The sequence below is a fragment of the Solea solea genome, chromosome 8, assembly GCF_958295425.1.
Source record: "Solea solea chromosome 8, fSolSol10.1, whole genome shotgun sequence".
NCBI lineage: Eukaryota > Metazoa > Chordata > Actinopteri > Pleuronectiformes > Soleidae > Solea > Solea solea.
In genome coordinates, this window is record NC_081141.1 from 18,514,322 (window position 1) to 18,626,179 (window position 111,858).

A 111,858-nucleotide genomic window follows, 5' to 3' on the forward strand; every position below is an offset into this window, starting at 1 on the left:
ACATACAATTGTCGTAATATATCAAAGCTGTGTCGTAATAACCATGGTAATAACGGGTCATTTAAAAAAACAACAACTTTATGTTGTGTTTCCTATTATCGTCAAACACACCACTTATCTTCGTGTGAATTAGAGGCCGGCGAGGCTCCTCTGCACCATGCTGCTGCCCTCTACTGTTTAAAACGTGCATCTTCAATAGAATACCCCCCATGATGTGTCAGTCGTTCAGTTACCTCTTGTCTCAACGAGCAATTAAAACACTTCCTTTTTCATAGAGGTTGAAATGCAACAAACTCAAGTCTGCCGATTTTAGTTAGTTATACATTTATTTCAAACATGCAAACATGAAATGACAACAAAAACCCTGCAAGCAGAAAGAATATGCATATATAAATATAAAGACAATAAATGTGAATTTAACTTGTTGCAACATCAGGCTCACATATAGGGGACAAAATAAAATAAATAAATGAAAAAGAGGATGAAGCAAAGTGCAAATAAGGTTTTTTTTCCAGACTGAAATTAAGAACCTAGATTTCTTTGCTTTTTTTTTAAGTAGTTTGATACCATCATTGAATTAGGTTGTTCTTACACTATCATTCGCTAGATGGCAGCATGTTTCAGTAACTACAGCTCTTCTCTTGTGTGTAAGAGGAAAATTAAGGAAAGTGAAAAGGAGCATGACAATAAATTGTTACCAAAACGCACTTTAAAATGGTGTGTGTGTTGAATATCTATTATTTATGTATGTGTGTATGGAGCACAGCAGCCATTTTGAATATTTACACAGTATGTGTAAACTCTGAGTTCCATTAAGCTCCTTAATTTTTTTGAGTTTTTGCTGGGTCATTGTCACACTTCTGACTTACATGAACAGAGCAGAACATAAATGTGATCAGCAATTGTTATGGAGTACTCTGACAGGTGGTTATACACTCCCCGGCAACTTTGTTAGGTTTTGCTGCTGTAGACCATTGTGTTTTTAAACCGTTGCTCACTTCTACACAAATACATGAAAATAAGAAATTAAAATCATAAAATATCAATCATTAAATATCAAAACTGTCAATGGTCAGCTTTCCTTCGCATGTGAATGGATTTGCCCGGAGCGAGGGCTACTATGCAAGGACAGTGACGTACATCTGGACCTGGAAATGCCCTCAGGCAGGCATCATCACCTTCACGTGCAGAAGCAGGGACTGCACAGGGGGCTGTTGGAGTGACACATGTGCAAGTACCTATTCAGGTAGGAGGAGGAGAGAGGTGACCCACAAGACCCAGCAAGGACAGATTGAGGAGGTGTGTGCGTTTGTGTGTGTGTGTGACAATTGCATTTATAGCCTCTGTTTTCAAGTAATACTATGAGTAGACTTGGTGTCCAACTTACAGTGTTATTTTAGCTACAGTGTTATTTTGTTCTCTTGATCCACCTGGCCTCTCTTTCTCTCCCCTTAGGGCATATTTGGAGTGAAGGTTTGCCTTTCCTTGATGTGGAGTTCATATGCGTTCTTTTTCTTTCATTGTGAGTTTATTAAATAGTTCTTATTTTAATTCTAGAAGAGACAGTAGCAGATTAATCTAGCATATCTGACCTCACCTCTGCTTTCTGTCTCCCTCAGAGCACCAAGGTCAATGCATCCTTTGTCTCAGCATATGTAAGTACAAAATAAGCTATTATCTCTCTGTTCACCTAAATATTATTTAAACTTAACTGATCCCTGCTCTCTTTCTTTCCTTTGTCTGCCTGTCTCTGCATCTCTCTCTCTTTTTCATACTTGAAGGTGCCACTTTGAGGAGCACTTTATTTTATGTATGGCCTTACTGTAGGCCTAATTGTCTTATTTGTTTGTATAAACAGTATATTTCATGGTGGGCCGCCATGGCCAAAATGCCGGGGCCATTTTTTGGTCCCAGTCCAGCCCTGCCACCAGGTCGTCAGTTCGGTAGCTGTACTCCAAATGTCTACTGTTGTATTAATCAGCAATTTACTTACAAAAGGCAGACTTTAAAGGGCACAAATAAATGGCAGCATGTGTTGACTACTCTAGAGGGTACTTAAGTGTGCTTCTTATAATTCAAGGGGGTACTATAGGGCAGTGGACCGCCCTCCTTAAACCACACGAAAAAAAGAGAGAAAAAACAGTTTATTTTGCCGGTCTAAGTCTTAATAATATTGTTGAATCAGCAGCCTGAATATCGCTGTGATGTTCAGCATCCTGAGTTTCACTCCCCCCCACCAAAAAAAAAACTTAGCTGCGCCTCCTTGGGACGATTTCAGTCAGATTGAAAATCGCCCCAGATGCTCTCATAGATTTACATGTTGAGATTCTTTTTTTTTCTAATTTTGGACCCTACAATTCATTTCAATGGGCTCCGGGAGGGCTCGCCCCAACATGATTTCGTCATACGCACTGATGCATCACTGAGGCCGTTTCTCAATACTCAAGTAAGCAAGTATGTACTTGCTTACTTGGGGAGTATATACTTGAGAAGTACACTGGGAGTATATACTTGACAAGTACAGGAGTACACAAGTATGTGGCTGTTTCTCAATACTCAAGTAAGTGAGTATGTATGTATTGTTCTGCTGTAGGTGCTGCAGCCTCATTACCGCCACCTACGGTGTTAATAAATGAACACATGAAATACTTTTAATAAATGCATATATATTGCTATTATTTTCACATTTTAAATATTTAACTTCATTTATTAATTTATTTCTATTAAAATATACAATACAAATAATACAATGTGGAAAATAGATATATTACAGCATTGTAGAGTAGTATATATTTATATATATATATATACATATCAACACGTCAACAACAAATCTATTGATCACACCGAGCATCTAATGACAGCAACGTCTGAGCCAGCGGATCATTTCATCAGGACAGGCCGAGGTAACGCTGCTCTGTGCCGGGCACAGTGAGCGCCGAGCGTCCGCAGAGGCTGAGCTTATCACCTCCGACAAATGTCGCTGCCAAACTATAAATACCTCAGATCATAATACAGAAACCACATGTTTGAATTCTAAATGACTAATTTCTCGCCTCAGAAAAATATTTATTTCAGATTTATATTTATATTATCTGCTGCTATGCTCCTCCGAAATGTATTCTGGGATACATGGCCATCCCAAGTACGCTTAAGTCACCTCCGATGCATACTTGGTAAAAATGGGCGGGTTAGAGAGAAGCTGTTGCACGTCTACAGTCCTAACCAACCTCTGCCTTAGAGAGAGAAGCTGTTGCACGTCTACAGTCCTAACCAACCTCTACCTTTAAATAGCCTGCCGGGCAGTGCGGCGCCCAGAGAATGCCGTGGTAGAATCATGACGGAGGAAGACATGAATTTGTTTTTTTCAACTCACAGACTCGTTACAACCAAGCTTATGAGTATTCAGGCCCAGATAACAATGATTAGTTCCCTGAAGGTTTGCCCTAAGTTTCCCTAACTGTAGCTTTTGGTTGCACATTCGACCCAACCTTTTATAGAACGTTCTCTTTGGTTCCCCGAACGTTCCCGTTACATTGCTTTTGTCTCAACCTTTTATAGAACGTTTTCTTTTGGTTCCCAGAACATTTCTCTAACATTACTTTTGTCACAACCTTCATTCAACTCTTTTACAGAACATTATCTTTTGGTTGCATTAATGTTCTCCTAATGTGAGCGATACGGAAGGAAACATATCTCTGGAGATTCTCTTTAAAATGAGAAAACCTTCAAAAAAGTATTTTTAAACGTATAATGTGACAATGTTATAAATTTAACAATACTTTTTTGACAGTTTAACAATACAACAAATTTAACAAATTGTTAAACTGTCAAAAAATTTCAAAATGACAAAAAAATGACATTATACACAAATATAATTATTTCAAACAGCTTAGTTGCTGAAGTAAAGCAGTGTTCTGTCACGTAACATATGTTTGTAGTTTATTTCTTGTGTTTAAATTCTGTGTAGAGCTTTTAGGACACCACATTTTGACTCGCATTTCTTCGCTGTTTTTCCCCTCAGAGCGCACAAAGGTGGTGGTCATTCAGGGGGATATCAATGATTACGACAATGTGTTGGAGGCCTCCCGTGGAGCCGATGTTGTCATCCACATGGCCAGCTTGGTGGACATCTGGCACAAAGTCCCAAAGTCCGTCATCCACTCAGTCAATGTCACAGGTGAGACGAGTTGTGATTTGTGAACCTAGATGTCTAGCTGACACCCCTGATATTGTAAGTCAACATGTGAGATTTCCTAACTCCTGCTAAAGAGTTTTTAAAGCAACTCCAAATGCTAGTCCCCAAGCCTGGATAAATGGGAGGGTTGCATCAGGCATCTCTGCCAAACCAAATATGCAGATCATCTGCTGTGGTGACCCCTGTTTCAAATGTTTGAATACTGTAAAAAAAAATAAGCTCATCAAGTTTCCTTCAGAGGAGGTATTTTGCATCCCTTGGTTGTAACATTTGAGTCACTGTTGCAAGCAACTTTTGCCGTTCTATCATTTTGAAACAGTCTGGTCATTCTCCTCTGACCTCTGACATCAACAAGCCATTTTCCAGAGAATTGTCACCTGCACTGAGACTGACTGGATGCACAATTATTAGGCAAGATGTATTCCTGAGGATGAATTCTATTGCTGAACAAATACAGTTCACTCAGTCAATCCAAAATGTGAATAAACCCCAAACCTGAATATTTAACAAAGGAAAAGTGAGTTATGGCCTCCCAAATAATGTTCAGATAAAGAGGTGTATTGTTTTCCCTCACTGTAAATGTCATGTTTAAGAAGAGCCCACAAGTTCTCAATAGGGTTTAGGTCAGGTGAGCAAAGGGGCCATGTCATTATCCTGCCATCTTTAAGGTCTTTGTTGGCTTGCAACACAGTGTAATACTTGGATGCATGTGATAGACTGTTTTCCTGCATCAAAATCATGGACTTCTTGAATGATGTAGACTTTTTCCTGTACCATTGATAGAAGAAAGAATCTTCTAAAAACTTGCAGTAGGATCTGGAGTTGATTTTAAGTCCATCTTCAACCCAAAAAGGTCCAACTAGCTCATCCTTAATTATAGCAGCTCATACCAGTTCCCCAACTCCATCTTGCTGAAGCATGACTTGAAGTGGAGCTCTTTGTCCATTAGTGATCCAGACATGGGCTCATGCATCTGTCCATAAAAACTTTCAAGAATCTTTCTTCATAAATTTCTTGGCCCAGTCTTGTTCAATGGTGGTCGTGTTTCAGCCTACTGTACCTTGGCAATGTCTCCAAGCACTGAACACCTGGTACTTCTGGACTTCAGGTAGGTTGCATTGCTGGAGTATGATAACACTGGGGGTTGATGGTTACCATGGTAGCTTTACGTTTAATTCTCCTCAAGTCTTTAGCAGTTAATTTGCATCCTTTTTTTCTTGCAAACGTTTGACTGTGCAGTGATCATGCCACTTCATCATGCTACTTTAAGAGTGCTGCATCTGTCTGAAAGGCATTTTAAAATGTTTGACTTTTCAAAGTCTCATAAATCTCTTTTTGGCTCGTTCTGTCTGCGGTAAAGCTGCCTAATAATTATGCACACCATGATATAGGGTGTTGATCTCTTCAGGCCACACCCTCCCTCATTACATAAATACATATCACATGATAATGTTTAAATCCAGTTAGCATGTATGTTCAAATAGCTTGGAGTTGGAAAATATACATAAAATTACACTGAGCTCATAATACTCACTTGCCTTATACTTGCACACGCAGTGCACTGTGTTCTCCCTTTTTCTGACCCTTCTCCATAAGCCCTAGAGATGAAATAAAAGTGGCCAATGAGTGTGTACACCTGTTTTTTGGTAACAAAAGCTGAAAAAGATCACACTAAGTGATATTGCACTGTTATCGTGGTATGAAATTGCTTGGAACAGTACTTCCTCTAAACTGAGGCAGTTTTTTGAATCTGACCTTAAGAGGTAAAGGATGATCAGTTTCGATAAGTATTATATTATACTTCGGAATTTTCCCTGAGTTGCACTCAAAGGGTTTTTGTGCCTTGATCATAATAGACTCGTTTAACACGTATTCTCTGTTTACTTTATAGAATTTTGTTTACTGTTTGTAGTTCAGCTCAAAGAGCTGAAAGCGTTTCCCTTTTTCTTGATCACTGTTAGAATTCATAGTACAAGTTCAAATACAAGGCTCTGTATTTTGTGGCCTTTGTTAAATTTAATTTTTTCATTTCTGAATTTTATTTTGGTTGACAGGCATGTTTGCTGCTTGGTCTGTCTCAAAAACTTTTAGATGGATTTTTAATAAACTTTTACACAGACATTCATGGTCGGCAAATAATTTAAAACAGAGAATGTGGATTGTAGCACGACAGTTTGGCAGTTCAGTGATCGATCATTCGTGCTGGCTGGTTGGATGGAATCTGCATATTTTCCTTTTGGCCGTGTGGGTTTCTGGAAAAAGAACTTTCCTCCAGGAATGTTTTCTTGTGATAAATTCCATTTATTGCTGTGATAGTTTGCACTCTGTATTTTGTCTAACAACATATCCCACACTGCAAGTTGAGTTATAAAGCATGGATAATTCGTTTTGATAATTATTCTGGCACACTTCTTATATTCTCCGCCAAACTGGACTAAATGAACCTGTGGACTGAGTCATTTTCTCCTCCTCTATGTTCTCTATGACCTAAAACAGAACACACATTGGTCTCATACCTCCTTTTAAATTCATTTTCTCCTGTTCTAATAAACTTTAATTTTCAATGTGCATGGAAAAAAAAGCTCTCTTGACTTTTTCACCCCACAGGAAAATGTTACTGACCATGAGCTTTCACATCACGCAACATTCTCTGCTCTGAAACATGTATCCTTGTCTGTTTGTGTTTATTATTATTATTATTATTATTCAGATAAATCTTTTAATTCTGTATTACCTGTCTGAATCCAGGCTTGTTCAGTGTCCAGCATCTGAAAGAGGAGGCAGGGAAAACCAAACATGGCACTGGTCTGAGTGCAACCAGTTAGCCAGTCCTTCTTCTCATACCAGCTCCTGTTTTTCGTTTGCTGTTTTATGGCGACGTTTGACTGGTCAGGTCGAGTTATATAAGCCGAAGCATTTCTTCTATGAAACGGCTTTTTTTTGCAGTGAGAGAAAGTTGTTTGTACTTTTTTTCCAAGATGAAATCGGCAATTAAGCGCTGGTAAAGTTAGCACAACTTACAGAGAAGCGAACGGAGGCATTTCCGTTTCCGCCGGCATTAGGCCATGTCCGCTCGGCCGTGGGAGGTCTCAGTGATGCATCAGTTTTTTTGGGGGTGGGGGGGAGTGAACCTCAGGATGCTGAACGTCACAGCGATATTCAGGCTGCTGATTAGACAATATTATTAAGACTTAGACCGGCAAAATAAACTGTTTTTCTCTCTTTTTTTCGTGTGGCTTAAGGAGGGCGGTGCACTGTCGCCCACTATGGGCCAGCCGCCCCTGGTGATGACCTTTATAGACAACATTTATTCCCTAGCCTCTTACCCTAACCTTAACCCAATTCTAACCCTAACCCTAAAGGCCTGTACATACTCAGAGAAAAGAGAAATTCCTCCCAGATGATGTGTCAATCACATTTGGTTATCCTTCTGAAAGGTTCTCTTCTCTCCACAGAGGAACTCTGGAGCTCTGACAGTGACCATCAGGTTCTTGGTCACCTCCCTGAGGTGGTGACCAAGTTCCCTCTCTAGGAAGAGTCCTGGCGGTTCTGAACTTCTTCCACTTATGGATGATGGAGGCCACTGTGCTTATTGGGACCTTCAAAGCAGCAGAACCTTTTCTGTAACCTTGCCCAGATTTGTGCCTCAAGACAAGGCAGTCTACAGACAATTCCTTTGACTTCCTGCTTGGTTTGTGCTCTGACATGCACTGTCAACTGTGGGACCTTATATAGACAGGTGTGTGCCTTTCCAAATCATGTCCAATCAACTGAATTTACCACACATGGACTCCAATTAAACTACAGAAACATCTCAAGGATGATCGGTGGAAACAGAATGCACCTGAGCTCAATTTTGAGCTTCATGGCAAAGGATGTGAATACTTATGTATACTTATGTGATTTCTCAGTTTTTTTTTATTTTTTGTTTATCCGCAAGGGTTTAATGTGTGTAAAGTTGACTCCATAGCACTGTAGCAACCAGCTTGACACCACATATTTGTTTGTGTGTATATGGGAAACTTGCAGGAAAACGTCAAATGTTCCAGCATGTTAGGGTGTCCCCCATTATTGTGGCTTTCCATGGTAATTCCCATAACAGTTTACAGGCCAGCTAAACTGGAAAGGAATAACACAGTCACCAGCTGAAACCTCTGACACTCATTCCAAACAAAACACACTGAAAGAAATCTGCATCTGTGGTACTTCTAAAATGATGCTTATTCTTCAATCATACCCCACAAGATAAAAATGTGAGCAAAACAGACATTGACTGATCATTTTATTCTTCAAATAACACTCCACTACTTTGCACTACATTGGAACAACGAAGAGTGTACATAAAATGTATATTCTTATGTTTATTCTTAATGTGTGAGTTATACAGTTTTACATGGCACAGATTTACTGTATATGCAGTAGATGTGGTTTGTCATGAGGCACACTACTTATCTTCATGGGAGGTAGAGGAAAATCAGACTCCTCCATGTCGGTTTGCTGCTGCCCCCCACTGGTTAAAAGGTGCATCTTTAATACCACAATGTGTTGTGTCGTAATCATTATCAAATGAATTGTTTGCACAAAACTAAGCAATTAAAATGTATGTGCACTAATAATAATAATAGCAATCATACATTATTTCATTTATTTTTGCATAATGAATTACCAATGAATAATGACTAAAAAATAAAATGCCCAATAAAAGATGTCAATTGAACAAGACTACTCAAACGTCCTGCTTAACAAAACATGCCTATGCCATGTGCCAGGCAGTTGAAATAAAGATGGAGTTTACAGAATAGAGGTGTGTGTTACATGTGGGGAAAGTTCCTGCAAACGTTGCAGTGGAAATGTGACTTCTTAGTGCAGGGAGGGAGTAAGTCAAGGCTGCATATAATGATAAGAGGAGTGATGAGGAGAGCAGTGCATAAAGGTCAAATACAGGAAGAGCAGTATTTATTAACATAATACACACATCTTTTGCATCAAATGCATCCACTAGAATGGTAAGAGTGGAATATGGTTGTTCTTCAACAACACATTTAGGCATACAAATGTGATAGGTAAAAAAAAAAAAAAGCCATAACAGTACAGATCTTTGTATGCACACTTTATATTAACACAGTACAGCCCGATAAAAAAGAGCAATTTCTTCTCTGTCAGGGGCAGTGCTTCTTAAAGTGTGGGCTACTGCATTTACACATCTTGATCAATATTGAGGTCATGGTTGATCCCTATGTCCTGTTTCACCCCAGACATTTTGAAATGTTTCAACATGACAAGCATGGGTGTCACTGATAACAATAATGAAGTGAGCAACATGCAGCCTGAATCTGATGGAAGCTAAAACTGTGCTCAGCTATTATTTATTTATTTATTTATTTAAACCTGTGCATTTCCTTATGTGACCTGTCGCGGTACGTTCTTGTAAAAATCTGGATGCGGCCTTCGGAAGTTTTGGCAAATTTGCCAGTGGAGTTAGCAGAGAAGGCCCAAGGCATACGTGAACTAAGCGGCTAACACAATTTAATACATTAAAGAAATCTAGATACATTCAAAAATATTTAGATATATAAATAGTGTTGAGCTTGAATTATTTGGTTTTAATCTCATTAAACTGTTTTACTTACAGTCACACTTAGCGCTTCTGTTTGAATTAAAAGGTGCAAATTAATACTATTCCACTCTAAGGTTAAAAAACAGAGAGTGACACTGGTTTGGTGTAAATTAACTATAATTACAGCAATATCAATAATAGTCAAGCACTGACAAATCAAATTCAGCTTTGGGCCCTATAAAGGCTTGGGCCGGCCCTGGGAGTTGGTGCTTAACATGACAAATAATAATTTAAGACACAAGGGGGCAGAATGAAAGCATTGATATTAGAATTTATTTATCCCTCAAAACCACGAAAACGTGTAGTCTGGAGTTTCCTAAAATTAAATGTGTGTGTTTGAGTTTTGTGTCCCAGGTTTGTTGCTACACGGTATCTTAGCAATGACACACACACCGACAGAGCACATGCAGAGCAAAACACGAGGGAAACACGTTAAACACAGACTAAACACGTCAAGTTTTTTTTTTGCGATAGTTAAATTTATTCAAGCTAACACTTTACACGTGTGTGCGTGTTTTTTTAAGTTAAACATGTATGGACGATTGATGACGTCAGGCGTCACTCCAGCGGCAGTCGGTCATGGAACTTACGACGTCACTTAATTTACGAGTAAAATAAAAGGTAGGATTCATAAATTCTTCTCCTGAACGTAGCTCACTGAATATAAATTAATATTATAAATATGTACAGGGCTTTATGGTAAATGTTGCTCAAATGTTGTGCTGTTCTGCAATGATCTGCTTATTTTGTGCCACTGCCTGTATACTCTCAATAATTTTGTTGCAAATGTTTGTTGTGTGTTGGTGTCCTGCTGCTTGTTTTTTTTCTTTTTAAATTATTGTTTACGACCATGGGACCAGCTTATACCCAGCTGACAGGGTAAAGTTCATAAAATATCTAGTCCAGTTTACTGATTTGGACTTTTGCACTGTCAAAACACAGCTCCTCCTACTGATAAGTTCAAAGTTGTTGTCCATGTGTGCAAATGCTATCAGTTTATCTCCATTTAAGGTAAATTATGGACATCTGAATGCCAACCTTTCCCTTCATTTTGTCAGATTCTCTCCTGTACCAAAATCCAGCAAGTTGACATTGCCTAGTGTTCCAGTGTTGCCTGTGTTTTGACTTGTGTTCACTGTCTGCTGTTGTTATGTGAGTCATGCTCTTTCTGTGACTTAAGCTGAGCTCACATTTCCATGAGCTCTAAGAGTCACTGATTACTCAGACAATCCTTGTTTGTAGGATTTTATCATATTTGTATATGTTGTATCATGAAAGTGTAATATAAATAGGTTCAGACAAAACACTTTGCAAAACTTAACATCTGAAACCTTATTTCATATATTTGTTTGAAATAAGGTTTCTTGTATAATTGCTGAAACCATGTTCAGTCTTTAAAATGAATACTGTGCATATATTGGTTATGTACCTACATTTAATTTAGCACAATTGCTGTTAAACACTGGTTTTATCACATACAATTTGTTTAGCCCAATAAACTATTAGACTTGCCTTTGTTCTATACAGTACTACAAAATAGATGCAAATGATGCTCCGCAGACAGAATCACATTATGCTGCTGCATTCTGTTTCTACTATATTCTACAATTAAAAGCTCCTCAGTTTCACAGAGTCATTGGTTTCAAAATTAACCTCTCCCATGTCAATTTCCTTTTGAGTGCTTAGTTGGTTCAGTTTCCTCTAGTTCAAGGCCATTTGATAACATGTCCTTGTGACATTGGCTCCTCTGTAAATCTCTTTTGCGTCTGTTTCCTGCCAGGGAGTGAAGCAAGTGTTATCAGAGAGACAGACGCTCATAGCTGTCGTGTCGACTCCTCACAGTTATTGGCACCACGGCTTTCAAGGACCCTGTCCTGGCCATAAAGTGCTGATTAAGCCCGTCAGCTCCACACAAGTATCTCTGTGTTTCTATGTATTTAGTTTGCACACAGTTGGAATATGGCTCAAGAAGTGGATTCTATCGTGTAAACAGAAATGTAATGCCTTGCACAGCAGCAGACAAAGAGGTCTTCTCTCTCTGGCCGTTTTGCAGCAGGCTTTAGAACGTTTTTTCTGTGATCAGATAGCTCTTCACCACATTGACACCTGATATTAACATGCGTCTCCAGTGTCCACATCACGAGCCGATTGCTATACGGTCACAGTCACCACTTACCTGTATATCGCCCCCAACTCTTCTTCTGCAAAGATTTACAGCAGCATGTGAAGTTGAACTGTTGTATGGACTCCTCTTTGTTTTTTAATGCGGAGGAAGAAGTGGCCTTCAATAAGCGGAAAACTGATCAAAGCAGAGGAGACTGTGGTTTTGTCACCTCTTTTATGTATTTCCGCTCATTTAGTTGTTGTGGGTGGAGTGGAGGCGCGCTGGAGATTTATTGCATTTACATTCTGTTCAATGTGGTCACAATGTGTCTCTGACCAACTGTGGTTTGGAAGACCAAATCTGTTTCAGGTGGTCAGGCGCGATCTGATTGCAATCCGTTCACAGAAAAGGAATTTTAATAGTGTGAAGCCAAGTGTAAAGGAGGCCTCTGTGAGTGTTTGTGAGTGTTTGTGAGACTGAGAAGGAGTGGGGGAGAGAGCAAAGCAGTACCCCATGACACTGCAGTATTAGTAGTGGTTAGGACCCTTGCCTTTGCAGCAAGAAGACCTGGCTTCAAGCCCCGGTTGAAACAAGGACCTTTCTGTGTGGAGTTTGCCTGTTCTCCCTGTGGGTCCGTGGGTTTTCTCCCACTGTCCAAAAACATGTAATATAGGGATTAGGTAAACTCTAAATTGACCATAGGTGTGAATATGAGAGTGAATGGTTGTTTGTCTCTATGTGTGTGGCCCTGCTATGAACTGGCGAACTGTGCAGGGTGTACCCTGCCTATCACCCTATGTCAGCTGAGATTGGCACAGCCAATTGGCACGCGACCCTCCGGTGGAGGATAAAGCGGTAGATAATGGATGATGGATACATTTTGTTGTACTTTGTAAAATGACAATAAAGTCACCTTTGAGCACTTTGAGATTTGTTGTTCAAATGTAAAGTGCAATACAAATAAAATCTATTATTATTATTATTATTATTATTATTATTATTACCTGACTTCTCACACAGGGAGCAATGGAAGTTTTACACTGTAGCTTTAAGAAACATTCAAATGTAATACATTGCACAATGTGGAAGAACTTGGACCACGTGTACTCACTTAATGACATGCACATTATACACAATTGTACACTGAAGTGAGGCATTATTCTTCACATACAGTCCAGTGGCTGGTCTTTTTAAACAAGGGAAGCTCATTTCAGGCCCAGTTATTTATACATAAATTCTGCAAACAAACAATTAGGACAAGGAAATGCGATAATTGTGCATAACTGAAATGCTAGACTACGACCAGCTTCCCTTGCAAAATCCACACAGGACAATGGAAGTTCTGTGGAAGTGATAAGCTGACATGTATCAGTTTGTCATTCTCTTTATCTTTTAGTCAAACTGCTATACCAAGGGTACCATAACGTATCAGGAAAAGATTGTGATCTGCTTGAAACAGCCCACTGCCATCAATCAAGAAATTGCTTGGGATTAAAAATTCTCCCTGGAGGAGAACAAGATCCCCTGCTTGTGTGGAAAAAGAGAACATCAGTGTGGGCACATTGCTTTCTCCCTCTACTCTTGTTTGCCCTCCTCAAAGTGAACACTAAAACAAAGCACACCCCAATATCCCCAGCTGCTTTGCTGGAAGCCTTTGGGGCCATCCTCACAGTACTGAGGAAAAAGAGATGCACAGACTTCTCAGACTTTTGGCATTTTCACAAACCCAGTATGTGGTGGCAGGCTTGTGGTAACCTGGAATTTGAGTACCGTACTTCAACTGGGCCTCTGCTTCAGCAGTATGTTGTCTGTAGCAGTATTGTTCGGCTTGATTGAGTAATGTGTTCCACCCAAGTTGGGCCATACAGCCAAACACGAACAGTCTGTATTTCTGTCAGGAAGCAGAATTGTAGGAGGTCAATGAAAACTGAGAAAAAAAACCCACAATTCTTCCATGACCAAGTTAGTTGACATAAAAAGGCTCTGCTGTCGACAGCCTGGGCTCATTCTTCCTGTGTAAAATCCTCCCTGACCCCACCCCGCATATCATCACACAGACGCACAGGAATAACTGACAAATTCAGGGCTTGTAAAACGCTCCATTAGGGGCACAGTTTCCAGATGACAAACTTCAATCAGCTGTTTGTGTGTGTGTCAAAGTCTGTGCCCCTCCTCTGACGTGTGAGCAGCCACTGAGTTTGTTATGGCAGGACAAATAAAACAAAAAACATTCCAGCTCAAAACCAACAAGAATCCAAACAGGAGTCACAGGGTGGATCAGACAGAAGTTCATTTAAGCATTACGGAGTTTTCCTGCACTCCTGCATAGTTTCTCTTGTATTATTAATTTTTTTTTTTAAATCTTAAACAATATTAAGTGCCTTCTTCCCTGATCAGTGATCAGTGTCTGTTTGAAGCCTGCTATTTGGTGGCTTATTTGCTCACACATGTGTACACATTTGTTTGTATCACTCGATGAGTAGACTAAACAGGAAGTTGTGGTATCACGCACCTGCAACTTTGCCACTTCCTGCGCAGAGGTTTGAGAGGAAGCATCTGAAATATTTCACTTCACAAGTCGTTATCGCCATGAGATGACGACAAAGGAAAGGGAGAGCCAGTGACGCAGGTCAGACAGTGACCTGTGCTGGACATGTGGCCAGCAAACATCTGCCAAGCTTTAGCTTTATGTTGTCGTTCTATTATTAAAAAAAGAGAATTTGGCCGAGGAAAAGGGCACCTGTCTGTATGTTGTTCAACAACTTCCTCTGAATAAATGACAGGTTATTACTAGTTGTGTAATGTAAAAATCATCGTGCTGTAAGACAATTCAAGAAGAATTTGCCTTGGAGGTTAGGGGATGGGAGGATGAGAAGGGAGTGAGACTGAGGAAATGAGAGCGTGGAGAACTGTGTTGAGCAGCAGAGAACTTTTAACTGCGTTCAAGAGCTTTGAAATGTGATAAAACTGTGACAGAAACCTTTTTTTTAACAGGGTGGACTTTGATCTGCAATGGGGAGCTTTGATCTACTGTGCCTAAGAACCGCCAAGTGCTTTGAGCTGAACTGTGATGAAGAAATTAAATCTGTGGGAGGTAGCATTATACCTCTCAGTTTACAGCCTGAAATTACAAGAAGAAGAAGACTTTTTTTTGGAAGGAGTGACAGCACTTAATCCTAAATTCTTTCTTCAAGAACCCCCAGTTTCCCTACTGACGTTTTACGGTACAATACAGTTGAGTCATAGTCTCATTTGATAAAGTGTCACATGAAGCGATAGACTGCCTTGACTGCTTTCGGAGGTCGGAAGCATCGCTAGCGAGAGCGGCTCTGTGAAACAAAAATCTATCCAGTCGTTCTTTGCAGCCATTGCCCCGTATGAACTATATAAAAGCGGAGCTTTTTACAATGATGACTCTGTTTACATTACAAAAGCCCAGCCCTAACTTCAGGGCACGCCACTGCACATCGGGAAGGCACCATTAACATGCAGTGTTTAGTGTGTCTAAAACAGAAGTCAAAATGGTTTACTACAAATTACGGAAGAGGATTAGGGCCACAGAATTCTGAATGACCTTTTTCTCCAAATGTCAGAATTCTGATTTTAGGTGCACTCTCCTTGCCCTTTTACAGGCCTGACAGATTAAATTAAGAATTCTGCCATCCCGACTTTGATCTCAGAAGTCTCTTGACTGTTTTCCAAAAATATTTGTTACTCTTCTGTCATAAACAATTTTTTTTATATATTGGAACTGAACTGACTGTGGTTAATGGGGCAGCTGCTATTACATATGTGCTTAAGCAACCTTGATGACGCCATCAGAGAGAGAGAGAGAGAGAGAGAGAGAGAGAGAGAGAGAGAGAGAGAGAGAGAGAGAGAGAGAATAAAAGAATAAAAGCTGTTGCACGTCTACAGTCCTAACCAACCTCTGCCTTAGAGAGAGAAGCTGGTGCAAAGCTGTTGCACGTCTACAGTCCTAACCAACCTCTGCCTTTTAATCGTGACTCAGGATGAATCAACAGCAGCGAGGAGCCGTGTATCTGATCACAGGAGGCTGCGGCTTCCTGGGCAAACACATGCTGAGGATTCTACTGGAGAAGGAGGACGACGTGGATGAGATCCGTGTGTTTGATAAACACGTAGACACCACTGTAAACGGACAGAGCACAGGTAAGAAAGAGCACCAAACACCGGGTTTTCACCGGGCGAGTCCACCTGAGACTGTGGAGTCGATCATAACAGAGTCCTTATGTTATAATTGTGCTGTGTTGGAGAGTGTCATCAGATCTGGTGGATACTGTTCTTATCGTCTATGGAAACGCTAACAAAGTTGGATAAGAGATAAACAGCCCTGGGGATAAACTAAATAATCGCTTCGGCAAAGGCTGCAGACTCAGCGCAGCGTTCAGACCAGCAGCGGCAGCAGGAACCGTTACTGTTCACAGAAGCTCAGGATGAGTGAAAAGCAGCGAAGATCCGTGTTTCTGATCACAGGAGGCTGCGGCTTCCTGGGCAAACACATGCTGAGGGTTCTACTGGAGAAGGAGGACAAAGTGGCGGAGATCCGTGTGTTTGATAAACGCGTAGACACCACTGATAAGAGACTGCGGTCAAGTGAGCCGTCATTCGTTTTTAAGTGCGCCCTTGTAGTCGAACTTACGGTCGACTGAGAACGTCAGCGCTAGTTTCATACCGAGCAAATCGTTTTTGAAAATAAGACGTTACTAATAAAAGTGCAATCAATCGTGCTGATTTTAAGACATTGGGTCACATTGTCCAGAAGCGTTTGAACGAAATATTTTCCCTAATTTATTTAGATTTTTACTGTACAATAGCTTTGGCCCATAAGTTCTGACAATGGTTGGTACAGTTGACTTCAGGAGCATGCTGACTACTCCCTCACTTATTATCAAATATTTTTACTGTATAATTTTTGAGAAATGAATCCTCAAAGTTGTCTCTTTTTATTCTCAGAAAAAGGCAGATTACTCAATTTTTACTGTACAATAAAATCACTTTGGCCCATAAGTTCTGACAATGGTTGGTACGGTTGACTTCAGGGGCATGCTGACTACTACCTCAGTCTTTATCAAACATTTTTACTGTATAATTTTTGAGAAATTAGGCATCAAAGTTGTCCTTTTTTTACTTTTTGATGCTTAATTTCTCAAAAATTATACAGTTAAAATGTAGTAAAAAAAGTAAGTAAAAAAAAAAGAGTAAAAAAAAAAGACAACTTTGCAGATTCATTTCTCAAAATGTATACAGTAAAAATAGTTGATAATGAGTGAGGGAGTAGTCAGCATGCCCCTGAGGTCAACCGTACCAACCATTGTCAGAACTTATGGGACAAAGTGATTTTATTGTACGGTAAAAATGGAGTTTTCTGACTTTTTCTGAGTAAAAAAAAAAAGACAACTTTGCGGATTAATTTCTCAAAATTTATACAGTAAAAATAGTTGATAATGACTGAGGTAGTAGTCAGCATGCTCCTGAGATCAATTGTGTCAACCATTGTCAGAACTTATGGGCCCATGTGTTGTTATTGTACAGTAAAAATCTAAATAAATTAGGGAAAATATTTAGTTCAATAGCTTCTGGACAATGTGACCCAATGTCTTAAAATCAGCATGATTGATTGCCCTTGTATTAGTAACGTCGTCAAATGGTGTGACAACAATCATCTGCTCCTAAACACCACCAAGACCAGGGAGATGGTTGTGGATTTCCGGAGATCCAGGGTGCACCCAGAACCAGTTCTCATCAAGGGGGACTGTGTGGAGGTGGTGCACACCTACAAATACCTGGGAGTACAGCTGGATGACAGGCTGGACTGGACCACCAACACAGATGCTCTGTGCAGGAAAGGACAGAGTCGTCTGTACTTCCTTAGAAGGCTGGCATCCTTCAACGTCTGCAGGAAGCTGCTACAGACCTTCTACCAGTCTGTGGTAGCGAGTGCCCTCCTGTACACAGTGGTGTGCTGGGGGGGCAGCCTAAAGAAGAAGGACGCTTCACGCCTGGACAAACTAATAAGGAAGGCAGGCTCTGTTGTAGGCACAGAACTGGACAGTCTGACATCGATAGCTGAGCGACGCACACTCAACAGGCTCCTGTCCATCATAGACAATCCACACCATCCACTACACAGCACCATACACAGACAGAGGAGCAGCTTCAGTGACAGACTGCTGTCAATGTCCTGCTCCACAGAAAGACTGAGGAGATCATTCCTCCCCCATGCCATCAGACTCTTCAACCTGCATCATACATGACACATACACGCAAGCACACATGTACATCTCATTCTTTTTAACGCCTTTATATTTTTTATATTTTTTTTCCTTTTTTCCTTTTTATACATATGTTTCAGTTCATATTTAGACTGTACATAGACTTGCATGCCTCTTATGTTTCTATCGTGTAACATATTCTGGAGCTGCTGAACTGTGAATTTCTCTGTGAGATGAATAAAGTATCTATCTATCTATCTATCTATCTATCTATCTATCTATCTATCTATCTTATTTGTCTTAACCTGTTATAGAATGTTCTTTGGTTCCCAGAAGGTAACCCACGCAAAATCATAACACTTTCAAAAAAGTATTGTTAAACGTATAGCATGACAATGTTATGCATAAATATTATTACGTCAAACAGCTTAGTTGCTGAAGTAAAGCAGTGTTCTGTCACGTAACATATGTTTGTAGTTTATTTCTTGTGTTTAAATTCTGTGTAGAGCTTTTAGGACACCACATTTTGACTCGCATTTCTTCCCTGTTTTTCCCCTCAGAGCGCACAAAGGTGGTGGTCATTCAGGGGGATATCACTGATTACGACAATGTGTTGGAGGCCTCCCGTGGAGCTGATGTTGTCATCCACATGGCCAGCTTGGTGGACGTCTGGCACAGAGTCCCAGAGACCCTCATCCACTCAGTCAATGTCACAGGTGAGACGAGTTGTGATTTGTGAACCCAGATAAATGGGAGGGTTGCATCAAGCATCTCTGCCAAACCAAATATGCAGATCAGCTGCTTTGGTGACCACTGTTGCAAATGTTTGAATTCTGTGAAAAAAAAAGCTCATCAAGTTTCCTTTGTGTATTCATGACATTTGTCAAGTAGGTTTGTGTGACAGACGCTCATGTCATATTATATTATTTGACTCCAGATGTGGAAAGAAAGGCAATTTTTCTTTTCATTTTTTCCACACCTGCACGGCTTAGATTTGCTAACATTTCCATTTAAAAATGATACTTTTGTGACAACGAAAATTTAATTTTTTATAAAACAGTGCATTTGTATGTTAATGTTGCTGTTAAAGAAATGAAAAAAAAGGACCATTGGCCCCCGGAAATCTTCACATTATCAAATATGGCCCTAAAAAGAGTTTGGACACCCCTGATGTCAAGTAATTGAGATGGTAAATATAATTATTTGAGTTCTGTTTACTTTATAAGTAATGTAATGGAGTAATTCTGCTCACCCAGCTGTAGGCCATATTTACCCAGAGTGTGGGGCTGCTGTTCCTTGGCACACTGTGTGTCTGGGTTTAGTTAATGGTTTATAGATGAGGTTGCGTGTCTGATAGCCTACAGTGATTGAAACACAATACACTTACTGGCCACTTTATTGAGTACACAGGGCACTTGATAAAATGACAGGAGTGGCACTCTTTGGTCTTCTGCTTTAAGGTTTGACATGTTTGGTGTTCAGAGGTGGTCTTTTGCTTGGTTCTAATGTGGTTATTTAAGTCACTATTGCAAGAAAACTTCCATTCTATCATTTTGAAACAGTCTGGTCATTCTCCTCTGACCTCTGGCATCAACAAGCCATTTTCCAGAGAATTGCCACCTGCACTGAGACTGACTGGATGCACAATTATTACGCAAGTTGTATTCCTAAGGATGAATTCTATTGCTGAACAAATACAGTTCACTCTGTCAATCCAAAATGTAAATAAACCCCAAACCTGAATATTTAACAAAGGAAAAATGAGTTATGAACACCTGGTACTTCTGGACTTTGTTTTGTATGGACATTGCTGGAGTATGATAGCACTGGGGGTTGATGGTTACCATGGTAGCTTCACGTTTAATTCTCCTCAAGTCTTTAGCAGTTAATTTACATCCTTTTTTCCACACGTTTCTTGCAAACCTCTTGACTTTTTGCTACAAAACGTTTGACGGTGCAGTGATCATGCCTCAATAACGTAGCTACTTCAAGAGTGCTGAATCCGTCTGAAACGCATTTTAAAATCTCTTTTTGGCTCATTTTGTCCGTGGGAAAGCTGCCTAATAATTATGCACACCCAGAGCTGGATTAACGCAAAGGCAAACTAGGCACGTGCCTAGGGCCCGATTGGCGGGGGGGGGGGGGGGCCCAGACAGAGGGACGATTCAAAACCTTGGTCCTTGACTTGGTCCGTGTTTCAAGACGATTTACGCTCCTCGTCCTGATGACGCGACGCTGTCAGGGCGCACTGAGGACAGTCTGCTCTGTAATAAACAGAGCAGACCGGGAGGCGGGAGAAGCCGCAGCGAGTGCACATGTCCACGGCAAGGTCCAGGCGGGGGTTCGCTGTAAACCACCTTCGCCCCAAGCCCTTCCAAGCCGATCTACAGTCGGTCGCGGCGCACCACCAGAGGAGGAAATTGCATGTCAAACTTATGTGTGACACTGTTGTATGATGAAGTTGGCATCAATTCATGAAAAAAACTGTTGAAATTTGAAATATGGAGATTAAAGGTTTATGCCCAACAGTAATCTCCAATACTTATTGACCTAAATGGATTTGTTAAAAGACTATACTTCTTTTTTTTTTTCTTTTTTAAACAACCTAAAACTGACTAAAACTTTTTTGAGTTTTCTTAGACTAAAACTATCACATATAGAAATGACTAAAACGTGACTAAAACTAATGAGCGTTTTAGTCCAAAAGACTAAAACTAAGACTAAATCTAGAATGGCTGCCAAAAACAATACTGCACAGTACACCATCCAGAGAAACATCCAGACCAGTGGATAAAACTGCTGAACAGTCCAGACCAGGAGCTGAGCTGCTGAGTGTTGAATACCAGAAAATTGAAGAGAGGTGATGCTTGTCCATGAAAATAAACATTTTTACCACTACAGCAGTTTCTCTTACTGCAAATTGTATAGGTCTTTGTATATTTGACTACTTATTAAGCTATTCAATTTAATCAACACATTTAATTAAGATTTTCTGCAAAATGTAATAGCTTACAACATTTATCTTATTTGCTCTGTTTACATAGCAATGCTGACACCTATTGGTGATTTACTGGTACTACGGCCTTAACAATGACACTCGCAATGGATAAGATACGAAATATACGACACATGACTTATTTTGGCATACAAAGAACCAACATGCAACCAAAGACTACGCTATGTAAAATGTGAATGAACTTTTTTTAGTAACTTTGGTAAGTTTCAGATTTCACTTCATAAATAACATCGATGGAGGGGGGCCCAAAAAATACAGTCTGCCTAGTATAGTCCATTTATTTAATCCGGCTCTGTGCACACCATGATATAGGGTGTTGATCACTTAAGGCCACACCCTCCCTCATTACATAAATACACATCCCATGATAATTTTTAAATCCAATTAGCATGTATGTTCAAATAGCTTGGAGTTGGAAAATATACATAAAATTACACTGAGCTCAAAATACTCACTTGCCTTATAATTGCACACGCAGTGCACTGTGTTCTCCCTTTTTCTGACCCTTCTCCATAAGCCCTAGAGATGAAAAAAAGTGGCCAATGAGTGTGTACACCTGTTTTTTGGTAACAAAAGCTGAAAAAGATCACACTAAGTGATATTGCACTGTTATCATGGTATGAAATTGCTTGGAACAGTACTTCCTCTAAACTGAGGCAGTTTTTTGAATCTGACCTTAAGAGGTAAAGGATGATCAGTTTCGATAAGTATTATATTATACTTCGGAATTTTCCCTGAGTTGCACTCAAAGGGTTTTTGTGCCTTGATCATAATAGACTCGTTTAACACGTATTCTCTGTTTACTTTATAGAATTTTGTTCACTGTTTGTAGTTCAGCTCAAAGAGCTGAAAGCGTTTCCCTTTTTCTTGATCACTGTTAGAATTCATAGTACAAGTTCAAATACAAGGCTCTGTATTTTGTGGCCTTTGTTACATTTAATATTTTAATTTCTGAACTTTATTTTGGATGACAGGCATGTTTGCTGCTTGGTCTGTCTCAAAAACCTTTTGATGGATTTTTAATAAACTTTTACACAGACATTCATGGTCGGCAAAGAATTTGAAACAGAGAATGTGGATTGTAGCACGACAGTTTGGCAGTTCAGTGATCGATCATTCGTGCTGGCTGGTTGGATGGAATCTGCATATTTTCCTTTTGGCCGTGTGGGTTTCTGGAAAAAGAACTTTCCTCCAGGAATGTTTTCTTGTGATAAATTCCATTTATTGCTGTGATAGTTTGCACTCTGTATCCCTCACTGCAAGTTGAGTTATAAAGCATGGATAATTTGTTTTGATAATTATTCTGGAACATTTCTTATATTCTCCGCCAAACTGGACTAAATGAACCTGTGGACTGAGTCACTTTCTCTATGACCTAACACAGAACACACATGTGTATCATACCTCCTTTTAAATTCATTTTCTGCTGTTCTAATAAACTTTAATTTTTCCAGTGTGCATGGAAAAAAAAGCTCTCTTGACTTTTTCACCCCACAGTAAAATGTTACTGACCATGAGCTTTCACATCACGCAACATTCTCTGCTCTGAAACACTAGAAATGAAATACTGAATACTGAAATACACAGGTTTGTGCTTCATTCATAGTGATGACCTTTATAGACAACATCTATTCCCTAGCCTCTTACCCTCACCTTAACCCAAATCTAACCCTAACCCTAAAGGCCTGTACATACTCAGAGAAAAGAGAAATTCCACCCAGATGACGTGTCATTAACAAGCTGCAAGAACTGAATTTAATTGAATCAATCTGATCATTCTTTTTTATCTCTTCTCAGGAACAGAGCATGTGATCAAGGCCTGTGTGGAGTGTGGTATCCAAAATCTGGTCTACACCAGCAGCATGGAGGTTATTGGCCCCAACGTCAACAGAGACCACTTTATTAGGTACAGTTAAAAAAAAATGTGTTGTAGATGTGTTCTTGACTTGTTTCTGATCGATTAACAAGTGTACAAATTCACACACTTTACTCTGTGTGCTGTATATGTATGTGTACTATGTATACTCTTATTTTGAAAAATACTTTCAGCTGTATTACACGTCCTCCATGTTCTCTTATGCACAGAAATGAAAGTGTTGAAATGCTATAAGGGAAAAGGCAAACTTGGTGTCAATTAAAAGCGGTGCGGTTTGCTGTTCATAGTGGATGGTGGCTAGAATAAAGAGGAAACCACTCGGTTTGCTGGTTGAAGCCAATCAGATGAAAGAATATATCGAATAGCCACCAGGGGGTGACTCTTGGTTGCAAAAATAACTCCCATTTGAATGGAAGTCTATGGGAAAATTAGCCTGTTTCATACTTGATTTACAGTAGTTTGTCAGTAAACATTTTGATGAGGAGTTAATAATCTCAATTGCTAGTTTTGGATTTTCATCAATAGCACATGATGCTGCTTTGTGTCTGGGAATGTCTGTTTTTTTCCAGGAATTTCTTTCTAAAAAGTGTAATTTAAAAAGGAAAAGAAGGAAGACACAATCAATCTGCATGAGTGTACATGCAAGTTGGCATTGCCACAGCTGTACCTTAGTCATTCATTACTGGCATTCTGCTGAGTTTTTCCTCCCTCACTCTTAGTTCTGTTTGATCTCTTGTAGACCAAAGTTCTTTAATATCTGACCAATTTAATTTCCTTTTCTTTAGGGGCAATGAAGACACACCGTACCTTGTGAAACACAATATGGCCTACCCCAAGAGCAAAGCACTGGCAGAGAAAATTGTGCTGGAGGCAAATGGAAAAATGGTAATTGATTTAAAAGTCTGTAGGGAATCAACATTATGATTGTGTAGCTGTGTGACTTGTCACCCCTGCTCTTTCTGCCTTTTTTAAGTCCAGTTGGCCGCCTTGTGCTTCCTAATGCAGAATTGTGTTTTGCCTCATGTCCAGGTGAAAGGTGGACAGTGTTTATACACATGCAGTCTGAGGCCGACAGGGATCTATGGTGAAGGGCACGAGCTTTTCAGGGAATTCTACAAACAGGCTGCTGAAAATAGAGGCTTAGTTTTCAACGGTGTCCCCGCTTCCACGGAACACGGGCGAGTCTATGCAGGTAAATCAAAAGTGACTGAGTCATAACCACAACGTAAGAGGTGTGTTTGGGAATTCATTTTAATGCAAACAAGACGACTTTTGTTCTATTTTTTGAACACGGAAAGACCAAGAAAAAAAAAAGGTTAGTGGAAGTTAAGTTTAGAGAAGGGCTAAAAACAGAAGCATATGATGTCACCTCCTCTGCAAGTCACGTGAAGTCTGAATGTCTTACATGAGTAATATAAAAAATCCTAACAGTGTCTCACCCTTGACTCCTCAACACTGAGGTAAAGACACTGAGAAAGACTGAATGTGCAATAAGAAAAAGATGCACAGTATGGGTAATGAGATCCTCCATTTTTGTTGTGAGGACACAAAAGCACCATCATCGTGTGTGTGTGTGTATGTGGGTGTGCGCGCGTGTGTGTGTGTGCAGCACAATGAACAACACTGAATTATCCTCTGCCAGATGATAGGATGACATTTTTAAGTGTGTTTGCGTTGTATGCTCCCAGAGTGGGAACATTTCACAACGCTTTAGGAATACGATGACTCTCTTGCACTGTCATTCATTGTGTTGTGTTTGGGGATTGTTTGACAGAGTTACCAACTACTGACAATGAAAAGTAACTGAAGTCAGTCTGAAAAGACTGTTGAATAGTAAAATAAAGAGAGGAGAAAACAAAACCTATTTTTACTCAAATAAACAAAACCGATCAGTGATTGTTTCACACACATTCAGCTGCACTGAACATCCACGGCTTGTTCCTGTCCGTGACTTTGTGTGTGTGCGCTTCTGTGTGTGTATGTGTGCGACTTGTCGCTAGTCACTTCATTAAAAAATTAAAAGAAGTCACCGGGGTCTGCATAGTTGCTAACGGAAACGGCACAAACCGTAAACTTAAACAAACTGACATCATTTCCTCTTTCTTTCCCCTGGCTCTGTACATTCTGTCTCCATTTCTGTTATTATGTACAACTAGAGCACTGCCTGTGCAAAATCTGTTTTTGTGTGTGTTTTTAGTAATTGTTGGTTTGGTGTGTGTGAATGCTCATTATTACTACTACACAGCAAAAGTTCAGTGACATTTTTATTTGTGTATGGTAGAAAGCAAATACTGATACTGACATAATGGCATAAAGTAAATATGGAAAATGGAACTTCATGGTTGCATAACAGTTGGTTGGTTGTCACCGGGATGCAGAGCTAGAGTTCAGTAGGGTGACATCTGCAGGAAAGAAGCTTCCTCTGAACTTGATCGTTCAGGTGCGGAGAGACCTGTAACGCCTCCCGGAGGGGAGTGGGCTGGGGGGCACTGCGTCCGTTGTCTGCCTCAGCTTCACGGCGCCTTGTCTCACTCACAGTGCTGTGCGAGTGAGAGAGGGAGTGGCTACAGTAGAGCGGCGAGAGCGATGAAAGCCATGTGTGCTTCTTTTACCGGTATCTTTTGTACATCAAACTTGGCACCGCACTATATTTTAATTCCATGTATTAGGGACATGTTTGTGTGTGGGTGAAATTATAGGGACGTGAGATGGACATGAAAGCACATGTATTTTTGGTTCCTTGATAAATTGGCATCAATCTTTTCAATGACATAATGATGATGGTTTTAATTATATCTCTCTCAGGGAATAAATTCACTGTCTTATTGCCAGTGATGTTTTTAAAAACATAAAATGCAGAGACTTTCTTTTTTTTTTTATCACACAAGGTCATTTTACTGGTATTTCTGCTTTACATTCATTTATTTTATGTGTTATTAATTACTGTTGTTGTTACTAGGCAACGTGGCTTGGATGCATGTACTTGCAGCCCGAGCCCTGAGGGAGCGCCCGCAGACAGTTGGAGGAGAGGCTTTTTTCTGCTATGACGACTCACCCTACAAGAGCTATGTGGATTTCAACATGCAGTTCCTATCCGCGTTCAACTTCCGTGCTGTCCGCATTCCCTTTGTGGTGATCTGGTTTTTAGCCATGGTTAATGACCTGCTTCGTTGGATAATGAGCCCCTTTTATAACTACACGCCGTTGCTGAACAGTTACACCTTTTCTGTCGTTAGTACCTCATTCACTGTGGGCACAGACAAAGCCTTACGTTACTTCCAGTACCGGCCCCTGTACGACTGGGATCAGTGTCAAGCTCGCACACAGAAATGGGTCAGTACGCTCCCTCTGGAGAAACTAAAAGACTCTTAATATGACCTCCATTACTGCAACATGCACCAAATGCTTCTATGGACTCCCACGGCACCACACAGAGTATATGACAAAAGTGTGTGACCTGCTTTTAATTTATGACACAAAAGTGTGATAACAATTGATTTAATCTTTCCCAGATTAAAAAAAACCAGACTGCGGAACTTTGCATTGTGCTTTTGTCGTACTTTACAATGCATTAGTTTGTGTTCCTGCAGTACAGTCGCTGTTCTAGAAAAGTTTCACTGTGACTAACGCTACGCGAGATTGTTAAATTTGTTATTATATTATTTTTAATATAATTTATATCAGAGATTGTCTTACGTAAGCATTTAATTAATTCTATTTATTGTATCAGAGATTGTCTTATATCAGCATTATAAGTCTATACATTTTCACCGACATTACTACATTTATGTCGACTTCATTGATGTCAGTGTTGTAAGCTTCACACTGACGTCAGAAATTGTATCCTGTGAAGTTTTTGTCATTTTCAATAAAGATTGTTTGACATTTAGCATTTGATTCATATTGTGTCTTTTTAGTGTGATGTACAAATTGTGTGCTGAAGACGTGCCTTATCACTTCCCATCTGTGCATGACAGGGGATTTCTTCATGGAGACGATTGATGTTTATACACAGGCGTGTAGTGTGTGGAAAGTTGACTGTAGCAACCAGCTGGACACCACATATTTGTTTGTGTGAGTATATGGGAGTTGCCTTGCAGGAAAACGCCAAATGTTCCAGCATGTTAGGGTGTCCCCCATTTTTGTGGCTTTCCATGGTATTTCCCATAACAGTTTACAGGCCAGCTAAACGGTAAAGGAATAACAATTTCCAGCTGAAACCTCTGACACTCGTTCTAAACAAAACACACTGAAATAAATCTGCTGCTGTGGTACTTTAAACTAAAGGTTAAAGGTTTTATTCTTAATTTGTGAGTTTTACATGTTATTTACATGGCACAGATTTACTGTACAGTAGATGAGGCACACTACTTATCTTCATGTGAGTTTGAGGTAAATCAGACTCCTTCATGTCAGTGTGCTGCTGCCCCCCACTGGTTAAAAAAATGTGTTGTGTCTTAATCTTTAGGTTATTTTTTATATGAACAATGTTTCCTTAATATATAATCATATAAAACATGAAAGTAGACTAATGCAATCAAAAAATGAAGGAACACAGGATGTTTATATGTTTAAATTACAAATGAATACAAAATGTGCCCAATAAAGGAGGTCAATTAAACACAAACTACTGCCACTAACTCAACAAACTGACCAAACAAATTAGTCAAAGCGGGGTGGGGACAAAAAACCGCTGGTCAGACCATTTTTAAAACGAGAGGGGACAATAAGTTCACTCGGTATAAAACACCTACATCTCCGTGTTTAGACAGGTTCCACCCTCAGACACAATGTTAGGCCGAACTAGAAAGTAGAACTGGACTTCAGGCACAATAACTCAAGCAAAGGAAAATGTATTAACACAACAATCAAATGACAAAATAGAATAAACTACACAAAAGTACCATGCAGTGTTTTTTTTTTTAAACCAAATAGACTGTAGTTGTGTTGTTTGTTAAAGTGCGTGACTGCAAAATGAAACAAACTTAACATAATGATGTGAGGTCATGCAAAATAGTACGTGTGGTGAAAATGGCTGTTCTTTTATAAATGCTGTTAATTTATACTAAAACATGTGCCTAGGGTTTTATCAGGTGGGAGAATTATAAACTATAATATTTATGCAAGTTATATAACACCACACATAGTATTTGTATAGTATTAAATGTCTGATGTGAGCTGATATTTGTAGAAACTAATTTTATTAATTATTCAGTCCAAACTAAATAAAGATGTAGTCCACAGAATAGCCATATGTGTTACATGTGGGGAAAGGGAAATGGAGGGAGGAAGTAGGGCAAGACTGCTTATCATGATAAGAGGAGTGATGAAGACAGCAGTGCATAAAGGCCATATACAGGAAGAGCAGTATTTATCAACATTATATTCCCATGTTGGAGTGGACTGTGGTTGTTCTTCAACAACACATTTAGGCATAGAAAACATGAAATAGGTAAAACAATACACAGAAAAGACATGAAAGTATAGATTTTGCACAGTTTATATCAACACAATAAGCCCAATATAAAGAGGCATTTCCTGTTTGTCAAGGGCAGCGCTTCATAAAGTGCGGGCCACTGCACACTGGTGGGCCTAGCAGGTATTGCAGGTCGGCCACAGACTGAGTTATGAAAACTGTTCAGTATTGGATTAGCAATATATGCTTTAGAAAGAGCACATATTATATAGCATAAGATATTCTATTATGATACCCGCAATGAAGATACTTGTGATGATATTTCATAGAATTTCAAATCAAAAGTGTGTGCCTTGATTTGGTTGATTTAACTTTGTTACAAATGTGTGTGTTTGTGTTTTGTGTCCCCGGTTTGTTGCCGTGTAGCTACACGGTATCTTAGCAATGATACACACACCGACGGAGCACAGACAGCGCAAAACACGGGGGAAACACGTTAAACACAAAGTTTTTTGCGATAGTTAAACTTATTCAAGCTATCATTTTTATTTTTATTTTTGAAGTTAAACATGTATGGACGAGCTCCACGAGAAACTTTGATGACGTCAGGCGTCACTCCAGCTGCAGTCGGTCCTGGAACTTACGACGTCACTCAGTTCACGAGTAAAATATCAGGTAGGATTCCTACATTTTCTCCTGAACGTAGCTCACTGAATATAAATTAATATTACAAATATTTACAGGGCTTTATTGTAAATGTTGCTCAAATGTTGTTTGCTTCTGTTGTGCCACTGCCTGTATACTCTCAATAATTGTGACAAATTATTGTTGTGTTTTGTTGTCCCGCTGCCTGTTTTGTCTTTTGTTTTACTGCTGTAAAGCTGCCATGTCTTTTTAAACTGTTGCAATGTTTTTTCCTTTTTTTAAATGATTGTTTATGAATGTTTTACATACGTTGCCAGTTGCAACCTCAGGAAGCTTGTTTACAGATTAAAATCAATGCCATAGTTACAAAAATGTTAATATAATGCAGTGTGCATGTCAAACAAACCAGAGAAAGCACTCTGACAGCACAGCAAACCTCAGAAAAGACTGCTCAGTTTTCCTCATTATCAACACAATTCCTCATCACACAAGGTTAATATATTAACAAAATATCCCGAACAGATCACATCCAAAATCCAACCTTTTCTTTCTTAGGCTGTAACCCACATTCTAAGAAAAGTTCAAATCAGTCTTTTAATTTTTTGCTGCTCTCAAAAAAACCCATAATTTCCTTGGTCAAGGTTAGTGACAGCTAAATAAACACATGAACAGACAACTAAACAAAAAATAAATGAAGACTGAAAGTGATTATACAAATCTAATAGATTTTGTGCTACATTTCTAAATGGTTATTAATATATTTGCTTCTCTTTTTCTTACAACCTTGAAAGTCTCATTATGAGGATTTTAAATGTCTTTCACTAGAGGGTTGTGGCCACAAGAGGGTTAGTGACAAACAACAAAATATAGGGAAATGCTCAGAATAAAAAACCATGAAAATATTAATCATATTTATAAATAAACAGTTCTTGGAAGTATTAAAAAGTATGGAATTTCTAAATGCTGTTTTCCAGATGTCTGCACATATTTCATCAAATTCAGCTGTTTTACTGCAAATGAGGGCACCCCCCAATTCTGTGTGGACCATGGGTGACATGAAATAAGAAATAAGTCCCGGTTGCAAACGCCAATGTTCACACAATTTGATCCAACAACATATCCTCCATTCCTGTTTTACCTTTGTGGGATTTCTCTGTATTGCAGAGGGCTATGCTCCATTCTTGTCCCTGACCAACAGACAATCAGTGTTCAAGTCCAGTGAGATGGTGCCAGGACCTGGACAGTATGACTCCACATCCACCAAGGTAGCTGTAGGTTAGAGACAAGTGACAACCATTTTACATGCAAGTAAGTAAAGTCCTGACAGTAAGTAAGGGAGATTATGGCGGCCATAAAAAGGTCATGAAAGGAGAAACAGCTTTGTCTGAAGTCATGAAATATTTATGTCACAATGCTTATAGTAAATATGTCAATGGTGTTATGTGTTATTTCCATTTCACACGCATAACATAAGGGAAAAAGTATTGCCCATTGACATTTCATTGTGTATGAAATGGTGACATCTACTGGCAAGACTGCAGATTGCAGCTACCTGAGGACTATTCCTCCCACCTCTCCCTATCCTAAGTGCATCAGCGCACTATGGTGACCTATTGACCCACGATGGTGGCTTCCACAATGCAAGGCTTGCTCTAAGGCTATGGAAACCCAATTGTTTTTATTTCAAAGCACACTTTATGCACTTGTGCAAATATACTACCCATACTTGTGGGTAGTATATTTAATTTCAGTAAATGCAAATAAATGTAGCACACTGGGCCATTTAAAACACATAACATTTTTACTTCAGGTTAAAAAAATATCTTGAGGAAAGTACTCAGTCCTGAGCAAATATTTCTTGGCTGCAGTATCATTTGGCTTTGTGCTTGTGTTTCTTTTGCAACCTTATCCTTTCAGTTAAATGTCCATGGTGGCCACAGTCTGCAGAACCTCTCCAAGCGATTTGAGGAGGTGGTGTCAGAGGTTCCGGGCCCTGGGGCATACACTGTGCCGCCTGCCTCAGAAAACTGGCTCAGGGCTGTGATGGCTGATGCAGGACAGGCTGGGAGGCCTGGCAGGAAAAAGGTGGGAATTTTGGGTGAAGATAAATCAGCCAACATTGATGTATTATTATAATGCTCCTCAGCTTAGCTATGATTAAACAATATCTATTAATAGATTCCTTTTTCACACATACAGTACCATTTCAAATCCAACAACATGCTATACTTCTCTCAGTGCTGTGCACTGTTATGTGCTGTATCTGTGCCATCAAATGTGGTGATGGCCAATATTTGTATATCGTCTCATAGCCAGGGCTATTATCTGCACACCAGTCAACACCAATCAGTGCTACTGCTACTTTAGACTCAGTAATTACATCTCTGTTGCTAAAAACACCCACCATATGTTGTATTTGCAACCATATCATAGTGTAAAATAATGAAGCTTTCTATGTGCACATTTATAAAACGTCCACTGTGATAATGATGGATAATAAAATATTCAAATATTCTTTTGCATATACTTTTGGGCAAAGGCCTTGCTTTAAGAAGTGTTTCTACACCCAAAATGGGCTCGACTTTACACGGTTTGGTTGGTTTTCCATTACAATAGTACCTCCTCAATGTGGGCGGAGTCATCATAGCACGGCTGCATGAAAGTGCCGTGAAATAAAAAGATTTGTTCAGTACTTCCTCCATGCCTGGAGCACAGACACTGTCTTACACAGTCACTGAATACAATGGTATATAATATAATATAAAGGTTGTGATGCGGCTTGCCACTCGCGATCCCCGGCTTTCGGCAGTGCTGTCGCTAAATACACTAGACTCCTCTGTTAAATGATGAGATTTTAGACATTTCCGATCTAAATGTCGGAGATTAACCCACATTTTTAGGATTGTTAAGTCTTTTTAACTGATCTACAGTTTGGCATTATTTGTAAAGGTTTGTCAGTGAAAGATGCCTGAAAACACCATTTTACTTTTGTTCATTGTAAGCCCCTGAAACTGTATTCACTTTTTTTTTCTGTCTGTTGTCCTGCGACATGGAGGGTTTTGTCAGGCCCCCCCTGACAGGTTTATCTCCACTGTTCATCGAATTCAAACCCCAGAAGAGCTTTGCTGTGCTGTAAATCCAAACCCTCCCTCCTGTATGCAATGAGAGATAATATCTCAGGCGGTTTGAGATTTTGAGACAAAGCACCTAAAAACACACCAACTACTTTATTCTTTAGCTCACTTGACACTCTGCATGATACATGAACTGTAGAGAACAGAGTTCAGGGCTTTTATCTGATCAACACTAACACACACCTTGAAACCCTCTTGTCTTTCAATGCTTCAGCTGTAATTATATGTATTTATATAGTATTTCTATATGTATATGTATATATATATATGTGTGTGTGTATATATACACACATATACATATAATCACAGCTGAATGTATATATATGTATGTATGTATGTATATACATACATATAATGTACTGTATATATGCACACTCCCTGCTATAGGAGGAAGTTACTGGTGTAGCCTCCATGTGTTTTGACTAGGATGGCAGATATTGTTTTTATCTCTATACTTCTATCTGCATCTGTTTCTTATCTCCTCATCCCCCCCCCCCCCCCCCCAATGTTATTCTGTGTTTTCTGTCTCCTCTCACTCCCTGTCTCTCTGACTCTGTCCCTCACTCAGTTTCACACTAAATTGGCCTCAGGCAGTGTTCAGCTACTTTGTAAGCCAGGGCATCTTCCCCACTGCTACTTTCTCCTCTCACTCCATCTGTCTTTCTGCTGATTTTTTTTCTCCCTCTCTTTCCCGAGGCTACAGGCTCAAAGTCTCTGGCTAGTTCGACACTCAGATATTGTGTCCATTCCTTCACCGGGCCAAGCTTATGGCTATGAGGAGGACGCCCTGGGTGTGCTCTGCAAGCAACAGCCTCCGCCCAGGGACAGGACCCTGGGACCAGCCTACTACAACCCAAAGGTGAACACAGACACATGCAGACATAATGTATTCCCTAGCCCCTCACCATCACCTTAACCATCACAACTAAAATACCTAAATATTTAACCTAGCATAAACTCAATTCTAACCCTTCTAACCCAGACCCTCAAAAGGTTTTGAAAAACAGCGATAAGGTTCTCACAAAGATAGGTTTGAGGTCAGCCTATGACACATGCATGCATGCACGCACGCACACACACACACACACACACACACACACACACACACACACACACACACGGACCTCTGTCAAAGTTTTACGTAACATCAATGAGAGAATGTGAAGTGCTCCTTTGTGCATGTGTGTGTGCGTTGAGTAGTCTGCACAGATGTGTGTCTGAGTGTACTTACCCTGTCCACAAAGAGAGGTCCATTAGTGTTAGGCAGATCTAATGCACTACTGAACCCCCACCTCTCCACAGCTAATGAATGCAGCTCCACTTCAGAAAAAGCCACAGTACACCAATGCTCCTCCATTTTACATGCCAACAAAGAGAGCCATTAGAAATGATTTCTCAAGCCATATTACAATATTCACTTAAAATAATGCACGCGCCTGCTGGTCTGACTCCAAATTAAGTAATTTGTCATCTGTTAATGACCATAGGAAGTCAACAGTGTCCTTGAGACTTGGCCGAGGTTGTGTCAACACAGTGGTGCAGGCACAGAGGCATGCTGTGATTTAGGGCTATGAGCAGTGCATCCATCTACAGATCTTTCCCTTCCACCTCAACTTCTGTTGGTCTCCCTTTGATAGTCTGCCTCCATCCCTCTGTTTCTCCGTCTGACACGCTCATTTCTACCATCCCGCACTCCGACTGAGTTCAAAAGTGTGGAGAGTTGGAATTAAGTGCTTGTCAGAGGACGTAACTTCAAAGTTGTGGGAACATCCTTTGAATTATAAGACATTAGATTGAGACGGGGAAAAAAAGGGACATGACTTTGTTCTGTTTGAATATTTTTGTGAAACACAAAAACATTTCTTTGTTCAAAGGTCCACTGTGTATCATTTAGGAGGATTAAATGGGAGAAATTAATCACCAATATGTTTGTATTGTATGTATACTGTAAATTATTATTTTTTTTTTTTGTGGCATTAGAATAAGTGTCGTATATGTACTGAAGGCAAGGGGTTTGCTGTGGGGAGGCTGCCATCTTGCACTGCCATGTTTCTAGAGTAGTTTGAAAGGACAAACTAGCCAGAATGTTCATTTCGCGTTTAGAAGAGGAAGCTTACTTTGCTTCAAACAACATTCTCTAACAAAGAACATTCTCTCTGGTATTTAAAGTTCACAATAGTTTCCTTAAACCATTGGGAAAGGGAGAGGTGAGTGGAGGAATCACAGGTTGTTACAATTAGATGTGACTAATTGCGACACACTGATCTTTTAACATTGACTGATACAAACTTGGCACAGGCACATGTAAGATAGATGTGAAATATAATAGTTTGTCTATAAAAGCAGCGCCAAGAAATGGAAACAGTATCAGCATGAGGTTTATCATTCTGTTCCTAATAATTTGATTTGTCAGATAACCATGTGTTAGAACAGAAGAAATGGGAATCCTGACAGGTTGATATTTGAGTATTGCTTTTATTGGCTAAACAGCGAATGATAGACTGCCTACATATAAAATATTCTCTCATCGTTTATTCTAAAATACTCTGTACTAAATACTTAATATACTTAAAAAAACTGTTCAGGGCAGTTCAGTGAATTTAGTTTAAGGATGTGAGATGGAAAGTGGAACGTGGGCAAGATTGTCCTCTTAAAGAGGAACCTGAATCACATTCAGACCCATGCTGGGATGTGTGTTTATTTGTGCAATGCAACTCAGGCAATTTTAGCCTGCAGGAAGCCACCCACACACGACCATGCTGATAAAAGTTTCTCTTTCTCATTTGAATAACAAATAACCGGTCATTCCTTTGTATCCAAACTGAATTAATATGTTTATGTTTAACTTCGCTTTTCCCCTCCTTAACACATGAATGAACAACATGTGCTTTTGAACTCGATGCCAGCTGCAATACCATCACAGTGCTATGTGTATTTCTTTTTGATCTTCAGAATGTGGACATCCTTGTTTCGTATCTCCTGTGCACAAAACTGGATTGAAAGATCACAGGGGACAGAACCTCACATCTCATCCTCCAGTCACTGTTGAAGTTGAGATAAATAGACAGAGCCCATATAGAGCTGGAAACCGTTTGAGATTCCCTGCCAGTCCTGTCATAACCTACCTCACAGAATAGAGAGTTGGGTCAAGCAAATAAAAGTTAAAATAGCAAAGGGACTTTTTCCAAATTCCAAGCCTGTCTGTCATTTTAATATAGAACTGAGAGAAAGAGAAAGCTTCTCCTGTTGCTGTTGAGACAATGTAATAACTAGTGTTCCATGTTAAGCAAAAAACAAAAATCCATCACAAGACACACAAATAATAACCATACAGCTAATGGATCTGAACATCTACAAACATGTACCCAATGGACTGTAGTAGCTGTCAGTTATGCACTCTCCATGCCCTAATATTGTTTATTTTACATGAAATACGACCATAATAGACAAAAAATGTTTGCTGAAGGTCTAAATCAAGTGAGACATGATACAAACTCGAGTCGCATCTTGGTGGCCATTCAAGAGAATACAGAATTCAGCTATATCTGCTCCTTTCCAGACCTGGAGACTATATTAATTTTTTATAAAATGTCGATGAGTTAAAACTCTTACCTTTCATCTCTTCATATTTATTCGGGAAAACATCTCAACAGTGATGATGAATTGCTAAGAACTTTAGGCAAGACATGTAAAGATGAACAGCAATAACTTTGTTTACATTGTTATCCATCAATTCCGTCTTCTACCGCTTTATCCTCCACACGAGGGTCACTGGTGCCAATCCCAGCTGACATAGGGCGAAACACAGGGCAACTCCATCACAGGGCCTCATATAGAGACAAACAACCATCCACTCTCACACTCACACCTACGGTCAATTTAGAGTGGAGCGTCCAATTTACCTTATCCTCATATTGTTTTTGGACTGTGGGAAGAAACTGGAGAACCTGGAGAAAACCCACGCACACACACAGAACATACAAACTCCATGCAGAAAGGCCCTTGTTCTTGACATTGTTATATTGTTATATTGATCTTAAACTAAAGGGCTTAAACCAGCTGACACAAGGCAGAACACACCCCCTGCTTCAGCCATACACACACTAGGTTTTAACCTAGTCCTCTTTTTTCAGCAGTATAAAAAAACTCATTCATGGTGTACCTTATAAAAATGTTTTGGGTTTTTTTTGCGACAGCTTGCCAGTTCGTTTCTTAGCCTCTCTCGGCTGTTAAGCAGAAGCAGGAGCCAGAGGAAAGGAGGCTGTAAAGCTTAGAGAGATAAGGAAGAATGGAAGGTCTCCCCTGCATCTCTGACATATTGGCATTTGGCTGAACTTCACATTTTTAGTCAGCCCCAACTTCACGAGTCCTGTACAGGAGAGAAACCAGATAAATGTGAATAAGTCAATTATATTGTCTTCTTTTTCCATCCATGCATCACTCTTTATCTTGTTCTCCCCCTTCTTTTCTTTTACTTTATTTCCTTCAGTCGGAGATGAGCGCCGCACACAAGTATAAAGGAGTCCACTTTGGCAACAGGACAGGAAAGAGAGAGGAGGAGACAATGGAGGTGGGACCAGGTCCAGGACAATACTATCCTGAGTTGTGAGTGTCACATATCACATGAATTCAATGAAGTTCACTCTTAGGTTAGAGTTGTATAGTGTCATTTTACTTCAGTTTGAATGTGTTCATTTTATATTTAAGTGCATAAACACATTTACAAGTCCACTAAAACCACTGTGTACATTTATTTTACCCATAGACTAGGCATAAAAATAGATGCACTCAAGTAGGATGGAAGTAACAGTCGACCACCAGGGGGCGACTCCACTGGTTGTGGAAAGAACTCCATTTGAATGGAAGTCTTTGGGAAAAATGTGCTTACTTCCTCACTTGATTTATTTACATCAGTAAACATTTTTCTGAGGAGTTAATGGTCTCAGTCGCTAGTTTTAGATCTTCCTCAAGAGCTCATGATCTTTATTTTTCTAAATCATGTTCCCATTAAGAGAGAAATAGACAGTAAAGCACGGCACATATGAGTAGACCCCAGAATGATTGACAGCTGGAATCGTTGTCAGCGATGTTGTCGTTTTCCCGTCTGCCGTTGCCATTCCCCTGACTCTTCTTCCCCATGTTAACTAATGATAGTTGCAGTTTCTCCTGGGATTCTCCTTTCTCTGAGTTTCTCCTAGATTCAGTGCGTGAAGTAAGAAAAAATAAGTGCGGGTGAGGCGTATATCTCTGTCGGTATTACTAAATCATTCAGCACTAAATTATGAAAATCCTCAGTAAATAAAAGATACCAGAAAATGTTAGCAATGTTCACATCTATTTATTTAAAACATTTAGTCTATATTAAAGTAACTAAAAACTGGACTTATGTTTCACATTTTGCCAACTTGTATATTTAGATTATCCTTAACATTTCCATCAATGACTTAAACTTCAGGCACACAGTCCATTTTATTTCTTCTGCTCTCCCACAGAACACAAATGTGGCAAGAAGTCAGTGAATATAACTAAACATTAGTGCAGTGGTTCTCTATTATTTTCTGTCACGCCCCCCCAGAGGACAGAAATGTTTTCACGCCCCCCCCAAAGGACAGAAATGAATTGAAATACTATTGAGAACCTGATCATTTTTATTTATTTATCTGTATAAACCACTGTATGAGTTGTCCTGCCCTGCCTCTCACACCCCCCCGACACCTCACCGCGACCCCCCCCCCCCACTGCACTAATGTTGCATTAGTGCAACATTTTCAATTCTATCAATAGATGTCGTTGTTGTTCTTTCAGTTTCTCCCTTTAGGAGTTGCCACAGCGGATCATCTGCCTGATAAATGTTGTTCTTGTTTAACAATAAAATAAAAACTCTCGACAGTAGAAATAAACACTAGACTCTTGGGGGAACGGGTGAACATCACGTAGTGCACCCTGAGAAATGATTATTTTGGGCCATAATTATGAATTGGACGGATAAAGGAAAGGAAAGGAAAGGAAAGCAACTTTATTGTCATTATACTGGTATTGTACAACGAGATGTCGAGGTCAGATGGAGGGTTGATCAGAGCCGCTGCGACTGAGCGCGCCGCCACAAGGGACCAACCTGACCGAATGTAACTAACATTCTAACATGTTTTGATGGTGGGAGGAAACTGGAGAGCCCAGGGAAAACCCACGCAACCAGAGTATCAGCATCTTGTGACAAGTGCCGGTATGCAAATAAAAATCTGTACTCAAAATAGTAAAATTAAACATGAATTAACATTAGAACTGGGAACTCTGTTGCAGATTTTCCTTTTCCATTTACTCAAGTGTAGCTACAAAACAAGGTTGACATTACACTATTGATAGTTCAAAGTTCATCAAAACAGGACAAAGGTATTCACAGGTTAGCCACAACATTACAGCCAGTTGCCTGTGAACGTGTGATTATTTAAGTGTTTAAAAATGGTACAAAAGTCTGTGTTTGCACTGCTGGTATTCAGTCTTTTCTTCTTCTCTCCTCTCCTCTCCACTCCTCTATCTCTAGTTCATCCTTCTATTTCAGTGGTTTCTTTCTTTCCTTCTTCCTTCCTGTTTACTTTTAAATTGTATTCCCCTTTGCTCTTTTTTTCCCCTGCTCTGTTTTTCACACACTGTCTGTTTTTCTTTTTCATTTTTCTTGTCTGTCCTATTTGTTTGCTAGTAAGTCTTCTGTTCTCAGACGTTGTCATTGTCTCTCACAGAGTCATAGAAACACACTATGAAAATATAAGCCTTCAAAAGGAACAGAAAGGCAGAGCTGAGCTTAACATCCCTCGCTACCACGAACTGGTGCCCAAGCAAGAGGAGAAGAAGGCAAGTTTGTGTTTGTCTGTGTGCTTGTTTTTATCCATGTGTCGATATACATGCCGGGTTTGGCTAAATGATAACTAAAAGATTAAATATTTAGTTGTGCATGGTTGATGTCAATGCTTGCCCTTTGGGGACATAGTATTGCACAGTATGTTCACAATATTGGCACATTATCAGCCAATAACATTGATGTAGTTAATGTGTCGGCAAAGCTCGAGCAACATTATGCACACAGCAGCATTAACATCGATTTGGAGTTATGTTTCTGTTTCTCTGATGAATGTAAGAGCAATATTCCCTCTCATTGGGTTTAAGTCTATATGTATATACATTTATTTATATATATATATATATATATGCAACTCGTAAATGCTCCACACTGGTTACAAGGTAGTTGATAACATTTGAGGTTTCCTTTTGGATTTTTTTCTGAGCTGCCATACAATAAAATTAAAACAGAAGGCTAAAATAAAGATGTGGTTAATTGCAGAAGTAGTGATTCTTTTTGGATTTGCCATTTACTGCCTCCTTGCCAATTAGTAATTTGATCTTTTTTTTTTTTAAATCAAGCTTTTAAAGCTTTTAAAGTGTAACTGTAATACATTTGGCCTTCGTTCTTTTCGTGCCTGTGTGTTGGAATGACAAATAAAGCACCTTAAACTCTGAACCTGGAAAATAAATCACCGATCAAGGCTGTAGCAGCAAATCTCCTGAGAATTTTACATTGAGCAAATATGCAGTTTAATCAGAATTGAACTTAATTGTTTAAGTGAAACAGGGATAGTTTATCATTTGTAGTCCTTGGTCAGATGTAACACTCTAACCCTAAAAACAAAATATAAAATTAAAAGTAATGTATTTGTGGGTCTGTCTGTTATCATTCTGTTTTTAGTGCAGACCTTGAAAACCATTAGCAATTAGTTTCTTGAGAGTTCATCACTATCCTCAGAACGTTCATAATGCCTTCTTTTGGTGGCTGAAAATAGTTTCATGTTTGTGAGTCATCTCAAGAGTCAAACTGAGAGGCAGTTCAAACATGAGGATTTCATCTAACACCTCCAGTCCCAAGGATGTTGGGAGGAGCAGGAAACTTTGAGAACCAACTTCTTGACATTTATTGATGTATTTTCATATCATAAAATTAGTTATCAGTCCACAGTAGACGAATAACTCAGATAAAAATGACCCCCTAGAGAAAAGCTATGTGTATATTAAAAGCAGTGCATTTTGTATGTCATGCACAATTTACATGCACAGCCATCATAACCACATAATGAATCAAATATTCATGGCATGCACCACTTATGCCCCCACAGTTACTTTGAGGCTTTATACTCAAACGTTTTAGCAAATTATAAAATGATGTGTGCTTACACTGGAATGATCATAATTATATTTTGATGTCTTGACTTGTTTCAATATCTTCAGGCAATGGAAGCGTACAATGTGTATTCCTACACAGTTTAACTGCTCGTGTCCACTTCTCTCCACACTTTAATTGCGACCGATTCTCTGCACTGTAGGACATGAAAACTCAAAATTGAGAGTCGGTATGTGCGCCGTTTAAGTTCAGCATCATGCTGCATTTACTTGCGGAGCTAATTAAACATGAAATCATACAACCTCCTCTCTCTGTGACTCAGACTCTATCTGCTGGCCCATAGAGGGCAGTAGAATATAAGCTTAAAACACACACACACACACGCAAGAGCACACAAGAGCTGGTTGAGTGGAGTTACTCACCTGAATATGAACTTGAGTGTGCTGGCAGAATAATTCTTTGTGATGCCTTATTTTTCTGGTCGGTGAGGGTGAAAAATATGCTGAATGTATCCCTGATGTCAATGACTTGCACCTGCACCTGTCTGTCCTCCCGCCCTCTCTCAACACTTTGCACAGCTGTCTCGTCTTCTCTTTTTGGGACTGGGAGTTCATTTACTTGTAGATTATTCATCATGACATTTTTATTGCATCTCCTCTACCTCTATTTATAGGATTCTGTATCCGTCTAGTAAGATCGGCTGAAATGTTTTGTACTTACTTTAATTTATCCCATGACTTCAACTTTGCTGTGTGCACCCTCGGTCACAATGGCCGTGTCTACACTTATCATCATCACCTGTACTCGCGCAGATGATATTTAATGTGAGGACACTTGAGAGGAACACTGTTACTTTTTGGGAGTCTGACTTTAAACCATCAGAGACAGTTTTGTCTGTAATGGCTTGACGTGGCAAGGAAACAAAACCGGGCAAACCACTTGAACAAACCATCTCTGCATTCAAAAGAAAAACAGATGGAGCTATAATAATTACCTGTGGAAATTAAGTACACTGTTGGTTGACTATTAATATGCTGCATGTGAACTCTGTGTTAATCATATTAACATAGACGACGTGCACATTGGCAGCTTGTGTTACATACTGTGTATGAGTGTGTGTATGTAGATGACAAATTCCATACTGGCTGCACAATATGTTCAGATAATTATATCACATTATTTCACTTTGTTTCTGTGAGGTAAGATGTTAAGGCCATTACATTGTGAAATAATATTTGCAAAAAAAGGTGTGAAAGAGTCTGGTGGAATAATATGTGGGTGCAAATTCAAAGCAGAAAAATATTGTCACACTCAAAGTTCCCACACTGTCAGACACTAAAGAGACACACTTGCACATATTTTGGCTGTGATTTTAAAGCAGGCTATTTGTGTTCTTGTGTTCCTGCAGTGTCACAGTGTGTGAAACTTTAATGCTGTGTTCTTGCATTTACTTTTTTATTTTGTCACAACAGTCACAATCACAACTGGTTCACACACACACACACACACACGATGGAAATCTCACCGACCCTCATGTGTACAGTAGTCAACTGCTTTTGAAATGTCTTGCTCCCCCAAAAGATTTTTGTTAAGAACGCCCAAAACTCTGCACCATTGTCCTGATGGCATGAAGTGTCTTTACTCCAGATAAATCTATACAGGACTCTGTAAATGTCTTATGCCCCCATTACATTTGTTTTTTTAGCAATGCTACAATGACCATGGATAATTCTTTCTCAGTCTCTTTTGCAGTATATGACCAGAAAATACAGAAAATATGTATGCAGTTAAAAAATGCAAACTGCCTCTTAGGGCTAAAGTATTTAGCGTGACCACCCATTACACAGCAAGAACCCTAATCAATGTCATTGGTGACACCTGTATTTGTCCTACTGCTTTACAGAGGTCGTAATCACAGATTACCTCACTATACAATATGGTCCACGATACCAATAATATCATGATACAAAAAGTCTAATAAGACAACCATACATCACGATATATCTGTCTAACTGAAGAAAACAAAACGTCCGTGAAAAGTTAAAAGTGCAGGATTTCTCTATGTATTCACAACATAGGGAACAAAGTGCACAAAGTCCATATATTGAAAGTGAATGGGGCATCGCTTAACGTAGCTTTCTCCGCCATTATCCTGCTGTAAATGCCCCTTTTCTTCAGCCAGGTAACTTCTTCCTATAGGTTTCCTTCATTCATTTGAGCAGCGCCACCATGGGGAGACATGAAGTAAAACGGTCAAGGCCTGTTTACTTTAGATCATGTTAATATATTAATTAAAATATAGATATTTGCCCCCCCACATATTGATTCTCATATTGCACTAGGCAGGACGACGATATATCACCAAATTGATATTTCTTATTTTTGAATATAAATTTTTTTTTTAAACTTAAAATATGGTTTAACAATGGTAAAGGTATCTAATTAATCTTTAATTCTTTTATATAATGGATTTGGCATGTTCGTCATCAGTCCGCCTGTGACGTGAGAGGGGTCAAAGTTGATAGGACGGGTTAGGGGGATGATGGAAAGGAGGTCAAAAACACAGGTTTGAGCATACTTGCTTTTATTCTTAGTTTTTGTTCTAATTTACATCAACCTTTGGATCACCTTTCTCACATTTAATAGACTTAATAAATTATTTTAACTATGTGTCCAAATCCAACCGCACCTCATTTTTCATTGGCCATGGTAACTAAGGACACAAATGGACACTACAGGTCTATTAATCCAGGTTTGTTTATTAAAACATGCTTCATCCTATACAAATGTAGTGTATGACTTCAAATCGCTAGCAGATCAAGAGATCGCCCACATCACTCCATTCTGAATACTAAAGATCACAGAATATGATGGACACAAGTTCATAATTTTACATCCATGAGGCAAACACCAGAGCGAGTGGCGGCCTGACTTTTGCACACTATTATATGTTACCCAGTCTATCAGCTGTAAATTAGCATACTGCAATGTCTGCATGTAACACTTTAGGCTCTGAGCACCAGAAAGTTATTAAATTATAAGAAACCAGGCTAGAGGACTCTGTAGTCAATGTTCATGAATAAAGTGTCCTCAGGTAGGTGACACACATTGTGCTCAAATGCCTCCCCCCCCGTCCCTTCAAGAGTTTGGTGTAACTGCTTACTTCTCGCCACAGAAATCCATGCTGTTTTACTGCAGACCTTTTAAACCACCTCAAGCCCAGCAACCTCCTGGGTTTACTACAGATAGAAAAATGTCCTGGCTCTGCACCACAGACTGTGTGTGTGTGTGTGTGTGTGTGTGTGTGTGTGTGTGTTGCTGTCAGCATTTCTGTAAATGGGAGGTCTGATGTTGTGAGCTAGTTATGCTAGTTAAAGTAATTACCCGCAGATTGCCACGCCGTCGCACCGCACCATCGTGTAGGTTTGCCACGTGTAATGATTGTTGTATGACTATGAAATGACCAAAAGTGTGTTTAGCATTTAATGACTTAATTGCATCGTATCAAAGGGGTTTTCTCATTATGCTGCCTTTTCACCGTATTCCTCCTTTTTTCAAGCGCATCTTTTATTGAGTTCATTTTCATGAACCCCCCTTTTTCTCATCAAAAATCAAAGCAACCTTCCTTTTCCTCTTGGTGTCTCATTCAAATGACACCACGACATGAAAAGGCAATATTATCAAAGCACGTAACTGGTTCTCAATACAAGTATTACATTTGATTTACTGTGCATTTCTCTTCTCTTGCTGCCTCACATCAGGGAGTTCCAGGGCCGGGCCAGTACCACATCAGAAGCCAGTTTGAGAAGCCTGTGAAGTCCAGTGCCTGCCCCTTCCTCTCTCAGACTGAGGTGCAGTACAAAAAGAATTTGGCAAAGTTGAAAGTGAATTGATTCACTGCTCCATGTGCGGCCGTGTACTGTATACAACAGATTCTTTCTCCAGCTATTTCTGAGTCCGTCAGAGGCTATTATCAGTTTGTATGTTTTTAAATTGATTCGATGTCCGTACACTCAGCGGTGTCAGAGGTTGAGTCACATTCAGAGAGTGGAGCTTTTCTGTATATGTAATATTCTCTCTCTGTGGGAATCAATTCAGTGTGAACGAGTAGGGAAGCTCCAATAAAAGCATGTCGGTCAGTAACAGACAGTTTTAGCTAAATCTTTTAAACATTTTCTCCATACATTTCTGCGTCTCGTCTCCGAAGAGAGTTGTATATGTGATCCTCTCACAGGTGGACGCCCGATAGAGGTCGACTGATATGGGTTTTTCTATGGGCAATGACGATCTTTAGAACATCAGTGCAGCCAGTGGTCAATATATGAAGCAGATGTTTTGGTTTTTATGTTTTGCTGGTTTTCTTTCCTCCACCTTTTTCCTTATTTCTTGCCACCTGTATGGTCCACACATTCACAAATGTTTGGGCATCTTCCGTCATGGACACGGGTGGATGACGACGTTAACATCAAGTGGACCATAGCAAACTGCGCCTGACTAGCAAACGTGGAAAGTATGAATTGACCTTTAGAAAGTGAAACCCCTATAGTTTGTCTTTGTTTAAACCCACATCAACTGTTTTTTTGTCACTCTGAATCATGACGTACATTACTCACGGTGTGCAACATGGAAGATAGAAAAACAATTATTGTTTACAATGTTATTATCTGTATTGATGAGAACTTCACCATATACAGACGTGGGCAAATGCATTGGTAGCCTTACACAAAAAGAAAACAAGAACCAATAGCTATCTCTGATTCAAGTTGAAAGTGACAGAAGTAATTCTTTGTTCCATGCTTAACACAAATCAAGCTTTCGATTTATGATCCAACCTCTGTAACTCTCAATGAGACTTCTGCATCCACAAGTAGTTTGGCCCATTCTTCAGCTGTCTCAGGTTTGAATGTTGCCTTCTCTACACTGTATTTTTCTGATATTTCCATAAATGTTTAATTGGATTATGATCAGGAGTCATAGAGAATCATTTACTTATTTACTATCAATACTACTAATGTTTTTATGAGCCATTCTTTGGTGATTTTAACTTTGTTTTGGATTGTTTTGCTGTTGGAGGACCCGACTGAGACTGAGCATTCTGGTTAATACAATGGTGTATTAACAATTTAAAATGAAGAAAGAACACTATAGTTGTACACAAATTCAACATTTGAACAGTATAAAACATATTTGCAATAACATTTGTCTGACTATGTACAGCCGTTTTCCAACTCTCTCCTCTCTGGTGACAAAGACACTGATTCACCGGCTTCCTGCAACAGCATGAGTGAAAAGACCTTAATAACCACATGTTGGTAGCACAAACCGCAGCATAATTGCCTTAATGCAAAGTGCGTCATCTGCGATACGCTCGTTCACAGTGGGTATGGTGTTCTTTACAGTGAGAGCTTCATTTTTCTCTCCATGTACATAGAGCTGGTGTGGTGATGCTAAAATGTTTTCTACTCATAAGTCCTGTCTTGTCTCAGACATTTTAGCAAATTTAAGAATGACTTTCAATTTAATAACTTTTCGGAAATTTCAGAATGTAACATTATTTCTACATGCTACAAACCAACATACCACACAAATGTGTCCGTGTCTGTACATGTACACTACTGTGATCCACAATTCTTCTTCCTCTTTCACACCGTACTCATCTTTGATACATCACTACAACAAAAATAATTCAGCCACTTTACATAATACTCTACTGACAGGGAAATCAATCAGATCACATTGAAAAGATTTCTCAGACATAATCTATACATATATTCAATTTACAGTTTCTCAAAGGAGACTGGATTTCTAATGTGGAATATATAAGATTAAGTTACAGACGACGACTCTAAGCCGGGATTTGTTTGTTTAATTGATGTGCGTGGAGTGGAGGATTTCTTCAGATGAGGGCAAAGATGAGTTTATTAAGAGGCTCAGAATAGAGAAGATGAAGGATGTGAAGACGTGCAGTTGTGCATCTCAGGAATAGCTGAACTCCTCTGTGGCAGTGCCCCTCAGCTTCACTCCTGTGAAACTCTGTGACTGATGTTTTAATTATCACTCTGACAAACGTGTGACACTCCCTCTCTCTCTCTCTCTCTCTCTCTCTCTCTCTCTCTCTCTCTCTCTCTCTCTCTCTCTCTCTGTCTCACACACACACATAAAAAATTCAGACACCCACCTGCGTAACCTCTGCAGGCAGATATGGACACAAGACAGGCAAGCTTGCATAGCTAACACAGCTTCCTATAGGACATTATCATTAACTTCATTCATTAGGACAACCTAACCAAAGCATTACCCCTGACATTAACTGTAACCAGTTAACGTCTAACCATAACCTTATCCTCCATATGAGGGTCACGGGGGATGCTCATATGGAGGCCAATGCCAATGCCATAACCACTTGACCACTTTGTCATTAGGACCAGGTTTTGGCCCCCATTAGGACCACTGGTCCTGACAAGGTCAGTGTTTATACCAGAAAAGTTCCTAAACAGGTAACAAATACAACACACACACTAATATATATAATATATAATAACATCTGGTACATAAATCATTTTGCTAGTTTCCTAGAGAGAACAACTGATGGAAGATTGTGTGTGTGTGTGTGTGTGTGTGTGTGTGTGTGTGTGTGTCTATCACAGTTTGCCCTGACCTAATTTCCGTGGCCACATGCTGTGTCAGTGCGTCGACCCCGCGATGCCACGTGTCACAAGTCACCTCTGATGCAGAACTAAGAGCGTCAGTTCTCTTAGATCTTCATTTCCCCATGGTTCCCTTTCCATCTGACACCGTTACCCTGTGGAGGGATGGAGAGTAAACGAGGGAAGGGAGTGACAGAAGAACGGATGGAGGGAATGATAGGAGGAACAGCTGGAATCTCCCCGTGCTCTCCATTCCTACTCCCTTTGACTCCCTAATTTCGAACTATCAAAGCCTCAATGTGACACTTTGTGAAAAGATGCATTTCCCTCGATTCCCCTCACCCCCTCTCCCTGTTCCACTCATTCCCCTCCTCCTATTTATTCTGTCTGCATCTTCTTTCATTCAGTTTACGCTTTCATCATACTTTTCCCTTCTCCTTGCTTCACAGTTCTCTTCTCTGTCCCCATTGTTTTGCTCTTTTTTGATTTGTAAATAACAGAAAAAGTTCCTGAAGTCCATTCACAGATCTTGTAATAAAATACTACTACTAATAATAATAATATAATGTAAAATGTGATATTGTTTTTTGCACATTATACATTTTGTCATCATTAGCTGTTGAGCATCTGGCACTAAACACAGCAACCCCTGAGTTTAAATATGCATTATCAAGGATGTGGGTGGGAAATATGAAACATAAGTGCAATAGCGGGCAAATATAATTAATGAATAACATATCATATAATAAATTAGATCTGAAATAGAGAGTTTGGAGCCAGGAGAGCACAAGGGCACTCCACACTAATTCTGCTGCTCGTTTCTCTGTGGTCTCATTTATCCACTCTAACAGATGTCATTGTGTCACTGTGATGCCCGCAGAGGCGTCTCACAGTACTTTTTTCTTTTCTTCAAGTTTTAAAAGTGTTTGTTTGAGATATTTTTGAAAACTTTAACTCAAGGATGCATTACAGAAAAAAAAATAAAAAATCCACCTTCATTATAGATTCAACATCAGTGTGAAGTAACATCAAAGCTCATGTAGAAAAAAAATGTGTAACACTTAATAAAAGCCAGTAGGACGAGAGGGACTGACAGATGGTTAAAAACCTCAGCTCTAAAACTGACTTTAAATGAACACAGCTTGTTTTGGCCTTGAAACAGCATGTCCTGTCGTTCCCGCTCCTCTCATTTCTTCCTCTCAGACGTTCTCTAACACTAACACTCCCTCTCTGAGACATTTCCCTTTCCTCTCTACACGTCCTCCTGCAGCGACACTTCTTCACTCCTTCTTCTCCTCTTTGCCTAAAAGCTCAATGATTCAGCTGTGCATTACTAACACGGTCTTTATTACCCTGGAAAGGCATTTTTCCACAGGCTGTATCTTGTTTATACTGGAAGTGGCAATCAGTGATTGGGCATGCTTCTAACAGTCTATATTTTTAAGTTTATTCTTACAGCTTCACACTACAGTCTAACCCTGTGTGTGTGTGTGTATGAGTGGACACGACATTGTTAACATGATTGTGCTCATATCTGAGGTAATCAAGTCCTTTTTATTCATCTTATGGGTTTGATAACAACCGAATAAATTGCTCACTTGTGAGAGGCTGAAGAGAAATTTAAAGTTACATAGGAAACACAGTTCACCCGGAAAGTGCAACTTTTCTGCTTCAGGCTCTTGATTGCCCGCTCTGTTATAACAGGCTATCAGATAAACACATTTGTTCCCAGGGAGTGAAGGTGCCGAGCAGTTACAGTGCGGAATCAGCTGTGATATCAGCAAAACATTCAAAGAAAATTACATACCTGATTGTGTGCATCATTATCTGTGGGTTTAATATGCTGTTTACCACATCTCATTTGTTGCTGTCCTGCTTTTCACACTTTTCTCCCGTCTGTATGCAATTTGCTTTTTTAACTCTCAAACATTTTACTCTTTATTTCTTCTGATTTTTCTTTTCAATTTGCATTTTTTCCCCCACTTGCACCATGTGTAAAAGAATATAACACTTGAATATATCAAAAGCAGCTCCTGGTGCAATCTAATCAAAGCTAGGCCAAGTATACCGCTGGGCAAATAACAACAGTTTGGTATAGGTATATATATATATATATATATATATATATATATATATATATATATATATATATATATATATGTATATTTTATAAATAAAAGCACAACTTTTTTCAGGTGTGCACTAGGCAGTCACAGTGAGACAGAACGCTTACATACTGTATTTACTCGGTCAATGTATTTGATCTCTGCTTGTTATCTGTGACAGTGAGGCACAGCGCTCCGTCATTTTTTCCTTCCTGTGGATAAAGCAAATATTCACAGCTGGATGTGTTGTTGTGCTCCAGATGGGCATTGAGTGGAGGAAGTAATTGGATTATTTGTTGTTTTAAAGCAGTGCTGATCTCAGCTGGATCGACTGAAAGTGCTAATGTTGTACTATACAACATGTATTGCTGTACAGGGTTTTTCCTCCTCTTTCTCTGACTTTTATTCGCCCCTCTCCCTCCTGTCTCCCTCTGTTAGAGATTTACCTCTGTGAAAGAATTGCCGCCCCCTGTCGGTGAATATAATGACCCACGCTGTGCACTGGAGCTGCTGAAGAGGACGACGGGAGTGAAAAGAAGCCCATTTGGCATCACCGCTGTGCGCTTCCCACCTGACAACAGAAAATGCTCCACACCAGGTCAGGATTTGTGTGTCTGTGTGTGTGAAGGCTGTGCACCGTGACGCTTGCCTTCGATTTACATACTTCAGTATCACATAAGCAGACTAGTTTCCTCTTTGTTGTTGCTGTGCACTTATATCTTAAGCATTTTTGACACCCCTTAAATCCATAGATATCCATATTTCTATTAAATACTGTACTTCACAACATCATCAAACTAGGTCTTCTGTTACTGTTTTCACTGAGGAAATTGACTATTTCAGGTGATTAAAAATAATATTATGAAAAGGTCATACAAACAGTTGCACAATAATCTGTTTGTCTATGTCCAGGACCAGGCTCCTATAATGTGTTTTTGCAGGGTTTAGCCCAGGAGAGTTTTAAAAAGGCCTTTTTAGAGCAAAGCAGGAAGGGGGGGTTTGGCTCCACTTCTCAGCGCATCTCCTTGTTTCACAACAAGACATTAATACAGGCCCCAAGTCCAGGACACTATGAGGTAGGACATTCCGTCTCTACACATACAAGTTCACATAGCTTGCTTACGACGTTTGTGTGTGTGACTGCTGCGCATATTGTGTTCAGACAGAAAAGAAGACAGAGGAGCACTACAAACGGCAAAACACAGCTGCCTTCAAATCAGCCACAGAACGTCTGCCATTATCACTGCTTGCTAAAGTAAGTCTTCCTTTGTCTCCCGGTTTTTCCACTACACTTGTCTTTGTCCTGCTCTTTTCCATTCAGACACAACATTTCTTTTGTAAAGCTGTAGAACAGCACAACAGAATGACATGACAAGTTTTTCTGCTCATAAATGGGCCATCACAACAGCAGCATTATATAACCCACTGTATGGCAAGGGTCCTCCAGCAGTTTGACTTTGTATTCCTCTTTGTCTTCCTCTTCCATCTAACTCTGATTTTGCTGAAGAATAATAGGTCACAGTTTACTAAATCATTACTTCTCGTTCCTCTCGTACATGACTTAGACTTAGGGCGTTTCCTCGGATAGTCTGCTTCGTTTGGGCAGGTGTGAAAGCTCATCCAAACTCTGGTGCGGAACTCTGGTCCGCCTGAAAACGTGGGTCTCAGTTCGCTTGCAAGTGAACTCTGGTGCGGTTTGCTTACAGTGGGAAATACAAACAGGCTATCCAGCAAACCAAAGAGAGGAAGTGAACCAAAGAGAGGAAGGGCAGCTTCTTGTGAAAATCCAATTAAGTTTGAACACCAGAGTAAAAACAGAAACCCCTAAGACTGCATACATTTGGTGTTGCTCCATTGTCTAACAACAGGTTGCTTTTTCGGCAGTGTTGGTCAAGGTACTTAGAAATAGTAATTAGTTACTGATTACTCTTCCAAGAGAGTCCAGTTACTTTACTAATTACTTTACTTAGTTACTTTTCAAAAGCATGATGCACAACCCGAAGACCTTTCAGCCTAATTCTATTATTTCTGCTAATTCCATCGTATAAAATCAAGCCAGCGATGAGCTTCTTCAGTTCAGCGGCACTAAGTCCTGTTGCCCTTGAGTCTGTTTTCACCTGTTTAGCAGGAGAGGGGCCGACGGAGGTTTGCCCGGTGGAATTGGATGTGGTAGCCGCAGTGGTCATGTCAGTGGGGGGATCCGGGGGTTTCTCAATGAGTTTCACATTACTGTGCCGGCTTGTTCGGTGCTTGCTCAGATTTAGTAGATGAAAAGTTTTCTTGCCACACAGAGTGTACAGTGTACGCTAATGTTTTTGTCGCTTTTTACCGAGTCCAACTCAACTCAGCGATTTACCCATTGAAATCAAATCTGCCTCCACTGTCACCGAACATTTTAAATCACTCACCTCTTCTGCTCGGCTTTCACTTCAGGATGAGAACAGTCAACCCGGACATAGATTTTTACCTTTTAATTATTTTTTTTTACTTTTATGTTTTTATTGTTGTTATGTTTAAACCTTTTCGCGGTGCCTTTAACTCTGTAAAACAGCTGCTCTACCCAATAGTTGTTTTTAAATGTGCGCTAGAAAGAAAGTTGACTTGACGTGACTTGACATACTTGACTGACTCTCATGTCATGGTGTATTAAATGCTTCGGTTTCGCTTTCTAACAGTGACCTAAAAACATTAACCGAACATTCACATTATTATAGAACACTATAAGAAAAATGACACTTTTACCTCTTAAAATATTGTCTTTTTCACAATTCACCTGCATTTCTCTTCCATTCTTGGTATTTATTTTTCGTTCCTCAGGCAGTTTTCTGTTTGTGGGCCGTGAGCCTGTTACAGCCAGTATTGTTGGCCTGTGGGGTGTCTGCAAGTGCTAGAACTGTAACAGAAAAATTCAGCAGTACACAAACATTTCGACTGCACGTCTATTTTAAAACTGGCTGTCATGAGATGACAACATCATAGCTCTGCGAATTCGACAATATTCTCCTTTATTTCTCGAGCTCTGTTTTGTTTTTGCATTCCTATTTAAATATGATATACTGTTATAACCATTATCTTTACACTTGCTCATTACACCTCGTGTTACTTGATGTCAACAAATGAAATAACAGCAGCCGCGGAGCTACATTTGAAAATATGTCAATGTTTGGATAGTGAGAGTTTGATTTTTTTTTTTGCCCTCAAAGACAAAGGAAGGTGTTTACTTGCATATAAATAATGTGCTAATGAAGAAACACGCAGGCAGTTGGATGTGAGAAGAACTGATTGAATTTAAGCAACAAGAGAAAATGTAGGAGGAAAAAATAATGAATTATTAATATGAATTTCTCACCAAAGTGTACATTGTGCTGCAGCATTTTAATATTCAAGTTAGACAATTTGTATTTTCAACTATCCCCCCTGGGTACCAGCAGCTGTTTACTCTGATTCACTCCAAAGGTCCAAAATGCCAGGGCAAAGGTCTTCGGTAGTGAGCAAACTGTGCTGCTTTATATAAAGTATTAAGGGAAATTCAGCTCTCATAAAATGGCAGGAAACTGCAGATGCACAGCGTAGGTTAATCCCCTGAGGGCAAGTTTGTGATGTTGGATATTGCCCGAAAATCTGACGATAATACCTCAGAATCATCATATCATATCATAGCTTTTATGAACTTTTTCTAAAAGCTAATTATAACCCGTCTCACATGATTGAAAGGCAGTTGATTGAAATTGGTCTCATCAACATGATTTTCAAGAAAAGACAGCAGCTTTTGACCCTTTGTCCAATAAATTGACTTTTAAATCTAAGAGAAATCGCAGAATAATTATTAAATTGTAATCATTTTTATTTATTAATCTTACTTACGTCGTAGTAGTAGTGGCTTTATTGTCATTATATTAAAGGGATCAGACAGCACTATATTGAAATTTGGGTAGCACAATGTGAATACAGTCCATAAATAATGAGTGCAACTACAGCAGTGACTTGTAACAGCAGTCTTGAAGGCATGTGTGTGTTGAGGCTGCCAGTTTTCTTTGTCTTGTAAACTTTCTGTGATATTTTGCTGATGCAGCGGCCTCCGAAATGATTTTACTCGAGATGCGCTTTCCTTTCACATTTCTTTTACTGAAGTTTCACCCATAGGCTCATTGCTTTTCAGCACTTGGGATCAGATGGTGATTTGGTTATATGTGGAACACCACGTGAATACCGTTAACTCTCTGTTGTATGCAGCGTAAAACCAGCAGAGCTCTGGGTAGACAGAAGCAGGAATATTCAGGTGATGCAATGGAAGTCCACTGCATCAATATTCAGCATTAAAAAGCAGCGGTGCACTCAGAGATCAGTGTCATTCGAGTGAAGGACAACCATTTCATGCTCTGTTCCCCCCCGCTGTATATCAAAGAACATCGTTGTTGTTGTCCTCAGCTGTCTGCAGAGCGCAGCATCTGGTAGAGTCTCTGTTTCTGCTCCAGTCGTATTTCTTATGGCACTTTGCATAAATGTACTCACAGGTTTGTTTGGATTTATACATTTACAGATTTGTTTATGTTACATTGTCAATCACATTTTATTACGTGCCACAAATGAACTTGTAAGCAAGTGTGATGGGACTCATTAGGAGACTGAGAATGATCCATTAAGGACTCGGGTGCTGATCGCCTCTGTAATAGTCTCCACCTCATATATCTGTCTGCAGTGTTTGCCATTTTTTATGACAAATGTGCCATGTAGTTTTCTGTCAGGCTGCAGTATATTGTACTGATAGATGAGCTGGCTCACTCAGAATCCTCAGTGTGCTAAATCCTAATGCGCACACCACAAAACTTGACAACCGTGCCACAGCTACACACCGTCCACGCACTGTCAGGATAATACATCTGGATGTGAGACGCGTTTAAATGACCAGTGGTGGATTTTCATTTCATGCCGGACACACAGGGCGATTAAATATTTATCATCAGCTTTAACTTGGTTCAGTTCCCAGCAGCAGTACTTCCAGCTTTGCTTGTGTGTTCCCACAAACATAATTGGCAGTGTTTGCAGGTGGGGAGCCATCGGGGTTGAGGTGAAAAGAAGTGGCTTGTGGCTCCACATGCCACTGAGGTAATACATGCCTGTCTGTAGCCTACCCCGGGCAAACAGCAGGGTTCTCCGTGACAAGAACTGCGGCGTGCAAGGTTTCAGACTTTCCAAAGTGGGAGAAAATAGGAAAAAAAAAACCTGCCGGCACACACACACACAGAGGCTTGCACACAATCAACTGCTTGTTTGACTCTACTTTAGAGGAACAATATTACCTCCATATTTCCCTCTGTGCCTCACTCGCTCTTTTCTCCTCTGAGTAGGACCTATGAGTGCTCAAAGGAAAAGATCTGAGTTCACTTATAATGGCTCCACACAGAGCCGTCTTTATGGCCAGTTAATGAAAAATCACCCGGGGACGTCTTTGCTGAAACAGTTAGCCACATGCCGCGCTGCAGCCTATGCTGTATCCCTGGTAACGGTCACCCACTGGGATGGATATTAAAAGAGTCTAATCAGGAAACAATCATGATTATGGGAAGGGAGTGAGAGGGAATAAAGGCAGAAAATACGCCTTTATGATCTGTTTTATGTTCAGGAGTTTATGTCTTCTGTCTTCGGCAGAAGAGGTCGACATATTGCTGGCGAATGGAGTCACACTTCATTTCAGTTTGAAATCTGAAATATAAAAGACTTCCCGAAGACGTTTATTACTTTTTCCGTCCTCTGATGCTTAACCCTTATAATGGCATGTATGATAGTTTACAATAACATGAATTTCAAGTCAGTGTGTTTCTGAACCCAATGTCGTAAAGACTGGCCAAAGAAGTGGTGGTAGACACCGCATGATTCATTTAGGGCTTGATATTCCTGTCTTTTGTTGTGCCTTCTTTCAAGGGGATAACATCAGACAGTCTAAATCAAATCCATCACTTTTTAAAAAAAAATGTGATGGTACAGCTGGAGGTCTGGATCTGATAGGATTTGATTACCTGTCTTGAACCAGGAAGAATCAGACATTTTGACAGATCCAAAAGGGTAGGTGATCATGAATTGAGCATCAAACAGTCAAACAACAGTTCGGTGTTCCTGCCTGTAGTGCACTCCAGTATACATTTTCTTGATCTTCATTTAAATTTCTTATGTTGTTTTGTATAGCTTATCTCTTTCAACGCCTACCTCTCGGCACACATTCCCTGTTCTCCAACCCACACTCTCTCTTCTTTCCCTCTTTCTGTGAAACTCTCCCTGATAATGACCTCTGTGGTTCGGTGGTTATAGGATACCCTTAGGCAGCCCTGGCAGAGAATAAGTGCAGAATTTAATTTGGACTTATGTTTTACCCCGAGGCAGAGGAATTCCTGTCTCTTTTATAGATCAATGAAACGACGGGACGTTTTGTCTGTCTGTCAGTTTTGTACTAATGTGTCACGACGGTCGCGATTTTTGCTCCGCTGTCAATGAATGGAGGAGATTAATAGAATAGATGATGGATGGCTGGTTCACCATAACCATTCTGATAGATGTTGCTACTCTGAGTGAGTGTGAAGGGATGTTGGTGTCAAGAGCACTGGTTCAATAATGAGGTGTTAGCCTGCAGGTGTACTTTTACTTGTTAGCACGACAGATGTCCAAACCTGAATCCGGCAAAAACGAAGTCATATTTAATATAATATTAACCACAATTAAGCAGATATAGTTTCCTTAGTGAAGGTGCTTCTTTTTACAAGGTTTAATCAAACATATCGTGTCACAGATGGTGTAGCTTGTGTTATCCCTGTACTCGATTTAGCATTAAAGTCACTCTTCTAGCCCGGTATGACCATATTTACATACGTATGTAGACTTTGAAGAGAAATTGTCATAACCTGGACATCTTAAAAAGAAAAATACGTAGTAATTTAAATGAGACAAACTTTTGTCACATTTTACAAGCCTTACAATCCCATTTAAATGCCCTTGGATACAATCATATACATTGCTTTACTTTGTCCATGACATTTTATTCCCCAATATCTAAAAATTATAAGATGAATAAAGGTAAATCTTGTCTGAACTAATTTTACTGCTGTGAATGATGAATAATATAATTTTTACCTGTTCAAAACAAAGAAATTACATTGTAATGTGCTAAATGATCTGTCTGCTAGCAACATTATTTCTTTTAATGTAAAACTATAGTCAGTGCACCAAAACGGCACTACATTACATTTTTACCATATAATAATATTAGCAGTATCTAAAGGTGACTCATGTAAGTATGTTTTGACTGTAGTTTGGGGAAATAGGAATGAAAATATAATCGTCAATAACATCAACACATGCAAAATCATTTCCACTTTTATCCTGACACCATGGCCAAATATTTGACAATATTCATGTGAGCTCAGGCTGTTCCGTTTGCTCAGTGCGAGTCATTTTGAAACTCATGTAAACAAACAATAGCGTCGCTGCCGGCAAAACAAATTTCACTTTATCTGCACTAATATCGGCCATGCTGACAATCAACAACACCACATAATTCTCCCTCAGTGTAACTGGCCTGATGGCATCAGACAGACGATATTAAAACATGTTTTTCATTACATGTGCCAATGACAGTGGTCGGGAGAAGGAGTCATAATAACGCAGTGGTGTGAACAGTAATAATGGAAACAAATAGAAGAAGAGGCTTCACAACTGGAGACAACTGGATTTCCACCCTTCACTCCTGTCACGACAATTGAAAAGTTTGTGCATCATACACATGATGTGGTGTAATAGTCTGTGTTAGGCACCTTTCTAACGGTAGTGGGACTGAGCCGTGTGGAGACCACTTTGTCTTTTCCTTACTACCTGGTCGTGACCTATAGGAATTTGATCTCCTCTTTTGAAGCCATCGCGATATAGACATTTTAAAAGGGAAGTTAAGAGGCGTCACCTACAACCACGTTGCCTATTGGACGACACCAGCTGCCGATCCCACTGGGGTTCACTCTTGTGAATATGTGCGGTACTTTCCCCCCCTCTAAATGGGGAATATAATTTACAAAATTGAAATAATGTGCCATTGAAAAGGACCTGGAATTAAGGCCTCAGAAAAATGTTTACTGCCCTTATAAATCAAGGAAGAATTAGGCTCATTATCCCATAGACTTCTATTCAATGTGAGTTCTTTTTGCAGCCAGCAGAGTTGCCCCTGGTGACTATATTTTAAAACCAGAAGACTACGTCCAAATTTTTCCATATATGGTCTGTTGTTGCAAGTCTCAAATGGCATTAAAAGAAAAGCATATTATGTAAGTGTGATATTGTAGTTGTGGTCCAGCAAAACAACTTGATGTACTCGAGGAAACTCATTGAAAAGTGGAAAAACAAAAAACCCTACAATTTCACTCCCAGAGTAAGAGGCTATAGCTGTCTTGAGGGAGACAAAAATAAAGAAAGAAGAGGCAAAAAAGCCGTGGGAGGGAGTGAAGGAGCGACAAAGAGGAGAAGAGTCGATAAGAAAGAGAGAGAAAAGTGTAATTATCTATTCTATTAGCTTTGGTTGAGATAATTAGAGTGTTTGCTAAACATACATTTATCAAACTGAAGAGCGTTAAACCCCCTCCCTAATCCATCGCTCTTTAAAATGAACCAAATGACAAAAATCCAGAAGGTTAAATTGTGCTCTTAAGACGACGGCGATGATGACGATGATGATGATGAAGCAATGATCAGATAAAAAAAAAAAAGGGACAGGCAGAGAAAGAAAACACCGTTGACGACAGAGACAGAAAAACCTAATGCAGACAAAGAATGAAAAGGGGGGAGAATGAGAAGCAGGGAGACATTTCTGTCTGAGGCTTCAGATGATAAATAAATAAACGTCACATGAGTCAGACAGAGTGTGACAGTCGCATTGAAGCTAATGCCATGGGCAAGATATTCTGGAAATATCTGGGAAAAGCCAAGTATGCAGAGGCCCAAGGTTTGTCACTTATTGACTTTTTTGTCTCCATGTATGATTTATCCGCGGACAGCTAATGGCGCGTCGTAGTGCCGCCTCTATTCATGGGAGACGAGGGAGACGAGTGATGAAAGAAAGGAAGAAAGAAAAACAGGAAAATGGAGTTATGGATTTGATATGGATTTTACTGTCAGCTGTCAGGGTAATGATGATGATGCGTGTCCCTGTGAGAATTCACACGAGCACAGAGAAAGTGGCATGCTCAAAATGGGCTCATTAACAAATGATAGAGAAACACACAGCGTGTACATAAACACGCATGTAAACATTTGCACGCTCTTGCAAATACGTGCGTGTGCAATTAAATGATAGAATGGGCAGAAGCGCTGAGTGGCACTTGTACCTTGAGGCGTCAGATGGCAACTCTCCCGTCGTGCACGGCACAATAGCGTCCGGGGCAATTCATAAATGTGATGGTTGGAAAGGTTTAAAGAAGAGGTGGAGGAGTGGGGGCAGAACAGTAGAGTAGTGGTGCTGTCATATCCACTTGCTGTATTGACAGGTCTTTCTGACAAGAGCTTTTTGCGCCTTTCTTTCCGTCTCTCTGTTTATCCCTCACCTCGCCCACTCTCTAGTTTGCTCTGGGCTATAAAAGAAAAATGAAAATGTCATGCAATTGCATTGATTTTGTGCTCATGAGTCAGTCAAATTGCCAGAGTGAAGCTGTGTCTGTGTGTCTCTGTGTCTAAGTAAGTGGAGAAGTTTTCTGCCTCGGCTGTAAAGTAACAGTAAAATATGACTTTGATATATTTAACGCAGCCACTAGGAAGAGACGCCGCTCACACATTTTTAGTCCACAAGCACAAACCTCGTCCTCAGGTGTTCAGACTGGCCCACTTTAATAATAGATCTACTCAGAAGCCTCAACATGGCACTGCATTAAATAGGATTTTATCACGCTGAATAGTTGTTGTGGAAACATGTTTTATCTCACATCGCGAATGTGTGCGTTTTGCACAAATTTGGTCAAACTTGCTCATGCTGCGTAAAGTTTAAAATGAGTCGATAAATGTCTGACCAAACCAGACCTTTGGTTCCTGAGTGAAAACTGACTTGTTTCAAAATTCTTCTTGAACAGAAGAGAGCAAATACCTGGTAAACACAGAAACTTTTATATATATATATATATATATATATATATATATATCTGAGGCAAAACATTTAAGAGCAATGGTGTTTTGGTTCAAAGTTTGCTTGCACAGTGCATTAACATGATATCGATATGCTATTCATGCTGGATCACCCCATTTTTGTTTTGTGGTTGTTTTGTTGTTTTTCTTTGAAACATTTCTTTGATATAGCACTATTTGAGAAAATTGTATCACAATAAATGTTGGTAAAACTGTTAGGAGTGGTGAAAAGAAATTGGAAAAGATTTATTGGACAATTAAAAAAAACATGTTTTCCCCCCCAGAATTACTGTATTTCTATCAGCTTGATAAACAACATTTGCCAATTTACCTCCTTTTGTAAAGTTTGGATGTTGTTTTTCTCAGTGTTATCTGACATTTTTTACTTTGAAGCACGTTAATTAGCAAGACTGTTTTGAGAGACTCTATTCATTGTGGCACAGCATATTATTTTATTTTCTCCCAGCAATATCTCAGTGAACATTAAGTATGCAAAGCTAATAAAACACTTTATTTCCTACTTAGTCTCATTGTATGTATTGTATTATTAATAAATCCTGTATTAGCAGCCCATGGCCAAGTGGAAAGGGAACTTGACTTGTAACCGGTGGGTCACCGGTTCAAATCCCCACCTCAGCCAAAAAGGGCTGAGGTACCGCTGAGCAAGGTACCCAACCCCCTGGGTGCTACTCAGTGTGGCAGCCCACTGCTCCTAATTCTAGGATGGGTCAAATGCAGAGGAATACTTTCCCTAAGGGGATTAATAAAAACTTAATAGGGGCATATAAATATTGCGGTTATTAAAAAACATACTGTTAAGCCGTGTTTACACCGAGTGGAAAGGTTCATTTTGGTGCGGTACGGTACACAATTTTTTTGTGTTTTCCATTAGGAATAGTACCATTTTTGGCACCCTTCCCTTGGGGTACCAGAGTAAAATGGATTGGTACAGTCCCACGACAGTCAGCTGATTGGACGACAGAAAAATGTCGGTGTAAATATCCCATGGAAGTCAAGGTAAACGCCTGCAGTCTATTCTCATACGAAGCTTGACGTCTTGTTGAGACAAACTGCCACAAACTGAGGAGAGTTATAAAAAAATATACCGTTACACATGCAGTACACCACTGCCCCGTTCACTTTAGACAGATGTAAGACTGACTTGACATGCCGTAATTTTGAAAAATGTGACGTGGGTTTTTGTCTCAAGAAATCGTATCATTCACTGTGGGTTTGAGGAGGCAAAGAAAATTGCAATTAATGATAATGTTGAATCACACCACTTGTAGAATCCAAATAGATCAGAATCTCAATACAGATCAAATTGGCACCCAAGTGTTATGATACAATCAAATCGTGACAAAGGCACATCTTCCCAGCGTTAGTGTTTATATTCAGACTATGACGGTAATCTATAGGCTCATTGGAGAAAGCATTTAAAGGGGAATTTTTAGAGGCAAGCGTTGTCCCTGCCAGTCTTGTAATCTAACCTACGCCCTTGCTGACAATAACAATCCGAGGCCAGTTATTGGTGAAAACAAGCACTTTTTATGGAGATAACCCGGAATGCCGCCCGAGGCGATCTACTGGACCAATTATGAAACCTTTTAACTCACATATATAAACATAGGGTCCAGGTCGAAAAAGCACCGGAATTCCCCTTGAAGGCCTTTTTTCCTGATGTAACACTGACACCAATACTCTGCTCTTCTCCTTCATATCCTTGTGAAGTGCAGGGTAAAGGAAATCTGATATGGTATAAAATGCTCCCATAATGTTAAACACCTAATGCTGACTTGTAGCAGGTCTCATCTGTGCCCTGCATGTTGAGCTTTCTCAAACCAGAACTTCCACTCTTATGTGTCCAGTTGCTGAGACTTGGCAAACAAAGAAAAAAAGAGAGTCGGAAAAGTCCACAGGATAAAAGCCGATGAACAGAGAATCTGTGAACCAAGCTCTTTTCTGTGAAGAATGACTCAGACAGGATTGTCCAGTGTGATGCACTGTTGTGCGGCAAAAACAACTTTTTTTTTATCTGCTACACGATGTAACCGGAAGGTGCTGCTTTGGTCAATCACATACGCAGCCTTCCATTCCTGGTGGATTACTTTCTACACTGTATTTCTGCCATTTATGTCCAGAACATTGCTATAAAAGATGAAGCAGCTGCCACTGTGATAACATTTCAGAGTTTCAGTATTCCCTTAGTATTACAAGCCATTTAATAAGCCTTTAAACTGATAAATTTGTTCTCACGACGTCATGCCTCAGATAGTATTACATAGTTTGTCTGACCAGTACATGAAACTTTATGCCTCCAACATATAGGGCAAATATCTGCGCAAATATAACCTAATCCACTGCATGTCTGCCTTTTACCCTTGGTGACATGTTATACACTCTTGTCTGTGTCTCTTAAGCTCCTTTGTCTCGGCTTTTATTGTTTTTTTTCCTTACTTTTTTTTTTTTTTTCAGCTAAAATGATGACAAATTGCCATCTAAAAGAAGTGTCCCCTCTGGTCAAGTCTCAAATGGTTTGCTGGATCTAAGTGAAGTTTGATCCTCCGGTTCTCATCTGAGCAGCCATCAGATAAACTGTAGAGTTGAAAAAACAAAGTAAAAGTTTGCTTTCTACTTTAGAGACACTGCTATTTGTGTGACCCACTCAGTATTAAAGAATTACGCACAGTAAATAACCTCAAATACCTCATCTGCTTAATTATTGTCCAATAATTGTGGCACATGGGAAAAACTATGGGCAGACATTGTTAAAATCAAGCAAATTATCCCCCCTTAGCAGCATAAATAATAATAATAATATTATAATAGATTTTATTCATGACACTCAAGGTCACATTACACAAACAATTAAATGTAAAAACAATGTAAAAAAATAACTAGTACCGCGCGCGGTTCTGAACGGGTTCGAGCCGACCCACGCGGGTCGCCGTGTGCCACGGCTCCCCGCGTGCCTCGCGCTCTCACCCGTTCATTCACCGCGCGCGGTACTAGTTATTTTCAGTACTAGTTATTTTCAGCGGCGTCCCCGTGCATGTCGATCCAAATTTCGGGGGGGATCGCGGCAACGTATGGCCAAGTTATAGGGCACTTCCTGTTTAAAATGGCCGACTTCCTGTTCGGTCAAATGCGCGTCCGTTAACGTGTTCAGGGAAGTTCCCTTGTCTTACATATCAAGTTTTGTTCAAATCGGACAATCTAAGAGTTTACTTCCTGTTTCGGGCATTCCACTTCCTGTTGGGAGGTCACCTTTTGCAGACATGCTCAGGACATGTCCCTGGTGTCACATATAAGGTTTTGTGCAAATCGGACAATGTACTGCAAAGTTAGAGGGCACTTCCTGTTTAAAATGGCCAACTTCCTGTTCATCTCTGGAAACATGTTCAGGGAAGGTCCCGTAACTCACATATCTAGTTTTGTGTCAATCGGACAATGTAAGACTTTACTTCCTGTTTCGGGCGTTCCACTTCCTGTAGGGAGGTGACCTTTTACGGACATGCTCAGGACAGGTCCCTGGTGTCACATATAAGATTTTGTGCAAATCGGACAACGTACGGCAAAGTTAGAGGGCACTTCCTGTTTAAAATGGCCGACTTCCTGTTCATCTCCGGAAACATGTTCAGGGAAGGTCCCGTAACTCACATATCTAGTTTCGTGTCAATCGGACAATGTAAGACTTTACTTCCTGTTTCGGGCGTTCCACTTCCTGTAGGGAGGTGACCTTTTACGGACATGTTGAGGAAGGGTCTGGGGTCCCACATACTAAGTTTCAAGTGGATACAACAATCCCTGTTGGAGCAGCATCAAAAACTATAAATGTAATTCTGTCTGCTGTCACCAGGGGGCGCTGTATTTGAAAATGAATATTTTCATATAGACGTGTTCAGGGCAGGACTGTCATCAATCCTTGCAAGTTTGGTTCAGATCGGACCAGGATTGGCAAAGTTGTAACAGTTTCTTTTTTTAGAATTTTCTACCACCACCAGGAGGCGCTGTTTTCAAAATGTACCGTTTCAGCAACATAGTCGTCTTCAGCAACTAACCATCATCAACTATAGGAAGTTTGGTTGGGATCAGATCTTCCATCGCGAAGTTATAAGAGTTTCATTGTCTGTTATGAAAAATTATTATTATCTCCAATTTTGGCGCCCCCTATCTCGTACGCCATACAATATTTTAAAAAGCTTTTGATAACTTTTGATGCTCAACTCGTCCACATTGATCTCACCAAGTTTGAAGGTGATCGCACAAAAGCTCTAGGAGGAGATAATTGAAATACAAGCTGTCATATTGTCTACTGTCACCAGGGGGCGCTGTTTTCGAAATTTAATATTTTCATATAGACGTCTTTAGGGCCGGACTATCATCAATCCTAGCAAGTTTGGTTCAGATCGGACCAGGATTTACGAAGTTGTAGCAGTTTGATTTTTTGTCCCAAAAATCCGACTTTGCGTCGTTGCCATGGCAACACCGTTAAACGATTTGTCGTCATATTGATCACGCATCATCTACCATGTGTTTTGACTGTTGTCAGCAATTTTGAGTGCGGTACGATTATCTGTGTAAAAGTTATTCCCGAAATCGTAAAAAAAATATTTTTTGGTGTATTTTCTTTCACCACAAGGAGGCGCTGTTTTCAAACTTCACCGTTTTTTCATAGACGTCTTCAGCCATGGCCCATCATCAATGGTAGCAAGTTTGGTTCGGATCGGACCTTCCATCGCAAAGTTATAAGAGTTTTGTTTTTCTGATGCGAAACATCAGAATCATCACGAACTTTGCCGCCCCCTATCTCGTGCGCCATGCGACATTTGAAAAAACTTTTGATACCGTGAGCTCCTCAACTGGTCCACAGGGACCTCACCAAGTTTGAAGGTGATCGCACGAAAACTCTAGGAGGAGTTAGTTCAAATACCATTGCTGCGAATTCGCCAAAATCGCCCAAAAATGGCCAATCAACCCAAGATGGCGGATTTCCTGTTGGGTTTGGATCATGGTCATAATGTAATTTTTTCTTCATCCTGACCCACTACACATGTGTACCGAATTTCGTGCATGTGCGATATTTGTGTTGGTCATGGTGAATTTGGACAGGTGGCGCCACACTTATTGGCCCCTCCCACATTCAATTTTCGACGCACATTCCCCGAACCTTTTTCAGACGTAAATTTACACCACGATTGATGCGGTCACAAAAATCTGTGAGTTTTGGGGTATGGGAAAGGCCTCAAAAAGGCAATTCATTTGGGGGAATAATAAGAATAATAATAATAATAATAATAATAATAAAAATAACTAGTACTGAAAATAACTAGTACCGCGCGCGGTTCTGAACGGGTTCGAGCCGACCCACGCGGGTCGCCGTGTGCCACGGCTCCCCGCGTGCCTCGCGCTCTCACCCGTTCATTCACCGCGCGCGGTACTAGTTATTTTCAGTACTAGTTATTTTCAGCGGCGTCCCCGCGCATGTCGATCCAAATTTCGGGGGGATCGGGCAACTTATGGCAAAGTTATAGGGCACTTCCTGTTTAAAATGGCTGACTTCCTGTTCGGTCAAATGCGCGTCCGTTAACGAGTTCAGGGAAGTTCCCTTGTCTTACATATCAAGTTTTGTTCAGATCGGACAATCTTAGAGTTTACTTCCTGTTTCGGGCATTCCACTTCCTGTTGGGAGGTCATCTTTTGCAGACATGCTCAGGACAGGTCCCTGGTGTCACATATAAGCTTTCGTGCAAATCGGACAACGTACGGCAAAGTTAGAGGGCACTTCCTGTTTAAAATGGCCAACTTCCTGTTTGTTTCTGGAAACATGTTCAGGGACGGTCCCGTAACTCACATATCTAGTTTCGTGTCAATCGGACAATGTAAGACTTTACTTCCTGTTTCGGCCGTTCCACTTCCTGTAGGGAGGTGACCTTTTACGGACATGCTCAGGACAGGTCCCTGGTGTCACATATAAGGTTTTGTGCAGATTGGACAATGTACGGCAAAGTTAGAAGGCACTTCCTGTTTATAATGGCCGACTTCCTGTTCGGTCAACGGCGTCTCCGTAAACATATTCAGGGAAGGTCCCGTAACTCACATATAAGGTTTCGTGCAAATCGGACAACGTACGGCAAAGTTAGAGGGCACTTCCTGTTTAAAATCGCCAACTTCCTGTTCGTCTCCGTAAACGTGTTCAGGGAAGTTCCCTTGTCTTACATATCAAGTTTTGTTCAGATCGGACAATGTAAGACTTTACTTCCTGTTTCGGGCGTTCCACTTCCTGTAGGGAGGTGACCTTTTACGGACATGCTCAGGACAGGTCCCTGGTGTCACATATAAGGTTTTGTGCAGATCGGACAACGTACGGCAAAGTTAGAGGGCACTTCCTGTTTAAAATGGCCGACTTCCTGTTCGGTCAACGGCGTCTCCGTAAACATGTTCAGGGAAGGTCCGGTAACTCACATATCTAGTTTCGTGTCAATCGGACAATGTAAGACTTTACTTCCTGTTTCTGGCGTTCCACTTCCTGTAGGGAGGTGACCTTTTACGGACATGTTGAGGAAGGGTCTGGGGTCCCACATACTAAGTTTCAAGTGGATACAACAATCCCTGTTGGAGCAGCATCAAAAACTATAAACGTAATTCTGTCTGCTGTCACCAGGGGGCGCTGTATTTGAAAATTAATATTTTCATATAGACGTGTTCAGGGCCGGACTGTCATCAATCCTTGCAAGTTTGGTTCAGATCGGACCAGGATTGGCAAAGTTGTAACAGTTTGTTTTTTTAGAATTTTCTACCACCACCAGGAGGTGCTGTTTTCAAAATGTACCGTTTCAGCAACATAGTCGTCTTCAGCAACTAACCAGCATCAACTATAGCAAGTTTGGTTGGGATCAGACCTTCCATCGCGAAGTTATAAGAGTTTCATTGTCTGTTATGAAAAATTATTATTATCTCCAATTTTGGCGCCCCCTATCTCGTACGCCATACAATATTTTAAAAAGCTTTTGATAACTTTTGATCCTCAACTCGTCCACATTGATCTCACCAAGTTTGAAGGTGATCGCACAAAAGCTCTAGGAGGAGATAATTGAAATACAAGCTGTCATATTGTCTGCTGTCACCAGGGGGCGCTGTTTTCGAAATTGAATATTTTCATATAGACGTCTTTAGGGCCGGACTGTCATCAATCCTAGCAAGTTTGGTTCAGATCGGACCAGGATTCACGAAGTTGTAGCAGTTTGATTTTTTGTCCCAAAAATCCGACTTTGCGTCGTTGCCATGGCAACACCGTTAAACGATTTGTCGTCATATTGATCACGCATCATCTACCATGTGTTTTGACTGTTGTCACCAATTTTCAGTGCGGTACGATTATCTGTGTAAAAGTTATTCCCGAAATCGTAAAAAAACTTTTTTTTTGTGTATTTTCTTTCACCACAAGAAGGCGCTGTTTTCAAACTTCACCGTTTTTTCATAGACGTCTTCAGCCATGGCCCATCATCAATGGTAGCAAGTTTGGTTCGGATCGGACCTTCCATCGCAAAGTTATAAGAGTTTTGTTTTTCTGATGCGAAACATCAGAATCATCACGAACTTTGCCGCCCCCTATCTCGTGCGCCATGCGACATTTGAAAAAACTTTTGATACCGTGAGCTCCTCAACTGGTCCACAGGGACCTCACCAAGTTTGAAGGCGATCGCACGAAAACTCTAGGAGGAGTTAGTTCAAATACCATTGCTGCGAATTCGCCAAAATCGCCAAAAAATCGCCAATCAACCCAAGATGGCGGATTTCCTGTTGGGTTTGGATCATGGTCAAAATGTAATTTTTTCTTCATCCTGACCCACTACACATGTGTACCGAATTTCGTGCATGTGCGATATTTGTGTTGGTCATGGTGAATTTGGACAGGTGGCGCCGCACTTATTGGCCCCTCCCACATTCAATTTTCGACGCACATTCCCCGAACCTTTTTCAGACGTAAATTTACACCAGGATTGATGCGGTCACAAAAATTGGTGAGTTTTGGGGTATGGGAAAGGCCTCAAAAAGGCAATTCATTTGGGGGAATAATAAGAATAATAATAATAATAATAATAATAATAATCCTTCCAGTTTCAATAGGGTTCTTGCAACCTTGTTGCTCGAACCCTAATAATCCTTCCAGTTTCAATAGGGTTCTTGCAACCTTGTTGCTCGAACCCTAAAAAAACAAAAAAAAACTACAACAATAAAACTAATCTGAGTTGTTAGAATTAGTCAGTGTTCCTGATGTCGGCAGGGAGGGAGCAGAGAGGCAGGGAGGGAGCAGGAAGGCAGAGTTCTGTACCAATTGGAGCTTATGGATGAACTTGTGGGTGAGACCGTAGAGAAGGGAGTTGCAATAATCCAGGCGGGATGTGACTAGAGTGGGGACCAGGATGGCAGTGGTGTTGGGAATAAAGGCTTTGGTATAAACAACAACAGTTGTTTTAGTCAATCCCCAAAATAGTACAGGTTAGGGTTAGGTAAGCTGCAGTGATTTCTATGTTCTATCGGGAGCAAAAAAAGGATTTAGTTCTGGTATGGAGTCCATAGAAAGGGACGGATCAATAGCACATCAGAGACATCAGAGACTGGTCTTCATTCCCTGTTCTCTTTTACATTTTATTGTTTCTTGCTTTTAACTCTTCTTGGCATTGTAACCCTAATATTAACCAAAACCTGATTATGGTGTTTCCGTACCTAAATACAATATAACCAAAACATAACCATGTCACGGTCACATTATAAAATGTGTTGTCCACTAATGCAATCGCACAATTTAAGTGTACATTTGTGACCTATTGCTTGAGTGATATAAGCTTTTACGAGATTTGCTAAATAGATTCCACCTGTATTCTAATTAGGTTGCAGTAAGCTTCATTTCCTGCTGTCAGTAGAACAGATATTAAGGCTCATAATTTCATATCTAATAAAAATGATGTGTTTGACATCTTTTAAAAGCACTACGACATTGTTTCAATCTGCCTTGACTTACAACGACACCGCGGGGACGAGCGGAGGAGATAAAATTAGAGCGAAAGTGGAGACTTTAAGACATTAAAAAATAGAACGTGAAAGGTAGGAAGAAAAAATGATGCACGCATGAGCGACAGAGAAAAAGAGAGATAAAAGAGTGAACAGACAAAGTAAGTCTCAAAATGTGTGATAAGGCACAGATGGAGAACTTGTCTGCGTCGCACTTTCAAGATTTTATGATGTGTGGATGCTGTCTAAGTTGTAGCTCGGAGGAAAAGTTCATATACTCTTGGTGAAATTCTATTTCTCCTCTTACTTCTGCTCCTCTCTTGCTGCGAAGTCCTGGTTATTGTTACTTCCCTGCTGTCTCACGGCTGTAAAACAAGTCAACTGAAAAATAGCCCTTCTTTAAAAACAGCCTGTGAATCAGAATAAAAGATGCTTTTAACAAGTGAAGGTGGATAAACACTTGATTTCGGCTACATTCTCACTATAAAGCACGGCAGAGTTCCCACCTGCTGCCCTTGTCCTGGGATAGAAGCTCTAGTGGAAATCAAGTTATTGAAATAAGTGTTTGCTTTCAGTAGCAATATGCCCGCCGTTTCAGCTTGTTAGGCGTTTTCTAGTTGACCCTGAATGACATTTCCAGTCTTCCTACCATCAAAATATTAAATTCTTCAAGCTGACAGCACAGATTGAGTCTCCTAGTCAGCCCAAAATTGCACTAGTCTCAATTTTGCCGTGTTTTTCCTGCTGATGTTTTCTTCTTCTGTGGACTGGCTTCTTCAATCATTTTTTTTTTTTAATCAAGGCCCGGGGCTGAACTGTTGAATTTGCAGAGTGCGTCTTTGCCAGTTTGAGTCGTCTGGCCAGACATACACATGCAGTAGTAAATTGATAGTTGCATTTTGTGTTAATCTGACTTTTAGCACGGTTTCAGTCGGTCTAATATGTTTCCATGTGTTTTAAAAGGTCTGGATTTAGTCAGATGAACACAATAATTCCCTTTTTTGTGTGTTGCCATTCAGTTATATCCCCATCAACAACAACTCACTTGAACACACAGTGGTCATCAGATACAGATGTCTGTCTGGACCTTTCAAGCGAAAGTAGAGTATGATGTAAAATGCATTTGAAGGAAAAGTTTTAATCCCCTCATGTACACAAAAACTATTCATGTAAGTGTACGTATTAAACTGCCACTGCTCCATTTTAAAAGGCTAGTAATTATTGATGTCGAGAATTGCAGTGTGCAACAAATAGAGGAGTCCTCCACTCACCTCACTCAAGTGTGTCAGGGAACTGCAGTGACCTTCACAAACCAGAGAGGATGTTAAAACCCTTTCACAAATCTCTCCACTCATCCACTCTCAGACTCTCTCTCTGCTGTTTCTTTCTCCTTTTGTTGGTTCATGCGCTGGTTTTACGCAGTGAGTTTCTGCCTCTAAATGTGAAACCTTTTTGTGTTGCTGCACAAACAGCGGTGCACAACAACAACAACGCTAACAACCCAAACAACAACCCTAGCCTCTATAAAACAAAGCCCAAATCTAACAGTTTTAATAATACAATTAGGCACTTATACAAACATACTCCTTAAATGTTGTTACAAGAGGGTCCAGATTGTGTTTCTATAATGCACTATTCCTCAAATGAACACTTTTGGACACTAGCACAAAAACATTTATGCATTTGATTGGAGATACTAAATGTAAACTTGCCATTGTAAACAAGAGGGTGCTTTTATGTATCTGCAATAAAAACAAACAAACATATGGATAAGGTTGAAGAACAGAGAATGGGAAATATTGTGTGGGGGCTTTGCTTCTGACATGGTGAAGGATAAGAGCGTCTGTCCGAGAAAAGCTAAGCTTTTCCACAAAATATCTAATTTCAAGAACCACTTAGTAGTTTTTTTTCCCCAGAGCCTGTTGATGCTGATGAATAATAATGGGATGTGGTTAGAAGCTCAGGAAAATTATAGTTAGTGGACCTTCAATTTGTGCTTTTTCTTTGGCCTAAACTGACTTTTCTCTCTGTCTTTCTGGGAAAAAGATGCAGTGTCTCCTTTCATGTGGTGTCTCTTGCACTCTCTGTCCTAAATCCAGTGTCATGTCTAATAAAGCATAGAATCACAAACAAACTCATATAGTAATTTATTTTTTCCTTTTGCTGCTATGATGCAGCCCTTGGTATAATATAATGTCATTTTTTTTTTTGTATTTATTTATTTATTTATTTACAAACCATGGAGTTCAGATGAGGCCTTTTCTGTCTAGTTTTAGAATCAGGCACATTTTCAATCTGTCACATTATATTTGTATTGACCTCCTTGCGAGAATATGAGCAGTTGTTTCTTATTTGTATGTATTTATCTGAAAATAATGGAATTGTCAGCCCATGCCGGCGGAGCAGCTGTGATGCTGCCCAGAATAGAGATCAGTATTTAAACAAATAAAAAAGTTATTTTCCACTTCAAAATTGGATTAGAGCGAGTGTGATGTGACCAGACCTCATCCTCTCATATAATCCTGTCTTTGTCTATTACAATAGCTGTGTTTCACTGATGCTGCCAGTTCTCTCAATATCATCCCTCCCCTATATATTTACATTTTCCTTCTATTTTGTCTTTTAATCCCATACGCCATCTTAAAGGAGAGAATCTACACTCTCTATCCCTCAGTGACGATCTTGCGTCTTGTGTTAGTTGATCACACACACACACGTGGTCACATGTGGTAAGCAGCTGTGTCCACTCTGTGCGCGTGCATGACTGTGCGCGTGTTTCTTTGTCCAGGGTATGGGCACCAGCTGTGGACAACAGCTGTGTGTGTATGGGGGCATTCTGTGTGTGCATCCAGATACACATGTAGGCATGTGATACAGCTGCCGCTGTGTGTTGTTTGTGTGTTTGGTCACGGACAGCTGTGTAGTAGTGGGTGATGAATTTAAGGACCGAGCAGACAGCCAGGCAGCTGGGCAGCCATGGGGGGCACAATGGGTTGAGCTTGGCTCTTCAAAAAGTGAGGAGGACTGCACTGTGCCTTAACTCCACTCGGCCCTTTGGTCCTCTGATGGACGGCTGCTGGTGGGTGTCTATGTTTATTCAGGCATCTCCCTGCCAGACTTTACACACAGATGACTGAATATTACAGGCATTAGAAGACAGTTACATTTCGGGTTTAAATATGGGTTCAGACTTTGTGGTCTAGTCATGCTGGATGTACACTTACTGGCCACTTTATTAGGTACACTGTCTCTAATAAAGTAGCACCTTTGAGATGTTGTGCATCAGAGATGGTCCTCTTCAGGCCGTGGTCGTAAAAAACAAGTTGTCATTTAAGTTGCTGTTGCCTTTTCTGGCCAGACCTCTGTCATCAACAAGGCAACTCCTGCTCAATGGGTTTTTTCTCTTTCTTGAACCGTTCTCTGGAGATGGTTGTAAGTGAAAAAAACCCAGTAGATCAGCAGTTTCTTCTAAAATACTCAGACCAGCCCATCTATCACCAACAACCGTACAGTGTTCAAAGTCATTTCTTTCTCTCCATTCTGATTGTCTTCGCTTTGAGGTTCAGCAGGTCAAATTGACCATGTCTGCATTCCTAAATGCATCGAGTTACTGCCTTGTAATTGGCTAATTTGAGTCAAATGGTTTGTGTAGTGGTTAGCACTCTTGCCTTTGCAGGAAGAATAACCCGGTTGGAACAAGGGCCTTTCTGCATGGAGTTTGCATGTTCTCCCTGTGTGTGTGGGGGGGGTATTTCTTCTTACAGTCCAAAGACGTAGAATATAGAGATTAGGTGTGAGTGTGAGAGTTAGATGTGAGTTGTTTGTCTCTATTAGAGCTGCAACTAACAATCATTTTCATAATAGATTAATCTGTCGATTATTAGTAATTGCTTGGTCCATAAAATGTCAGAAAACGTTAAAGATGCTGATTGGTGTTTGTCAAACCTGGAAATGATGATGTTCTCGCATGTCTTGTTTTGTCCACAAACCAAAATGATTCAGTTTAAATGATTCCTTTGTTATGTGGACCAAAGAAACAAAGGCTATATTCACATTTAAGGAGCTGAAACGATCAGAAATCTTGTTTTAATCATGATAAAAGCTTCAAACCAAAAAATCGATGATCAAAATAGTTGACGATTAACTCAGTAATCGACTAATAATCGATTCATCGAGTAATTGTTTTAGCTCAAGTCTCTATATGTGGTCCTGTGATGGACTGGCAAACTGTCCAGGGTTTACCCCGCTTATCATCCTATGTCTGCTGATATTGGCACAGCACCCCCGTGATCCTCATGTGGAGGATGGAGCGGTAGAAAATGGATGGATGCCATTGAACAGGTGTACCTGTGATTGTAGTTGTACATGTGAAATGAAATGCACTGACTGCAAAGATACAGTTGATATGGAAGATATAAGAAAGATGTGGTAGAGGATGCAGATTGAGATGTGTCTAGTGAGTATTTAAACACACCAGCAAGAGAGAGAGTGGCTTTTACTCACTGTTTGGTGAGTGACAGAGAGGTGGAGCAGCAGTGTGTTACCCAGACAAAGGCTGTTCACTCAGAGATAAAAAAAAAAAATGTTTTTCACACATGCAGTGCTGGGCCACACGGTGGTGTAGTGGTTAGCACTCTCGCCTTGCAGCGAGAACAAGGGCCTTTCTGCATGGAGTTTGCATGTTCTCCCCGTGTGTGCGTGGGTTCTCTCCGGGTTCTCCGGCTTCCTCCCACAGTCCAAAAACATGCAATGTGGGGATAGGTGAATTGGACACTCTAAAATTGACCAGTGTGAGAGTGAATGGTTGTTTGTCTGTCTCTGTGTGTGGCCCTGCGATGGACTGGCGAACTGTCCAGGGTGTACCCCGCCTATCGCCCGATGTAGCTGAGATTGGCACAGCCCCCCCGCGACCCTCTGGCAGAGGATAAAGCGGTAGATGATGACTGACTGACTGACACATGCAGTGCTACCCTGAACCCTGGAATTACCAGCATAAGCTGTATGTGACAACACAAATGACCAAATCAGTGTAATGGCACAATAAGTGGACTGATATCAACTAAAATGAAGGAGAATGTTAATGTGAGTTTTGCACAATGACCATCCGTGCTCCGAGCCTATAGTCCTTTTAACTGCAGAAGACTGAGGTAAAAAAAACAAAAACTGCTGGAGATGCAGGCATCAGCATGATGGATGGAGGAAATAGAAGCAGGAGCAAAATAGAAAGACAAAGAAAGACCAATCAGATCAAGTGAGGATTTCAAAAAAGGAGAGAGCAAGATATACAAGACTACAAAACACAGCAGGAAACTGTAGCTGTCAGCAAATTGTTACAGTAACTGCTGCCTATAAAGTCTGAATAGGAAGGGAATGAGACCCATATGGTTTCCCTCTGTCATTCCATCTATATTGAAGACCTGTCTGAAATCTCATTAAGGCCTTATGACACGAGTCATACCACTGCTCCTAAAATCAGACAGATTGTTATCAGGCTCTATGATGAGACGCCAGCTGTGTTTATGACACAGAATGACATACAGAAGCTATTCTGAGGGCAAAACAAGCGAGCAAATGCTACGCTCAGTTTTCAATTAAACATGAACGCTCGTCTTTTTTAAAAAAATTCTTAACGTAAAAATTACATAATGCAAAGCTGCTTAGATTTAATGAAATTTTGTAAGACATCAGACTTCATTTGTGCTGGTAGAGATGCTTTTAGATAGGCATTAAAATGTTAGACAAATCTCCATCCATCCATCCATCCTACAGACACTGGCTGAGAGGTGAACCCTAAACAGGTCAACAGCCTGTCACAGGAGTGTCATAAAAGAAATCATAAACCTGTATTGTACCAATGTCTAACCTGCTTATTGTTGGGAACAGGTAGGATTTTTTTCCCTTTAAATCAATAACATCATAATCAATCGGAATAACGGCATAAAAGTGAAAAACCACTGTGCACTGAAATGACATTGTTGACCTTGTTGTTGCCTCTAAAACTGAGCTAAATAACACTTCACATGACCACTTACAATAGTTCCATAATTACCCTTTCAGCATCATGTAAATCAAGTGCCCTAAGAGAGAACAACTCTGTCCATTCACAGGCAACGTTTGACCAATCAGAACACAGTGCAGTTCAGTGAGTAATAGGAGATTTGGACCATTTAGGAAGAAACTCTGTATCCAGGTCTTTTCCGGTGCTGGGTGCACAGATCCAAAAAATCCAAGTCTGCAAAGAAAACTGTACAAGTGAGTTGGACCATAAACGCAATACATGTGTGTAAATGTAAATATTGACTTTCAGAGATGGAGAAAGTGTGGATCACTGGTCATTTAGGAAGCAGTGTCTGCATGTGTTCATTTGATAAGAGCTCGGAACACAGAGAGCAGTGATCCCAAAATGCAATTATTTTAATAACTTCCGAATGCAACTTGACAATTAACAATTATTTTACCCATCATGCCTACTGCATCTCCAAATGTGTTCATTAGTACATCATTTTCTCTTTTCTCCCTCTGTTTGAAGGGCTGTACGATGTATGACAAAACGAGACGCACTATAAAACCTGAATTTGTGAGCTGAAAAGTAGTTCAGGAGCGTGTTCGTTGTCTGGTGTTTGCGTACACATTTTAATACACTATACTCCCAGCTGCTCGCCAGGGTTTTTGACTGGGAGCACAAACAGCTGCAACTCAAGAAATGGATTGAGTTCAACGTTGTTATTGTTATGGGGATATCCAACCTGTTTGTCATCGTGTATAAGTCAGTTAGTGTCATCGCCAGCTTTTAAAATAAAAACTTTTACCTGTAGATCAAAGTTAGACTTTAATTTTCACATGTCCAGAACTTTTTTCTGTAACTGTGGATTGTGCGGAACCAAACGCGCCACTGCGTTCGAAAACAAAACCTACAATTTAACCTTTAGACTTGTTTTTAAATTCTATAATCGTAAGCCTCAGTGAGCTGTCAGTTGTTTCTCAGCTCACCACAAAACTACCAAATTAAATTCTAACCTTAGCAGAGAAAAATGTCAAATGAATCAGAGCCAATTCTGACGGAGCACCAGAGCTGTGAGATTTTTTTAATTTTTCCAGTTGATGTGTTGATACAACGTAGGGGTTTAGTTTTAGTTGATCACGATTACAAGATTTAACATTGAAGAACCAACACAATGCTGTACAATACATTGACAATACCATATTACAATACAATTATGGAATGAGGTAAAAATGTTTGCACGTTCTCTTGAGCACAAAGGTCTGAAATATGAAAATACAGAGTCTTAAAATAGCTTTCTGTACCCTACGAGGAAGAATGAACATTTAAAGAGTAATGAGAGGAGGAAAAAAAAAAGAATCTCTCTCTCATGTGATATTCCTGGTCATTAGTCTAAGCTGTCACTTTACATACTAAGCCTAGTCATTAATTTGGTCTTTGTCAGGTCCATTTGAATGGTCATTAGTGTGAGAGAAGATGATGTGGAAGAAAGGCTGCAACAAGAAACATGTTATTATGAGCCACAAGGCTGTGGCTGATTGTGTGTGTGTGTGTGTGTGTGTGTGTGAATATTTGTTTTTATGTCTAATGGCGACTTAAATCTAAACATATAGTAATAATAATAGTAAACCAGACGTCTGATCTGGATTTTTGAGGGTTAGGATAAAAAAAGTAGCAGTCTTAAAGTATCTTAAAGTAAGATACATGCGTAGTTGCACAGACATAGTGGGAAATAATTGTGTTCCTGGACACACATTTTGAATGTGTGTGTGTGTGTGTATGTATTCATTTTCCATCTGTCAGACAGATTGTGTCTCTGTCACTGCAGGTGTCAGGTGGAGTCACAAAACTGCACAGGGGTAATGAAAGTTGTATGAGCAGAGTTCTGTTCCCCTGTAAAAATGTAGTAGGTGATAACTGGTTTGTAATGCGTCAACGTGTTCACAAGCGTCAGCGCAAGAAAAAAGTTTGCGTGGAAAATCAGAGGTGTCAGTCGCGCCTATTCAACTCCCAAAACCCACTTAGATAAGATAAGATAAGATACTCCTTTATTAGATTGACATGGGAGAAATGTGCAGGGTTACAGCAGCACAAAAAGAAAGCAAACCAGGAAACGTGTGTATAAAAAAATATATTATATTACAGTGTTTAACTCATGTACAGTATTACACGGTTACAAGGATTAAAAGAGAGGTGTTTTGTGTGTGGTCCACTGAGAGCAGTAGTGGTTCCAGCACTCTGCTCCCATCTTATAACTCAGCTATCATTTTGAGCTCAACTACCCGTGTAAAGCATTTTGACGGCACAGTTGTGAGATTTTTGTGACGTAATCCTAGTGCTGTGACAGACAAACAGACAAACACCTGCCAAAGAACATAAAATCTGCCCCTAACCCCATGTTACGCTGGTCATCAAGACTAGAAAAGCGCTATATAAATACAAAACATCCTGCCAGCCAAGTTTCTCACGCTTTATGGGCAGAGCTTACAACAATACCCATGATCCCACACTGCTTCCCATCATCAAACTAGGTTTAAGGGGGTATTGTTTGGATTAAAAAACTTCTAGCAGCAGACATTACGGTGTGTTTAAGTCTCTAAAGAAATAGAAAACTGTTGTTGAAATGACTAATGTGTCTAAGATATAAGTAAAGTAGAAGTCTATTAACCAAAACTAAATCTTCAAGAGGGAAATCTTCATGACTATGTCACCACTAAAATCTGGATTCTTATCTGGAGCGGCATCTCAATTACTTACTCCTCAATGTTGGCACTTTGTATTCACCTGGTTGTTAAAAATGAAAAATTCACAAATATATTTCTAAAAGTGGCCTACCATACGACGTTAAAAGAATCAGATTAGTTCAATCAGTCAATATGTTTCTCTGTGACAACATACTCCTGTTTCATGACAGTGGTTTTAGTCGGTTTTGCACAATCCTGCTAACATGACAAACATTTTAAATCATTGCAAAATTGGCGAATTCAATGTTCTCGGTCAAGGTAACAGAGATACTGTATGTGTTTCAAACATGCAACGTGCTGCTGCTCTCCTGCCGCTGTGTGCTGACAGTGGGATGGTAAAGTAGCACAGTTTTTTTTTTGTTTTTTTGAATCGAGGTGATCAGCATATTTATCACTGTCAGAAACATCCTTCAAAAATGTGAGATCTTCACTGAAGGGTTGATAGCTTGATATTGTCTGTGGACCTTCAATGAGAGGAAGGTTGTAGGTCTTTTTTCAGTTTTTTTTACGTTTTGACGCGTGAGCTTGACAGTGAGCTTTCCCGACTCACGAAATAATCAAACTGAGCCTGCAGTGCTCTATATATTTCATGTACTCTGTTACTTTATTTAGTATTTGCCTCCGTGTTTTAGCACCATGTTTTCATGTTTTAATGATTTCCTTTCACGGATGCTTGACCTTTTTGTCTACAGTTGTTACATCAGATTTATTTTCAGATCTGCATTGGAAAATGGAGTTCTAATTTGTATGTGTTTCTTTCCATCTCTGGAACTCAGTGTGCTGGCGTCACATCAATATTCAATTTCTGTGTCACTACCCATCTGCCTGCCACAAGTGCGCGTCGGGTATCCAGAGTATATTAGTGGACTCTGGGTAAACTTGAAAATTGTCTATATACCGTGTGTATATATATATATATCTATACTCAGACAGTTAAGGGCAATGTGACAGAATCGAAAGGGAGATAAGTACAGAGCTGTCTAAATGTCGAGGGTTCATAATTAAAGTCAACCCGAGTCCTGTCAATAGGTGATGACTGCTACTGGGAACGGTGGTTTGCTCTATACACAGGTATAATTACACATCGTAGGGCTCCTTGACAGGTGTGTGTGCACATTACGTGGCAGAGGTGGGGGGATGATTGCTCTGCACTGTTAGCTACATCTGTGACAGATGTGTTCCATACAGGTGGAAGTCAAGACAAATCAAACCACATAGAATCTGTGTGCGTGCATGTGCCTGCAAATTGACATGGTATCTCTGTATACGGCGCGTCTTTGTTTGCGTGTGATATATTGCCATGCACATGTTGTGCATGACTCCGTTTCCTCCCACTGTGTCCATAATGAAAAGTTAAATGGCTCAGGTTAGCGATGATTAAAGATGGACAGCCACCGAGGAGGAGGAGGAGAAAAAGCGGTCGGGAAATGACAGTTTGAGGTAAATGACAGCTCTGCTATGTTTAGGATAAATGGATAGTGTGGCTATATTCAGCCTTCGCCATCCATTATTCACAGACAAGACATGACAGATCCTCAATAAGTTTGGTTCCTATGCAGCGGTGAAGGCACTGGCGCGTCCCACTTTGCTTTTCCACTCCCAGTTTCTGCGACTGGGATCCAGCACATGCTCCTGTCATGAATCACTTCTTAATTAATAGCAATTAATTAGTGAATAATAATGTAATTGTCTTATTGTGGATGTCGTAATGTATCATTACTCTCCCTGTGTGGCAGAGCAGCATGAGTCAAACACTCATTTTCTGTTTTTTTTGTCCCCTCCTGCATTTGCATGTGGATGACGCAACACGTACTCGACGTCCTTGCGCACATACACTGATATTCATGCATGAGTGTGTGTCATGGGTGATATCGTAATGAGTCTGACAGCGTGTTCTGATAACAGACCGGTGAATAGGTCATTTCATATTTATAATAACTGTGTGTCCGTTGTACTGTGGACCTGTCAGTTGTGTAATATAATTAGGAGGAGCTCAGAAATGCCACATTTTGTGTGTAATTGTCAGTTAACATTTCCCTAAGTGTTAAAGAGTGCAAGGTGACACTGAAACTCTTGTTTCTCTTACTACCATTCAATGTTGGATATTTTATAATTATGTACAAATGTGTCTGTTTTAGGTAAATCTTTAGGAAAACGCCGGGGCTTCGTTTCAGGCTGGATGACGAGGTTTTTGGAGTTCTTTTTGTGGGCACGTCTTAGTTTTTTCTGTCATACTCCAACCGGTTTGTCACCATCTTGCTTTACCTCGGCATAAAATGAATCCCTTCTTGTGTGCAGTGTGAAATCTCGCTCGGGAAATGGGATCAAAACACTACTATAGTGAGAAAGTGTGGAGCTGATGGGCTTAATCAGCATTGTATGAACTTATAAGGTTGCACTGCAGTTTCCCCTTTGTTATTTTCTCCATTCATATTATCTAACCATGCAAACAACTGCAGAAGAGAGAATCCGTTTCCTGTCACTGTCGCACAAGCATGTACCTGAATGGTCACCTTACAGTATATACATATTTAGATGTCTTATTGTAGAAGAGGATTTCTTATGATATGGAGCTGAAATGCACATCTGTCCAACCTCATGTTTAGCAGTGTTGACTGAATTATTAAACTCTTTGTCCACAGGATTCTCCTCCACCCAACAGTTACAATGTGATTCAGACATATGAGAAGTTTAATGGCCACACTTACCGAGAGCCACGAGGTGACGAAGCCAAGAGACGACAGAAATGCTTCCTGTCCGCGGCGCCGCGGGGTGACGTCTTCCTCCCATGTGATCCCAACATGCCAGGTATCTATTAACAACTGTTTTCTCTTTGGTTCCACAACTAAGCAACTTTGTGCACAGCCTATATTTATGTAAAGGTCTGTTCCCCTTAAGCCCACCCCCCTCTCAAAATTGCGAACAAAGCGTACATCCACAAAAAATGTGTCGCTGAGCTGCTGTGAGGTTCTATGGGAGAAGGGAGGATTCAGACTCAACATGGAACAATCAACAGAAGACATTTTAGTTTTTTTTAAGACTTTGTTACTGCAGCAGATGTGACCTTGCTGCAGTGTTAACAAACCAAACCCTTTGCCTAACAATGGAAGAAGAGATGCTTACTACACCTACAGACTGAATTTCACTTTATGTACTGAATAATGCAGAACTGAACTGATTTTTAAGTATTTAAGTCTTATTCTGTAGACAAACTGACTATTTTATTTTGGAAAGATATATTGTAAAAGTCTAAACTGAAAAAAAAAAAAAACCCTCAGGAAAGAAAAAGAGATTGCAGCTACAGTCAAAGATATGAGGAAATATCTATCCATCTATCTGACTGCTGAACATTTGGAAACAGCTCCATCCTTTCACTATCATGCAGTCCAATTAGCTCCATCTCTGTGGGATTCTAACCTAATATTTACCTCAATTACACTCCCATTGAAAAATGTTGTTTCAAAATTGATAGATTCATGACTTACTTGGATAATTTATGACTAGTCCCATTTCACCAAGGGTCTCAACCCATGAGGAACCCCAAACCGTTTAACCAAAATCCAATTTGCATATAAATAGATTTAGACTGTTTGCAGTCGTGTTTCTCCCTCACACGCACACACACACAAGTGCACACACACACACACACACAAGCTGAAATGGAGGCACAAGCATGTGTATACTCATACACACACATACAGACTCACACTGAGACAGACACTTTGAAATGTGCACAGTAACACACATACAGTCATTTTGCCCATTATTGAAATTAAATTTAATGAGTAGGCCTACGGTATATGGAACATTAGGGAACATTATAGTTCTCATCACATTTCTGATAATGGCATGAGGATATTTATCTATTTAATAGTTTAAAACCACACACACACAGACACAAACAAACTTCAAGATCCACAATTTACAGAGAATTTATTCTGTTCTTTTTAACCATCATTTGTTATAATGCAACAGCCACAGCTCGTCACTGACGGCTTCATATTAATATGAAAATACTGCAGATGAAATTAGTTTCTATAAATGCAGACTGGCTGGCAGTTGAGAATTAAAAAAAAAAAAATGTAAACAATGCTGTGTAATAGTTAATCCCCTGAAGCTAGACATTTTATTTTTATTTTATAGCTTTTTATAGCTTTTGCTATACAAATTAAATGTTATTGTTTCTTCTTTAAAGGATAATGACTTTGTAAAAGTCTTTCTTTCTAATTGCAAGACTGTGAGTATATGCTGTTTTTTTCCAAATTCTACCTTTGTGTAACTATGTCAGCGTGGGTTTTCATGTGTATATTCTATATACATGGAGTCTGTACATCGGTGCGTGTCCTTTTTAACTTAACATTGTTTTATTTTATTTAACATTTGTTTAATCAAGAAAATGCCATTGAAATTAAGAACCTCTTTTTCAAGGGAGTCCTGGCCAAGTTAGACAGCAGCAAATACAAAACACTCAACACAGTTACGAATGTACACAGTCAGAACACAAGCAAAAGACAAATAAAACAGATTAAAGTACAAGCAGATTATGAAAAACAAGTGCATGTGGAAGAGTCAGCTAAATAACATACAGTAACCGACGTTTTGTTCAAGGTATACCTCACTGGTGAAAGAATAAAAATCATCATAATGAAGACATTACATTATACTGCAACCCATAATATAACATTTAATATTTAAGTATAAACAGTACAAAAAAAGTGTGTCTCTTAATTTACGATTAGAGGGATGGAAACAAGAAAACAAACTCAACATTAATCTTGAACATAGAAGAAATGCAATAACTGATTAGAATAAATTCTTGTCTCGTTGTCTTGTTATCGTTCGACCTCCAAGCATCACAGTGAGCAACACTGGTCTCAAATTATTATTAATACCTGTGGGGTCCATTCTGTGCAAAGAAAAACAGAACTTTTGACAAGAAAATAACAATTTCTTTAGTTTTCTTATGCTTTATTTTCCACCTACATACAGTATGTAATGGTGGTGTTCTGTGCAGGCCCTGGTCAGTACAACCCCAGTGTAAAGTCCTTCCCTCAGATGACTCTGATCACCTCCAGACAGGATCGATTCAAAGACGCCATGAACACCAATCCTGGACCTGGCACTTATCAGGTAAAGAGGCTGTAAAAGTTACAGTATATTCAGTTCATTCTTCGAAAACACCGTTGAAAAAATTATTACTTACTCATGACTTCTCAGGTTCAGTGTGTGAACTGTTGGCTTTCTCAACTCTCTATAATATTGTCAGGTTTCTGCCTTACTACAGTAAGAATTGAAATGAATTGTAGTGATGCACGATGTGAATATTTTCAACCCAATAATTGCTTTTTTTTAATAAAATGAAAAAGGTCTTGTGGATCCAGGAGAGTAAAACAAGCTGAAATGAAGTGACTGAAGAATAGTTTTATAACTCAAGACACTTAACCCCACGTTGCTCCTGGCGGCAGTGCCGGCAGCGTGTGAATGGGTATGAAAGATCAGTGATGGAAAGTGTGAGTGAGTGAGTGTGAATGGGTGAATGGCAAAACTGTAGGGTAAAGCAGCTTTGAGTGGTCATCATGTACAGGAACCAGTTCTTGTTATGTAAATGATCAAATGAATAGAACATACTTTCTAAAAAAATAGACCAGACATCAACTGTGATCACACAGCAAATTTTAGTGCATTTCTTAATATAATATATAATATAATTGAATTGAATTGACATGTGCTTCTGTATGTGGTTGCATTCAGATTTAGATTACATAGATTATATGTTTATATGGAGAAGTTATGAAAGTATTAGGAGATATGAGAATGCCTGCACAGGCCTTGATGTGTGTGTGTTTGTCTGTACAGGTCTCTGTTTGTCTGACATCATCTTGTGTTGTAATCCTCTGAGAGTCATCTTTCTTTTTGTAACCTTGTGCTATGTGGAAAAAATTGATTGCTTTAAAAAAAAAGAAAAGAAAAGAAAAGAAATCTCTCAGTAAGACCTCAGTAACTTTCAGCCAAACACTGTTTCTTTACCAGTGCAAAAGAAGACTGAATTATGTGGCTTCGTGTTTAAGGCAACTTTTCACTCCGTGGGTGAATTTATTCTTAATTATCCTGCCTGTTTAAAATGAACAGGGAAATGTGAGGGTAGTTTTATTAAGTGTAATATTGTTTAATGCAGCCACCTTACACCGCTGACAGAGATGGATGCACTATATTCATGAAGCATAATACAAATGTAATGTAACCTACCCAGAAAGTAATCTTTCTCTGCTCCACTTTTGTGTACATTTTAATTGGATTTAGAGCTTTGGGTTAACAGCTGCTGATGAATCGTGATTGAAAGCGCTAATGTTGCTCCCAGTCACAGCTGACTTTGACTGGTAAACATCAAAGACCAAACTGCAGAGTTTGATATAAACCTTGTGCCACAATTAATCGTAATGTTCATGTCCATGGGTGTCGTGTTATCACAGAGCTCCTTCTTCTCTTTTTCTCTGTCTGCTGTCTGTGTGTAGTTTAATCTCCTCCTCTTCTCCTCTGTAGTTTACTGTCCATGTCTCTCTCCTGGCCCCATTTCTCCCCAGTTCCATATGGAACTGGACAAAAAGTACAGATATTCATGTTCTGATCATTAGACTGATTATAAATACGGTTTGGACTGGGTCAGATGCAGTTGACAGAGTACTTGGAGTAATTGCACCCAATAAAACCAGCGAAAATAGCTTTTTAAGAGATACATGAGTTAATTTACCTTTTGCAGCACTCTACACAACAAGCAGTAGCAAGAATTCCAAATCAAACCAGCCTTAATAAATACAGGTCGACACCAAACTCCCTCCTGCTGCCAACCTCCACCCAGGGAAAAGCACTGATTTTGGGGACAGAGCTGTTTCCTTAGCTGCTCCTTTTTTCCCGTGGAACTTTCTTTCCAAACATTTTAGATGTTAAATCACCACTTGTAACCTTCTTGAGATTGAGAATATGTTTTCTTGCCGCTCAAACAATGTGTCATAATCTGCTGAATGTGACGAAAACACTTGCCGCAATGGTACATGTGGGTGATGTCCAGAATTCCAAATACATTTCTCCATCTGTGTTTAAAAAAAAGTAATAAAAACAAAAGCTCACATTAACAATTTGTAATCTGATTTGTTCAGTTCAGCAATCACAGACAAATGTCACAATCAATATGAACATTCACCATAAAGCTCCGTACTGTAAGTAACATATTTAGCCAGCAGCATACTGTACATACCCGGCAATATCATTCCAAGACGTCACATGACTCAGTTTGTTTACACCGCCACGGTGCCAAGAAAAGATTCTGTAAAAGTGAATGTTGCCAGTGCTGGTTTCAAGCTGTAGTAAAGGTACTGGTCTAAAAATGTACTCACGTTAAAGTAACAAAAAAGTAGCTTGTTTCAAATGTACTCAGCGTAAAAGGTACTTAGTTACTTGTTGAACAAGGTTGGGCTTCTTTCTTGTGTCGTGCTAAAAGGACAAAAAGAGGACACATCTCGCATGAATTGTTTTTTAATTAAAGGCAAACCTTCATGAATTAAGGGGCCGACAAAATAAAACATGTAAACACATAATGTATCAGTCAAAATGGGTCAACTTTCTCACTCACTCGGAATTAAGGGGCCTTAATTAGCACCAATTCACCTTTCCTCATCATTGACTGCCAAAGTGTCCGGTGTGTGATTTTAAAATTCAGGCCAACATCAGTAACAGATGTGATTTAAAATGTACTGAAGTACAGTACTTCCAAAAAAAACATACTAAAAGTAAAATTTATCAAGTCTTTTATCAATAGTACTCCTAAAACCTCAGTTACAGTAACACGAGTAAATGTAATTTATTACTTTCCACCTCCTGTATCCGGCATCTTCTATTTTATGTCGACACCGGACACAGAGACGAGTTGAAGATGTCAGGTTACTGCAGGTGTACAATAATGTCTGCTTTGGCATTATAATGGTCACATGTAGCTTTTCCTGTCATCACCTGATCAGGTCCATAGTTCTATATGTTCAGTGTCCAGTCCACTTTATCCGGTCTAAGTACAGAGCCACAGCTCACTGGAAGTTCACCTCCCCTTATGAGTTCCTGCAGAGAAAAGCAGAATTCTCTGCACAGTCTAAGGCCTGTGATTCCGACGTCTCTCTCTCAGCTTCATTCGGCAGTTTTACTTCTTTTCTATGCATATTGTACCATAAACTAGGAAGGTGGTGATTTTGATGGATTCCCATTTTAGCACAGAGCCGTGTTCTTACAGGATTTGATTGCTTGAATATGAGGTCAGCTTGTAGCTGGTAGACGAATAAGCATAGTGAGTGATTATGAAGCATGAACAAAGCAAATCACATCAGTGCACTGCTCTGCCTGAACTAATGCTCTCCTCCATTCCACTTCATCAGGTTTTAGTAGTAAGACACCGCTCACCTGAAATTCACCTTGCTCATATATAGTCCTCCTCCAGCTCCCTCCTCTGCCGAGCTTAGAGTCTGTGATGCTTTCATCTCTCTAGTCCCCCTCTCAACTGAATTCGGAGTTCTGCTTTGCCGTCTTTTAATTATTTCATTATGAAACAATATCGGATAGATAGAAATGTACAATGCGTGTGGGTATATTTTTTTACTGACACATTTTTTTGCTGAAGTATCTCATACAAAGTTCTCCTCTTCCTGCACAGCGTATCTAAAGTGTAAAAAAAAAAAAAAAAAAAATTCAATATATGCATTATATTTTAAGTGAAATCCTCCACTTTGGCTCTCCAAGTGTTTGTCTGCAGCCGCTGAGGAGCCAGAGCAAACCAGGGAGGAGAGTTAATGGTGGGGGATAATTGGCTGAGAGTAAAAATGGGTTTAGTTTAACTAAACTTTGAATAAGTGCATTAGATCGGCAGTAGAAGCCTCCATCTGAGTTTCCCACTTAAGCCCAAAGACATGAAGGTAAGGTGGAAGTGCTTGTAGGTGTTTTGATTGCTTTAATTCTTTTGTTCAAACTCCATATGCTATAATAGAGGCTTTCTGCCTGAAGTGTCTTTAATGTCTCAAACTGAAAAGATCCATTTAGAACCACTTAAGTTGTCAGGGGCTGCGTGGTGACTCATAACATGTATATTATGATTAATGGCTTAAGCACTTCTGAGACCAAAATGTACAGTGCGTATGCTTTAAACAAACAAATCATGTTTTGGTGTTAATTCTATTCATTGTTCTATTATTTGCAGACTTTTTCAAAGATGTTACGTCTCACCAGCAAACATTTTCTCCCAACAGTTTTGCTTTTAAACCTTTTTTTTTTTCCCTCAGCCATTATGTCACCTGAATAATGCACACATTCTTACTGAGTGACCTTGTTTGGACTGCAGCCCAAATTGGATTTTGTAAGCATATCCGATCAGAATATGCTCTTCCTGACCAACTGTTCACATTATATATTGCAAGTGATTAGATCTGCGTGTGTCCATATTGACATAGATTTCTATAGTTACAGGCCACGCCCCGGAAAAACAAGTAGTCCAAACAAAATAAACAAAATGGATGACAGAAAGCTGCGCTGGTTTCTGTCCCATATGTTACAGTATGTGGAGCCGTGGTGCAAACTTTCTTCTATTCTAGTCTTCCACAATGTTGATGTTGATGTGTGACTTTGAATCTATATACGACATCACAGGCCAGACAGAGTTACATTTGTTGTGAGGAGTGTCAAAGATGTAGAAGAACACAGAGTGATATAGTGATGATGATGATGATGATGATGCAATAGAGGCAGGAAGGCCTGAAAGACGAAGTAGACAGAGGTGACAAAAAAGTGGTTGAAAAGCGTAGAGGAAAGGAAGCAAATTGAGCAGCTGAAGAGGGTGGTTAAATTCAACCGCTGATAATGTGTTCCGAGGACCTGCAATCTGGAGCAGACGGCAGCTATTTCAGCATCAGTATGCCCGTGTGCGTGTACATCCATTCATACATGTGTGTAATGTTACAAGGCTGTCTACTCGAGTGGCATTAGGCCACGTTGAGGGCTCATTTAGTTTTCCCATTAAATGCACCATATGAGGTACGCACTCCTGGAAAATAGGCTTGATTACCTTTCTCACACACGACACTGGTCTTATTGGTTGAGCTTCATTTAACAGAAAGTGTGCGGCGAGGGAATATAAAAAGACACGGGGAGCAGACGTCAAGCAGAAACAAATATTAATTAAACACTGTGATCGTTGTCGTTATATAAACCTGCCAAGTACAAAAGCACATACCTGTGCAGACGTTTAAAAAAAGAAAGTGAGAAGCTCAAGTTGGTTTGATATTCATTATGTTGTCAGAACAGCAGCTGACTTTCTTCAAACTTGGTGTGCTATTTTGTCTCTACATGTACTTTTGTTTGCGTGAGTTCGAATGATTCCACTTTTAATGCCTGGTCTTTCTTTTTTTCTTAGGGGACAGTACGGTAATAGTTTCATTCTTTGTCTCCACTCTGCACAAACTTATGATGTGTTCGTCTTATTTCGAGGGTTTGTTTTTTTCCCCCTGCCCAGTGCATAAGAACCTTGACAAGGATTAAAATGGGTAGGGAAACAAATACATCAAATACGTAATTGTTGGTAACTAACACTGAGCAACTGCTTTACCTCAGTTTCTTCCCTCTGGTGATTAGGTAGGAACAGTGAGTGATAACAGTCTGCCAGAGTCAGGCTCAGCAAGTCTAAGAACAATGCAGCAAAGAAACTGGTAAAATATAAATTTCCTTGATTCAATGAATGAATTACCCTCTGTGCCCACAGGGGGTGCTGTTGCTCAGCAAAACTACATAGTGACTCCGTTTACATGCACAGTTTAATCGAGCTAAGGCCATAGTGAATTGGACGACTTGCTGAATCCGAGTATACATGCAGTGGAGAAAAATGATTTATTTACTTATTATTTATTAGTGTACATATCTCTCTATAAGATTGAATCAGTTTCCTATTGACCTTTACGCCCCAGAAAAACAAATAGCGAAACAGCGAGATGTCAGCATAAAAGTACCTAAATGCAAAGTTGCATAGTGCATGTACGAGTCTTGTTTATCGCTTATTGTTTGTGTTTATGGCCAATTATCTTCCACCATTAACTATAGAGTGTACTTTAGGGATTTTTATTGGTTAAGGTAGAGTGAAATTATTTGAGCAAGGTCTTCCTTACTAAATACATTTAGCTGCCTTTTGTTGAACCAAATCATACCTAGAGGTGTTGGATAAGACAGTAGTTAACATAATTGATCCTGAAAGGCGCTGATGAATGACCTACTGTATTTATAGTAATGTATAGCACATCCCTTCTCCTTCATGTGGATATGTATATGAGTTGAAGCAGGTGTTGCTTTTCCGCTTGTGTCATGCACTTCATGTGTGTGTTGTGGGAAACACTCGGTGCATCATCACCAACTCCCTTCTTCCCTCCTTGACCTAGTGAAACACCCGGTAATCTCCCTCCATCATTGCCATGCCGATGGTGTTGTCACTTCCAAGCGCTCTTCCTCATCTCCCTGACCTCCTAGGCAACCCCGAGGGTGACCTGGAGTTGAACTTGCAACCCTTTTTCCCACTTGGATCAATACTGAGATCTGAGCAGCCCCACCAATGTGCCTAAATCCTCCTGTGGCACTTCTGGCATACTGATGTGTGTATGTTTGCTGAGAGGTTAGAGGAGCCAAGTGAGAAGAGGAAGAAATAGAGACAACGCTTTGATAACAAAGAAGAGGAAGATTCCTCAGGCAGTACCTTGGTGGGAGGGATGGTGGATAAAGCATGTGTATGCATGTATGTATGTCTTCGTTGATGCCTGTGTGGCTACATAAAAGTTGTTTTCCTGTTTTGTTTTGTTGTTAGACATTTTTTTGGTGAGGTGATGTTAAGGTCAGGCTTTGAAGTGTGTGTAAAATTATCTATTTTTCGAAGACACAATAACCCTTTTCTCTCGAAGAGGAGCAAACAAAGTAAAGCCCCGCTGTTTGTGAGGCGATTGTTATTGTTCAATACTTTACATTTATGTGTTAATTCTGGGCACTTTGGGGTTTGATTCATGTCTAAAATTAAAGGTAAAAAAGCAATTTACTGGAATAAACAAACAGTTCAGTGATTATTTCCGCTGACACTAGAAACTCCCCTGCAGGACTCAGAGCTGCAAAAAAGTTCTTAATATCACTGTTGATATCTTAGTCCAAAACAATTTACAGCCCTTTACACAACACTTTGAAACACTTTAAGTCCTGAGATATGAAGTGAAATACTGTATGAAGACGGAGTGAGTTGAATTTAAAAAGAAAAGAATGCCGTTTTTAACCTTGTTTGAAAAAACAATGGATTTATTAGCTCTGCGACAAACCACGCACCATATAATAAACATATAAAACTTCATATACAAGTGGACACAATGACCATCTACTGAGAAAGATAAGTCATGGAAGTATTTGGTTATATGTTATATGCATTCTGTTTGATTGAAACAACTTTCATACTTGCCTACACTACAAATAAAAATAGAAATAGAAATTTGTGGCCATCCCGTGTCCCAGAGGACACTGTAAAATTGTTAGCTTTTAGGGTACCTTACACACACAGGGTACCTTACGATATGATACGATACATGGTTCATGACATCATTAATATCATGATAGAACGATTCTGTGATAATCTATATATTACAAGAAAATCATATAGCGATACATATACAATACGATATCTGTCTAACTGAAGAAAACAAAGCGTCTGTGACAAGTTAAAAGTGCAGGAGCTCTCTATTTATTGACAACATAGAGAACAAAGTGCATAAATTCTTTGTATTGAACACGGATGGGGCATCTCTTAATGTAGCTTTCTACGCCTTTATCCCGCCAGTACCTATTTAATGTTAAGCCACACTCAGCAGTCCTCAATGTATCATTCTTTCATACATTCATTCATAGTGTAAGTCTTGTTAAACAACAGTCTGTGTTGACATGTTTTTGCAATGATTTTACTTTTTAAATGTACAATATGTTACTTTTGGTGATTTTTGTTGGTATTGATGTTGTTATTCTGCCTCTGTTTGGTCTTGGTGAATAAGAAACAATGTAACCTTATTTGTATGCTGCGTTCTTCTTGTGAATATGGGCTGAGGGAGTGTTTGTGTGTACGCAGCAGCAGTGCAGGGGCGATGGGGGCGAGCATTTATCCTGTCAAACTTCTGAATCTTTCTTTCTGTGAGTGCTTCTTTTGCTGTTTTCAGTCCCGCTCCAACCTGTTTGCAGCCGCCTCGCTTTACTCGTGCAATGTTGCTGTTGCCTCCATCTGTCTGTGAATTTCTCTGTGAGATGAATAAAGTATCTATCATCTATCTATCTTGGCTTTAAACACATCACTTCCTGTGTGCAGAGTGTGAATGTAGTCAGGCAACACAAGATCTAAACACCACTATACAGAGAAACACAGAGAGAGTCATGTGGAGACATTTGTGTTTATATGCAAATTTAAAACCATTAATCAAAGACCTTTTCCTACTCTGTGTGTGTATGTGTCTATATAGTTCTATAGGCTTCTATGTAAAACAATGGTGCATCCTGTTGTTTTAAATCCCTCATCATTTTGTCATTTCTCTTGTATTTGTGTGCAGCTGAGTCCAAGTATCATGAACACAGTCCTTAAGGGCACCTTCAACGTGACACTCGACAATCCTCTGGATCACTATGTGGCCCCCGGCCCTTTGGGGACCCATAGGACCATTAACGCTGTCATACCCAACACCTTCATCAGCACCGGCACGTCTTAGAGCTCTTTGGGGGTCAAACCGTAGAAGTGAAAGGTCAGTGGGGGTAAAGGATCAATCTTAAGGTCATCACGTCTCACATTCATATTCTGGCAAAAGAAGAGTTTTCATGAATATTTATGGTTTCTGTTGAATATATATTAGATGATGAACTTCACTAAGACTTTTAATTAAATAAACTGAAATGTTGAGAGATACAGCGACAGCAGACGTCAGCCTCTCTGTACCATGATTCCTTAACGGTTGGATAACGGTCAGATATCGAAAGTTAAAGGAATACTTCACCGATTTGCATTTAGCTTTGTAATACTAGAATAGGAGTAGTATTTTTGAAAAATTGTGCTTCCCAACCTCAGTTATCTTAACCTTTCCACCAGTGCCACTTGATCCTGTTAGCTTAACTGTTAGCAGAGACAGAGGCGGACAGGGTTTACATTCTGGGAATGAGGTCCGTCTCCCTATACGAGTGGGTCTAAAAAGTGTGGAGTTAGCGCTGCAGTTTCAAGCTTCTGACCAAGGCTCGGACCGAGTGTCACTGGTGAGCGCGTAACAAAAATATTACCCCTATTCTAGTAATACAAAGCTAAATCCAAATTGTTGAAGTATTCATTTAACTTGGAAAAAAGGGGGCAGAAGCACTCACTCATGAATCTCAATATTTAACAGAGGAGTCTGGTGTGTTTAGCGACGGCATCGAGTCACAACCCGTTCAGTCGTATTTCAGCTCAGTGACTGATGTCCATTTTGACCAGAGAATGTTCTGTAACTAAGTGCTTTTGCCCATTTTTCCAGAATAACATCTGATATTTGGCAGTTATTTACAATTTACTGCAAAACTAAAAAAAGTCACAAGTGTTGCAGTATAGATGCACTGTGATCATGATAATCATCGCTAAAGCATTATATAGCTTGTTATATAGCAAGTGTCTTTCCATTGGCATTAATTCTACTCCCTGCAAGTGTCTGAAGTGAGCTTACTTAAACAGTCTATCCAATCTGTTTGTTTTTCCGTGTGTGTGTGAGCCCAAAAATTGCTATCAAATAACAACACACACGAAATCCCTCGAGCTGTTGTTTTGTTAACAGTCCCAAGCTTTTCAAGTGTTAGAAATTGCCCTTGCAGTTAATTTCACAGTGAATTTAGTAATTAGAGCAGCTAATAACTTGTGACTATGTGACTTGAACCTCAAAACTATTGCAGCAAAATGCTGACTGATTAACTTATTTACTCTGTTTTATTGTTCCAGGCGGTGTTTTGGAGGAAGATAACTGCTCTTTAATCAATATTGCAAAGTGAAATGCCTACATGGGCCCTGCATCAACAACGGAGGGCTCCCTGGTTCTTTTATTTTTCACTAATAACAATCTTGGCACACCACTTTGTTAATCAATAACAATTAAAAAACAAAAAAACTATTGACATGAATATTGCCTTGAGTCCTTTGAAAGCATGTTAGTCTTGAAGAGGACATCGAGCCCGTACAGGACTTTATAACAGCAATTCAAATAATCAGTTGGACATAAATGAGACTAAGATTAAAAATGGTACATTGGATTTTTATTTGACTGCTGAAATTGGTTTGTTGCAGTAAAAGCTGGATGAGTGTTAGATTATCAAAATTGCTTGATTTGGGCTTCATTTTTAAGTCACACAGTCTGCATCTTTACCAAGATCAACTATAATTGTATTTCATTTAATGACCAGTGATCAACCAGTGCATGAGACAGGAAAAAGAAAAGATATTTCAAATCCTTAAAGGTCCAGTGTGTAAAAATTTTAAATTTAGGTTTGTATGATTTGTTGTTTTCTCTTTCATATTTATATCAAGAGCTGAGGTCGCCATTTTTGACCATCATGTAACTGAAGGCTGCATAGGTTCTCCAACACGCTTGGAAGAGAAGTGTGAGGCGAGGAATTTTCTCCTTCACCAATAACTGTTACTTCATTTTACATACTGTAATTTAAGATGCATACATCGTTGCTTCGCATGCATCAATCATGAAGCTATTCATTATGTATATGTGCGCTGACCGTCAGAGAAACAGGTGTGAAAGTCACATAAAGGACTCATAACGTACAGTATGTTCCAGTTTTGTCGTACACTAATGTACTTTACTTGGTGATCAATTCAGCCTAGAGATATTATTATAAATATATTCTATTATTATTATAAAATATATTATTATTATTGTTAAAAAAGCCAAAAGTAATGGCATGACTTGATGCGTTGGATGAAAAAAATCTGATGTGTGACTGGAGAATGAAAGAAAAAGGGTACAATGCTGTGATACTGTAAAGTTTTGTTGGTTTGAGTCCCCACCAGGTCAAAAAAGTGCTGGGATATCCCTGAGCAAGGTACCCAACCCCCCATTGCTCCCCGGGCGCTGCTCAGTGGCTGCTCTCTGCTCCTAATTCTCGGAAGGTTTCCAGTAGAGGATGGGTTAAATGCAGAGAAGGAATTGCCCCAGTGGGACTGATAAATGACTCATTTATTTAATTTAAAGGATGCGGCTCTACTTTGTTTGCGCAGCATACGCTTTGGCTGGTTTGTCTGTTTCCGCTGTTTTAGTAACATAAGATAAGCCTCCAAAAATCTAATGTTTTTTATTATAAAGTCATATTAGACCTATAATATACCTATAATTTCTAATAAACAAAAGGCTACACACTGGACCTTTGTATTGCTTTGAAATAAGAAACTCTTGCCTCTACTGTAACATGTGACATGTCCTGTACCTTAAGTGGTCTTACAGAAAACACGTCTTAAAATGACAACATAGAGAAAATGAATGATTCAGAGTCCTCACTGTTAGGTTTGAAAAGCATACATAAATAAACAGGTGAGAGGCGGAGAAATGATAAGCTGTCTTTCAGAAGGAGAGATTGTAGGCTGTGGCGACACGTCGCCGTTCAAAGTGTCAGCTAAACCACTTTTACTGTCCGGTACCACTGGAGTCGTCAATTTATGCTCCTTTTCTCTGCTGATCATGAACCATAAATCTGCTACTCGAGGCAAAGCGTGTCTCTGTGTGTCCTCTCAAGCTTTAAAAGCAAAGAGGGAGAGAGAAAGCGACAAGACATGTGCAAGCATCAACATGAATGTGCTCTTGTCTCGCTGTATTTAAAACATCTCTGTGAAAGCAGTCAGACTAACAGGTGAGGGGTGCTGTGACTCTGATTGTTCCTGTGGGCCTTTTAGCCTAATGAGGTGTTAACCCCCCTATCGTTATTCAGCTGGGAGCGGCGTAGAAGGAGACAGCTATCAGGGAGGGGGGAATTGTTATATTGTTATATTGTTTAGAAAAACAATATAGTACAATATGGAGTAAAAATAGAGACGGAAAACAAAGAAATGAAGGAAGAAGAGGATAGTGCAGGGCGGAGAGAAAACTAGAGGTTGTATATGCACAGAGGAAAGATCAAGGGTGTTGAAAGAAAACAAGAGGAAGCAGAGGAGAAAAGAAATGCACGCGGAAAGGGGAAAGCGTCTGGTGTTATTTATGTCTCCCTCGGTACTCGTCTTTACCTTTTTTTTTCTTCTCTCCCTGCGAGCTGTTTTACATCTGCGATCTAATTAAATCAAATAAATCACGGTGCACGCACGCACACACACACACACGCGCGGCCACAACAACCCCTCCTGATTCTGAGATTTGTGAACATCTCCTCCCACCACCTCCTCCACCCCGAGATTGAATAAATCTCGATTATGGTGCATTACACGGCACATCATTCATGTTGTTTATGGGTCTAAAATATGCAAACAGACCGGGGGCACTAAACTGATCAATGCCCAAATGGGCCCTTTTCCTCTTCTCATCTCTCACACTGCACCAAGCACCATCACTTACAGATGTCTTATGTGGGATGAAGACATATTGGGCTGTGTCCTTACACTGTCCCCTCATGATGGCTATTTATATTGTCTTTGTGCCCAAGCATCCAAAAGGAATTTTTATGGCCTCATCTACTAAAGAGCTCTGTCTCTGCAGCCATTATTAAATCTAATTAGCTCTGCCAAACCTTGAAGCTGTCCCTGAGAGATCTCTTGATAATTGTAAAACAGAGGTACGCTGATCAGTGTTTTTATTGGGAACAGTGGGACTCTTAATACAGGAAAAACATTCGCAGCTGCTAAAGTAGCAGTCGGCAGTCAGTTGTTTTTGTTTTTTGCAAAAAGGTTGTCGTGGAAACTTTTTGACAAACCAAGCATGAAATTGATATTCATTTTCCATGATAGTATTTCTGTGAAGGCACAAACTTTCACCTGATTTTATTGTTATCACTGTTTAAGTCTGTGATTGTCATGGGTTTATTAGATTATTTCTAATAGATTGGAATATAAAGTGTATATAATTACTTCCAGCAAGCAGATTTTAGTGATTTGTTAGTAATAATTGTCATTTGTCAAAAATTGTGTTCTCTTCGTTTTCACATGACACATCAGAGGTCAAAGTTATTTTTTTTCTTATCAATCCCCTGCTGACCTTAAAGCTAATTAAATCAATACATGTAAATGCAAAGTGCTGTACTTGGCACGGTCATTTTGAGATGGCAGCTGTTCACGTTCAAATGCAGCTGCGTGGAGGAGCAGCTTAGCTGATGTCTTTAATTAAAGGAGATGTACAGTAGTGGAGGCGAATCAATGCAAAGGTTAACAAGTGCTGACAAGGGCAGAGGAGACGGCAAGGCTTCATTTAGATACAGTCAGAGGAGCGAGACAGCATTCTTTTTTTACTCAGAAGCATCTTCCCCGCATACGTGCACCTTTAGCTCGGAGGTGCTGTGGATAATCGTTTTCTCGATGTAAAGGACAAGGCCGTGATGGGAAGCTCATGCTTGCAGACTTGTCGGAGTGCCGTGAGAAGCTTCAGCTGAGCTGTGCCATTCTGATGAGTGATGCAGGTTTGTAGGTGCACTGTGCATATGTCATAGCCTGAGACCTTGTGGCGATGCACAGATGGGTTGTGGGAGATATTCTTTTTTAGGGTCACCACATACATTATCTTTTTCCTTATAATAAATTAAGTTGTAGATACACATTACTGCATGTATGTATCTCTTGGAAATTCAAAATAATAGTAGAGTATGGTGTCACACAATCTGTATTGTGTTGTGTAGAAGCAACAACAATCAAACCACATATCGGGCATCTCCAACACTCCGCTCGCAAGTTACCAGTAGCTCTCTGTACCTTTCCAAGTAGCTCGCTAAAGGTTTCAATAATTGAACATGAACCTGCTTCCATTTTTATCCAATCTAACTCAGAGGTGTCCTGCCCCCTTCTAACACCAAATGATTATTTGCCAATTAGTTTTCAATCAAACACTTGCGCTGCTGTCATCTCGATGAGTGAGTGGTGAAGTGAGATGGACACCAATAATGACTGTGACAACTGCTCATGCAGGAAAAAAAACATACCATACTGTGGGATGATGATACTAGTAAAATGAAAAGTGGATAAGCCAGAATATTGGTGTATTTGTAAATGCATTGTTTTGTTTCGACAGCATACATATTTTTATTTAAAGTGTGTGAGAAATACAGGAAAGACAAAATGCACATGGAGGTGAGCTACTCCTACACTATTTTGTTATTTTTTTTGCAGAATGTGAGTTGTGGACAACCATGTCTTGAAATAAGCTCTGAGAATAAATGTTAAAAGACACAAGTAGCCTCTTGGCCATTTTCATTTCGTCAAAGTAGCTCTCAGAAGAAAAAAGGTTGGAGACCCCTCATCACTGACCACTCAAAGCTGCTTTACACTACTGTTTTGCCATTCACCCGTTCACTCACACTTTCATTCAGTGCATTTCCTCTCAGCGATCTCTCATATCGATGCACACGCTGCCTTTTATTACAGGCGTCAGGAGCACCATTGGGGTTAAGTGTCTTGCCCAAGGACACAACGGCATGTAGATTAGTGGAGCTGGGAGTTGAAAGGCAACTCGCTCAACTGCAATCATATTCATTTTACATGAACGAAAGTTTCACTTGCCTGTAAGGTAAAACAATCTACTGTGAAACAGATTTTGTGGAATCCTACATTAAAAAGTGTCAAAAAATAAATAAAACACATTGAGATTGTTATATTAGGTGTTACAGAAAGGTGGTAAAAATAATAAAGAAAACATGATTGTGTGCAAAAGTTTGTGAGTCCTGTGTTCTGATGCTTTCTGCTCATAAAAAATGTAATGCTTTGTGTCGTTGCAGGCGTGCATCAAGGGTTCATCATATAGAGGTAAAATTAAAGAAAGGTTTCATCAGTATTATTCTCAACTATTTTGGATCGGCAAAACGAGTCACAGAGCACAGATTCACAGATGTCAGTCCCTATAACAAAAGCCAAGAAAAAGTTTAGCCGTTTTTTTCTTTAGAGAAAGAGACAAACCTCTTCATGCTCACTTGGTCTGACATTTCAACAGAGCTGCACAGAACATCTTCAACCTTCCAGCGTCTGTGCACAGCTTCACCGGCCTGCTAGAGGATTAAGAGCCTTAAAAATGACACGGCACAGGCAGCAGAGACAGTTCACTCACACATTTTTACTGCACACACTTTTATAACTAAAGCGATTATTAAACTGTAGGCTACATTCAGGTTTGGTAATATTTATTTGAGACTAATATGTCACGCCCTTCTGTGTCTGTGAGTGTTTATTTTCTGAGGTGTGAGCTTTTCCTTTTATGCAACTGTGGTGACACCAAAATAATAATAAGCAACAACTGCAGTAATTATCTTAATTGTAGTGCAGTGTTTTGTGACTGTGGATTTGCTTTGTGACATGGCTTTGTAAACGGAATATAAAAAGTACTGCATATGGAGCACCAGTAAACACATATTGTTGCGTTTTATTTGTTTACATCATTTCAGTTTAAACTCAAATGAAGCAGAGGAGAAGGGAGCAATGGGAAAAGCAAAAAGCTGTTTCGATGTTCCTCATTCATAAATACAAAACATCCAATTTAGTGTGTATTTAAATCTAAATAATTTGGCCTCTCCCTGAAGCAATTCTGTGGTCAAAATCAATGAATTTTATTATCTATACTATCTACATTATCTTTTAAATGTCCCCACCTCGCAAATGCACAACTAGAAAGTCTGACATTTCATGTCCAGTCATTATGTGGTAATGCTATATCTTAAATACACGTTTCAATATAATAGGCTATATTATTGTACCCTTTTTTAGTACTTGAAAATATGTATGAAATCAAAAACAGCTTTTCAAGTTGCCTAAAATGAGCGAAACAGCGCCCCCTTTGTGGCTGTGGTCAAACCTGATACAACACCTTCACAGATCGTCTACTCAGGAAGCAACACCTGCGCTTAACAAGGCCTCGATGTCACGCGCGCAAGCACGAGTGTGGAGTTACAGCGCTACGCCAGACAGTTAATAAATCATATTTGATAAGACAGTTTCATAGTTTGCCAGTGTTGCAAACGTAACAACTTGCTTGATATGACGACAGAGACGAAGACATCAACAGCAACGAGTGCAACTGGATATTTTGGACGTATTTTCTTTGGTCTCCACGAGGACAAAAATAACGTGAGTCAAGTCTTCCGTTGAACTGTAAGTGTCTTTTTGTTTGTCTTTTTGCTGTTGGCTGAATATCTGTGGCCGTTTGTTTCACTTGTTGTGGTTGTAGAACTTTCTAGCAGGCAAAGCTATTTATCTTTCATTCTATTTATCTGTTTATTGTTGTAATTGGTATCGAAGCACCGTTGCCTTTAAAGTGCCTTTTAAGCCATTTTTTGTTATATATTAACCTTCGTATGTGCCTTTAAAAATCTATCTATCATCAGAACCTGTCGGACTTGTTTGTTTTACAACCTAACTACTGTCTAACTAACTAACGAACTGCTGTCTAACTAACTAACTAACTAACTAACGGACTGCTGTCTAACTACTAACTGACTGCTGTCTAACTGCTGTTTAACTTTGTATGTGGAATAAACCTTCAGAAAGACAGTAGAGTTGTACCCGCCGTACTTGTTCTGGTGACCCTTTCCAGAAGGGAGTATTGAGCTGAAACGATCAGCCAGTAAAAAATCTGGACAGTGGTTATTATTTTGTGTTTGAGTCTCCACTGGCCACTTTATTAGGTACACCTTTTTAACAGCTTGTTACCAAGTCGGCCTGTCACATGACATCAACTTAATGCGTTCAGGCATTATAGACATGGCCAAGCTGAACTGCTGAAGCTCAAGCAGAGCTCAGAATAGTGAAGAATGGTGATTAAAAGTGATTTAAGTGATTTTGAGGTTGTTGGTGATGATAGACTGACTGTGTTCATGTGTGTCTTTCGTCTGTTGGCTATTTGAGTCTGGGATGGTTGTTCATCTGTCTTCATAGATCTTTAAAGTGGCCTCTTTTGTTGGGTTTTTAATGACGCACAATACTTGACTTGACTTTTTGCGTCTTGCATACTCCATATTACATAAAAAACTAACACTAAAAACTAACTAATTTTAAAAACAAAAAAGTCAAAACTAAATAAAAACAAAAAATAATGGAATATCCTAAACTATTATAACTTTGGTCTTGACAACTTGACTTCTAAAGTGCCCATTCTGTGTTTTGCTTTTGTCCGTGCATTTGAATTTTTATATTTTGCATCTGTTGACTTGGCTTGGACAAAGGATGTTGGAGATGGAGCAGGGAAAGAGGAAGACTACAGAGAAGGTTATAGGGTAAGATAGCGGCAGATAATTCGCTGTGGAAGCCGAAAAGAAGAAGAAGAAGAAGAAGCAGCACACACAATTTCTTGTGCCAGAAACTGCTGATCTACAGGGGTTTTTGGCACAACTCTTTACAGAGAAAGAAAAAGAAAAATGATCCAGTGAGCAGCAGTTCTCTGGGGGAAAATGTTGGCCTTGTTGGTGTTAGACATCACAGGAGAATGTCCAGACTGGCTCAAAAAGGCAGAAAGGGAACAGTAACTTAAATTAAACTACCACAAGGTACAACCAATGCATGAGAAGACCACCTGAGTGCACCTCAAACGTTGACACTGATCAGCTACAGCAGCAGAGGACCATAGCAGGTTCCATTCCTGACACTTTATTAAGTATTCTAAAGTGCCCAATCTGTTTTTTGCTCCTGTCAGTGCATTTGAATTTGCTCCATTTTGTAGTCACCTGTTGACTTTGTGTGATCTGTAAATGGGTGAGTGTGTTTGCTTGTTGCTGGGGGTAAAAAAAAAGCACTTCTCTTTAAATATCTATTAAGAAAAACAGACTACAAGCCTCGCAGTCTTTCCCCGTGTGTGACAGGCATAATATGTAGATAAGTGTGCGAGCAGTGATGACACACGCATTTCTACTTTCTTTTGATGTGAGCAGACTGTGGATGTCTTTCTAGTTGTCAGTGCTGATTCATCCATACCTGTAGATCTTAGGATGTCATCACAGCAGACATTTTACCTTGTCACAGCAGGAAAACCAGAGGTGTTGCTGATAACGTTAACAAAAGCTCTAGTCTGTTCACAAATCAGGCTAATTAATTCCATTATTTACAACTGTGCAGTTCCCTTTTTGTGCAATTAAGTGATTACAAGACAAGAGCGGGCAAGTGCAGCAATTGAGATTATATGAGAAGGGGTGCATGGTGACAATGTATGGATGGTAATATATGGACAGACAGGATGAATGGTGGGGACAAGCAAAACAATAGTGTGATATTGATTACATAACGAGGTAGGGGGAGAATATAGGCATACCTTTTTAGTTCTGAGTTTTGCAATTAACTGTTATTGAGCTTTTAAGTAAAAATCAATTCTGTTCAATATCTTTCCGTTCATCCATACAGCTTATCCTTTGAGGTCTGTGTAGGAACATATACAGCCTGGAAGCACATCAGGCTGCCTGAAGTAATTAAAGTGTTGTCCAGCAGAGGGCAGTCAGGCTTTAAATCTATTTTGAATGCCATTTTGTCCCAAAAAAATTTGACAGTGATGAAATGCTGTTTTGCTGTGAACATAGCGGACATAGAGCTAAACTGTACATCTGAGTGGGCAATCACAAGGATTTTGAAAGAAACCAGTGGGACACCTGTCATGTAACAGTTGTCCAAACTGTCCAAACTGTGGCTGAAGACGAGTGCCAGGGTGATGAGAAGGATAGCATCTAATGTGAAAGGGAAGGTCTACAAGATGGCAGTGAGACCTGCTTTGATGTTTGGCTGGGAGACAGTGGAGGAGCTGGAGCTGGAGGTGGCAGAGCTGATATTAGAAATGAGCATTTTCAAGCGACAGCTCCAGTTGAAATAAAGCAGAGAGAGACAGAGGTGGTTTGGTCACGTGCAGAGGAGGGCTAGTGATTATTTTGGACAAAGGATGTTGAAGATGGAGGTGTCGGGCAGCAGGAAAAGAGGAAGACCACATAGAAGGTTCATGGATGTTGTGAGGATGTGACGGAGGGGGACACAAGGATAGGGTAAGATGGAGGCAGACAATCTGCTGTGGCGACCCCTAAAGGGAGAAGCCGAAAGAAGAAAAAGACGCAAGTACACACACACAATTTCTTTCCCGAGTGCGAGTGTTGGAGCCTGGGTGTGTTATGGTGACATATTGAATCTCTCCTTAAGCTCTGTTCGCTCGAGTACAGCCGGGGCCTCGGGGCCACTCATCTGTCTTTCGCTGCCGGGCACAGCTACGGTGATCCTGATTGGCAGTCATTACCAAACCCCTGTGGGAGGACATGCCTCATTGGTCTAGAGCAGATTTGAAGGCGGGTTAAAATGAAGGGTAGAGAAGTGTGTTTGTATGTGTGTGTGCGTGCATGCGTGTGTTTTATTGATGAGACAGAGGAATACTTTGGTTACTGTGTCACTTTTCCGTGATTCATGGACATATATACAAGATTTTTTGGAGAAATGACATATTCTTACAAATACAGTCACAGTCGTCGCTCAGAAGTTGAAATGTGTGTAGGTTTGTGTTGTTTGCTTATGTATGTGTGTTTATGGTCCTGTATGTGTGTCTGCCCACATGTATGTACGTATGTGTGGTCTGGGTGTGTCTCTCTTTCATGCCTTTTTAAGCAGCGAAGCACTTTAAATGGAAATGTACTTGACATTTAGGAGGAGATGTAATCAGCGCCCATTAGAAAGCTACTGATTTCCTCTTCAGAGCTTCCTTACAACTGTAAACCCCCCCCCAACCCCAACCCCCCCACTCACCGCCTCCCCTTGCTCCTCTCTTTTTTCCATCTTAGCACAGTATATCAATTTCTTGCACACTTTTGATTTATTTCTATTTTTTCCATTTTTCACTTGGCTCTCGCTTGGTTTTCTTTCTCCCCCTCAATCTAATTTACCTGTTCTCTTTCTTCCTCTTGCCCATCCTCCTCCTTCTCTTCTACTTTTTACTCCATCTCTCCCCATCAGGGTATTGTAGTTCAAGAATAGGCATCTGATTTCATTTCCACATTTTGCTGCGTTCATCTTGTTGTCATAATGGAGGCTCAATTTCCAACAGATAGCAGGTTTGTATAATAGCAAATCATGCAAAGCAGTGAATCACTGGAGAGAGCTTCTGTTTGTTGGTGTGAAGCTGAGATGGCAGACAAACAAATCTACATGATTACAAAAACTGCCGCTCTGGCGCATCATGAGTGAGACCTGTAAAATGTAATCTATTAAAATTCACAGAAGGCTACATTAGTACACATCACCTTATGCATGTACTGTATGTGCAATATTCAATTTCACTTACTAGTTTGTAGAATATACCATAGCTTAATCATTTTATCCGCCACTGTGGTGCAGTAGTAACTTCAGGTTTCACTTTATTTTAGGGATTAAGCTTAATTATCTGTGCATCAAGCCCAGTATCCCTGTGGATGATGTTATCTTCTCTGTTATGAAGGAATTTACACTTGCAATTTAGGCCTAACCATTTATTAAGCATTTTTTCTTGTTCTCTTTTCATCCGGTGTAAAATGTAAAAACACCCATCACAGTGCAATTTCATTGTCTGTGTTTTGCACAACAAACTAGAGATGTTAATATTTAATTGCCGGTCAGTTAAAGATCCATCCATCCATCTTCTACCACTTTATCCTCCACATGAGGGTCGCGAGGGACAGGTGGACAGGTCACCAGTCCATCACAGGGCCACATATAAAGACAATCAACCATTCACTCTCACGGTCAATTTAGAGTGTCCAATTGACCTAATCCTTAATTGTGCAAACGGGAAAATGCCTCTTACCGTGATCATATTAGTTGTGATGCCTGGTCATGTCGGGTCCCGCTGTTTGTCATGTTATCACAGTCGCGTCAAGGCGTAAATGGTCTGACCTCAGCATAACAGCACTGAAACTACATTAAAAAACGTACTTTATGACAACTCTTTCCCCTGTATTTAGATAAAGGCGATGGTTAGCCAGGTAGAATCTGTATATAACCACGTGACGTCTGTGACATCAGAGAGACTTATTTCCTTAGGCTATTACTATAGTGGTTTGCATTTGTTATGAACTTGTATTTCTTATGAATGTCACATTTCTAATATGCAGCTAATGGACACAATTACATTTTTTAACTGAGCAAACTGTTTCTATTATTTTTTGTTGATGATGATGAACCAACTTAATAAATTAATAATTCACTCAACTAAAATACACAAAAACAATTGTACCACCAGTGGTCCAAAAGACAAATTAATTTGATTCACATAGCTGCTAAACCTCACATTTTGGTGAATCAGGAAGATATTTATTAGCAACTTACAGTTTCATATAATACATAGATTTTTTTTAATATTATATTTAAGCAAATTATATTGAAAAAGCCCATTACAATGTTGCAGAGTGTCAACAACATTCTAAAACACAAAGCAGCTCTGGTCCTCAAATTGTCATCATTTCATTTTTATATATGTATTGACATTGTACGTTATTGACCATCAACATGTTAATATGTCAGATTACAGCCAGCATCAAATTTACATCTAATCACAATATCAAACAACACACAAGGAGAAACGACATAGGCTGTGTTTCAATATATTGCAATATAAAATGTGTGTTTTCTTTCTCAACTTGTGATAAGAGATTTAATAGAACTGCTCATGGTTTTTTTTTGTATCTTTATCTTGTTAGAAATATGGAATAGAACATAGATACTATCTTTAGCTATATTCTGCACATCATAATTACTGATTTGTTTTCTTCACTCCCACCTCTCTTGCTCACACAGTCTCTCTCTTCATCAGGAGATTGTAGTTAAAGAATAGACGTCTGATTTCATTTGCACAGCCTTACGTGTTTATCCTAATGTCATTATCAAAGCATCTTCTCAAACAAATTGTTCAAGGGCTGGGGAATGAAATAACAAAAACAATGTCCTTATTATCATATCCTGATTAGGGTTTGCTTTGAATATGCTGAAAACCTTGACTTGTTTTCTCACAAAAGTAAGACGACTGTACCGTATCTTCACTTGCTGTGCACTCATCTTTTTTCTGAAGGGCTGGCAAAATTCAAACGTCTATTTTTTTTTTTTTTTGAACACGACGACATGAACGTGTGTTTTTCAAAGTTGAGTTTATGTGGATTCCCCTTTTCAATGTGACCTTCATCTGCCATGTACAGATAAAAAGCGTTTTAATTTAGGTGACAGATGGAGTTCTTCAGCGATAAACCAAGTTCATTGTAGTTCACGGTTGGAGTCGAAACAACAAACAACAGATATCCCCCCCCCCCCCCAGGATGCTCACAAGAGTGTTTGAATAATAGAAATGATGGAAAAAGGAAAGGTGGAAGAACAAATAGTATTAATTAATGATAAACAGAGGAGAGGCGAGTGCCAGTGTGCGGCGTGGATGTCTAAGTGAGAGTGTGGATGGATTTTTTTTATTTCGGATCACAGGAGGAGACTTTATGGAAAGGAATACAGAATGTGAGTATGAGCTGGTTGGACTGTTAGGGCACATACACAAGGGTAAAGGCCAATAAGAAAACATCAAATATCTGCAAAGTCGGGTCAGCTGAACTTGTAGGTGGGATGGATGTAGAGCTGCTCTTTTAGTCTCTGTAGGACTGAGCCGAGGGCTTTCTTTGTTCTTTGTGTGTTATCAGTGAACACCAAGGGAAATAATTCAGCACAAAAGCTTGTATATATTTGGTATATTATGATACAAAAGATTGATCTGATTTCCAATTTACTGTCCATCCCACGATTTAAAAACAAAAACCCAAAACGCTATTTCCCAAAGCTTGAGCGATATTTCCAGATAATAATGTTCCTGCAGAAATGTCAACATGCACTTGAAAAGGAATATGTACTTAATCAATTTCTCTGTCTTTCCATGTGAGATTGGTGGACAATGATGGCATGAAGGGCTTAAAGGCATCACACAGACTGAAGGTCAAGTGTATTTCATTATTTTACTTCCAAGCAATGTGGAACGTGGGATTTTCTTTTCATCCTCTTTGATTTTGCTGTCGGCAATCAAATGTGTTCTTTCCCTTCCAGCTACACTTGGATTTCATCAGTGAATATTTGTGCACGTGTAATTACTGTATGTGTGGAGGTTGACTTCAGGATTAATTGTAAATCAACCCATGCCTTTTGCTACCGTACTTGTGAAGCCACAGTCACTGACACACGCTGCTACATAATTTACAACAATGCTGCAACAGATCACTGTAGAAACTTAAGACCTTGTCATCGCCTAGATTTATACTCATTATAAACAACTGCAGAGATAAGATGAATGCACATCCATTTTTAATAATAATTTATTGCAATTATTATAATAATAATGATATATATTTGTTAATTATTCATCAAATAGTTAATTAGTGGAAGCAGTATGTTGCATCAAACACTAATTGACAAACTTGCGGGGCAGATTTTGTGATACAGTAATCGCATTTGATGCATTTTTGCATCACTTATTTGGTAGTAGAAATGTTGTTTTTGCTTATGCAGAAACAACATTTCTTGTAGCTATACAATGTTGTATAGCTACAACATGTCCAACAAAATATACACTAGGTACCAGAACATAATCTGTAGTAAAAAAAAAAAAGATTCACAGGATGTGAAACAGCATTCACTTCAGCTCTGTTTGGTCTCCACAAAACAGCTGCACACTGCTGGAAGTCATACTGATGAGAGCGGTGACGGTGAACCAAATGAGTAAGAATGTAAAAACTTTTTGAGCAACACTAAAATGCTTCAAAGAGCTGGCAAATCTCACCACAGCATTTTCTGCCAACATAAATGGATGTATTGTCAAAATCCATATTTTTCTTGAATGCCAGCAACATTAATTGAGCCAGGCAGTATCTCATTACACACTTTACAGTGTAGGGCTCAAACAATTACTTGAATAATTGATTATTAATTAATAACTAAAGGAATCATCAACTATATTGATTATCAGTTTGAGAGTTTCTTCATTATTAAAACAAGATTTCTGATCATTTTACCTTCTTAAATGTGATTATTTTCTGGTTTCTTTGCTCCATATAGCAAGACATTTGAGAACATTATTTCCAGGTTTGACAAACACTGATCAATATTTTTCTACATTTTCTGATATTTTACGGACCAAACGATTACTCGAGAAAAATATATTATGAATATAATTGTTAGCTGCAGCTGTAATACAGTTTGCAAAGTTGCATGTTGTCGCTGAATATCCCTCACCCTTCCCTTCGCGACATGTAAGAGAACCTATGGTATCATTAAAACTCAAAAGGTGCAACTGTGAAAAAAACATGGAGGTCCAGTGTCATGGCATCCGTACAGATGATCTACTCCACATTAATATGCTCTTTTTATTTTGCCATTTTTGCTAAATGAGTGTGTGTGTATATATGTATATATACACATATACATATATACATATATATGTCTGTGTGTGTGTGTGTGTGTGTACGAAAGGGAGTCCATCTCTGTACCCCATCACTAACAGACCCGTATCTGTCAATGTTCTCATGAGGTAATGATGATACAAATATACCATAACTATCTTTCCCCTAATAAAAGCTCTGAACTGTATGCGTCCTCACTTTAGACCATATGTAGCTATTTGTAGTATTTATCCATAACCCCCCCAGTATGTTTCATTGTTTCCAATGTGCAGCTCATGTGATCATATTTCCAGAGGTTTTTAGTTTTTTCTTTTGCTATTTTGCAGTAGAGCAAAGACAAACAAAGACATTCATTAGTTTGAATGGAACAGATTTGAACCAACGTGTTTTTTTTTTTTTTTACATTTATGTTTATGTGGAAAAAGTCTCTCTCCACCACCAGTGCTTTTTTGAAGACTGGAGCAGCAGTTCATTTTTACATCATGCAGGATGTCATTATCACCTCTGAGTGCTTTTGGTCACATGAGAGTTCCAAATAATTGATCAGACACGCTCCAATCTACTCGTGTGGCAACGCAATCGCATCACACCACCAACAAGTCTGAGCAGTTTCCACTAAAGGTTCAAAGCTGCAGTCGGCTTACACTGGTGCACTGAGACCATATTAGTTTATACTAGAGGTAAACATGGATTCACTTGCAGAGGTCGGTCAGTGACCTGTGTTTGCTTAGATAACCGAGCTGCACAATTCAACATATAAAAAAAAAATGCCACTGACAGTAAAATAAAGTGTGGAATAGATTCCTCTGTCATTTGTGCCTGTTCTGTTGTTCTCACAGGGAGTAAGTCTGCTGCAGGGCTGCTTTGGTGCTTTTGCGTTCTATTACATAGGGCTTTGACATTGAAAATCACATCACATACTTTCATATAAATCCAAATACCTCTCTGTACTCGACTAAATGCCAGGACTCTTTAGTATAGAGTGCTTTTACTCATGTTGAAACTGTCGTTTTTTTTTTTCGTGAAATGCATACAGCTTGCGGTAAAAATAGGCAAGCGGTCTATATCCAAAAAAGCCGCATGACTCACTCGTATGACGCACCTGAGATGCAGGTTGTCTCTTATCAGTCCAGTCCAGGCCTACTTGCTTTGATGCTTCAGGCATCACTTGGGGAGAGAGGGTGGGGTGTTGCCAGTAGCTAAGCAGTACAGTGTTTGTGTACAAAATTATAAAAATATCATGTCTCTACATGTTTGCTGAACAGGTGGTTTGATACCGGAGCATTTCCATTTATATTCTGAACAAACGCTGCCCAGTGTGGGAGACTCAGCAGCATTCACATTCACATTCACACTTTCAGGGAGGACAAAGAAATGAAGCAGTTTTTAAAATGAGGCATCGAATTGAAATATTTGAAACAATTAAATTAAACAGATATAATATGAAATACAAGCCAGTGACGTAAAAGATTGGGGAAAATTCTTGAGATTGGGACGTAACATCCAACATCTAGTCTAAGGTCTAATCTTTCTTTCAGTACCATGGGTACATACAACATAATTCATTCATGCCAAAGTTGGAATGAAACCCCCTAAAATCTGTCCGTAATAACGCTTCTCTGCAACCGCGATTTCGCCACACAACCAGTATTACTTTGCAATCAGCAGCTGTAAGCCAGGATTCATGGCAGTTGCCTTGGTACTGGCTCATGAACCAACCGATTGCCGCTATCTGGCATCTTAAATTCCTGATACCCCAACTGCTGTCATTAGTAATGCCGCTGGGAAATGTACACGATTCCAGCCGCTTGTCAGATGTTTAGGCAGATTTTCCCCTTCATTCCAAGAAGTAAAAGTTAGATCACTGGAGGCTTGAATTCACATATGCTCAACGTTGCTTCAGACAATCGGGTGCATTTATTCAGTGCAGAGCACTTTACACGCAGTTGTCTATCATTTCAGTCGGGTTAGGGATTCAGGGTCTTATGACCGCCTGTATTGATTTCAACATGGTTTAAAAGAAGAGGTAAAATTTGGCATTTTTTTTATTAACTGAACTTTTACGAATGTGCACTATTTAGAGTTACTTAATACATAAAAAAGTATAATACACAAGCATGCATTATAAACCTTGGCTATAAAAGCGATGAGTAACACAAATGCACACACAGATGCATGTAATATTGCTGTTTTTTATTGTTTTTGTGTATGAGCAGCAAGTCTTGAGTAATGGAACATGAGATTGCATGTATTGTAATTAGCAGTAATACACGTATGAGGCAGTTTGAAAAAGATAGAAGAGTGGACAGCTGCAGAAATGATTTTGTTTTCAGTGGCACAATTAACAAAGATCCTGTCATCACTTTATTTCTTCCTCTTTCTTTTACCTTCCACAATCACCATCCTTCCTTTATTCCCTTTATTCCCTTGCAGCCCATCTTTCACAACCTAACGTCTTGTTTACATGCAATGCTTTGTCTTAACAAATTACAAACCGCTCCTCTGAGTTCTCTTTCTGTGCATGCAAGTTTCTGTGCTGTGGAAGAAATGAAAGAGCAGCCAAATAAAGGACGACGTTCTAGGTACTCGTTTCATAATAACACCATTTAATGTTCATTACACCGAGCATATCGCAGACGACACTTTGCATTACCGTCAAAATTCCAACGGTTTTCTGAAAGCTGAGTAGTTGCTCGTCAAAGCCAACATGTGGTTATTACGGTTATTTCACTCGCGCTGTTGCACAAATCAGTGTCTTTGTCACCAGAGAGGCGAGAGTTAACGCCTGTACATACAGTAGTATATACTGTTCAAATTTAACACGCAAAATCAGATGTTCATGTACAACTAGAGTGTCTTTTCATAATTTTAAATTGTTAATACACTATTTTAACATACAGTAAATTGCAAATTATTGCCAGATATTGGAAGTTATTGTGGAAAAATGGGCAAAAGCACTTGCAGGATAATTTTCTAGTTCCTTTGTGGTTAAAATAAGCAACAAAAAAAGATCCATATAATAATGAGGGAAACAAAACTCAGTTTTATCTTGTCCATTGTTTGAATGCTAAAGTCAAAGTGGCCACACTTTGTCTACGACACTCTATGAAGACAAAACCTCAGTGCTCAGCAGAGTAGAGTAAAATGTGCATACAGTCACCCTCGATTCATGTGCATTTAACCAAACTAGGGGCTTTTGTTTTGTTCTAGTAAGTTTGCTGCTGAAGAAGTACTTGTAAATGGTTTTTTCATCCTCTGTGACACAAATGTATTGACATTGAAATAAAAGACATGGTGGCTCTTTCTCTAAAATGCTCTCCGTGATTATGGCATTGTTCAAAGCACAACAGCATCCCCTTAAATACAGGCGACAAGTGCGCCGCGTTCACTGATGGATGGGTTGTGATTAGAGAGAAGAAGAATGTAATTTTCTTCATTAGAACAGACAGTTTTGTTGCTTTGCAAAGTTTTTCATTCCTAAAAGCCCGTTCTTTAGAAGATGGAGAGAAAGATAATGTAATAGAAGGGGGGCGGTGATAAAAAAAAAATAAAGAGCTTTTACCAGAAGCCTGAGATACAGAATGGAAGAAAAATTACAAATGAGAGCCAGAGAGGGGGACGGTGACGGTATAAGAGGTACAGAGAAACCAACTCATTAGTCAGTTCATTTGTAAAGATTTCTCAGGATAAAAGAGCAAAGAAACGGAAAACAAAGATCTGCTCTTCTCGTGGTGCTTGTTGTTTTATTACAGTTAGTGGAACTGATTCATCAACATAATGCATTTAAGCAATTATGCTGCATTTGAACTGTACGGCTACAGAGCTAATTTGATCGAGATCACTGGTGATTTATAACAGGCACATTATTGTCGTGTTGGGTTTGGACGTCCAGTGTCTCACTGGGAGTTGGCTAAGAGGCCTCGGGGAAATGTCTAAATCAGAGGTGTCAAACTGCCGGCCCACAGGCCACATGAGGCCCACCAATCCATTACATGCGGCCCACCACTTAATATCATGTTATAATGAAAACATGGACTGTGACCTCCTATTTGTATACTAGTAATAAGACATTTTGGTTTGGCTTGTTTTATCTTTAAATTACAGTTGTCCACCTGATTATTTCCTTTTGGATTTATTTCCTCCTGTTTTTGATATTAATAGATTTATTTTTGCATTATAAATATGTTTTATTCATCAAAACGAGCACTTTTACTTTTTAAATTCTGTATAGTTGTTTTTTTCTAGACCGGCACCCTCTTGACCAGAGGAGACACTCATTGGACCCCAGGTCATTTGAGTTTGACACCCCTGGTCTAAACGGTAGTAGAACTGCATGATTTAGGGAAAATGATCTTATTGCAATTCTTTATTCATCATAAGTATGTAGTCACACACTATACAGTTTCATCAGGACAAACCCACAGTCACCACTCTCCAGAGCTTCACATCCTTGCAGCAGCTAGTTCAACTTTCCCTTGTTTGTGGGCCTCAGACAGAGAGCAGTGAACACATTCTCAAATAACACACACACAACACCACAAAATAAATGTTTGTATTAGAAATTTTTTCTTCAAACTTTACCAAGTATCACACTGTGTCTATGTTCTTTCTTTCACTGCAGTGAGGCAATGGTCTCCAGCTCCCTCACACATGGAAAAAAAAAGTTTTTGACAAACCCATTGAAGGGATATTTCAGGTTCTTTAAATTCAGGGTATATGAGGTACTTACTGTATGTATAGATGATGTGTTGCACCTAGTAGAAGTGGCCCGTGGCATAACAGTGCTTTTGCGCTGTTGGGCTTTTGTGCATCGGTAAAACTTTCTGAAAATTTAATTGCCAAAGGAGAAGCACTCCCTGGCAGTATTGACAATATTTTAAAAATGCACACAGTTAGAATACTTTTTCTTTTACATTGCTAAAATGTTCTGTTCTGAATGTCTGTGCCCACTCACTGGAATACAACGAATGAATGGTTCCCCTGTCTCACAATAGCAGCCAGCACTCCTCAGGCAACTCACCGACTACACTTAAGTGCAGCATACACCCCCTCTTAAAAATGTTTTTTTAACAAAAAATTTCACTGCTTTTCACTCCTTTTTTATTTATATTTCTCCACATCTGTCACTCGTCTAATGTGCTGCCTCTACTCAGACACTTCAGTACTGTCACC

At 39.7% G+C, this 111,858-nt stretch overlaps 2 protein-coding genes and 2 long non-coding RNA genes across 5 annotated transcripts in view; all 4 read left to right on the forward strand.

Moving 5' to 3' along the window:
* The first annotated feature begins 1,083 nt into the window (after window positions 1-1,083).
* On the forward strand, window positions 1,084-7,681 carry LOC131463955 (uncharacterized). The gene is made up of 5 exons (XR_009241128.1): window positions 1,084-1,299; window positions 1,456-1,522; window positions 1,620-1,655; window positions 4,025-4,180; window positions 7,654-7,681. It is a non-coding gene; the product is annotated as an uncharacterized LOC131463955 (long non-coding RNA).
* A 2,632-nt stretch (window positions 7,682-10,313) lies between these two features.
* Window positions 10,314-26,934, forward strand: hsd3b7 (hydroxy-delta-5-steroid dehydrogenase, 3 beta- and steroid delta-isomerase). Of its 2 annotated transcripts, XM_058637151.1 has the most exons (7): window positions 10,314-10,436; window positions 15,929-16,089; window positions 18,713-18,868; window positions 22,966-23,074; window positions 23,830-23,929; window positions 24,074-24,236; window positions 26,004-26,934. In XM_058637151.1, exons 2-7 carry the CDS (start codon window positions 15,930-15,932, stop codon window positions 26,414-26,416), a joined length of 1,101 nt encoding a protein of 366 aa, XP_058493134.1. In that variant the 5' UTR covers window positions 10,314-10,436; window position 15,929; the 3' UTR covers window positions 26,417-26,934. The 2 variants fall into 2 exon arrangements, with proteins under 2 accessions (XP_058493134.1, XP_058493133.1); XM_058637150.1 differs by lacking the exon at window positions 10,314-10,436 and having other exon boundaries at window positions 15,822-16,089.
* A 1,742-nt stretch (window positions 26,935-28,676) lies between these two features.
* Window positions 28,677-93,588, forward strand: stpg2 (sperm-tail PG-rich repeat containing 2). The gene is made up of 14 exons (XM_058635308.1): window positions 28,677-29,135; window positions 30,270-30,370; window positions 31,023-31,190; window positions 32,943-33,098; window positions 36,729-36,844; window positions 38,977-39,092; window positions 44,172-44,257; window positions 49,597-49,756; window positions 50,071-50,234; window positions 50,321-50,413; window positions 79,707-79,872; window positions 82,079-82,194; window positions 90,699-90,887; window positions 92,099-93,588. Exons 1-13 carry the CDS (start codon window positions 29,030-29,032, stop codon window positions 90,852-90,854), a joined length of 1,704 nt encoding a protein of 567 aa, XP_058491291.1. The 5' UTR covers window positions 28,677-29,029; the 3' UTR covers window positions 90,855-90,887; window positions 92,099-93,588.
* Window positions 93,589-98,181: 4,593 nt separating this feature from the next.
* Window positions 98,182-111,858, forward strand: part of LOC131464481 (uncharacterized) — a 76,260-nt gene continuing 62,583 nt past the window's right edge. Inside the window, exon 1 of the long non-coding RNA XR_009241179.1 lies at window positions 98,182-98,404. This is a non-coding gene — a long non-coding RNA (uncharacterized LOC131464481). The remainder of the gene's footprint in view (window positions 98,405-111,858) is intronic.

What these genes read in the sequence shown, in the direction of transcription:
- hsd3b7 (XM_058637151.1), top strand. Translation starts at nt 15,930, where the DNA reads ATGAATCAACAGCAGCGAGGAGCCGTGTATCTGATCACAGGAGGCTGC. An exon ending in CCACTCAGTCAATGTCACAG is followed by an intron (nt 18,869 to 22,965) that starts GTGAGACGAGTT and finishes ATCTCTTCTCAG; the next exon opens with GAACAGAGCATGTGATCAAG. An exon ending in AACAGAGACCACTTTATTAG is followed by an intron (nt 23,075 to 23,829) that starts GTACAGTTAAAA and finishes CCTTTTCTTTAG; the next exon opens with GGGCAATGAAGACACACCGT.
- stpg2 (XM_058635308.1), top strand. Translation starts at nt 29,030, where the DNA reads ATGTATGGACGAGCTCCACGAGAAACTTTGATGACGTCAGGCGTCACT. An exon ending in CAGCCTACTACAACCCAAAG is followed by an intron (nt 33,099 to 36,728) that starts GTGAACACAGAC and finishes TATTTCCTTCAG; the next exon opens with TCGGAGATGAGCGCCGCACA. An exon ending in GCAAGAGGAGAAGAAGGCAA is followed by an intron (nt 39,093 to 44,171) that starts GTTTGTGTTTGT and finishes CACATCAGGGAG; the next exon opens with TTCCAGGGCCGGGCCAGTAC.